At 45.6% G+C, this 108,277-nt stretch overlaps 4 protein-coding genes across 13 annotated transcripts in view; 1 reads left to right on the top strand and 3 right to left on the bottom strand.

The window, feature by feature from the left end:
* PIAS2 (protein inhibitor of activated STAT 2) overlaps positions 1-13,881 on the bottom strand; it is a 26,576-nt gene extending 12,695 nt beyond the window's left edge. For 3 of the 5 annotated variants that reach the window (XM_035100417.2, XM_035100418.2, XM_035100423.2), the window contains exons 1-3: positions 13,778-13,881; positions 661-1,135; positions 176-260 (exon numbers count right to left, since the gene is read on the bottom strand). In XM_035100417.2, the coding sequence (XP_034956308.1) occupies positions 176-260; positions 661-1,135; positions 13,778-13,801 (584 nt within the window). In that variant the 5' untranslated portion in view covers positions 13,802-13,881. Of the gene's footprint in view, positions 1-175; positions 261-660; positions 1,136-6,361; positions 6,466-7,870; positions 8,017-13,777 lie in introns of all 5 variants that reach the window. The other 2 variants (XM_035100420.2, XM_035100421.2) reach the window with 2 other exon arrangements.
* A 15,604-nt stretch (positions 13,882-29,485) lies between these two features.
* KATNAL2 (katanin catalytic subunit A1 like 2) lies at positions 29,486-60,710 on the top strand. Of its 3 annotated transcripts, none has more exons than XM_035100586.2 (16): positions 29,486-29,636; positions 37,657-37,727; positions 39,579-39,745; positions 40,967-41,000; positions 41,772-41,895; positions 43,579-43,674; positions 43,952-44,050; positions 45,321-45,398; positions 46,368-46,466; positions 48,245-48,308; positions 49,205-49,323; positions 52,574-52,665; positions 54,695-54,805; positions 55,850-56,012; positions 57,596-57,698; positions 59,488-60,710. In XM_035100586.2, the coding sequence occupies exons 1-16, from the start codon at positions 29,586-29,588 to the stop codon at positions 59,625-59,627; spliced, it is 1,611 nt and encodes a 536-aa protein (XP_034956477.1). In that variant the 5' UTR covers positions 29,486-29,585; the 3' UTR covers positions 59,628-60,710. The 3 variants fall into 3 exon arrangements, with proteins under 3 accessions (XP_034956477.1, XP_034956476.1, XP_034956478.1); XM_035100585.2 differs by having other exon boundaries at positions 40,964-41,000; XM_035100587.2 differs by lacking the exon at positions 39,579-39,745 and having other exon boundaries at positions 29,617-29,636; positions 40,964-41,000.
* A 72-nt stretch (positions 60,711-60,782) lies between these two features.
* HDHD2 (haloacid dehalogenase like hydrolase domain containing 2) lies at positions 60,783-75,223 on the bottom strand. 4 transcript variants are annotated; one of them, XM_035100594.2, is made up of 7 exons: positions 74,694-75,223; positions 71,225-71,333; positions 68,918-69,126; positions 65,997-66,081; positions 65,200-65,416; positions 65,034-65,097; positions 60,783-64,055 (listed from the first exon to the last, which is right to left on the bottom strand). In XM_035100594.2, exons 2-7 carry the CDS (start codon positions 71,323-71,325, stop codon positions 63,952-63,954), a joined length of 780 nt encoding a protein of 259 aa, XP_034956485.1. In that variant the 5' UTR covers positions 71,326-71,333; positions 74,694-75,223; the 3' UTR covers positions 60,783-63,951. The 4 variants fall into 4 exon arrangements, with proteins under 4 accessions (XP_034956485.1, XP_034956479.1, XP_034956482.1 ...); XM_035100588.2 differs by having other exon boundaries at positions 74,458-75,222; XM_035100591.2 differs by lacking the exon at positions 74,694-75,223 and adding an exon at positions 74,252-74,444.
* A 3,519-nt stretch (positions 75,224-78,742) lies between these two features.
* Positions 78,743-83,690, bottom strand: IER3IP1 (immediate early response 3 interacting protein 1). Its single transcript, XM_035100596.2, has 3 exons — positions 83,487-83,690; positions 79,680-79,781; positions 78,743-78,925 (listed from the first exon to the last, which is right to left on the bottom strand). Exons 1-3 carry the CDS (start codon positions 83,575-83,577, stop codon positions 78,870-78,872), a joined length of 249 nt encoding a protein of 82 aa, XP_034956487.1. The 5' UTR covers positions 83,578-83,690; the 3' UTR covers positions 78,743-78,869.
* Between the last annotated feature and the right edge of the window lie 24,587 nt (positions 83,691-108,277).

Raw genomic sequence — 108,277 nt, 5'->3', positions numbered from 1 at the left:
ATTCTGCCCACTCTCACTGTTACCTTGGAAAAATGTGTTCATTCTACAAGATTAACTGAGATACTACAATTTTGCTAGGAAATAGTTTTCAGGATTCCAAGAGGTCTGGAATTCTGCCAAAGAAAATTAACCAAATCTGGGATGAGGAAGTTCAGGTTAGACGTTCTGCTGTTACCTGGAAATGCAGATTTCTCTGACTTGCTGTGGTGTTAAAGCAAAGATAAAGAACTTCTCCTGGAACCTCTGAATACTGCTCTGTACTGCAGAGGAACACAGAAAAGTTTAGCTTTAATTCACTGAGAAACTCCAGAGTCTACAGAAGACAGTACAGAAACGGGTGTCTTATAACTTTCCCAATTTCACAAAAACATGACTTTTAAGTAATAGAACTGTGTAGCTTTCAGGTCTTTCGGATTAAGTGCATAAATCATACTTCTGCATTTAGATGCATTTAAAAGTTCACCTAGTGCTATCAGTTCCCCAAGCAGCTATACTCCGTACATTTCAGCAGCTTGGCAAGCTAATAACTTTACTGTCATCTCCAATAAGGCCAGCGGTAGTGTCTTGAGTGTTAGCATGCTGTATTTTCTGAGGTAGGTGCACCCCAGCTGCAGACAGTTAAATGATCTGCATTGCTCACAGATGAAAAATCCCACTTACCTAAGCTTGTAGGTTTGATTAGAACATCTAGTACATCATAAAAGGGAAGGCTCTTCAGCTGAACATCAGGATGCACAGGTGGAATTGGAGGTGATGGCTGCTGCATCTCAAAGTGTGGCTTTGTGTCCTGGAGCAGCACTGAACTAAGAGGTGAGGATGGGGATTGAGGAGTGACTGATGTAGATGGTATTGGGTGCAGACCAGCAACAGCTAAATCAGGTTCCACGGGAGATGAGCTACTGTCCAAATTGAAGACTGAAGGCTTTAAAGAGGACAAGTCAGAAAGACCTTCTATTGTTCTGGGATATCGTCGCCTGTAGAGTTCTCGGATCTTTATCTGAACTGCTGGGCTGCAGCCATTCTTCAGCAAGTGCAATGCCCTCATTAGGAGGTCATGTTTGCGTCCACTTTTATTACGTCCTGCAAAGCCCAACAGCACTTGTAGTTCAGAGACCCGAAAACTTGATACCATATTCTAAGGGGGAAACAGACAAACAGTGTATCAGACAAGAACTGAGAGCACTGAACATACAGGTATGAACATGTAAAATGAAAAAGGAGTTGTAAATTGCACTTTAGAGGCTCTTTAGATACTATACTGTATCATATATCATACATGGAGACAGCAACAGCAAAGCCTTCATGATTTAGTCTCTTTTACAGGAAACGTGACGGCCACATTGTGGAAACATTACCAAAAAAACAAAAACAAAGCATGAGCCACCGCATGTTAACTGTGCTTTGAATGAAATCTACAACCACAAGGACAGAATTAAAGGGTGTCTCATATACAGGGTCAACTTCCAAAAAGTTGCAGGAAAGCACGTCAGATCAGTTTTCTGAACATGGAAGTTCTATCTAAGCTAGTTAAGATGGTAGGCCTTATTTCCGCTGGTCCATCACAACCATCTAAACCGTTTCTACATGTAAGCAAAGTTCAAATAGCAAAAGCAAATGACGAGACATTTGTGGTGGCTGCCCCACTGATGTAGAACTTCCTTCCCTAAAAGATCCATCAAAGTCTAACCTCTAAATGCCTTCTGGAAGCACTCAATGACTTTCCTATTCTAGCCTGCTTTTAACAGCTGGTCTTAAGCAGATATGATGTCTATACTAAATCTAAGCATGATTATGTGAAAATATCACATATTCTTCTCTATCCACCTCTGCTGTCTCCTTGTGTGTGTTTCAATATCAATCTCCTTGGGACAGTCAAATGTCTTTCCATTATTTGAGAAGTACCATGCACATGGATGGGACTACATTAATAAATATTAATAATATTTATCTGGGTTATCTCTTTTCAAAATCTGTTGCCTTCCTTAAACAAGTGAGAACAGTGCAGAAGATGAAACAAATGGTTTGATAAAGCTTCTCATTTTTCCTTTATGCTGAAAATTGTTTATTTCCATCTATCAACCAAGATGTGAAACTCTCAAGTAAAGCTCTTTGCACTTTCAGTGTTTAAAACAAGCTAAGTCAGAATCAACACGTTTTAGTTCTGTAGCCAACATGTTTAGACAGTATTACCAGCTGCCCACATTATAACTGCTGCAATAATCACAGGTATCATTACAGTCACAAAACAATACTGTAGTTTGCTTCTGATCATTTTTACTCTCGCCTCAGTCGCAAAGCACAAGAAATACAGACACAAACATATTGGCAACGCCAGCCAGAACCAGTGCTGCACACATAAAGGAATTTTATTATTTATACAGCACCAATGTAGATAATGTTTTAACATAAGCAGAAGACACTTACCATCTCACAAGTTTGAACAGTGGATGAGAAAACAGACTTGGGGATTTAAGAAAAGAAAGCAGCGGGAAATGAGTTAAGTTGTAGTTTATTACCAATAAAAAGCTGTCTGTGTGAACTCCTAGAGAAGGGGCAAAGCTTGCCCTAGTGAACCAGAGAGAACTCGGGGCATAATGTAAATTAAACCAGTAGCAGAAGTCAATGGAAGAACACTAATATTTTTCTAGTGCTTTCAAGTGTTCAGAATACTTCACATAGAAAAAAATCCAGCAAGGCAATTCACTATTATTATTCCCCATAGTCTATGGATACACATACTGGTATGTCTTAAGAGTGGCTTACCTAAGGCCACCTCTCGATTATGTCATGGCAGAACAGAGATTCAAACCAAGGACAGTAGCACAGTAGCACAGTATCTGGTTTGTAGCACAGTATCTTATCCACTATGCTACTGGTCTTTAACTGGTGGATTGGGACCCACTACTGGGCTGAGGCCTGATCCAAAGTGAGTAATGACAGCAATGCTACCACCATACAAATACATGAGGGGAAATAAATGGGTCCCCAAATACACTGTTGGGTTAAAGATGGGTACCTCGGTCTGAAATAGTTGACCACTCCTGCACTATACCACATCAGCTCTCATGTATATGGGGTAGTTGGAGGAAGTGAGCATAATTCTTTGCTTTCCTTGGCGGATCATTTCTATGCACGAACGCAACTGTAAGGGGGTGGGCTTACAGGGAGCAGCGACCCCCCATCAAATCCAGCTTCTCTGACAGCTCGGACAGCAATAGGAGGACAGGAGAAAGGAAGCAGGAAGTGAGCGGAAGGGACCAGGGCTCAGACAGTATACAAGAGCCCTTCCTGCAGCCTGGGATATCAGCAAGGAAAAAGAGGCCAGTAGAAAGTTCAAGCGGGGAAACAGCAGAGGAGCGTCCTTTCAAATTCACCCCAGAACTGAGGAGATCAGCGGCTCGCAAACGCAGGAGGAGGGGATTTGGGGTCCCCAAACTACTCTGCTGGGGGAGGAGCCAAAAAGCGCCATTGGGAGAATCTGATAGCAATGAGTAGACATGTTTTCCTGAAGCTCTTGCTTTGTAAATAGCTTGCTTAATAAAAGCACTAAAGACAAGATGGTTTGGAGTGTCATTGCTTGAGGGTAGTCAGCAACCTCCGCGACAGCAACACTTAAAAAACAATAATAATTACATACTCATTTCTGTACAGCAGGAAACATTAAGAATGTATGCTTCCTAAACAGTTGTAGTTTAAGACAAATTTCCCCATTCCAACTTCTCCAGTTCAACACAGGCAGATGAAAATGGTAGTTCAGTTTTTGTGTACTGTATTGTTCTTATAGTCATTCCGTTCCCACAGATGCTTGCAGTGCTTTATTTTATTCTATGCAAAAAGTTTTAAAAGCAAGAGACATTGGCTTGCTATGGCAGTTTTCAGAATTGACAGAGGTTTTGAAGTTACAGTATATTGTAGAATTAAGCAAATGTGCAACATCTAATGAAACAAAGATTTAACAATAGCTGCGCAGGTTGCTTAGCATCAAGAGGAAGCACTATTGCTTTCTACATACAACAATGTAAAAACAGAAGATTCTGAACATTACTACAACTTGCAATGAATATGTTGGGCTTTTGCACAAGCATTAATAGCTTGCATAATTAAGCGTCACTTTGCTTCCAAATGGAAAATCTTGTCCAAGAGTTCCTGATCATCATAATAATACTGAGGACTAAACACTCCATCAGGATTTCTATATTTTGAGTTGGTTACATGCTGACCTGTCTTGGTCATCACAGGATGACTGGCAGTCATAGCAGCAGTTCCACATGACAATCTGGTGTCATGTAGGTGTCATGTTACGGTAATTAATGAGCTGGCATGGCCAGTTTGCTTGAAAAAGAGATACAGTACTCCTAATTTCCATTTGTAGCAACATCTACCAGGCATGGGAAGCCAGGAAACATCTGAGGACTGATGGATGGCTCTTAATCCTTTCCTTTGAGGCATGGTTAGCAACTTCTCTTTTTCTCAAACTGAAAACAAGCTTCTTTGCTCGGGCATCTGTAGGATGTTAGCTGTTGACCCCAGGTAGTAAGAAATAATGGCCTTACAGTTTGAACAGGTTGTTTCAGCTGCTCTCATTTTATATTGTTCTGATAATGGATATGATTTTAAAACTGGGTTATTCTACCCCACGCAAGGATTGCATGTGATAACAGGTGGGCACTATTTTTTAAAAAATTAGACACCTTTACTCTCTCCAACAGCTCCCTGCATTTGCCACCCGAGTCAGAAACTGAGACATCTGAAGTAGCCCACCAATAAGTACCAACCTCTGCGGAACTTATTTCCGGACCAATAGATTCAATTCAGAGTGGCAACTGGAAAATCAGAGAACTTAAACCTTTGCCCCACTCTAATAATTCTTCTGTATTTCATTGTACTTCAAATATATTAGCCACCTCAAGTATTTTAGTTGGTAAGCAAGGTGAAAATGCTTCAAAATAAATGAACAAACCCCATGTTTGGGGATTCTCAATCTACTCCAAGCAAGCCTTCAAAAGAACTTGGTACTCTTAAGGAGAATGGAACTTTGGAATCACATCGCACCCTCGTGTCCTGCTTGTACAGGAAGAGTGGTAAGAGAACACAGGACTCTTATCCTTCCAAATTCATCCCATTTGCATCAGAAGACTCAAAGTGAGATTATATTCTGACTACCCATCACATTATATTCTATTACTACCCAGTAATAGGCACTTTTAAAAAAAGTTTATACAACTATTATGTACTCATTCCATAGTATATTATGTACATTTGCATTGTTTTTGTTTTAGAAACAAGCCATGATCCATTAAATGTTGCATTTTGTTTTTAATATTAATTAAAAACTCTTGAGAGTCCCATGGACTGCAAGAAGATCAAACCTATCTATTCTGAAGGAAATCAGCCCTGAGTGCTCACTGGAAGGACAGATCGTGAAGCTGAGGCACCAATACTTTGGCCACCTCATGAGAAGAGAAGACTCCCTGGAAAAGACCCTGATGTTGGGAAAGATAGAGGGCACAAGGAGAAGGGGACGACAGAGGACGAGATGGTTGGACAGTGTTCTCAAAGCTACCAACATGAGTTTGATCAAACTGTGGGAGGCAGTGGAAGACAGGAGTGCCTGGCGTGCTATGGTCCATGGGGTCACGAAGAGTCGGACACGACTAAACAACAACATCATTAATTAAATACTTGGTTAAGGTGGTTCTAAACAAGAGGGATCTGTTTACTTTAGTGTAATCCACAGGGTGAACTTGTCAACTTCATACTGTAGGAATGCCATGTTCAGTAACCTCAATTATCCAAGAATTTCCCTTCCTTTTAATATTTTATACTCTACTTGTTTCTTTCTGGCCTGCTCGGTTGTTTTAGCCTTTTAGTTTTAAGTAGTCACTTCATACAAATGATGTAACCAAGGGACATTTAAAATGAGGACAGACTTCATGGGATAATTTAAGAATGTAAATGGTGCTTTAAACTATCCTCTTCTATAAAGATTTCAAATTCATTTCTAAAATTTGTATTCAGTTCACATTAAGCTAGTTTTATTACTGAAATAATACTACAGTGGTACATCGCGTTAAGAACTTAATTCATTCTGGAGGTTCGTTCTTAACACGAAACTGTTCTTAACCTGAGGTACCACTTTAGCAAATGGGGACTCCCGCTACTGCTGCGCCGCAGCCACACGATTTCTGTTCTCATCCTGAAGCAAAGTTCTTAACCTGAGGTACTATTTCTGGGTTTGCGGAGTCTGTAACCTGAAGCGTCTGTAACCCGAGGTACCACTGTATTAAGGTTCTAGCTCTGTGTGTGCATTTTTATTTTTAGAATAACGTTGTGTGCTTTTCATAATTTGGGGTATTCTTACTTGTAAGTTAGAAGCTGCCGAGATAGCTTTCTGTTTTTTCTTAGCTATATATCTTGTTCATCTTAAAGGGTGATGTTTTCTTAAAGGGGTCACCATGTTTGTGTCTGTAAAAGAAAAAATAGTAGGAAGACATAGTAGCATGGAGAATGGCTACGGAGGTTTGCTATTTGAGGCTTTTATTCCAATGTTTACCAAACATTTTGGTAAAACAAAATTGAAAAGGATGGGGTCAAGACTAGGAAGGCAAACTCAAGATGAGCAGGGGCTGGTTATGTGATCAGTCAAAAAAAGAATGAGTTTGATTGGTCCAATATCATAGTGCTCAATAACTGGAAAACAAATGACATTTTGAATTACAGTTAGCCTGCAATTTATGCAGGGGTTATGTTCTGGGGATAGCACCTAAAGCTAAAATTGTGTAGTCAAAACACATTGGGTGCAATGGTGGGTGGGATTGCAAATTTTCTCCCCCTGGATGCCTGTCCCATTTTTGATTTTTTTAAAAAAATTCTTGCCAAGTTCGTAAAGCTGAATGTGCATGTTAAAAGTGCATAAGTTGCAAACGTACTGTACTATAATTTCAGTGTTTTAAGTATAGAAAGGGGAACACCAAAGGCTAGGCTGTTCTCCATTTTTGCCCTGTAACTTAAACATGATACTGAACTGTCCCTCTATACCAGGCATAGGCAAACTTGGCCCTCCAGATGTTTTGGGACTACAATTCCCATCATCCCTGACCACTGGTCCTGTTAGCTAGGGATCTTGGGAGTTGTAGTCCCAAAACATCTGGAGGGCTGAGTTTGACTATGCCTGCTCTATACTTTAATATCTCTGTATCTGTATTAAAATTCAGAGAAGAATATTTTCTTCCTCTAAACACATTCCAACTTATTACAGGAGATGTACACAGCAGACTATCAAATTATGTTTGGTGTAGTTGTCACTTGCTATCCCGACAAAGACTTATGTTCCCAATTCCTGAAAACAGAGCATAAGACAAGTAGAAAAATGTCCTACTTCTTACACTGGCTATAGTCATTCTCTGCTACATGGAATCCTGACAACAAATGGTCAACCTAGAACTCCTCGCGATCCAAATGTGGCTAAATAAACAAGGATGCACACAAGTTCCATGCAGTCCCCTTGCTCCTGCATCATTTCAGACTAGGAAGATGAAGTTAACCACAGCTTCCAGTTGTGTGCAAACCAGGGACTAAATAGTATCTAAATAGATAGAAAAGCAAGACTTAACCCATGGCTTAAACCAGCATGTAGTCATGAGAACACAAGTCAATTCAGGGACATTGATGGAAGCAGAGAAGGCAAGGGCAGCAGAAACATGTGTATCAGCTGTTGATTTTGGAGGGTGACAAGATAACAGGGACCTGCGTAACATGTAAGGCTCAAGCAAATGGGTGGCTTTTTGGCTCTTCCTGTTCCTGAACAGTTTCAAGACGGTCATTCAAAAAATCTTTGACCCTTTAAGAATTGGTCTCCACGGTTACTTGCCTGGCTTTTGGCTTCCAATCCATTTTTTCCCTTTTCTGCTGCGCCTTTAAAGTTGTAAACCTGCAGGCAGGGACTGTCTTGTTTAGTAAAGCTCTTGCCTCAGATGCCCTGGGAACCATTTTAGTTGAAGGGCAAGGAAGAAATGCCTTTTAAGGAAGATTTGGAAATTTTACATGCTATGCTACACTTATCGCATACGTGTTATATACATTCCATATTATAGTTCTTTCAGTTGCAGAACACTTAATAGAAAAATAAAATGAAGCATTACTAAAAATAAACTTGAAGTAGGCATTGCAGAAAGACACTAGTTTGCAAGAGGTAAATATTAAGTCCAAACAGAAGTTATGCGTATGGAAAGCTGCGAGTGTGCCCACATCATCAGTACTAGTGTTAGAAATTCAGGTACAACACATTAAACTGCTTCAAGGAAAATATTTCAGATCCTTCTCCAAGTGACATTTTGCTTTCCTCATATTTATTTACGCAACTGCTCCCCAGCAAAAGCACTCTGGGTAGCTCGGGTGGTGTAGTAGTTGAGTGTCAGACTAGGACCTTGGAGATTGGGTTCAAATCCCCCCTAAGTCCTGAAGCTCACTGGGTGACCTTGGCCCAGTCACAACCTCTTAACCTACCTCACAGGGTTGTTGTAGGGATTAACTGAGGCGGGGAGTGAACTATATATTCTTTGGAGGAAAAGCTGGGAGAGAAATTCAATAAATAAGCTCTTCTGCCACCATAAGACCTGGCAGGCCGCTGCTGCTGTTGCCACTGCCACAAGGTCTTGCAGGCCACCACTACTGCCACCACCATGACAAGGCCTCGCAGGCTGCCACTGCTTCTGCTGCCACGGCCCACAGCTGTGGCGAGGCTTCGCAGACTGCTGATCATTGTGCTACTGCTGCCAGGCTGCTGCTGCTTCTGCCACCTAGCAGGCCTACTGGCAGTCCAGCTAGGTTGGCAGGAGCAGGGACCGAACAACGGGAGCTCATTCCATCGCGGGGAATCGAACTGCCAACCTTCTGATCGGCAAGCCCTAGGCTCTGTGGTTTAACCCACAGCACCAACCGCATCCCTTTCAGTAGCCAAGGCCAAAACCAAGTCTCATTTGAATACATTTTGGCTTGCCTGCTGATGAAAGTGACCATGAGGTGATTGACAATATCATCATTTATCAGTTTTAGACCCTTAATAGTAGCAGTTGCCAGGATATTGTCCTGTTCGCCTCTACGTGGTTACTTCTTTATTTCAGATAGTGATATATTGATATATCACGATGTTTAGCTGGTGATCTACTGAGATATTGAAAACCAGTTATCGCCCAGCTCTAGCCTGAAAATAAAAGGCATCTTCCTAGTACAAAGATTAAATCCCTCAAGATTAAAAAGAAATAGAGCTCAGAATCAAGTCCTTGAGTGAAGATAATTCAGCATTACGCACACAGTACAATGTCATTAATGCAAGCTCCTGTGGGAAACAAGGAATGCTCAGATAACCACAAGACTGTTTTCAGGGACACGTTTGTACAGATGCACAGTTTTGGATAGCAAACATTAACCACTTATCTCCAACAGGAGTTTGTATTCTCCCCTTATGCAACAACAAAAAAATTGGGCACATGTTGCTACACAGTGGTTCCCAGCAACACTGTTATTAGCAGCTGTAACCTGCAGGTGCATCAGTACAAATATGCTGACTATTCTGCAAGAGATGTTATCTTTTATCTTAAAACATGTACAAAGTGCGCACAGAATACATAATTTGCTTCAATATACAGTGGTACCAGGGTTTAAATACACAATTGGTTCCGAAAGTCTGTACTTAACCTGAAGCGTACTTAACCTGAAGCAAACTTTCCCATTTAAAGTAATGGAAAGTGGATTAATCTGTTCCAGATGGGTCCGCGGAGTACTCAACCTGAAGCATACTTAACCCGAGGTATGAGTGTAATTGGTTCCGGAAGTCCGTACTTAACCTGAAACGTACTTAACCTGAAGCGAACTTTCCCACTGAAAATAATGGAAAGTGGATTAATCCGTTCCAGACAGGTCCGCGGAGTACTTAAACTGAAAATATTCAAACCAAGGCATACTTAAACCGAGGTATGACTGTACTTAAACTGAAAGTACTCAAACCGAAGCGTACTTAAACCAAGGTATGACTGTACAAGAGGGTGAATCTGAAAATGTCTGCAATCTGAGAACATCATTCTGCAGCCCAGCCTTCTTTTGACCTCCACCAGCCAAAAATAATTGAGTTATTTATATGATCGGTTACTGCTGAATAGGTAAAAAAATCAGCTTAATTTACAGAGGAGGCGGCAAGGTATTTCCCCAATGTAAGGAGTTGTTGTTAGTATATCCCACCTTCTTCCCTGATAGGAACTCAAGGCGTCTTACAGCTAAAATAGAAACAAGCTAAACACAAAAAATGAATCATTTAAAACAATTAAACATTTTTATATAATACATATATTAAAATATACAGAATATCACAGGAAGGGAGGTACTTCAACAAAATACTATCAAGTGGAGTGCTAATCAGTAACTATGAAGAGGCAAACACTAGCAATTAAGTGCAGAATATATCACCTCCTTCCTTGCTTCTAAGAACTTCTGCTGTTAAAATAAGCTGGTGCTGACATAGTTGACACAATCAACAGAATAAATCTGAATCAATGAAATGTTTTGCATATTTAAAGCTCTGTGGGACACATATTTCAGCAGGGGAAGAAATCACTTGATAGAATTTTCAGACAAAAAATAAAAGCAATGGCACATATGGGCAGAATTGTATTGTATTTATAACCTTTACATTCTTCTTGAAGTTTCTTAGATTACCCTAATCTTAAACTTTCCAAAAACTATACCTCAAATACTAAAGTTTCACCAGGTATATCTTAGGAAACTTTAAAGACAGACAACGAAATTATCAAGGGCAGGGAAACTATCTGATGCAAGAACACAGTCTTTCAAATCACTTTATGCTTCTTTCTCCCCCCCCCAATGCCCCACATATATATACAAATTCAGTGCAAACTATTTTTTATTCAACACGTTTTTAAAAAATATGCCAAAATACGTATTTATAATAACAGTTTCTCCAATTCAGTCTACTCCAGCTCAAGAAACAAATCCAGATAAAATTTATTCAGTCATACAGGATGTGGTATAAGATCCAAAATACATTTTAATGAGGTTTAACTCATGATCTTGCCACAATCCATGTGTTATTTTGTCCCTCAAACTCCTAACTATAGGTAATCAATTGCCTGTTTTGGACGACATCATAATACTTCTTAAGGAGCCGGGTCAAAGTCTGGGGGTTACTCCTGGATCCATCTCCGTCACTTAGCAGACCAGGTAACCTGAGTTGCTAGAACTGCCTTCTACCAGCTTCAGGTGATGAAGACAGCTATGGCTGCTTCTGGACCAGGACAGCCTGATCGTTGCCATCCATGTGCTGATAAGCTCCAGACTGGACTGCTGCAGTGTACTCTATGTGGACTGGCCCCCAGGTTGCTCAACTGTTCCCTGGGGCAGAATATTACCATCATTTTATGTCATTGCTGAAAGCACTGGCTGACGGTTAGCTACCAGGCTGGTGTACAAGTCCTATACAGTTTGTGATCAACATACTTAAAAGATCACCTCACTTCTTATATACCCAACCAGTAATTTGCTCTGCAGGAGAGGGACTCTTCAAGATACCATCTCATCAGGAGGCCCATTCTGTACAGTGTCAGAATAGAACCTTTAGTATGGTGGCACATCCATTTGGAACTCCCTCCCATTATCTACTTTCTTTGCTGTCTTCTCATTGCCTATTGAGTAACTTACACTTCCAATACAGTGGTACCTCGGTTTACAAACACGATTGGTTCCGGAAGTCTGTACCTAACCTGAAGCGTACTTAACCTGAAGCGAACTATCCCATTGAAAGTAATGGAAAGTGGATTAATCCGTTCCAGATGGTCCGTGGAGTACTCAACCTGAAGCGTACTTAACCCGAGGTATGAGTGTAATTGGTTCCGGAAGTGCGTACTTAACCTGAAGCGAACTTTCTCATTGAAAGTAATGGAAAGTGGATTAATCTGTTCCAGACAGGAGTACCTAAACTGAAAAATACTCAAACCAAGACGTACTTAAACCGAGGTATGACTGTAAATCTTTTGAATATTTTTTTTCTCCCAGTTGTATCTGTATTGGATTGAATATACATGTATATTTTTATTGTTAAATTGCTTCTGGGTGTTTTATGGGAACCTATTCATATTTTTAGAAATAAATGAATAATATAAATAACAACAAATTACTGAAGAAGGCTTTCTGATTTGTTGAGAAAAATAATTTGTGGTCATGGGTCCCCAAAATATAAACAGACACAACAGCCCAATGCTATACAGTATATTTTTAGTTAGATGTAAGTCCTTATGAAGTAATGATGCTTTCACACTAATAAATATAATAGCTTAGTAGCTGAAGACTTGCATGGGATCTGGTGCTGTCTGCAGAGCCAATTTTTGTAGGAAAACAAAAGCAGACAAGAAATATTTGGAAAGGGTGGGAAATGGATGAATGGGAGGGTGGCACAGGGGGGGGGGGGAGAAAGCAGAAAGTGCAGTGGTTTAGAGTGGTTGCAACAGATCTTGAGCTTGGCTCAAGTGGTTGCCAAACCTAGAAGGAATTGAAAGGGTGAATGGACATTTAAGAAAAAGAAAAGGCAACAGAGTAGAGAATTAAAGAGGGATGTCCATATAATAGTCTGACCCTGAAATGTGGGATTAAAAAAGATCCACCTACATGAAATGTCAGGGTGAGGAAGAATAGTATTCACAGGAGAAAAGGAACAGCTTTACAAGGGCAAAATTCAAGGATAAGAACAAGCAGATCTGAGAGGGTGCAGAAAGAGGCACTGCAAACCCTGTCACATGAAAAAAGAAGAAAAGCAGCGGGAGAGGAGCTACATTCAAAGGAGCTGGGAAGGAGGAGAGATGCAAAGATGGACGGGGCTGTGATTTCGGCGATAGGGCGCCAACCAAACATTGGAGGGAGAGAGAGAGAGAGACAGAGAGAGAGAGAGAGAGAGAGAGATGCCGAATGGAAGGGTGGAAGAGAGAAACATGAAACCACATGAGCGATCAGGGGGAAACCACGAGTGGCTTCGAGACCCAAAGGCGCGCTTTGTTGTGCCCAGAGATGGTGGTTGTCTGCGAGTGAAGCATGCGAACCCCGCTCATCACAGGATGCTCTCTTGAGTCGGGGTCGTTCGCAGAGGAGACAAAGAGGCTTAAGCCAGAGGGAGGATTAGAGAGGGGTGCGCTTTGAAATAAAATGGGGAAAACAAGGCAGATCGTTAAAAAAGGACTTTTGGGGGGGGGAGGGGAAGCCATCTAGGTTACAAAAACTGGGGCGGGGGGGGGAGAAACAGAAGTGAAACCGGATTCCGGGGGGGAGGCGCGAGCCTCCCGCAAGCCCCTTCACTCCGAAGTATGCTTTCATCAGCCCGGCGGGACTCCGCTCTCCATGGCCGGCGGCGGAGGCGACCAACAACAGCTGCCCTTTCACGCCGCGAGTTGCGAGCCGTTAACCGTCCGCTGAGGCGGCTGGAGGCGCCTCTTCGCGGGTCGGCTAACGGGGACGCCGCTACCACGGCATGGAAATGGCACGGGGAAAGGGAGGCCATCGCGGGCTTGCCGGGCGAAGGGCCACCTCCCGCGTGGGGAAGGGGAGGGAGAGAGGCGGTCCCGGGGGACGGAGGGATGATCCTTGCCGGCCGGGAGGGCGGAGGGAAGGGCGGCCTAAGCTGTTCAAGGACCGGGAAGTGTCGAACGGGAGGGGTCCCGAGAGAAGGGCCGCGGAGAGCGCGCCGTCAACCCCGCCGCTGCCGCCATCGGTTTCTCCTCACCCTCAGCTCCTCGAAATCCGCCATTTTCTACCCGCCGCCTGGCTCAGCCTCGGTCGCTGCCGCCGCCACCATCCTGCACGCTCCGAGCGGCCCCCGCCTCCTCCTCCTCCTCCTCCTCCAGCGGCACGACGGCCGGCGCGTGACGTGAGAGGCGGAGCCCGGCGGGGCCACGCCCCCCTGCTGTGATGGTTGGGGAAGGGGCGAGGTTCCGAGGAGGAACTGCGGTGCGTGAGGACAAGAGTTATTACACAATCTGGCGCTGTTTTCCCGCCCGTTTCGCCGAGTCCACTTTCCTGCGTGTAGGGGGGGGGGAGGCGCAAGGCCCGTCCTTAAACCCCTTTGATACTACAGTAGTTGGGAAAACCCTCCGAGTAAAAGCCCCGCTCGAAGCACGTCCTCGCAAAGGCTTCTGGGCGCTGTAGTTCACCCCCTCACGGGTGGGCTTCCCTCACGGCAGCAAAACTCGTCTACAGCGTCCAAAATTATTAACGTCGTCGTTGTTATCAAGGGTGCCAACGGGAATAAAATATTTGGGGGCGGGGTCAGATAACCCATGCCCCGCATAATCGATCACAAGATGCGGCGCGCGCATCGGTTGGTGGTTGCATAGTACAGTATATATATACCCCGCCTTTTCTCCTGATAGGGGCTCAAGGCGGTTTACAGACAAAAAAATATACCGTAGGAACCGCTAGAAACACGACTCACAGTTAAAAAGCAACTGAAATATACTCGGAGTCGAGAGTGAATTTCATGCTCTTTATTCAGCTCATATTCATCAAGGAGAAGAAGAGAAGACGAATGGCTCTTTTCCCAAAACCATCTGCTTATATACATTATTTACACAATGGGCCTTGCGTGATTGGCTACTTCAGGGCTACACCTGTGGGCCAATTATATTGTGGATTGACTTCTGCCTGCAGCCTGATTGGCTGCTCCTACAGGCCAATCAGGTAGCAGATTCACTTCTGCCAGCCGCCTGATTGGCTGCTCCAGCAGGCCAATCAGGTTGCGGATTCACTTCCACCTGGAGTTGGATTGGGTAGCTCCCGCTGATTCTGAATCCTATTGTTCTAGGATTCAGCTCAGTACATAACACCCCTCCCCTCTAAGTTCCAGTCCTGCCCGGGAAGTTGCATTCGTAGTCCCCAAGGTCTGCTGGCCGCCTCCGTGTGCGTTGTGGCCTGGGGTGTTCCTTGGTCAGGGGTTCTGGTTCTGGCTCGTGTTCCGAGGCCGCTGGCTGTGCCGGGGCTGTCTGGTCTGGCGCCACTGGACCACTAGGTTGTGACTCTGGTTCCGGTGTCCTTCCAGCCTCGGGGCGCCCCTCTGTGCCTACTGCTTCTGCTTCCCCTGCCCACCCCTCTCGCTCTACAGGCCTCACTGCCCTGCTGTCCCCTTGGGACCCCTCTGTCCCGCTCTCCTCCCGGGTTCCTCCTGGGAATCGTCGCCGTAGCTGGTCGCAGTGGCGGCGCCAACATTGCCCCCCTTCCGTTAGTACCTCGTACGACACGGGACCGGTCACCTTGGTGACTGTGGCGGGTACCCATGCTGGGCCTGCCCCAAAATTCTTTGCATACACTGGGTCCTGGGCCACAAATGTCCGGGGGTTCCTGCCTTTCCCCACCACTACCTCATCCTGAGCTCTGTCGGGGTGAAGTCGGTCCAGTCTAGTTGCAAGGCGCCGGCCCATGAGTAGTTCAGCTGGGCTCCGGCCCGTCGTTGTGCTTGGGGTGCTGTGCTGTGCTAGAAGAAATGCGGCAAGGCGGTATTCCCAGTCCCCTTGTGTTATGCGGCGGAGGCTGTCCTTGGTGGTCCGCACCATGCGCTCCGCTTGGCCATTGGTGGCAGGGTGGAATGGTGCTGAGCGGATGTGGCGGATGGCGTTCTGCGCTGTGAAGGTCTGGAACTCCTCTGACGTGAATGCGGTTCCATTGTCCGAGACGAGGGTGTCAGGGAGCCCGTGGGTTGCAAACAGCTTACGTAGTACCCGGATGGCTGCCGCCGTAGAAGTGGACGGTACCAGTGCGACCTCCAGCCATTTGGTGTAGGAATCCACCACTATGAAGAATGTTTTTCCCTGGAACGGGCCAGCGAAGTCCACGTGCAAGCGTGACCATGGATGTCGGGCGGACTCCCAGGGCTGGACTGGGGCCCTTGGGGGATCCGGGCGGGATTCTTGGCAGGTCTGGCAGTGTTGGACCCAGGCCTCTATCTCTCTGTCAATCCCCGGCCACCACACATAACTCCTGGCAAGGGCCTTCATCCTCACTACCCCTGGGTGTGTCTCGTGTAGGGCTGTGAGGACCCTTTTGCGGAGGGGCTGGGGAACAACAACCCTGCTTCCCCATAACAGGCACCCCTTGTGGGCCGACAGTTCATGTTTGCGGTTTGTGTAGCCAGCGAATTCTGGCCCGGGGCTGCTGCTGGGCCATCCTCGCCACACCCAGTCCAGGACCCGGGAGATGACCCTATCTTTTGTGGAATGGTGCGCAACTTCTTGTGCCTGAATGGGTCGGTCGGGAAGCAGCTCCAGGGTCATAACCTCTTGCGCAGGCGCTGGGTCGGGGCCTGTTTCTGGTAGTGGTAGCCTGCTGAGTGCGTCTGCGTGGCCCATCGCCTTCCCAGGGCGGTGGATTAGTGCATACTGGTAGCCGGCAAGGAAAATTGACCACCTGAGGACACGTGGAGACAACACTTGGGGGGTCTGCTTCTCGGGGGCAAACAGGCCAAGCAACGGCTTGTGGTCAGTCACTATGGTAAAGGGCCGCCCGTACAAGAAATCATGGAATTTTTTTACGCCCTTCACGATTGCCAGACCTTCCTTGTCAATCTGTGAGTAGTTTCGTTCGGCTGCAGCAAGCGTCTGGGAGAAGTATGCCACCGGCACCTCTCTTCCATCCGGGAGTTGGTGTCCCAGGACAGCGCCGATGCCATAGGGAGAGGCGTCGCATGCCAGCACCACTGGCAGCCTCTCGTCGAAGTGTGCCAAGACCGAGTTTGAGACGAGCAAGTCCTTGACTGCCTGGAATGCGGCCCTTTGTCGCTGGCCCCACACCCAAGGGGCCCTTTTATCTAGGAGTCTGTGTAGGGGCTCCGCTACCGCTGCCTTATGGGGAAGGAAGGCATGGTAAAAGTTCAATAGTCCCAAGAATGACTGAAGTTCGGGCTTGCTCTTGGGCGCTGGGGCCTCACAAATGGCCCGTACCTTGTCACCGGTTGGATGGACCCCGTCTGCGTCCACCTTAAATCCCAGAAAGTCCACCTGCGGCACTCCCAGTAAACACTTTTCCCGCTTCACCTTGAGGCCCGCCGTCTGGAAACGGTGCAGGACGGAGCGGAGGCGGTCCTCAAATTCGTCTGGTGTGGGCCCGGCGATCAGTACATCATCGAAGAAGGGGGTGACGCCAGGAATCCCTTTAAGGAGAGAGTCCATTAGATTCTGGAATATGCCTGGTGCCACGCTAACGCCAAATTGCAGCCGCTTTACTCTGAATGCCCCTCTGTGCGTCACAATCGTCTGAGCCTCTGCTGTGGCTTCGTCCACAGGCAACTGTTGATACGCTTGGGCCAAGTCCAGTTTGCCAAAGATTTTTGACCCAGCCAGGGTGGCGAGGACATGGCTGACCACTGGCACTGGGTATGCATGGGCCGTGAGAGCCTTGTTTATGGTGCATTTGTAGTCTGCACAGATGCGGACCGAACCATTAGGCTTGACGGGTGTGACAATTGGAGTTTCCCAGGGGGCGTTGGGCACTGGCTCCAGCACTCCTTGCTCCACGAGCCGGTCCAATTCCTCGTCTATGCGGGGTTTCAGGGCGAACGGGACCCGGCGGGCCTTGTGCCTGATGGGTCGTACAGCGGGGTCTAGCTGTAGGGCAATGGGGGGTCCTGTATATCGTCCCAATGCCCCATCGAAAACCCCTGGAAACTCTTTGCATAGGGCGTCCACGTCCACTTGTAAGCTAGTGCGGTTCACCCCGGTAACGGCTAGCCCCAGAGGTCCAAACCATGCCAGTCCCAGTAAGCTAACGTAGGGGCCCTTAACTACCAGCAAGTCCAATTGTTGCTTTCGCCCTCGATATTGCACCCTGAAGGTCCCCACCCCCATTGTAGGGACCTTACGTTTCTGGAAGTCCCGGAGGGTGAATGGGGCCGGCCTTAGTTTGGGACCCCCATTAGGGCACAGTTCCCTTAATGTTCGGGCCGAGATTATGGATAGAGTTGAACCCGTGTCCAGCTCCATGCGGCATGGGGCTCCCTCTATCTGTACCTCTATATAAATTTTCTCTGTGCTGGGATGGGGCAACTGGAATACCTGGTAGTCCGTGATCTCCGTCGAGTTGCCTTGGTGCATGGTGCCGTGTGACCTGGGGCTCCTGGGTCGGTCATCTGATGCTTGTCGACGGGTGAGTCGAGCCCGACACACCCGGGCGATGTGTCCCAATTTTCTGCACTGCCTGCACTCTGCGTTGCGGAAACGACAGGTCCTCCTCTCGTGGTTCTCCCCGCAGCTTGCACAGTTCCCTCCTTCTCGTCGAGGCTGCTGTGGTGTGTGTGCTGCTTGAGTGCGCCGCTGTACTCGGTGTACTTCCTCCCTGTCAGATTCGGATTCGTCGGTGAGGTCTTCGTGGTAGACCCTCGGTTGGGATGGCGGGGCCGGTCGTGCCTCTTGCGTTGACCTCTCGGCGGCTTCGGTTGCCAGGGCTTCCTCCAGAGCAATCTGGAACGTGAGGTCTTTTTTGGCGTAGAGGCGTCGTTGCAACATCTCGTCCCTCAGGCCACCGACGAGGCGGTCACGAAGCATGTTCTCCAACTCTGAGAAGTTGCATAACCGGGCGGCTTGGCGGAGGGAGGTCACAAACCCAGTTATGGTTTCCCCCGGGGCTTGCCGCTTTGCATAGAAGGCATTTCGGCAAGCTACCACCGAGGGCTGTGGTGAAAAGTGCTCCTTCAGCCGTTCCATTATTGTTTTGTAAGAGACGGTAGCGACATCTCTAGGTGCAAGGAGAGCCCGGGCGATTTCAAACGTCTCCTCTCCACAGACGCTGAAGAATGTCGCCCTCTTCATGGCATCGTTGGTGACTTCTTTCGCTTGCAGGAGGAAGTTGAAACGGGCGGCGTACCCTTCCCAGTCTCCTGATGCTGGTTTGAATGGCAAGAAGCTGCTGTCGGTTGCCATTCTGGGTTCCTTGGGTCCTGGAGCTGAAGCCTGGATGCACGGTGCGATGCAGCGGTGCAGCAGGTGGCGGTGCTGCGGTGCAGTGCGTGGTGGCGGTCAGCTCAGCAGGATCCCACCTTCGTCGCCAGTGAAATATACTCGGAGTCGAGAGTGAATTTCATGCTCTTTATTCAGCTCATATTCATCAAGGAGAAGAAGAGAAGACGAATGGCTCTTTTCCCAAAACCATCTGCTTATATACATTATTTACACAATGGGCCTTGCGTGATTGGCTACTTCAGGGCTACACCTGTGGGCCAATTATATTGTGGATTGACTTCTGCCTGCAGCCTGATTGGCTGCTCCTACAGGCCAATCAGGTAGCAGATTCACTTCTGCCAGCCGCCTGATTGGCTGCTCCAGCAGGCCAATCAGGTTGCGGATTCACTTCCACCTGGAGTTGGATTGGGTAGCTCCCGCTGATTCTGAATCCTATTGTTCTAGGATTCAGCTCAGTACATAACAGCAACTAAATATAGAATAAAAACTAGATAGATATACACATTATACAAATAAAAAAATTCCTTCCAGTAGCACCTTAGAGACCAACTAAGTTTGTCATTGGTACGAGCTTTCATGTGCATGCACACTTCTTCAGATACAGTACTTCTTCAGGTGCTACTGGAATGATTTTTTTTTATTTTGTTTCGACTACGTCAGACCAACACAGCTACCTACCTGTAATTATACAAATAGTTACAGTAATCCTATTCAAAGCACATTCTTCCGAAATTGGGCACTGCAGTTCACCCCCTCACGGAGTTACCGTACTTTCCCAGCAGCTACAGTGTCCAGAATAATAGCAATAATTTATTTATACCCATCATTTCTCCCCCAACAGATACTCAAGGCGACTTAAAGACAAAATAGGAACAGCTAAAAACATTTGAGGGACCCCAGTCATTAAAAAAACATTAACAGACTTTTAAGCTACATGTTATTACAGTATTATATCATCATCATTGGGGGGGAGGGTAATGTGCTTTGACTGTGTTTTAAAGGTATAAGTCTGCCTTTGAGGAGAGTTATGACAACAGAGTTGTGGTCAAAATAGCAGGATACACAAATCTGTGTTTTGTCTCACATTCTTCCCCCTTGAAGCCGATTTGCTCTTTGCTACCCATCACAGCCCTAAATTCTTCTGGGTTGATTTGGTAAACTCTTTCTTCCTCCCTCCCTCCCCAAAATATGGGAACTCCTAAATATGTGCAACTCCTAAATTGCAAGCGATTGGACTAGATGACCCCTAGGGTCCCTTCCAACTCTTAAAAGGTAAAGGGACCATTAGGTCCAGTCGTGACCGACTCTGGGGTTGCGGCGCTCATCTCGCGTTATTGGCCGAGGGAGCCGGCATACAGCTTCCGGGTCATGTGGCCAGCATGACAAAGCCACTTCTGGCGTACCAGAGCAGCACACAAAAACGCCGTTTACCTTCCCGCTGGAGCGGCCCCTATTTATCTACTTGCACTTTGAGGTGCTTTCGAACTGCTAGGTTGGCAGGAGCTGGGACCCAGCAACGGGAGCTCACCCCGTTGCGGGGATTCGAACCGCCGACCTTCTGATCAGCAAGCCCTAGGCTCTGTGGTTTAACCCACAGGGCCACCTGTGTCCCTCTTCCAACTCTTATGATTCTATAAAAAAAAGAAGTTCAAATGCTGCCTTGCTGTGTTTCAAGCCACTAATGTGTATATAGCCATAAACTTTATGTAATACCATGTCCATGTGCAGCCACGCATGCCTGGGTGGCAAGAACACTAACTGCTATTCCCACATGAGTTTGGGAAGTTATTGCACTCATGTCGTTGGACCCAGCTGAAAAGAGTTTTTGTTCTTGCAGCTGTGTAGAGCCACAATGTCGTCACTGTATTTTGGGATTCTGTGTATGCTGAAAATCAAAATTATTTGAAGTGGCCCTCAAGCTGATTCCGGGGATTTTAAAGACAATGATTTCCTGCACCCCAAATATAGTTGAAACATATGGGTGTTTTCAGGAACTGGGATTCTAATGAATAAGGAATCAGTGGAGCATGGTGATAATTATTATTGATTACTATGAAGAATAGGGACCCAGGTGGCGCTGTGGTTAAACCACTGAGCCTAGGGCTTGCTGATCAGAAGGTCGGCGGTTCGAATCCCTGTGACGGGGTGAGCTCCCGTTGCTCGGCCCCAGCTCCTGCCAACCTAGCAGTTCGAAAGCACGTCAAAATGCAAGTAGATAAATAGGAACCGCTACAGCGGGAAGGTAAACGGCGTTTCCATGTGCTGCTCTGGTTCTCCAGAAGCAGCTTTGTCATGCTGGCCACATGACCTGGAAGCTATACGCCGGCTCCCTCGGCCAATAATGCGAGATGAGTGCGCAACCCCAGAGTCGGTCACGACTGGACCTAATGGTCAGGGGTCCCTTTACCTTTTTACTATGAAGAATAAACACATATACCAAATACGTAACATAGGCACTTTTCAGCTTAAATGAGACAAAGAATAGAAACACATTTTATTATTCATGGCAATGAATGCAGAATTACTGCCATGTTCCATTTTGAAGATGTTCTCTTTCTAATTACTGTACTTTTTAAAGTGGAAACAGATTTTCAGTTTTACATATTAAGACTAGAATACTGCAGCCCTATGCATGCTTCCTTAGAAGCAAGTCTACAACAGCCATAGGAAAAATATAGTCATGGAAACAGGAGCCACACGATAATTATTCATTCCAAATCATTAAGATGCAAAGAAGCATATTTTTTTCTTCAAAACCCCACTTTTCCAGTAAACAAGTCTGGGTGTTTCCCACACCCAGCCAACAATCTCATGATGCCCAGAGATATTACTGAGAGCGGCTAAAGGTCACCTTGTGATCTTTCCTGAACAGGAATTATGGACCAGATTTGACAATATCTAGTACAGTGGTACCTTGGTTCTCAAACACCTTGGTACTCAAACAACTTGGAACCCAAACACTCCAAATCCGGTTTGCATACTTTTTTTGGAAGCCGAACACACTCAGTTTTGAAGTGTTACGCTTCCAATTTGGGTGCCACACTTCCATTTTGAATGTTACGCTTCCGATTTGAGTGCCACGCTGAGGTCTGATTGTTTCTGCTATTTATTTTGCGTTTTTGTGGCTCTTTGTTTTGTTTTTGTGACTATGTGGAACCCAGTTCAGCTACTGATTGTGTGACTGCAGTACATTGTTTATTGCTTTCATTTTATGGACCAATGGTCTCGTTAGATAGTAAAATCCATGTTAAATTGCTGTTTTATGGGTTGTTCTTAAAAGTCTAGAATGGATTAATCCATTTGGTTTTGGAATGCTTTGGTTTTGGAATGGACTTCCGGAATAGTTAAGTTTGAAAACCAAGGCACCACTGTATACCATACCGGTTCTTCAGGCAAGGCTCAGTGGTACCTCGACTTACGAAGGCGATCTGTTCCACGGCGCTCTTCGGAAGTCGAATCCTTTGTAAGTCAAAGCATCTATTTTGCGCATGCGCAGAACGCACACGCGGCGAAAATACTTCCGGGTTTGCCGACTTCGGAAGTCGAAACCTTCGGAAGTCGAGGCATTCATAAGTCGAGGTACCACTGTACACCAGTTAAAGAAGGCATAAAGAGCAATACTGTATGAAAATCACATACAGTCACACAAGTATTCCTGATCTATACTATTTATTTATTCTTCCACAGTTCAGGTTTTCCAAGAACCTGGACTTATTATTACACTCTAGTTTTCTCAATCTGGACACGTAATTGATTCATAATGACATCATCATACAATGACTTAGATAACATTTTCCTTTTTCTTGTATTGCAACGGAGTAGCAAACTGAAATTTTCAGGGCACTTTGATCCCTTTTCCCTGAGTAGCTTCAGAGGGCTGCATTCATTGGTTGTCATACTCAGAATAGACCCACTGAAAGTGATGGACGTGACTAAAATCCATTCATTTAAATGGGTTTACAGTACTCTGAGTAAAACTTGTCCTGCTTTTCTACTAAAACACCAAAATGACTTCCAATCTCCCACAAGCAAATACTAAAACTCAAGCAATGCAAATCCTTGAAATACCAATAAAGTAACAATACCTTAATAAACAAACAATCCACAGCCCCCACCCCTTTATCTATTTCTGTGTCAAATTTTCAACAGAAACCTCTTCCCCTCTTTGGAAATTACTCCAAAGTAAATTCCACTGTGGTTGTGCCATGTGCACACATTACCAGCTTAAAGTGCAACTTCGTCTCAATGTAGATCAAAACTGATTTTGGGGGGTGGGGTGGGGGTGGAATACATCAATACATATTATTTCATAAGAAAGGAAAGCAGAAATAGGGAATTTTGGCTAATACTGTGCATACACCGCTTCCCAAATCAGCTGGAGAGTGTACTGGATACAGTGCAAACAAAAGTATACACAGCAGAGTTTACTCACAGGTAAGAGTGCACAGGATTCAGCCACCGTTTTATATACCCCCCCCTCAAAGGTTACATGCCACAATTATACCCAAAGCATTTTGAATTTTCCTTGACTCTTTACATTTGTATAAGACTTGGTTGCTATTGTTTTTGCTCACCTCAAATGTAAGTGGCTTTAGTAGCCTTTTCTTTTACTACTACCTTTTAATATTCTGAAACACCGTCTTAACCTTCCAGGGATTCCTTCGTTTATCTTTCTTCTTGTCCTTTTTGTTTCAGTAGACCTGGAGTTGGAAGAAAAGACGGTTAAAGGAAAGGCATCACCCCTAAGAGCCTTCCTCAATTTTCTCTGGGAAGGAGCCATTAAACAAGTAGCAGAGCCTCGCAGGTATGAATTACCGTTGGAAAGAAAGAATACATACCTCGTTTCTCAGAAACCTCTGATCGGATTTTTTGTAAACTGAAGGCAAACCCTCCCAGCCTGTTAACCTCTAAATAGGCACTTGCAGGTGTTAACTATTTAAAGATTTTATTCCTTGAGTTGTTTCAGGTGGCTCTTGATTAAAATTTGGCATGACTTGCCAGGAGCCTTAACTAAGTAAAATAATGTATTATGGGTATTCAGAGCCCCTGTAATTTGTAGGGAACATTAACTGCCTGCCATATTTTCAATATGATGTCTTATTTGGAATGGAGCAGCAATCTAAAGTATAGATATCATATGATTAGCTAAGTACAAACCTAAGTAACATGTATACTCAGAAGTGCCAATTGAGCCCCACCCAGTAAGCATGTTTAGGATTACTGCCTAATGTTTGCTTTTGCTTAATAATACATGTACAGAGGTGTCATAGCTGCCAAGTTTTCCCTTTTCTCGCGAGGAAGCCTATTCAGCATAAGGGAAAATCCCTTTTAAAAATGGATAACTTGGCAGCTATGAGAGGTGTTTTAAGAAAAAACTGCTCCTTTTCCCCTTAGAGCCCGTATAGAGTCCTTATGCAGGTTCTCTATTGGTAGGAGAAAATAACAGGCCAACCAGAGAATATTGAGAAGCAAAGCAGCTAGTAAGCATGATCTTTATTAAACTGTTGCAACAGGGTCCTCACTCACCACATGCAGGAAGGGAGGAGAGAAACCCAGAACATTGGTGCACAAGCTCTTATACAGACTTTTGAAATTGCTTACCCTGTAGCTCAGGGACGCAGATGGCGCTGTGGGTTAAACCACAGAGCCTAGAATTGCTGATCAGAAGGTCGGCGGTAGCTCCCGTTGCTTGGTCCCTGCTCCTGCCTATTTAGCAGTTCGAAAGCATGTCAAAGTGCAAGTAGATAAATGGGTACTGGTCCGGCAGGAAGGTAGATGGCATTTCTGTGTGCCGCTCTGGACATGCTGACCACATGACCCGGAAGCTGTACCCCGGCTCCCTCGGCCAATAAAGCGAGATGAGCGCCGCAACCCCCAAGTTGTTCGTGACTGGACCTAGCGGTCAGGACATGCTAACCTCTACACCCCACTGACCTAGTAACCCCATCCTCTGGTTGTGCTGCTTCAGTACAATTGTTTTCACATATTAAATTGTTCTTAGTTGTTTGTATACTATTGTATACTATATACTATTCTAAACTATTTTTATATAAGGGATTTTTAAAAATTGTGGATGCTTTTACAGTGCTGTCACTTCAAGGCATTTTTTGGAAATTGGTTCATAAATGGAAGAAAATGAACAAAGCAGTTCTCCCTAAAATACCGTTGTTACCAGGCACTTTCTAATACGTATTTATTTAAAGAAAGAGTGTTTTTCTCTTTCTTCTTCTTCAGTCATAACGGGAGAAAAACCACCACTGTACAGAAGGCTGCATGGGAATAGGAAAAACTTTTGAAACGGTATCATGGATTAGTGGGAGAAATCAATGCTTTCAGTCAGGTTTTGTGCTGTAGTAGTTAGAGTTGGATTAGGATATGGGATAGCAGGGATTCAATCCCCACTAAAGCATGATGTTCAGAGTCTGGGTTGTTGTGAGGCTAAAATGAGGGGGCAGGAGAATTGTGGCACTTCACCTGGAGCTCCTTGGAGGAAAGGTAGGATATAATAATAATAATAATAATAATAATAATAATAATAATAATAATAATGTTTTCAGCCCAAGCACACACACCTATGTGCGCACAGCATGGAGTAGAGCTTAGAATCATAGAACTGTAGAGTTGGAAGCTGCCATGCATGTATGATCTCAGCTAGATCATACACGACAGATGGCTTCTACTTAAAAACCTGCAATGAAGGAGAGTCTATATAACCTCCCAAGGAAGTCCATTCCACTGTTGAACAGCTCTTACTGTCAGAAAGTTTTTCCTGACGTTGTGTTGGAATCTCCTTTCTTTATCTTGAAGCCCTTGCTTTAGGTCCTACCCTCCAGAGCAGAAGAAAACAAGTTTGCTCTTCCATGTGGCAGCCCTTAAGATATTTGAAGATGGCTATCATATCTCCTCTCGGCCTCCTCTTTTCCAGGCTAATCATACCCAGCTCCTTCAACTGTTCCTCATAAGGCTTAGTTTCCAGCCCCTTCATCACCTTGTTTGCCCTCCTCTGCGCATGTTCCAATTGCCAGTCCTTCTTAAATTGTGGTGCCCAGTGTTATAAGAATTTTGAGGTCATATCTATATATATATAATAATTGTTCATAAAACATGTACATGAATGTACAGGCACATGTCTGAAGCAGCACAGGAAGACAGGCCTTTCTGACACCATTTTGACTCTCTCTCTGACCAGGTGTTCCTCTGCAAGGAAGAAGTGGGGTGGGGGGAACCTTCTCATTGTCTCAGGAATTAAAGTGATAATCCCTGGCATCCTGATACCTGACTGCCAGACAAAAGGGTGTGATTAACTTGGCTGGGAAACAGGGAAATGTAAATATCTCTCAATTTTGTTGATTAGGTTTTGGGGGGCAGGGGGCAGGGTCCAGACTGCTCAGATTACTGCCACCAGACCTCCCCTTTCATGATGTACCTATGATGAATCTAGGGAGGGGGGTCTTGGGCTACACCCCTTCTGTGACATATGGATGATGCTTCTGGGGGGTGGGCTGAAACCAATTTCAAATTTCTTTTTAAGGGCAAGACATCTTTGTTTGGGGTTCCTTCCTTGTTCTCCTGTGTGAGAGGAAGGACCCTGTTGCAACAGTTAAAATAAAAGTGCCTTGCTTCGTACGTCCTGGTTTGGTCTCTGTTATTTGGTGGGCAGGAGACGCTTAAATTCGTCTGCTTGCCTGGATCCTTGAGCTCTCCCTGGGTCAAGATCCATTTCTCTGGGTTCATAGGAACCAGCTTAAATTTTACAACAATTTGGCGACCACTTCGGGGACCCAGTTTTGCCTTGAGCTCCGGGTTCACTGAGGAAGGGGAGCCCAGCGCGCCCTTGCCTCTTTTGCAGGGGGGTAAACCAACCTCAGGACCCGAGGCACTTGGTAGTAATTGAGAGTCCAAGCGGGACCCCCAGGACGAAGCAACGTTTAAAGGGACAAGGCTGTTTTTTTTTCAGGAACCAGTTGGAAGCTGGAGACAACGGGATTCGACTGAAAGGATCGGTCGTGAGTATTAAAAGGGGACACCTTGGGTGAGCTAAGAACCACAGCAACTAAAAATCTATTTCTCCACTTGGACTATCCTTTTCTACTCTCCTCTTTGGACCTTAGTTGCAGCAAGGCTGCCAGGCACAGTTACAAGGTAGAACTGAGGTCCAGGGCAACAGTCTTTACGTTAAACGCAGAGCTCAGAAAGACTGTCCCAGCTCCCTTCTGCCAAACTGAGCAGAAGTCTGAGCAAACTGTCGCTTTTCTACCAATCTGGGAATCTGGCTATCCCAGCTCTGTTTCCTATTCCTCTGCTCTTAATCTTCGGGTGAAGACGCCCCCCTGCCATGGCGACCTTTGTTAGGTATGACCCATGACCAGAGATTGCAAGTGCGCCCGTTCCTTTCCTACTACTCTGTATCTCTGTATTCCTCAGTTCCGACCTGACATTGCGTAGGCAAGCGTTCAGTAGGATATGAGTCTAGTGTGTAAGAGGCAGGGAAGTTGCTGTGGAACCCTCAGGCAATTGATGACCAGTGGGAGGGTTCCAATAGGGTTTTAGCTGCACCAGGCCGCCTAGTAGTTAGTGCACGCGAACGGCAGGCAGGAACACCACTAGGACGTGGGGGTGAGTCATAGACTCGGGAAGTTAAGAGTGTCCAGGAACAGGGTCGGGGACCCGAACTGCAGTATAAAAAGGCTTAAGTAAAATGGGTGCAACCCACTCTAAGGAATTCCTTTCCCAGACTCCCAACCGAGGCAAAGCACAACTGAGGCTTGGCTCCGGTAAGGACTTTGAGGATGAAAGTCCACTCCAATTCGTTCTCTTAAATTGGCACGAAATCCCCGGGGCGGACAAGCTTGAAGGGAACCAATTGCAAAAACTTTGTAAGAAAAAAACACTGGGTCCGCTTTACTATGGACCACCCAGATGAGGGGAAATGGCTACCAGGAGGTTCCTTTAACATACAGTGAATCTCCGCTTTAAAATTAACCCTGGTGAACTCTGAATGAGAAAAGTTTTGTGAGGAATCCTACAAAGTATGTTATGGTATAAAATTATATATGTTTGCATGTTACATGTTGTCTGTGTTGTCTGTGAAGTGTATGTGCGTCTGATCCTTGTGTCTGCTATAGTTCATTGTTCCCCTTAAAGTAAATGAGAGATATAATCCAGGTTTAGGAAATTAGGGGTTTGTGTAAAATTTGGCCATGACACCCACAGACTGCCTTTTTTAAAGCATGCATAGTTTAAAATAATATAATAATAAGGCAAGCTTGCTTAAATAATCTTATGTAAGGGCTTGATCAACCCAAAAACAATGGCAAATATTTAAAAGAGTGGAGGTAGTGTGTAAAGGTTTGTTTTAAAGAGGCTGTAGAAGGCCATTTTTTCCTCTCCAAAAGTAAAAAGAGGGGGCAGGGTCCAGACTGCTCAGATTACTGCCACCAGACCTCCCCTTTCATGATGTACCTATGATGAATCTAGGGAGGGGGGTCTTGGGCTACACCCCTTCTGTGACATATGGATGATGCTTCTGGGGGGTGGGCTGAAACCAATTTCAAATTTCTTTTTAAGGGCAAGACATCTTTGTTTGGGGGTCCTTCCTTGTTCTCCTGTGTGAGAGGAAGGACCCTGTTGCAACAGCAAAAATAAAAGTGCCTTGCTTCGTACGTCCTGGTTTGGTCTCTGTTATTTGGTGGGCAGGAGACGCTTAAATTCGTCTGCTTGCCTGGATCCTTGAGCTCTCCCTGGGTCAAGATCCATTTCTCTGGGTTCATAGGAACCAGCTTAAATTTTACAACACCAGCACAGTATTCCAGGTATTGTCTGTCCAAGGCAGAATAGAGTGGGACTATTTGGCCACCTCATGAGAAGAGAAGACTCCCTGGAAAAGACCCTGATGCTGGAAAAGATGGAGGGCACTAGGAGAAGGGGACGACAGAGGATGAGATGGTTGGGCAGTGTTCTCGAAGCCACCAACATGAGTCTGACCAAACTGCGGGAGGCAGTGCAAGACAGGAGTGCCTGGCGTGCTATGGTCCATGGGGTCACGAAGAGTGGGACACGACTAAACAACATTACTTCCCTTGATCTGGACACTATACTTCTGTCGATGCCGCCTAGAAAAGAAGTACTGAAGTTTTTTTTACTTCTTTTTTTTACTGCTGAATCACACTGTAGACTCATGTTTAAGCTTACATTTAAGGAACATTAAATGTGCATTTAAAAGCACACGACTCCCTCCTCCCAAATAAAGAAAACCCTGGGCTTTCTATAGCTTTCCCCCCCTCGCAGTGCTACAATTCTCAGCAACCTTAACGAACTACAGTTCCCAGGATTCTTTGCGGGGAAGTCATGTGCTTTAAAAGCTCCCTCTGCCTGCAAATCTTGCCCAACTCTTGATTGGCCAGTTTTTCCATCCCGCCCTCCACCTCTCGCCCGCCTGCCTCTTATTGGCTGAGCCGTGGTATGTTCCGGGATGCTGATTGGTTGCACTCTTTACACCTCGGGAAAGACGCCGCCAAGGCCGCGGAGCTTCGTGTGTTGCCTCATAAAGCCCCGAAAGGAGAATAGGAGCGCTTTTCTTTCGTGTACGAAATGGAGCTAACCTACCAAACGTTGAAATCTACTTATAAGGCCAAAGAAGCGGTAAGTGGAAGGGTAGCCGTCGTTGTGTTTCTCTTCCCCCCCGTTACTATGGTAACTCCCAGCGCTTGGTCTCTGCGCATGCGTGTGGTGAACTGGAACGCGCACGCGCAGTAACGCTGCTCCAGGATGGAGGGTTTGTGAGTCTCAAGAAGAGGGAGCAAAAGTTTTTGGGTGTTGGCAATATTGACATTTAAACAGCCTGAATAATACACACAAAAACTTATAATTATCCAAGCTGTTTAAATGTATATATAAATATATATACGGTCCATGGTGGTCACGAAGAGTCGGACACGACTAAACGACTAAACAACAACATAAATATATAAAATCTTTAATCCGCCCTGGGATGAAGGGTTATTCTTCATTTATATGAATAACAACAACAACAATAATAAACGTTAATGGGAGGAGAAAAAGTAATGATGAAGCAGGAGAGTGGTTTTAATAATTGGTATTCTGCTTTTCCAATGGCAAATGCTGAGCTCAAAGCAGCTCTCAATAATCGAAACAGCATCATTTCTGCTTTCGGGGGGGGGGGGAGCCAGGAGGGTCTTTCCAAGGGGAAACCGCTGTAAGACCATAAGAAAATAAGAAGAGCCCAGCTGGATCAGGCTAGGGGTCCAACTTAGTCTACGATCTTGTTATTGTAGCGGCCGACTGAATGTGTTTGGGAAACTAGCAAGAACCAGTTGCACATGAGCAGTTCTCCCCTCCTGTGGTCCCCAGCAACTGGTATTCAGAAGCATTGCTGCCACCCCAATTGTGAAGGGCAGAGTGTAGCCATTGTGGCTTGTAACTATCAATAGCCTTCTCTTCCATGGATTTGTCTCGTCTTCCTAAAGCTGGTGGCTATTGCTGCCTCTGTAGGAGTGTGGGTATCTGAAGAAGTGTGCATGCACATGAAAGCTCATACCAATGACAAACTTACTTGGTGTTTAAGGTGCTACTGGAAGTAATTTTTTTATTCTGTAGGAGCGAGTTCCATAGTTTAATGCACTGTGTAAAAAAGCTATTTCATTTATCTTTAATCTTCCAACATTCAGCTTAATTGTCTATCTGTGGCAGAGTGCATGCTTCATTAAATCTTTCTCTTTACTGATTCACACTCCTGTCTTTCAGGGTAAAATCTATAGGAACATAAGAAGCTGCCTTACACTGAGTGAGACCATTGACTCACCTAGTTCAGTACTGTTTACATGGGCTGGCTGTGGCTCACCAGGGTTTCAGGCAGGGTTCCCTCCCAGTCCTACCTGGAGTTGCAGGGATTGAATCTGGGGCCTTCTGCATGCAAAGCAGATGTTCTGCCAGTGCGTTATTACCTTTCCTCTAAATAGCAATGCAGGAAGCTCCCTTATAGTGAATTGGATCATTGCTCCAATTATCTAATTCATTGTCAACACTGGCTGGCAGAAGTTCTCCAGGGCTTTGGATGGGTTTCACTCACAGGTGTACCTGGAGATGCCATTGGAAATTGAACCTGCTCTGCCTTTGAACTACAGCTCCCCCCCCCCAAAAAAATCCCATGACTTATAATATCAGTAACAAAATAAGAATTGGTGTCTGCCTGCCTCAAGAGACAACTGAGTGTGCCTCCAGGGGTAAAGCCAAACCACTGCCAAAGGGACCTCCCCAGGACATAAGCCTGGACAGTGTGTCTGGAGGTCCTGGGCTGCCCAGACAACTAGACCTCCCTCTCAGGCTTGCTGTTGTGGGCCAAAGAAAAGCAGAGCAACACATTTGGCACCAGCTTGGCTGCAGGAGTTGCTGAAAGGAGGCGTTAACAGGCATTCAAGGCGCTATCCAACCATCTCAGGAACTCCACTTCAGATTTGTGTAGGGTTTACTCCTTAGCCTTTTCTTCTCCTGAAGCTGTCCCACAAGGCAGTGGAGGTACAGGACCAGAGTTTTCCTTCTCCTAGATGGGCTACCTTCCCAGGTGGATGAACCCCATCTGCCCCACACTTCCTTCTGCAGCACATATGCAGAAGCCGCCTTCTTGACTGTTGGACCCACTCTTGGTCTCCTCCGCTCGATCCGCCGTAGCCTGCCTTCACATGCAGAGGAAGTCCCTAACTCACTGAGGGTTTAAGATCCATCAGCTACCCTCACCTGGTTATCCTACCACGCAGCAGGACAACATCCCAGCCATGCTAATCTGGCCATGCCTCTCCTTGCTGGGATCTATCGCCCCTTCCCTGTTCTGAGCACAATGGGCCTCGCTTATCACAACCTGCTCCGGACTCCCTCTTTGCTGCCTTATCCCCAGAGGCACCCAAGGGAGAGCATTACATAACATGGCAAGGAAACTTTTCGTGGCTGGACGTTGCCAGGATTCGCCCTCCCTTTAAACTCCACCCTCTTTGCCCAAGCCAGCAGGTATAAGCAGCCTGTTCCTGAGAGTGGTTGTCGGGTGTTCTTGCCTTAGGCCAAGATTCAGCACATTGTTAGCTAGGGACTCCACTCCGGATTTTGTGTAGGGTTTACTACTCATCCTTTTCTTCTCACAAAGCTATCCCACAAGGTAGTGGAGGTTACGGATCAGGGTTTTCCTTTTCCTAGATGAGCTACCTTCCCAGGTTGAGGAGCCCCTTTCTGCCCCTCACTTCCCTCTATAGCACACACAGAAGCCGCCTTCTTGACAATTGGGCACAGTATTAATCTCGTCCACTCAATCCGCCGGAGCCTGTCTTTAGGGGAAGTCCCTAACTCACCAAGGGTTTGAGACCCATAGGCTACGCTCACCTGATTTAGCTGGTATCAGAAAGGTATTAAAACGGAATCCAAGTTGACATAGATGTAGTAATACTTGCTCACAGAGAGCCTCAAAGGACAAAAATGGTATTCATGGCATGTCTAAAAGCTGCAAAAAAAGAGGTTTGGGGCAGGGGGTTCCCCCCTCCCCACAGTTCTGCAACCACAGTGCCACAACTGAAAAGGCCATGTCCCTGATAGCTTGGCCAGTTGTGGGTTGGGTTGAAATGACTTGGTTTTAAGCAGCGTCATTTGTTACCTGGAATTTGTGGTAAAGTTTCCTTGAAAGTTGGCTTACCACCCTTACCCCGCTACAGAGACCTGCTAGAGGGCAGAGGTGTTCAAGGGCCTGGGATTACTCTTGTTTTTCACAAGTAGATGTTGAGGCTCAATAGCTGACTTGAGCTTTATGTGAACTGACTGCTAGCTCTACAGATTGCCAATATGCTGCACGTGTGCCCATTCCCCCTGGTGAAATTAGTTCTCTTGTAGGCAGTATGATAGGCTGTGCTGTGTGCTTGGTTGAGTGCTGTGTATGTGTATGGTGCCCAGAATGTTTCTCTCCGGTTTGCAGACAGCCCCCCCCCCAAAAAAAGTTGGCAACGTCAGTAGACAGTCTAGAACAGGGGTCAGCAAACTTTTTCAGCAGGGGGCCGGTCCACTGTCCCTCAGACCTTGTGGGGGGCCGGACTATATTTTTGGGGGAAATATGTACGAATTCCTATGCCCAACAAATAACCCAGAGATGCATTTTAAATAAAAGCACACATTCTGCTCATGTAAAAACATGCTCATTCCTGGACTGTTCGCGGGCCAGATTTAGAAGGCGAGACACATCCGGCCCCCGGGCCTTAGTTTGGGGACCCCTGCTCTAGAACATGCCTTGGAACCTTTTGCATTGTTTTCAGCAGATGAAATTATGTGAAAATAGTTCCTTGAAGTTCATTAAGTATGAAAATCGCTGGCTCCCCTTATCCCCAGTCTCCAATCAACTAGGAAATGGTTAGGATCCCCCTGCCTACATTATCTGACATTATATTGACTGGGTAGTATGCAAAATCCCATTGATGCAGTCAGTTTGTGTGAATCATAGAATCATAGAGTTGGAAGAGACCGCAAGGGCCATCCAGTCCAACCCCCTGCCAAGCAGGAAACGCCATCATAGCATTCTTGACATATGCCCGTCAAGCCTCTGCTTAAAGACCTCCAAAGAAGGAGACTCCACCACACTCCTTGGTAGCAAATCCCACTGCCGAACAGCTCTTACTGTCAGGAAGTTCTTCCTAATGTTTAGGTGGAATCTTCTTTCTTGTAGTTTGAATCCATTGCTCCATGTGCGCTTCTCTGGAGCAGCAGAAAACAACCTTTCACCCTCCTCTATGCGACATTCTTTTATATATTTGAACATGGCTATCATATCACCCCTTAACCTTCTCTTCTCCAGGCTAAACATACCCAGCTCCCTAAGCCATTCCTCATAAGGCATCTTTTCCAGGCCTTTGACCATTTTGGTTGCCCTCTTCTGGACACGTTCCAGCTTGTCAGTATCCTTCTTGAACTGTGGTGCCCAGAACTGGACACAGTACTCCAGGTGAGGTCTGACCAGAGCATGTGTGCATTCTTCAGGACTACCTGTGATGGTACACAATTTCTAGCAGATATGTGGATTCATCAATCTGGTTGCATTGGCTCAGACTTCTATGCATGATGAAATTCAGAGCTAGAGAGAATGCACATTGTCTGAGAGAAAGAAGATAATGTGCAGTTTGGATGCACAAGTGGAAGTGTGGACCTTAAATTAAGCAAAGTCCCCCCCGCCTTGAATAAAGAACCAGTTGACCAACTTTTAGGACCTATTCATCCAAAGTGTAGTTGAATATTAACATCACTGTATGGTTAGCACATGTGGTGCTGTTTGCTTTCTTTTGGATCGGCTAATCAGATGTTTAATGGGATGCCTGTGCCCTGTTTAAAGATGGGAAGGGAGCACCAAATTCTCCAAGGGCCATGATAAATGCAGAACAAAGCAGGTCTGATCATCACAACTTCATCTCATTTAAAATAAGCAGAGCACCATCAGCATCTTTTAAAAGAAAAAAAGAACCTTGAGGAATTATCTGATTGTAATATTAAAACTTTGATTGCACGCTAATTCATCTTTTGGCAGCTGCAGCAAAAACTATGTGTGGCATTTTAAGAAATGAATAATGTACTCTGTAAGCATTGCAGCTAATTAGGGAAGCACTTTTAGCATTTAAAACTAGCTCCTGTTTAAGTGCCTTAAGCTTTTATTAATTGTATGGACCAAAAACCCTTTATAGTAATTGAAAATTTAATTACACCCATTTTTTTGTTCTAGGAATGGGAGCTTATTAAACTTTAAACACTTAAACATCTATTGAAATACCAATGGCTGTAAAGATGGTGGCATTCTACATACCAATTAAAGAAGCGAGCGTAAATCACTATAAACCTAAACTGAATTTTAAGTAATGTTTTGCTCGTTAAGTGCGTCTATTCTTTCACACATGTACAAGATCTCTACTACTTCTGTGGTAACCATTGGCAGGCCCACGTTAGCGCAGGTCTTTGGAAAAAAAGAAACTCCTTAAATATTGTTCTTGGTGTTCTGCTCCTGTCTCAGGACCTGATGGCAGCAGCTCTTATATGAGAGTAAAGAAGAGATCTTTATTCACGGTACAGGCTCAGCAGCGATAAGTGGGTCCAAGGCACACAAACATGGCAAGAGATGCAGGGCCAAACAGAAGCAACAAAGATACCCCAACAGTTGCCACACTTACCGTATCCTGCAAAGCTTTTAAAGATGAGGCAGAGCACGCGCACTTGATAGACTCTCTCGCCTTATGGATCTGCTGTGCTTCAAATGTGCATCCGATCTCTACTACAGACAGAGGTGGCACCTGGGTCTTGGCAATGGGGCTGTTCAGACTCCGGCTGCCTTCTCCTGCTCAGTTCTTCTCCCATTCCTGACGTGACTGCAGGAGGGGGATCAAGAGAGTTGGCAGAGCTGCTTCTCCTCAACATCTGGTGTCATGAAGGTCAGAGCTCCATTTTCCATTCCTTGCAGCCAGCCTCCCACTTCTTCTCCTTCTCCTCCTCTTCCTCCCTTCTCTATTTCGGACTGCCAAACCATCCTGATGGAAGTGAGTGGCCCATGGCACTCAGTATGATTAACAGGAATTGTGCAGCTCACCTATGGAAGAGATCTGGGCTACAAGGCAGGCTGTGTGTTTTCTTAAATGGGGAGTAGCTGTCCCTCCTTTATCTCAAAATCCTAGGAGTACAACTTTATATATTTGATTCTATTTATGAGTCACTTCCCTTAGCATACCTTCAAGTGATTTCACGGTAAAAACATTGACGATAAAAGCAATTAAATGTAAAAGCTTTTTAAAAGATTGGGTCGTATCCAAAGCTTGTTGTTCCTCTAATGCAGCAGACCTCTGCTTGCGCAACGGAACTGTTCTGTCCTCTCCTCTGCCCTGCAGCCTCCTGTATATCCTCAGCATCTGCTGCCTCTGTACACCCTCAACATCTGGAGCAGATTTTGAGGGTGCACACATGGGGAAGAAAGGAAGGGGGAGTCCCACTGCATGAGTGGAACTCTGTGCATTCATGCACAGATGGAATGGGCAGCATCCTTGAAGGGCAGGTGATTCTGTTGCATCCTTTTCTGTGGCTGGGTGCTTTGAGCTCCTGGTAGCTTATTTCTTTATTGCTAGCCATTTTTTTTGCAGCACACTGGTGAGCTCTCCTAGTATAGTTTCGGAATTGCCGTATTACTCACATTTTAAAAAAGCCAATGCAATTCTGGGCTGCATCAATAGGAGTATAGCATCTAGATCAAGGGAAGTAATAGTACCACTGTATTCTGCTCTGGTCAGACCTCACCTGGAGTACTGTGTCCAGTTCTGGGCACCACAGTTCAAGAAGGATACTAATAAGTTGGAACGTGTCCAGAAGAGGGCAACCAAAATGGTCAAAGGCCTGGAAACGATGCCTTATGAGGAACGGCTTAGGGAGCTGGGTATGTTTAGCCTGGAGAAGAGAAGGTTAAGGGGTGATATGATAACCATGTTCAAATATATAAAAGGATGTCATATAGAGGAGGGAGAAAGGTTGTTTTCTGCTGCTCCAGAGAAGCGGACACGGAGCAACGGATTCAAACTACAAGAAAGAAAATTCCACCTAAACATTAGGAAGAACTTCCTGACAGTAAGAGCTGTTCGGCAGTGGAATTTGCTACCAAGGAGTGTGGTGGAGTCTCCTTCTTTGGAGGTCTTTAAGCAGAGGCTTGACAGCCATCTGTCAGGAATGCTTTGATGGTGTTTCCTGCTTGGCAGGGGGTTGGACTGGATGGCCCTTGTGGTCTCTTCCAACTCTATGATTCTATGATTCTATGATTCTAATAAAGTACAAGACAAATACTCATTTTGAAAAATGCACAGAATGGAAAAATACCTTTCTGTCCTGGGCCACTAGGTGGCTCTCTGGTTCCTCTGGTAAAGCCAGATTCCAGTAGATGAGCTAATGATTATTTTTTTAAAAAAATGATAAACAGTTTTCACTGTCAAATAGTGGCCGACACTTGCTTCATTGTAGACTATAATTACTGTAAATCTTGCACTTTTGCAGTAGAATCCTACACACGTTTGCTCGCTTAGTGGGCTTACTCCCAAGTATAGGACTGCAACCTTACTTTGTGTGTAAATCCCATCAACTGCAAATGGGAGCTGCATGTGTAAAACTGGTGGAATGTGTCCTTGAACTCTGATAATGTCTCTTCCTTGCCTGGATGGAAGATAGAGAGGGTTGTGTGAGTATGGGCAGAAAGAAGTCTACTGTACAAACGTTAAATTTACATCCATTGCCCCACCTGACACAATTGCCCAGCAAAGAAGGTGTTTGTCAGGCTAAAAAAAAAAGTTTTCCATTGCTGCTTCAAAGTCTCATAAGCTGCATGGACACATGCCAGAGCCCTGGTTCCAGGAAACTTTGATTATAGATTCAGTGATGGCTATGATTATAGATTCTTTGCTGGAAACCACAGGAGGAGAGAGTTGCTCTTGTGCTCAGGTCCTGCTTGCAGGTTTCCGACATGAACCTGGTTGGCCGCTGTGAGATCTGGATGCTGGACCAGATGGGACACTGGCTTGATCCAGCAGGTTCTTCTTGCGTTCTTTCTCGACAGCAATAGACTTATACAAGAGGATCATATTCTAAAACTTCCTCTTTTTATTTGCAGGAAGAGATGCGATCAGAAGCCCGTAGAAAAAACCTCCTCATTCTGATTTTACATTATTTAACGGATGAAGGGTATGTTTTCTTTTGCTTACCAGCAAATATTCATGGGGTTTGTTTTTACTGATCTGTTTTTCTTGTTGAATAAAAGAAAAACAGGTTAGCAAAGATATAACCCTAAATAATTGCAAACTTTGTCTTCTTTCTGGCTGCATACGGTAGTAAAACCTGGAGAATTCTACTGGGCTTTCTTCCAGGCAAATGTGTCTGTATACTATAGGCTGGCATCATCGGTAAATTTGTGATCTAGAGAAAGACTTAATACAGTGGTACCTCTACTTACGAATGTTTCTACTTACGAATGGAGCTCCGTCCGCCATCTTGGATGCGATTTAGATAGGATTTTTTTCTACTTACGAATTTTTAGATAGGGTTGCTTCTACTTACAAAGTTTTTCTCCCAATGCATTCCTATGGGATTCGACTTACAATTTTTTTCGACTTACGAATGTGCGTTCGGAATGCATTAAATTCGTAAGTAGAGGTACCACTGTATTTGAAAAGCTTTCCTGCTTAGTCAGCTGGAGGGGATTCCTACACCCCACAGGCAAACGACCTAATTACATGCTTTGTTTGGCTGGCCTGTTGAAACTGTCACCACACTGATGGGTTGTCAAAATGTGGGAGATGATTTTCCAGCAACAGGTATTCTGAAGCATTGTTTCCTCCAACTGTGTGGAGGCAGAGCATCGCCATCATGGTTAATATCCATTGATAGGCCTCTCCTCCTTGAATTTGTCTAATCCTCTTCTTAAGCCATCTGGGTTGGTGTCAGTCACTGCCTCCCGTGGAAGTGAGGTTTTTTTTTAAGGTTTCAAATTTTTAAAATGTTTTGTATATGCTGGAAGCCTCCCAGAATGGCTGGGGCAACCCAGTCAGAAGGATGAGGTACAAATAATACATTATTATTGTAAGGGGGAGGGATTACAGAGAACCCCCCCATCAGAAGCAGCCCGTCTCCAAGCAGTCATGAGAGCGAGGGGTCTGAAGGGGTGAGTCAGGAAGTGGAGAAGGAGTGCCAGGGCTCTGGCAGCACTGGAGAGCCCCTGCTCCATGGGCAGAAAGAGAGAGAGGCGGAAAGAGTGGACAGGAGTAGGGCAGACAGAAGATCCATACCTCCGACGCCGGAACTGAGAAAGAGAAGGAAAGGGAGGCGCTTCTCAGTTCCGAGGCTTTTATGCTGGTCCCGAACACGGAAGGGAGTAGTGCAGGAATCTGACTCAAGCGGGTAGACATGAAATGAGCAATCCGTTACACTGTAAATAATGTGCACCAATAAAAACGTCTGAAAGACAAGCATGTGGACGGTCGTTACTCAAGAGTAGTCACAACAAACCCTGACAATTATTATTAGAAAATTGAGTAATACTGCTGCTTGAAAATATAACTCTCAGGGGAGGAGTGTTTGCCATGTGATGAGAGGATGTCTGCTATCACAAGATGACTGTCATTGAAAGGACCTTGTGTTCCATAAGAACATATAGATAGCTAATAAATATTTAAAATGCCAGTGTCAGGATGGGGTAGAAAGCAGGAGGCAAGGGGTCCATGGTCCCTGTGGGCACTATTTTGGGAACTCCAGGAATAGGCTATGATGCCATCTGTTGGAGGCGCATACAAAATAGTGGCTATTGGGTAGAGCTGTTTGCCCAGTGGCAGCTTGGGGGTTGAAGCCACTTGGAAAGACCAACATCAGAGATGATGATGATGATGTTCTTAACAGCTTCAGTGGTGATGCAATGATTCTGGTCCTGTTTTATGTTGCCATTCCCCCTTCCCACATCTTTTGTTTTAAATGTTTTGGGTTTTTCCCCCTACAATGTTATAACAATTGAATAAACTGAACCCCCAAATCTGTAATTCCCAGTTATGTCGACACTGCAAATGCATTGGAGCAAGAAACGAAGCTGGGCTTGCGGCGCTTTGAAGTTTGCGACAATGTTGACCTTGAGACTATTTTGATGGAATACGAAAGCTACTACTATGTCAAATTCCAGAAGTACCCAAAGATTACCAAAAAAGCCTTAGACACCAGTATGTGGCTAATTTCCAGAATAAATGTGTGTGGGTTTTTTTTTTCTTCTTCTCAGGTTTTAAATTCAGATTTTGTTATTACCACTAGTATTTAAAATTTTCTTTAACACCAGCAGCGTGCTGGTGTGGTAGCATTCCTCCTCGCTTTACCCTTATAACAGGCCTGTGAGGTACAGTAGGTTAAACTGAAAGAATGTGACTGGCCCCAAATCACCCCAGTGAACTTTACGGCTGAGTAGGGATTTGAACTCCCAGACCCCAGTCTGACACTCAACCACTGTGCCACACTGGCTTACCGAAGCTGGTTTCTGTGTGCATATCACTTGCTGGATTCAGAGCTGTGGGTGCAAACTGATGCAAATTGGAATGGTGATAGCCGCTCTCCATTCTGCATTAAAGGTGCTGACATTTAAAGTCCTAAATGGCCTCGGCCCAGTACACCTGAAGGAGCGTCTCCACCCCCATCATTCAGCCCGGGCACTGAGGTCCAGCTCTGAGGGCCTTTTTGTGGTTCCCTCACTACGAGAAGTGAGGTTACAGGGAACCAGGCAGAGGGCCTTCTTGGTAATGGGATGGAATTTATGTACGCAATTCACTGCCTTGGAAGTTATCTTGTGCAAACCTTTCTGAGATGAATGGATGCTTTGCAAGGGTCCTACCAGGCACTTGTGTGGTTTGCTTTTGCTTCAGTGGGGTTCGAGCAGAACTTCCCAGTCAGTTGTGTTCCACGTTGTTGCCTGCATGTTTAAAACATATAATACAATACAGTAACCAGTCAGCTACATTTCCATGCATTATTATATGGATATATGAATAATATTATTGTCCTAATATATATTTGATTCTTGGTAGCCTACTGTATTCTGTGGAAACTCATTCCAGGTGTCAATATATTTATCCAAACAAAGTCTACATCTGTAAGCAATCCTTTCAGATGATGTGGGTGTTGTCGTGTCATCAACCATTGATTAAAGGGGATCATGTATTTAGTCTTCCAGTTCATCAATACCAGTCTCTTGTAGAATCCATTTTTATTGTCCAGTTGTCAGCTTCCATTATAGGGAAGAACAACTTGTGTTAGGGCAAAGAGTAGATCACTGTGCAGGGCAAGCTTCAGCATGCTTAACTTTGTGGCTGGATTGTGGCCCTTGACTATATACATTATATTATTTAAAAGAAAGGCAAATTCTCTCTTCTCTCCCCCCCCCCCCCAAACAGCAGACAACAAACCAAGAATTGGAGGAAAACAAAAAAGGTAAGAGAAATGGCTGCCATGAGGACACCATTGGTAGTAAAAAAGATTTTTCGTAGTCATGCAACCACAACATTATTCCTGATGGGTGCATTCCAAGAGTGGGCAGGGCCAGACCTAAAGTGGGTGGTGCCAAACACAAAATTGCACCTCTTTAGCATAGGACACACTCTTGGTAGAGGCACACACAGTCATAGTCCCAACACACACACACACACACACTGCTCCTGCTTAAACCACATTACAAAGTGTGTTGCACTGAGGATGAAAAGAGCCCGTCCCAGTTTGTCAGGGTCTCCCATGTACTGGAGCAGGGTCAGCAAACTTTTTCAGCAGGTCCACTGTCTCTCAGACCTTGTGGGGGCCGGACTATATTTTGAAGGGGAAAAAATGAACAAATTCCTATGCCCCACAAATAACCCAGAGATGCATTTTAAATAAAAGCACACATTCTACCACGTCAAAACATCAGGCAGGCCCACAAATAACCCAGAGATGCATTTTAAATAAAAGCACACATTCTACTTGCGGGGCAGATTTAGAAGGTGATTGGGCTGGATCTGGCCCCGGGCCTTAGTTTGCCTACCCATGTACTGGAGGGTGGGTGCCCAGGGAGAGGGTGGAGCTTTAGCCGGGAGAGGGGGTGTGGCCTGCCAGGAGTGCCAGGAGCTAGGTGGGGAAATCCCATCCTTACCTTAGTCCTTCACTATTGTCAAGGCAGGTTGTAAACCTGACACTTCCTGAAAGCCTTGCTTTTTGTTGTTGTTGTTCCAGGGCAACAAGCAGCACATGTCGGAATCTTCCTAAGATTCAACCAGCAAATCAGAGGCCAGTTTCAAAAAGTATTTCTCGTAGGACAATCGAGCCAAAACATTCCAGCATGGATAGTCCTAAAGAGGTTGAGATTCCTTTTTTATTTCCTCCTCCCGCTCCCGTTTTGTAAATTTGGCGAGTGCAGTGCGCTTAGCAATAGGATACAGCAACCGGTAGATTACTTGCTAAAACCTTTATAGGAGGTTTTGTGTAACGGTATCAGAGAGGTAGAAGGATAATAATAATTAAATAATAATAATTAAAACTTTGGACATCCTGGGACAACCACAGACAGAAATCTGCTTAATAGACATTCCGTCTCCCCAGCAAACTTTGGGAAGAAGTGTTGGAAGGATGGCAACAGCTTTGTAGACAGATAATTGCCTGTATCCTCACCAAATTACAATTCCCCAAGCTTATTGGGTGTAAGCATTTCAAATTATCAACCAGATAACTGGAGTAAGATTAGAATGGATGCCTTAAATATGTTGCTAGATTGTATACAAGATATGCCATAACAAAGGAAGTGAAAACTTGATTATTTATCTCTTAATTGCAGCAAGGGTTGTTCTTGCCCAATATTGGAAAAGCTCTATTGTCCCATCTGTTAGGGAATGGTTATTTAAATCATTAGAAATTGCTCATATGAGTAAGCTAAAAGAGATGGTGTATACAAATGAAATGGACAAGCTGTATACACAGTGTTTTCTAAATGGCAGCTTTTTGTTCCTTATTGAAAAAAACAATTATGGATTAGGGAGTCTTGATATATTTTCATTTACAGAGAGAGTGAGAATATGTGTATAGATTTGCATAATTAGAAGGGAGGGGAAACAATTCCTCAGATCCTTTGGGGATTAGCATTACAGTTAAACTAGACTATAACCAAAATGTGTTTCTACTATAGATATACCCTCTGTATTCCAAAACTATTCTGAGAGTGTTGGGTAACCTGGCTTGGATGAAAAGAGAGAGAAAAGTGTATATAGCTGGATCTGTTTCAAGTGTTACCGCTGCTAAACTTGTAACTGTGGCAGTAATGGCTGGCTTGCACGTCACATTAAACCATAGTTTAAAACAAACTATGGTTCAGTGTGAACAAGCAGTGTGCTGACCCACATTGCCCAAAAGGTTCCCCTGCCCTTGCTGCTTCCATGCCACAGACAAAACAAGCCAGAGTGATTATTTCCAGCTGCCCCCTCCCTGCTCTTCAGGGGTGTCTTACTGAGCAAAGTTCAATATTGAGCATTCCTGCTTTTTCTCATTTCCTGAACTGTGCTCAACAGGAAGCAAAGGCAGAGATCAGCACCGTTGTGTACTAGCAGCAACCATCATGGATGTTACAAACTCCAATAGAATGCATTGGTTGCGCTGGGGGTGCCAGGCACAGAGAATTGTGGGAGTTTCTCAAACATGCCCGCTTGGAAACCTGGAACCAGTGTGGTGTAGTGGTTAAGAGCGGTAGACCCGTAATCTGGGGAACCGGGTTCACGTCTCCGCTCCTCCACATGCAGCTGCTGGATGACCTTGGACTAGTCACACTTCTCTGAAGTCTCTCAGCCCCACCCACCTCACAGGGTGTCTGTTGTGGGGAAGGAGGCGAAAGGGGATTGTTAGCCGCTTTGCGACTCCTTCGGGTAGTGATAAAGCGGGATATCAAATCCAAACTCTTCTTCTTCTTCTTCTTCTTCTTCTTCTTCTTCTTCTTCTTCTTCTTCTTCTTCTTCTAATTTCAAAATTGGCCTATGCTTGTGTTTGTTTTCTGTAGGAGAGTGAAGATGCTTTTTCCCGAGTGCCATCTGAGTTTGGTTTAAACGTGTCTGCAATCCAGAAAGGAAGTGGAGAAGGCACTCATCCTAGGAGGGTTAGTCAGAAGCCTCACAGCATGCATGGATTGTTATTATAAGAGTGTTTGGGTATCTGAAGGTGGAACCTTATGGATGTCTTACAGCAGCCTTCCCTAAATTGGTGCCCTACAGATGGTTTGGGGCAGCCCCACCTTCACCCGTTGTTGATCCAGTGGCTTCCCTACTGGTCTGGCTTCTTACATTTTGGTTCCCTGTCCAACATCTCTTGTGTTCCAGGCTGAAGACCTGCCATGGGCTTCAGGGTCCGGTAAACACTATTTGTTTCTCCTGTAGGGCCAAATCATTGATTTCCGTGGGATGATTCAGGATGCTATCAAAGGAGCATCAAATGAAATTGCTGTGCACAGCCTTAACTGCAATCCAGATCCTTCGGTGAGTGATATTCTTTCTGCCTAGTAAAATAAAATTTGAGAAGAAATAAGTGTCATGCGTGTGGAGGAAAAACTTAAACACGTTGCAGAGTCCCCCAAAATAGACCAGAGACAGTAGTACGTCATCCAGAAGAGCTTTTACTGGTGCTAAAAGCAAATGACCATAATGGCCACGAATCCGAATACAATCAGGAATGGCACAGTCCATAAGAAATCCAGTTGCAATAAAACTTAACAAGAACTTATAATAAGTCTAAAACCTTAACACGAAGCATACTATATATAGAACACCACACAGAGCAAAAGAGAGACAGAAAGAGAAAGTGAGACCCGGGCTCCTTCTGGCCAGTATTTATAATCAGCATGACCTTGCAGAATAGAGATAAGAGACAGCTGTACTCAGCTTCCAGAAGGTATAACCCAAACAACTCATGACCCTTCTGCCTGCTTCTCTCACACAGAGAAGCTTCTACTAGCTTCTAGAATCCTCTTGTATTAAGCAGAATAGAAAAGATCTCTACACATCAGATCAATGCTTTGTGCACTAAGAAACGCAAACTGACAATAAGTATCTGGTAAATCCAACTGGGAAGAAAAGTCTTTTGGAGTGGCCTTTGGACTTGCATGTATCATCCTCTCTCCTCTCCTTGACATGCATAGATGGTGACGTCCGAACTGGAAGTTCTTTTGGCTGTTCAAACGCAATAGCACCTTAGATCCTGGATAGGATGTAGTCTCTCCTCCTATCCACATAGCCACAGCATCTCCCAATTTGGACTTTACCTTCCTCCTAGGTGGAGGAATTGTGTGGGGAGAGCGTGGGGACTTTAAAACGCTGCATATGCACAGGGATAGAGATGGGGCAGGGGAAGATAGCTTGAACAGGACTTAATATGAAAAAAAAAACCTAATCCAAAAATGGTGTTGCATACTTAAAACTTTCACATACTCAATTTAAAGTTTAGCAGCCCCTCAAAATAACCGAAACAATATTTTTTTGTATGCTATAGCATGTCCAACTACCAAGAGACTGTGATCTACTCAAGAATAAAAAGACCGGCTGTGATCTACCCATTGTCATTGCCAGGAGTTGTTGAGCTTTTTTAAGGGAAGGGATGACCAAAGTTGTTGAGCGATTTTTTGGGGTTGTTGTTGTTGTTGTACTTGTTGCACTTCATGCCGCGATCAACCTGGGACACCCCCGCAATCGACCTATTGGACGTGCCTGCTATGCTGTATATAGATTGCATGTACATGTGTCTTTTTTGTAGGAACGGTTATTGAAACCTCTGGGTGCCTTTATTGGGATGACTGGTGAAATGAGAGAACTTGCGACGGTTGTGAGCAGGGTAAGACCGAACCTTGTTTCTTTTCAGTCCTGGAGCATATGCTGAGCCTAGTTGGCCAAGGAATGAATCCTCCGCTTCTCCGCATTTCCGTACCCAACATCAGGATGGGGGAACAGGAGGAAGGTCTATGAATAACCCCATTCTGGATACAGCCCAGCAGGAGAGTCCCCTGTGGAAGCCCCAACCTTCATTCTTCTAGCACAGCTTCCACCCTCTGCCGTGGGGTCCATGCAAGAGATTTCCCTGCTGGGTTGTGCTCTCTGTGTATGCACAGGAGGCGAGACTTGACGCTCTGTGGGGAACCCTTTTCAGATTGAGGGCTTCGTTCACATCTGGGAAGCTTTCTGGGGCTGGGCTGGGGCTAGAGGTGAAAATGGGCAAAGCAACAAGTGAAAATTCTAACTTTCTACATCAAACTAGTTCAAGCATTCACTCCTCAACATGTTTCATCTGATGCACAGCAAGGAGCTGCTGGGATGGGTAGCAGGGAAGAGCCCAGACCTTTACATGTACTTAGAGACCTTCACTTAGGGTACCTTGTGCTCAGCCCATGGGCCATAAAACTCCCACACTGCAGCCCTAAACCTAGATGCTCTGCAGGAGCATCTGTTTCATTGGGATTTACTCCTAAGTGAGCCTGTTCAGAATTTTCAGTTCTCTGCTGCAATAACAATTTTGTGCTTATACCTTCTCTGTGTTTCTCAGGCTTGGATCCCCAGCTGTTGTTGGGACTACAACTCCCATCATTCCTGACTGCTGGCCCTGCTAGCGAGGGATGATGGGAGTTGTAGTCTAACAACAGGCTGGGGACCCACTGAGAAACACTGCAAAGCAACCTGTCTCTTTCTGTGTCACTGTTTTGTTTTTATGCTCTGGCATAACGGAGCTTATTTTGCTGCACCGATGTTTGCCTGACTGTACAGGGAAGCTGCAGCCCTGCCTTTAAGAAGACCAAAAAATGTCTTGCAGGATATCTACCTCCACAACCCGAATGTAAAGTGGGACGATATCATTGGCCTCGATGCAGCCAAGCGGTTGGTCAAGGAAGCTGTTGTGTACCCAATTAGGGTAAGAGAACCTGTTTTGAAAGCTTCTTTCTCTCTGGTTTGGCACTCCTGATCTTGAAAGTGTCAACTTCTCAGCAGTGTTCAAAACTCTCATTGCTCTAAGCGCATGTTGCGATGGGGAATTTCATTAGTGCGAGCAGTTTCTGATCCCTAGGCGCAGTACTGCGCCTAAAATTTTGGATTAAAACTGCAGAGTGGAAGGAAAGGAGGAGCTTTTTTCTGCCTCCCCACTTCCAACTACTCTTTTAAGACTGGAGAAGAGACCCTCTTAAAAATATGAGGGGGTGGGCAGGGGAAGAACTAAACCATGTTAAAAAAGAACATAATATTTTAGCTGCAGTTCATTCATTTTCAGCTTTGTATTCTTGTTATTAAAAAAGCACACCTAGACATTCCGTTGTTGCGCCCATAACCTAGGTTTAAGGTGCCATTTAGCTCCTAGCTTTCATATCTCGGTTTCTAGCACTGATTTTCAGAGGGGGCTAGGGCAGGCTTCCTCAACCTCGGCCCTCCAGATGTTTTGAGACTACAATTCCCATCATCCCTGCTGGCTAGGGATCATGGGAGTTGTAGGTCAAAAACAACTGGAGGGCCGAGGTTGAGGAAGCCTGGGCTAGGGAGCCAAATTGGGCCAGACATGGAATGAGGAATGAGCATCAGATGGAGCTGCCTTGGTTGAGCTGTCTCTGAAGTTGACTGGCATTTCAGCGCCTCCTACTGCCTGCCAGCCAGAGTACAGCTTCATTCCAGTGCTGCTGTGGTGCAGGAGTTTGGCTGCAGCTTTCCCTTCTTGGGCTGTAGGACCCAGATCTCCCTTTACCTTGGGTGGCTGTCCTCTACATGCAGAAGGTCCAAGCTTCAGCCCTTGACATTTCTGATTAAAAAGCATTAGGAACTGGTAATCACAGAGACCCTTTCATGAGACCCTGGGTACCCTCTGCCAGTCAAAGTAGACAGTACTAGGCTGGATGGATATATATATAAGCACTCGTGTTTTTTGGAGTACGTATTCATCTCACTGGCAGTGTCTTTTCAGTGTTTCAGACAGAAGAGACATTTCTGCGTCTGAGACTTTAGAGAGATGCTGCCTACCAGAGTAGGCTGTGATGACCTAAATGGATGAATGTCCTGATCATGCATTAGACAGCTTCGTTGTCTCCTCAAAACACAGATCTTCAGTATTTAAGTCAGAGTTGGGAGGGACCACAAGATCATCTAGTCCAACCCCCTGAAATGCAGGAATGTTTTTGCCCAATGTGGGGCTTGAACCCACGGCCCTGAGATTAAGAGTCTCATGCTCTATCGACTGAGCTACCCCAGCCCTAAGAAACCTTACATTGAGCCATCACTGGTCATAGATTAAGTCACAGAGCTGTAGAGTATTTGTTGGATGACTGTAATGAAAGATAGACTGCCCTGTCTCCATCCCCACCCACCCCACTGTTGCTTACAATACCTTTAGACATGCCCAAGGATATGCCTGCAAAACAGACCTTTCTTCTCTCTCATTTACGTGCTTTGGTGAAGCTGGAAGTCTGCGAAGCAGAATCTGCAAGAGGTTGCTATTTTGCCTCGAGTTTATTGCATGTCTTCTCTGTGTCAGTTACACATGGAGTTCAGTTGCAAACTGCCCCCATAATTCACGTGCTCTACAGATGAACTGTTGCGAAATCAACATATTGGGGTGGTGGTCGTTTGGGTGCCCAAAATGGTTGCAAAAATTGCAGTTTGACTCCCAAGAATTATTATTTAATTCTGATATTATTTTTCTCTGCTTAGTATCCACAACTGTTTACTGGCATCCTCTCTCCATGGAAAGGACTATTGCTCTACGGGCCCCCAGGTACTGTGCATAATTAATAACTACAGTTTGCGAATGAACTCCCGCATTCCCTTAAACCACAGCTTGAGAGACCTTTTTATGCATCCCCTTCCCTTAGGGTAAACACCTTTCTTACTCCTGGCTGAAGGCAGACATAACATATTTCAATATTGTTCACATCCACTGTGTGGACCTGGCCCCATAACTTCTCTTGCAGCCTTGCATATCTTGTGAGATGAATGCATAGCTGCCAAGTTTTCCCTTTTCTCGCGAGGAAGCCTATTCAGCATAAGGGAAAATCCCTTTTAAAAAGGGATAACTTGGCAGCTATGGATGAATGCAAGATCAGCTTCCATTTTTGACCCTCTGGCTGCAGAGTTGCTGTTCTCCATTTAAAAGGAGAATGTTTTAAAGAGACATGTTTCCCATATGCATGCCTTTTTAAAAGCAACCACCACCACCTGCGAATCCCTTGCAAAACCGCTCCAAAGACTGGGAGTGTTATTGACAGAATGGTTAAAAAACGGTCACTGCATCTGTTTTGGGAGGGTTTATTTTATGCAAGGAAAGCAGGTCTGTGACTTAGCTGCTACGTACAATCTCAATAGTACCCTTTCTTCCTATCTCTAGTCCCCCCATTCCTGGGAGAATATTATTTCTCCCAAACCTGAATGATAGTGTTAAGACAGAGAGACAAGGTTTTCTTCCCAGCTAACACTTGCTTGAATGCTGGTCGAGTGATTGTTACGGAAACGCCACTGCCGATAAATTGTTTCACTTTTTCCAAACTCCTTTCAAATGGTCAATTGGGGATTTTTAATGGAGGTATGCCTCTTCTGACCAAATAGCTGAGGGAGAAATGTTGAGGAGCGCCTATGTCAAGACTGAGTGCTGACTGATTTTCCTGCACCTTGTAGGCACTGGGAAGACTTTGCTAGCCAAAGCTGTTGCCACTGAATGCAACACAACCTTCTTCAACATCTCGGCATCCACCATCGTCAGCAAATGGAGGGGGGATTCAGAAAAGCTTGTGAAAGTAAGAGCGCCTTCTGTTTTTCTCATGTCCTGGCGGAAATCCGCAGTGTTTGGCAGAGAATCTTGTGAGTGAGGTGGCCTAACGCAGGAATGGATATATTCTTCCCCCTCCCCGCCTTTCTTTTCTAGAAGCCCCACCACCCAACTCTTGCTTTGTACCATTCAAATGTGAGTTTACTTTCTGGAACAGGGAAGGTGTAGCTAGCCTAACTTAAGTGATCCCGAGTCTTCAGTTTGTCTTAGGGATGCAAGAGTTTCCTTGCTAGAACAGGGCAAGGTCCACCTAGACCTGTATCTGTATATCTATATCTGTATCATCTATATCAGGACGCGGGTGGCACTGAGGTCTAAACCACTGAGCCTCTTGGGCTTGCTGATCAGAAGGTTGGTGGTTCGAATCCCCGCAGCGGAGTGAGCTCCCGTTACTCTGTCCCAGCTCCTGCCAACCCAGCAGTTTGAAAGCATGCCTGTGCAAATAGATAAATAGGTACTGCTGCAGTGGGAAGGTAAATAGCATTTCTGAGCGCTCTGGCTTCCGTCACAGTGTCCTGTTGCGCCAGAAGCGGTTTAGTCATGGTGGCCACAGGACCCGGAAAGCTGTCTATGGACAAATGCCGGCTCCCTCGGCCTGAAAGTGGAGATGAGTGCTGCACCCCATGGTCAAATTCGACTGGACTTAGCCGTCCAGGGATCCTTTACCTTTTACCTTATCTATATCTATACCTGACCAAGGTAACATATATTCGGTGCTACCAAAAAGAAATGAAGGCAGAATTCTACAGCCTTACATAAATTATAATAAAATTTCTTAGTTTTGCATAATTTTGCTAGTTATGGGGAGGGCAATGACAGGCCAAGAAGCACTTGAAATCCTACCCCACTCTGTCTTTGGAGATTTTACCAAGGGTTTGTTAGCGCACTGATCACACACTGCTAAACCTATCATTGGAGTTCTAAGGGCTAGGTGCTTTTATTATTAAATGACACCTTTCTTAAGTTATCTGGCCTTTTTCTTTCTGTACTGGTGTGTAAATGCATAATCCATCTGTAATCATCTGGCTGCAGCAGTGAATTAGGCTCTCAGTATGTGGTTCCATTAACGGCAAAGATTAAAGTTGCAACTTCAGACCCATGCTGGAGTTTGTGTCAGAATGGAGTTTGAATGCAGTCATCTTTTTAAGCAAGGAAAGCAAGAACACATGATGCTAAAAGTGACAGGATATTGGGTTTTACCTCTCCTTAAGAGTTCTGTTTGTAGAGAAAAATAAGCCATCATCCTTAGTTTAAAAAGAAAATCCAAGAAAAATCTCATTTTGTGTAATACTTGGGATTATCCACGTTGTGTTTTGATCAGGAAAACGGAAGCTATTTAGTCCAACCAACCCAACTTTATTCTAACTTGCATTTACGTTTTTAAAAACCCCTTATTTAAAAACATATATGGGGCAACAATACATAAAAGGGGGATGTTTTAATCCTTGGTGCTCTTTTAGGATTTGCCCAGAATCCCTTTCTGGAATAATTTTCTTCTATCCTATTATTCTCCATATACTTGGGTAGGATTTAGGAGAAAAGATTTAAAATGCAAAGACAGGATTATTTGTGTGTGTTTGCTCTTTCTCTCCTCTTTTATAAGCCGTCCAGATTTAAGAAGTGGTTTGGCCTACCAAACCAAGGCAGCGTTTCAGATATTTTCTCCAACTAGCCTTCTGGCACCTGCGTTTCCTTCTCTCTCTCTCTGGCAGCCAGAGCCCAGAACAAGTGCAGCTTTTTATTTTATTAACTCTGTACCCTCAGTTCTCCGAATGGATCATAAGATCATAATGACATAACATGAGTAAGTGAACATTGTCATTCTCTACAGTCTAACTACATCAAAGCCAAAAATGTACAGCATTTGGCTCTATTCCAGACCACACTTGGAAGTTCCAATTAGTTTAGCATTTTTAATATATGCAGTGAAAACAAATGAAGCCTGAGCTTCATGTGTTTGACATTAATACCTTTGTTTTGGGTAATAACTGATTTATCTAAATGGTCTGCAGTGAACGGAATAATTGTAAATGTAGGTTAAAGAGGAATGTGCAGGAAGAACATAGCAATGCAGTTCATAAGTGGTTCATCATATGATCCTTGGAGGTTTTTAAGCAGAGGTTGGACGGCCATCTGTCATGTATGATCTAGTTGAGATCCCTGCATTGCAGGCGTTGGACTAGATTACTCTTGGGGTCCCTTCCAAGTCTACAATTCTATGGTTCTATGAACATGCATAAGATATGCGTGTACCTGATGTTGCTCTTCTCCTGCCCCAAAATTTGAGTTCTACAAGCCCCATTGAAAAGAACAGGAAGAAAGAATGTAAAAAGAGCTGGATCAGTCCAAGGGCTCATCTAGCCCAACATACTGTTCTCACAATGGCCAGTCAGATGCCTAAGGGACCTGAGTGCAACTTTCTTTCTTTCTTTCTTTCTTTCTTTCTTTCTTTCTTTCTTTCTTTCTTTCTTTCTTTCTTTCTTTCTTTCTTTCGCGATCACTCGTAGCCAAGTAAAATTGTCTTCCATGAACACAGTCTTAACAGTGAGTCTGTAAGTGACTGTGGAGGCCAGTTCTGGATCTACACGTCCTTCCACAGTGGTCACATAGTTTTCCGGGCAGGAGTTGATCACGGTGAGGGTTTGCCAAGTGTGCCTTCCTCTTAGCGCGTTTCTCCCTTTCGTCCTGAGTTTGAGCGTCTTCAAAGCCCACGACACATTTGGTAAAGGCTGTTCTCCAATTGGAGTGCTCGCAGGCCAGTGTTTCCCAGTTGTCGGTATTTATACTACATTTTTAATGATTTTCCTTGAGAGAGTCTTTAAACCTCTTTTGTTGACCACCAGCATTACACTTTCCATTTTTAAGTTTGGAGTAGAGTAGTTGCTTTGGAAGACTATAGTCAGGCATCTGAACAACATGACCAGTCCAACGAAGTTCATGTTGAAGAATCATCGCTTCATCACTGATGATCTTTGCTTCTTCCAGTGCACTGGCATTAGTTCGCCTGTCTTCTCAAGTTATGTGTAAAATTTTCCAGAGACACCACTGATGAAATCTTTCGAGGAGTTGGAGATGGCGTTAATAAGTGGTCCATGTTTCACAGCGCTCTCCCCGCTTGTGATCCCAGCAACTGAAGGTGCGCAAGAACATGGCGGTGGGGAGATTTGTCCCTCCTGACTTTAGCTGTCTCTCCCTCCTCCCCTTTTCTTTTTGGACAGGTGTTATTTGAACTTGCCCGCTACCACGCCCCCTCCACAATCTTCCTGGATGAGCTGGAGTCCGTCATGAGCCAACGAGGCACAACCCCAGGGTAACAAACGTTCAAGTGGGGGATACCCCTTTGCCGACTGTTTTCCATAAGGCCGATCCTCAACGGCTCAGAAATAAACCTACCTTGCTAACTGCAAGAAAAATATGTTTTCCCTTCTGTATATCTCGTTCTTCCACTTCTGACTCTGAGCATCCCTATGTTCAAATAAAGGAACAAATGCAGTATGTTTAGAAATCCAAACTGTTTGTGCCAGTAGGTCTGTGACTCAAGCTACTTAGCCTTCCCCCTGGGTTAAGCATGCCTGGGTCTGATCTGCTACCTAGTATAGTCTTGTTCTGAGCTCCCCAGAGGAAAGCTGGAATATAAGTGTAATCAGCAAGTATGTCAGTTTATGTCAGTTTATGTCAAGGGTGGGGAACCTGAGACCCAGGGCCAGATGAAACTTCTAGGTCTCTTTACCCAGCTCTTAGGGTTCTCCCTGGGCCTTGCCCTTCTCCAGCCCTGATCTGTGGCCCTACAGATGATGGTGCAATGCAGCTTCCATCAGTGCCGGCCAGCATGGCCAATGGTCAGGAACGAGAGGAGTTGTAGTCACACAGCATCTGAAGGGCTACAGATTCCACATCCCTCTTTTCGTCCACCCACCTGCATTTACATCCCAGCCAACATCCGTCCGTACAGTCATTCTCCTCCTGAGCCAGGTTCAAGGTCTCTGAATTAATCTACAAATCCCAGGGCGACTTAGATTAAGGACCGCCCAGATCAGGGTTTCCCAAACTTGGGTCTCCAGATGTCTTTCGGACTACAACTCCCATCATCCTTAGCTAGCAGGACTAGTGGTCAGGGATGATGGGATTTGTAATCCAAAAAAGGCTGGAGACCCGAGTTTGGGAAACCCTGGCCTAGACCCTTTTATCCTAGCTTAATTACGGAGATCATCTGCAGAAGTGTTGTAGGTTATTTTCCATGTTGACAAGGCTCATTTGGGATCAAAATGGAGCCTTTCGTTGGTGTGTCATCAACCCAGTATTGTGGAATACTCTTCCAATAGTGAATCAGCAGGTGCCTTCTGTTCCAACCTTTAAACATCTGCTGGAAATCCTTCCATCCCACCAGGCTTCTTCAGGCAGTTCAGAATTCATCTTTCCATAATAGTTGCTTGACGGTCTTTGTTTTTAAATTTTTTATGTACTTTTATTATATACAAATGCTATTGTAAATGGCTTTGTTATTCTCGATGATATAGTGGTAGATAAATATTTTTATAAATAAATGATAAAGTAACTTCCACCGTCAAGCACATCCCAAGCAGAGCACAAGATCTCACCATGGAAACCTGTAAAATTGGCTGTCGCCCAGTTGCAGAATGCAGACTTTGCCTGTACCAAAGAATGACAAAATCTGCTACGAAGCTCTCCTGCATGTCCCACATTCAGCCAAAAGGGAGTAGCGAACGGTTACAGATGTGTTTTTTGTGCTGCTCCCATTTGTTTCGGCAGAGCTTGCCCAGAAGAGCTCCTCAGTAGTTTGCATCATAGTTTGATACAAGGATATATAGGATTAGTAAGACACTCTGAATCAGACCAGAAGTCCATATTTCCTGGCATTTATTGGGAATGTACAAAGCTTGCCTACTGCCACTGAACTATGGCCCGTTTCTGTTCCCTGTAATTATCCAGGCTGATCTAACTTACGACTTAATAGCCTTCTCACTAAATGCTGGCTTTGGGATCTGCTCAGTGCCTCTTGCATTAATCTGCATGCAAAGATAAAACTCCAAAGTGTGCATTTCCTTTCGTTTTAGTGCTCTTATATGAGTGGATTCATTGCAGAATTAACTTCTGGGCATTAATCGTCATGAAGTTTGGACATAATGCTTAGGTTTTATCTCATGGAACTTAACCGCACTTGGAATTGGGGGTTGGGTGAGACAGGGAGATGCAAAACCCATGAATGGGTTTCTGCTTCTGAGCTTGTCCCTGTCTCTGTAATGGCAGCGGTCCGGATGCGGGCCAGGGAATAACATTGACTCCGCCCCTCCCTTTCTCCATCCTCCACATCTTGGTAGCGGTGAACACGAAGGAAGCCGGAGGATGAAAACGGAATTACTGGTGCAGATGGATGGCCTGGCCCGGTCAGATGATCTTGTCTTTGTTTTAGCGGCTTCCAACCTGCCCTGGTAAGATATCCGGAGAGTACGCTTTGAATACATTTGCGTGAGCCTCTAAACACAGATAAAGATTTTACTTAGACCCAGAGCAGTAAAAAGCCTTGATATTTGGTTAAAGCCTTCAAAGATTAATTGGGAGCTTTTTACTTTGCTCCTGCCATTCTTGCTGTTTGTGCCGCAGGAGTGCATAATCCTCCGTAAAGGCAACATATGCCGGCGCAAGCCAGCTGCTAATATTTAAAAAGGGGCTTGATGGCCAAGTTATTTACTATGGCTAAGCTAAAGAAGGGTTTCAGCAAAGAAACGCTTAAGGTGCTTAAAGCATCCAGTGCTCAGGAAAGATATGCTCTATAAATAGGCAAGGTTGGATTTCATTGGTATTAAAAGGCGACTTTTAAAAGTTTGAGGATAAAACCCTTCAGTTTTTTTAATGTCACGTAGATCTAGTGGAACAGCTGAAAATACGTACTATCCAGATCCTTCTTAGCATATTGGGTGGAAGTCCTGTTGGTGCTGTTGCACTCATGGAAGGCTTTTGATCCAGCAGACTCTTCCTCTTCCAACAGAAAAACGTGGAGAGGGGATTTTTGCCATCTCTGTCCCTCTTCCTGCAGCAAACCTTGCATTCTTATTAATAATAATAACAACGCCGCCCGATTACTGCAGGCTCGGTGATTTAAATATGGAAGCGTGAACAGCCTCTGTTGTAAAGCACTGTATGTTGAGGTTTAAGTTCTGATGGTCTGATCTTAGTTCACTGATAGCCCATTCCCGCACGCAGGTTCCTGCTTGATTCTGCCGTCCTCATGTGAGAATCATAGAGTTGGAAATGGACTCCAAGGCTCATCTAGTCCAACCCCCTGCAATCTCTGTTCAAGCATAAAAGTGCACTTGTGAACAAGTCCTGCCCTAACTGAGCCTGCCTCAGTCTGGGACTTGCGATCCCTCTCCACCCTTTCCCGTGATTTTCTAGAGATCGCAGCCAGCACTTCAGAAAATGGCGGACGGGCCCCTGTAGCCACGGTCATTCTTCCCTTCTCTTTCCTTCTCTAGGGAACTGGATTACGCGATGTTGCGTCGGCTTGAGAAGAGGATCCTGGTGGACCTCCCGAATAAAGAGGCAAGGCAGGCGATGGTTCAGCACTGGCTTCCTTCCGTGAGCAACAGCGGCGGAGTCCAACTGAGGACAGAGCTGGACTACAGCTTACTCAGTCAGGTGAGGAGAGGCCATCACTGTTAACGGTTGCACCTCACAGGGAGTTTTCACAGAGAGCAAGGTGTGGCAATTTGCCCTGAGTCAGGACCCAGCGTGTAAGGGGTTAAGCTTGGAACAGTTAGAACCCTCAGGGGCGGGCTCAGCCAAGGGATAAAAACCCCTCCCGAGTGGCAATGGGGGAGAGTTGGAGTTGGAGTTCAGTTGCAGTTGGAGTTGGAGTTGGAGTTGAGTAAGCTAGTGAAGTCAGAGTTGGTTGGGTTGTGAGAGTCAGAGAGCTAGGTGGAGTATTGGGGGGTAGGAACATACAGACAGGATAGCAGTGTGATATAAAACTAGTTGTGTTGTATAACTTAGAAGGTATAGGCCGGTTTAGGCAACGTTTTAAGTTCATGTACAATATTAACAATCCAGTAACCGCACGCATATGTACCAATAAATAAACTAAACTTGTTGTTTTTAAATCATATCCTGGTTTGTGTCATCTGAGAAGGGAAATAGCAAGTATCCAGCTGGCAGTCTGAGGGGAGCTGCAGCCTGGGATACAACATGTCATTGGTGCAGCACCAATCGATCTTGAAAACATCCAGTGGTGCTGTACAGGTCCAGGCGGGACCGTGACACAAGGCATATGCACACAGTGCATCGTAAGTAGGCCTGGGCATGTGCCAAGCTGACTCAACAGAAAGGAGGCCCACCACCCCAAGAGTCGTGTTTTGGTGGCCAACTTTAAAGGCACCTGACGCAGTTCCATTTTGGCTCTGAGGTTGTGCCTTCTCCTGGCTGGGAGACTGGTCTTGGAAACCTCCATGTCTGCTACTTTTGGGTTGTTTGGAACGAGATTCACAAGCAAAGGATGATAATGATAATAATATTTATACCCTGCCCTTCTGGCTGGGTTTCCCCAGCCACGCTGGGTGGCTCCCAACAGAGTATTAAAAACACGATAAAACATCAAACATGAAAAACTTCCCTAAACATGGCTGCCTTCAGATGTCTTCTAAAAGTCAGCTAGTTGTTTGTTTCCTTGACATCTGGTGGGAGGGTGTTCCACAGAGCGGGTGCCACTACCGAGAAGGCCCTCTGGCTGGTTCCCTGTAACCTCACTTCTCACAGGGAGGAAACCTCCAGAAGGCACTCGGAGCTGGACCTCAATGTCTGGGCTGAATGATGAGGGTGGAGACACTCCTTCAGGTATACTGGGCCGAGGCCATTTAGGGCTTCAAAGGTCAGCACCAGCACTTTGAATTGTGCTCGAAAACATACTGGGATGAAACTGAAGTACCCACCTGGCATCAATGAGCGAGGCAACATCCATTTGAGAGGCTAGAGAGCTGGGCAAGCAAGAGCAGCGTGTACTGAGGAATGGTTGGTCCTTCACTTCAGCAGGGCAGGAATTGGGGGGAAATAATTGGGGGGGAAGAGAGAGAGCCATATTCTAAATGGACAAGCTTGTGGAGGGGCGTTCCTTTGGACCTCAATCATTTTCTGAAACATTCCATGTTCTTCAAAATGCTACATTTACACCCATTTGCATTGGGAAGTTCCTGGAGACTGAACTGTGTCTTTCCTAATTTACTTACTAGGAGATGGAAGGATACTCTGGTTCTGACATCAAGCTGGTCTGCAAAGAAGCTGCTATGCGCCCTGTGAGAAAAATCTTCAGCGCCCTTGAAAATCACCAGCCAGGTACATCTGTGTTTTTGTGTTTTTATATTGTAAACCAGCTCAGCCGTGCCTCCTAGAAGCTGTTGACATGCGACAGCGGCCACACCCTGGGAACGGCTTTGACAGGCCGGTTAAACTAGGTGAGGGTAGCGGATGGGTCCCAAACCCCCAGCGAGATAGGGACTTCCCCTGCATGTGAATACAGGTTCTGGTGGATTGAGCGGACGAGACCAAGAGTGGGTCCAGTGGTCAAGAAGGCGGTTTCTGCATGTGCTGCAGAGGGAAGTGAGGGGCAGGTGGGGCTCGTCCACATGGGAAGGTAGTCCATCTAGGAGAATGAAAACTGTGGTTCTAAACCTCCACTGCCTTGGGGGACATCTTTGGGAAGAGGAGTGAACCCAGCACAAATCCGGAGTGGAGTCCCTAAGAATGGAAGTATGCCCCCTTCCAGCATCTCCTTGCAGTCAAGCTGGTGCCAAACGTCTTGCTCTGCTTTCCTTTGGACCACATTCGCAAGGCTGAGAGGGGGGAGGGTCTTGTCGCTGCCCAGGCTTGCATCCCAGGGAGGTCACTTCGGTGCTGCTAATACAGCAGTTTGATTGGGGTGTAGCTCCATTGTCTCTCGAGACAGATGGATACCAACAATATTGTAAACTGTCCTGTGATCCTCAAATGAAGGGCAGTATGGAAATTTAATAAAAACAAGTAAATAAGTTTTTTGAGCGTTCAAGCTGTACAGCCACTCACCTGCTATTGCAGTGTGCTGTGTTAAGGAGCCAGGCGCTAGCTATCTTCCAGTGACGAACTGCAGTTGAGGCATTCTATTTCCTGTTACGAAGCCCCCCCCCCCCCAAAAAAATCCAACTTTTGATATGATGGCCTGGCACCTCAGAGGGAAGTTTCAGTGCTGGCCTGGAGAAACCTCATGAGAGTCTCCATTACAGATAGCCAGGCTCTCATGTTCCAAGCAAGCTGAGTTGAAAGGGAAACTGGTGAATTCACTGTCTTTTACTGGAAATGCTCTGCCCATATCCTACCACTTGTAAATTTAAAAGTGAACGAGGGAGCATAAAACCCTTTCTAGGAGTATTCAGCCAAGACGTGGTCATCTGTTATGTTTCAACAGCCCGAGGCTGTTTTGCCAGTAGAGCCAAAAATAAATGGCAATATCTCTTCTCCACCTCACCTGGGCAGCGGAATAAATTTTTCCAGAAGCCTTTTTGCAGACATTTTGTTTATTCAAGCTGCCACCATTTCAAAACTTTCAACACCCATTCAGTGTCGAGGAGATAGGATTGATGGTCTCAGTTACACCCAACTAACTCATCAGAAGTGCTGCTTCTCGCCTGGATAGCTAGGAATCTTTTAGATACCTCCTCTCTGCCCATCAACTTTCCTGGGGACTTCCCCACTTCCTTCTCCTGTGTTCCCTTTTGCTGCTAAAGAGGTGCTGTTACTCCCCCCCCCCCCAGAAGTGCCTCCAGCAAACCCCACTCTCACAGAATAAGTGTGAAGAAGTGTGCATGCACACGAAAGCTCATACCTATGACAAACTTAGTTGGTCTCTAAGGTGCTACTGGAAGGATTTTTTAAAAATTTTGTTTAGAATAAGGACAAGGGATTGCATTCCCCCTCAAGCCCATCATCTGACCAACTCTCCCCACCCCGCAGCTTCTTCCCTCAAGGGGAGACTTGAGTAGTAGCCACACCCATTCTTCTTTTGTCAACGTATATGCTATCGACAGGGCAGCTGGGACAGTAACATGAACAAATAGTGTGTGTGTGTTGGCCCATGCTCTTCTTTCTGCAGACAGCGGGAGCTTACCTGTAATTGAACTGGACACAGTCACCACAGAAGACTTCCTCGATGTGATCACTCACACGAAGCCCTCTGCTAAGAACTTGAGCCAAAAATACACCGAGTGGCAAAAAGAATTTGAGTCTGTCTGAACTCTACCTTACCCCCCCCCCACAAGTCAAGATTTCAACCATCCAGGTCCCAACAAATTTCTGGCAGCCAGAGACTGAATACTTAACATTAAAGTGGATTTTATTTTTCCTTAATCTAAGAGAAACAGAACAATCCATTCTCAAAGGTGCACGCTAATTATTATTATTTTTTAAGGACTGAGAGAGGGGCTTGCCGCTTGTTTGTTGCCGAGCCTCTTTCCCCTCCTGCCTTTACTAATAGGCAATGGGAAACATTTTTGCACTTTATGCCTGAAATCCAATTAATTGTAATATCCTCTTACACCCACCGCCAGGCATACAGACATCCCTGCTGACACCACAAGTATTTTGCTGCTGGTGCTTCAGAGGAACAAAGACAATATTTGCAATACCAGAAGAGATGGTGGTTAGTGGGAGTTCTCAGGGATCCTTGTATTAAAACCAGCAGGTGTTGAGCAGGACTTGCAAGGATGAAGAATAAACTATTGGTCCTCTTTAAGGGATGCATTCTGGGATTCCGGTTCACCCCTTGCCTGAGTTTATTCAGAATCTAAGGTAGACTTTTCAAAGATGACTGGGATCACGTGTGTCTCGGGGCCAAACATGACGCAGCCTTAGAGCTGGAGAACCTCCCAATAGTTTTTGAACATTGCAGCTGTGGTAGAAGCAGCAGCAGCGGGGAGGGGTGCTTAACCCTGTCCTCCAGGCTGCTTTCTTTAATAAGTTGACAGGATGACCCATTACCCCTGCAAAAGGTGCTTCTTCCTCGGCAAGGGAAGAAGATAGCAGTGCCGTGGATTTGGCTTCAGTGGGAGACTCAAAGGTTTTCTCTACTCATGTTTCTCTCCTTTGCATCATATGATCTTCTAAAGCTAGATATAGGGCCTTCAGGTCAAATTGCCCCAGGCTGTGGAATCACTAAACTGATGCGACTGTAACTGTTTTTAATTTGGGACTTTAAATTGTTGTAACCTGCCCTGGGGACCTGCTCATGAAGGGTGGGTAACAACAGCAGCAGCACCAAATTTATTGATGATAACTAGGGCTGGGCGATATCTGGTTTTCAAAATCGTGATAGATAAACCAGCTAAACAATATACCAGTACAGTACCACCTCTGGTTACGAACTCATCTGTTCCGGAGGTCCTTTCGTAACCGGAAACCACTCGTAACATGAGGCGTGCTTTCGCTAATGGCGCCTCCCGCTGCTGCTGCGCCGCCGGAGCGCAACTTCTGCTCGCATCCCAGGGCAAAGTTCGCAACAAGGGGCATCTACTTCCGGGTTAGCGGAGTGTGTAACCCGAAGCATTCGTAAGGGGGGGCGGTACCACTGTACATCACGATGTCTGAAATAAGGATGGAGGTATGTAGAGGCATCGGCTGGCTACACGGTTTCCCCCATGTTGCTTTTTTGCTGGCGCCTGCTCTTGTGATTCATGGCCCCCGGCATGAAGCAGGGGAGAGCTGAACCAGCAGAGTCAACAGGGGCTGCAAGAATCGAGAAAAGCATTGGCTAGCTTCAGTTTTTCCCACATTGCGATTTCTGTATAGCACACACACACATACGATTCATGATATTTTGCCAGGTCAAAAATTATGAAACCAATCTCACAATATGGACTTCAAATCAGTTTTGGATGATATATCACCTGGCCCTAATGATAACAGTTCCCCCATCCCTTAGAGCTTGGTGGACCTTTCAGAAACTATACATGATGCACTGCTTTCCATTTAGTGTTTCCCTTGTCTGGTCTGTTCACTGGTTGTTTGTGTTTTTTTGTATGATTTTTCAAGTGGTTATTAGTTTGTATTACTTCAAAATGGTGGTGGTGATGATGATGAATAAGGAATGTATGTTACCTTGAGCCCTGGAAAGATGGCTAATAAGTGCTTTAACAATAGGTCAGTTAAATAAACGTCCACAAGTAACTTTAGCTAGGTTAGGGCTACTAAAGTTTATCAAGGAACACAGGGGGGAGGCGGGATGGTCAGAAAAATGCAGGAGAAACTTGGTCAGGAAGCAGACCATGAGGAAAGGGATAAGCACATGTCTTCACAAGTGCACACACTTGTAACACTGCTTCTGCTGTTGAATCTGGAGCTCCCCACAGCCATGTTAAAGGGAAGAACCAAAACAAAAGGTAGTCACTCCACTTGTTTTCTACATCTAATCTGTTTTGGCCCTTAGGCTGGGAAGGTCAGTGCCGGAATTGCCGACATGCTGCATTTCACACCACCTGACTCTCCTTGTCCCAGAATAAAGCACTCTTATGTTTCTGGGGATGAGTCTGTGTTGTAATAATAATAATAGTAAATAATAATAGTACAGTTGCAGTCCTGTGCACTGTTAATCAGAAGTAAGCTCCATGGAACTTAAGACTAACTTCTGGGTAAATGTGCGTAAGATTGGCATGCACATCCTACGGCAAACAGTGAGAGTTGTCAGTTCTAACTAGTTAATTTCAACGGAATTTGGGTTGTAGTCCTAACCCTACTTGCCTGTGTGCAAGTCTCACTGAATTCAACAGGACAGACTACCGAGTATATGGAGTTAGGATTGCACTGCTAGCCATTGGATTTGGGCCAGTGTTTTATATAAAAAAAATTGAGCAATTGTTTTAGGTTTTGCTGTTACCATATTTATAGCCCACTTTTTGTCTAGAGGAACTCAGTCTCATCAGGGCAGCATTTTCCATTTAAGAAACAACAATTAGAGTTGGATCCTGCCAGAGTGAAGGAGAGATTTACACATGTGCTTAATGCTGCAGCTTGAAATCAGCCGCAATGAAGCAGCACTTAACTTTGCCTAAACGGTTGCATTTTGTTGTGTCTTTTGTTATATGAATCTCTGATCAGCGTTCCTAATCATGTTTCCACTCAGCTACGGTCTCCGTTACAGTCCTGGTGTGTTTTCCATCCAAAAGAGAGTGTAGCTGTAGCTCATTAAGAAAACTGCTCTTTCAGTAAAGCCACAGCTACAATTACAGTCTAATAATTTAACACTCAGGAGCACCATAAAGTAAACAAAAAGGGCTTCATTCTTAGTTTTGCAAATGGTCCAGAGAAGCCATTTACTGCCATTACAAAAGTTAGCTCATTTTGGTGCCTTTAACATGTGCGGGAAGGATAGGACTTGCTTCAAATTGCAATTTCATTTTACAGCTGTACTAGCAAAACCCCATAAAAAGGGGGGGAATTTGTCCCCATGGTTTCCCTAGGATTTTCCCTCTCTGTAAGGAAATGGGTGGGGGACTCCACCAACCCAATGAAACCTTGCAATTGTCAAATTAATAGGCCCCCATTGAAGTCTAACATCAGAAATTCATGGTCTATAGAAGCCATTATGGACCAGATCTCTGTTTCCAAGCCATTCCTGTTAATAACCCCACCTAATTAAAACATCTGTAAAGCTCTGGTAGTTCTAATTTGTGCATAAAAATTGAAAAACAACCCTGGCCACTATTAATGGGCTGGCAGAAGTTCAGCCACGAATATGATTATGAATGGTAGGAGTGCTTTAAATTAAGAATCGCTAATTAAGATGCAGCCTGGCTGTATTTAATTGGATCAGGAGGAGGAAAGTGGCTAGCCATGGTAAGTAACCTAAACAAAATCCCTTGATATTTTGCAATTTAGACTTCCAGTAAATGATAGCTCGTGGTACCGTTTACCATGTCGCTTTAAAAACACGCAAAAAAAAGTTACCATGAAGTGGTTTAAATGTGGTTGGTTGGGATTTATCAAAAACTTTGTTTAGGTGAACAGCAAACCTTGGCTGCTTTTGAACTGGCAAACATGCAAACTCAGTTATTGACCAGCACTGTGCTGTTGACACACACACCACTCAGAGCTCAGGAACAACACCTGAGGAGTATTCCCCTGTTCATGGCATCAGTGCGGGAAGGAGGGTGGAAGGGAAGAGAGAGGCCAGTGCACTCATGCCTCACTGTTTTTTAACAAGGCTTGGGCTTAGCGTTTATCTCCTTTTCCGTTCAAATGTCATGTCGCAGGAATAACTGAGCTATGCATTCTGCAAAAGTGCAGAAGGTGCCACGCTAGACAGCAGACAAGGGGGGAGGGGGACATCTATCTAAGCTCTCCCTGCCGTGAAAAGAACAAGAAAACTGGCGTGCCAGGCAGGGTGAAGGCTAGGCTACGACTCTTCTCTGTGGTAGGCTGATTCCTATGCACAGGAAGCTACCCTTCTGGGGAGAGCATTCAAATGTGATCCTCCCCGCTTGGTGCCGTCCACCAAGAGCTCCCCCAAGCAAGTCTGCTTGGGCTCTGCTGAGGATGCCGCCGGATGTAACTCTTGCAGGCGTCTTTATAGGAGATGCTGGAGGATGTGGTCTACAGCATGGGGAAAGCTCTCGCAAGTTAAGTACGGAGGAGGAGTAATTTTGCCTTCGTCCCTCTCTCGGTATTTCCCTGTAACAAAAGCAGAGAGAAAACGCTTCATCTCAACACCTGGTTCACGTTGGCAAAACACATTAATGACATCTACGCATTATAACCGTTCCCAACTATGCCCACTCGACCTCTTTGCTCCGCAGAACTGGTGGTGTTACAGGTGCCACGATACTTGCTCTGCGCTTGTAAGGAATCCATCTTTCCTTGTGGCAGCACACACTTTGGAACTCCTTGACTATTGAAATCAGGCAGGCCCCTTTTTTCCAGCACCTTCTAAAAACAGTTTAGACAAGCCTACCCCAGATATGTAGAATGTTGCCATATGTCTTAATCTGGTTTTTAGCTTAATTGTAGATTTTAATTATTTGTTTGAGTGTTTTAAATGCTTATTTTAACTTTTTTGAAAAAGAAAAAATCAAACCAGTTTGAGGTGTCCGGTGGTATATAAATCTTGTGAAATAAATAAGTAGCCCATGACATGGATATTAACAGTCAATGACAGGATAACCTATGACATGCTTAAAGGTAAAGGGACCCCTGACCATTAGGTCCAGTCGTGACCGACTCTGGGGTTGCGCGCTCATCTCGCATTATTGGCCGAGGGAGTCGGCGTATAGCTTCCAGGTCATGTGGCCAGCATGACAAAGCCGCTTCTGGCAAACCAGAGCAGCACATGGAAACACTGTTTACCTTCCCGCTGTAGCGGTTCCTATTTATCTACTTGCATGTTGACGTGCTTTCGAACTGCTAGGTTGGCAGGAGCTGGGACCAAGCAACGGGAGCTCACCCCGTCATAGGGATTCGAACCGCTGACCTTCTGATCAGCAAGCCCTAGGCTCTGTGGTTTAACCCACAGCGCCACCTGCAGCACCTACCAAATATGAGTTACTACATCTCCCCATTTAAAACGTTTACCTTTCCGCAATAGGCTAGTTCCTGCACACACATGCACCCCACTAGCGATACAAGCAAGAGGCATGGCGAGATGGTGCTTACCCGTCTTAACCAGTATTCCCAGCATCCCAGCGTTCTGGGCACCTCCCACGTCATCCCTGCAGTCCTGCCAAGGCAGAGGGGAACAAAAGCGTTAGGCCTGCTTGGTTCCCGGACACTCCGTAAGAGGCTCCATCTTTAAGGTGGGTTAACACGCTCAGGCACTCACGTCGCCAATCATGATGGCTTCCTCTGGCGTGCAGCCGGTACCACGCAAGGCTTCCAGGAAGAACGTCCGCTCGGGCTTCCCCACCACGGTGGCTTCCACGTCGGCTGCATATTCCAGCCCCGTGACGAAAGGTCCAGGGCCGAGAGCGAGGCCGTCTTTCCTCTTGTAATACCTGGCTTTGTGTATAGCTATGAGGGGAGCGCCATCGAGGATCAGTCTTGAGAAAGGAAGATGTGGGAGGAAAATAAGAACATAAGTGGAGCCTCCTGGATCAGCCACCTAGTCCAGCAGACCCACCAGTTCTCACATTGGCCAACGGGATGCCCTGTTATTTGAGAAGGGCAGGGAAAGTTCTTGCTACCTGGTTTGAGAGAGCACTTGGCAAAGTCCTCTCTGGCCGGGCCTCTTCTCTTTATATTATTTATTAGCAAAAATGCGCCGGGAGGGTGTGTTGACTGGGGAAAGCCCTAAGGGCCTGGTGGAGAGGTTCTAAGCCTCAGGTTTCCCCATCACTGCCATAACAGATAGCAAAGTCCTTCCCTACTTGGAAGGACAATAGTGTGACTCATTGTGCTCTGAAAGCCCCTGGAGGCGAAGGAATTCCACCTGATACCACCAAGCTCTGTTGCCCTCCCAGTAATAAAAAGAACCCTTGGGACAGTATCACCATAAAGTTATCTGGAGGTGTGCTTTATGACCGGTAGAAACTGAGCTTGTGCCAAATGTTAATTGCCTGGTGGGGGCTAAAGGAAGTCGTTTCCTACAAAGAAACTCACTGTCGCGTCATTCCGACTTACCGAAATGCTTTGTTCATCATTTGGTAATTGAAGTGGTCGGGAGCAAGCCCTATCACCACAGCATTGGGCTCGTTTGTATCAATCCCTGGAAAAAAAGAGGACAGCCAAACGGCTCACCTAAAATTGTCTTACTGATAGAACTGCCTTGCCGTGAAATCTTCGGGTGGCAGAAGAGAAAGGGACCCAGGACCACTGTACTGATTCTGCTGAACTTTTCTGCTAGAACTTTTCGCCACCGCTGTCCCTGAACTTTTCCCACTGAAGTTGGGCATTATAAGAACTTTGCAGCTTTAAGAACTGGTTGCCTGAGCTCCCTCCTCCCTCCTCCTCCCTCTTTTGTGTCATGTGTTGTTGTTTGCAGACCTGAGGGCAGGGGCTGTTATGGATCCACGAGCCTCTTTAGCTGAAGAGCAGAGGAACAATGCCTTCAATGGACAAGCATTAGCTGTTCAAACTGGGAATGGGGAACATGAGTGGAATCCAACCAACTTGTTCCATCAGCACGAGGGTTTCTATTTGCAAAATGAAACGCCCCCACCTCTAGCTGCACACCTCTTAAATCTGTTTTTTTTTTTTGTGGGGGCTGCCCCAATCCTCTGGAGCAGGTGCGGGGAGAGTGCAGGACACATAAAAGGGGAGTAGAGGGAAAGTTCTATTGCACAAGCTAATGGAAGGAGGGCATCGGTTGCTGTTCAGTTGGCCCCACAATGCCCTCTCCAATATTATTACAAAACAAAAACGCAGAAACTGAAAAACAAGCTGGTGTGGATTTCGCTTGCAACTTTCTCTGGGAGCATCTGGGTCCATTAACCAAAGAATGGATTACACTCATCCATCTGCGAGCAATCTTATATGAAGATTATCCAAGAATAATTCCATAGTAGTTACTAACAGGAGCTTAAACATCTTTCAGCGTACTTAAACTACTGAAAACCGGAGTGTAAAAAACAAAACAAAAAACTAGATATGGAGGGAAGAACAAGGCAGAAGACCCGCAGAAGTCTGCAGAAGACCTGACCGAAAGCACAGAGGGGAAGGACTTTTGGGGGGGTTGGGCAAGGGCCACATCCCACCTTGGCCAGCTTTCTGGGGGCCGCCTTTTGGTGGTAGGCAGGGCCAATGCAAGAGGAAGTGTACCCAAGCTGTGCTCTGAGACACACTCATGTTCTCCCCAGGAATGAGTCTGGGAGGGGAATCATGTAAGCATTTTGTAAGCCTAATTGCCAGGGTGGGGATGCGATCTTTGTGAATATTGCAGCTGGGCAGGATTAACACTTCCCTCCTTAGCCGCCTCCATCCCCCTGTGCAGCAAATTAAGCTTGCAGTAGGAGATGGCCCTTTAACTGGCACCCAAAGGATGAATGGGGTCACAGGGGGAGGAGCTATGAGCCTATCTGCCAAGACAGGAGCCACAGCTGAAAGCAGATGCATAGGAAACCCCACCAATCTGGAACTTCAGATGGAGTCGAGCTATTGCATTGCCAAACTATGAAGCCCAAATTAAGCTTTAGACAGGCAGCAAAAAGCAGGAGGAGAAAAAGAAGAAGAAACCCTCAATTAAGCTTTAAATAAAGCAAACAAACAATATAAGCCATCTTGTCATGGACATAGAGGGTTTATGGGTCGTATGGATTTTACTGAACGATGCAAACGGTCCATTAAGCGATCAGAATATAGTATACGTGTTTTCTGTGCTCTGCTTTAATTAAAGTCTGCAGTATAGAAAGCTAATTCTGCTCGAGTCTTGTAATGGTCTGCTGCAATTCCTAAAGCGACTGTGCATCTCTCGCAGGACACACAGCAGACTCTCCCAGTGAAACAAGGGCTTCTCTGGGCAAGTCCTCGGGGAATGTCATGGATTGGCTGGATGCAGAGGAGGCACCAGCCGGGGAACCCCCGGGGAAGAAGGCTCAGAGCCTGGGGTGTGGTGGTGGAACAGCGATGGGTGGTCAGAGGGAGAAGACTGGGAGGAGGTGGTGGCAGAAGCTGAAGAAGTGACAGTAGGGGGTCAGAAAACTTTTTCAGCAGGGGGCTGGTCCACTGTCCCCCAGACCTTGTGGGGGGCCGAACTATATTTTGAAAAAAAGAATGAATTCCTATGCCCCACAAATAACCCAGAGATGCATTTTAAATAAAATAACACATTCTACTCATGTAAAAACACACTGATTGCTGGACTGTCCGCGGGCCAGATTGAGAAGGTGATTGAGCCGGATCTGGCCCCCGGGCCTTAGTCTGCCTACCCATGAGTGACAGGGTTTAGTGAGCGGGAAAGAGGCTGTGGCAGACAGCAGTTCAGAATCAGAGGCAGGAGCAAAGGCAGGAGAGGAGGGGCCCAAGAGGCAGATAGGCAGGCTGCTGAAGACATCAGGAGGGTCTCCCCCTCCTGATGCAACTAGCTCCCTTCCCCCTGGTCTCCTAGAACCCGCAGAGAAATAAAACGGGCATTGCCGAGGGTGGTTGTGCGCAGACACAGCCTGAGACAATGTGGGAAAGACCCTGGAGAGGAGGAGTCCTAGTGGGAAGGCAGGGACCTTCAGTCCTCACATTGGTATCATCAATATGAGGCCTCCTAGAAAGGGTTGCTGAAACCACTAGGCCTGAGCCCTGGTTTGTTTCCTTGAATAAAGAGCTAAGTTCACTGGCCTCGGTGAATAGATCCTACTGTTCACGTATCAAGAGATGAGGGAAGTTATTCAGTCCGAGGGCCGCATTTCATTCTGGGGAACATTTCGGGGGCCACATGCCAGGTGTGGGCAGGGCCAGAGACAAATGTGGGCGGAGCAACAAATGTATAAACTTTACCTTTATCCAGGAGGATCACACCATACAGTGTTAAGGGTGCTGAGCTCACAGAGCCACGGTACCCAGGACCCTTAGCAAACTAGAGTTCCCAGCAAATTGGCGCCAGGACACTATACCTTTGAAATCGTGCAGTGCGTTGTCTTCGACAAGCAGCAGGGGCCTGACTTGCTTCTGCTCCAAGAGATTTCTGGCTGCCGTCAGAGATGTGAAGATCTCGTCTTCCTTGATGTCGAACTCGAGTTCCCTCAGCCTCTCCAGCAAATCTCGCTTGCACTCCTTTGTCGTATTGGTCACGAACCGGATGGAAACCGGAGCACTGCGCAGCCTTGACCCGTGAAAAAACAGGGTAAGCAGTTTAGGACGCTGTCATTTTCGGAAACCACAGCAAAACATGTTTTTGTTCTCGCGTTCATGGAATAGCTTCATCAGAAAATAACATGAGCACATTATCACAAGCAGGGCTGCCTAAGAAGATTACTCCTGGATATTTGGAGTTTAACAGAAAGAGAAATCCCACCTATGGCTTTTGATCACTCAAAGTTGAATCCAACGTCCAATGTCATATTGGTTTCACACATATGACATTCCGATGTAAGGTGCATGCCAGGGGCTGGCAGGACACTGCAGAGTGTGAACCAGGAAAAGTGAGGGCTGGATTCTGGTTCGGGAGAGAGGGGCAGTGGTTTACGGGGAATTTTGCCAGCCAGGAAGCAAGAGTCGGAGGCTGTAAGATGGGGCGCAAGATGGGTAGGAAGAAAAGGAAGAAGAGGCAGGTCAGGGTGGGTGCTTCCCCACCCTCTCCTGCACCACTGGGCCCCAGAACCAGGAAGGGACTGAAAAGGGAAGAGCAGAGGCAGCTTCCATGCAGAGGCATAGTCTCCAGAGTGCATGCATGCAGCCCTTCGGGGGAAGCCACATGAACTGGTGGTGGAGGAGTGGTCCCCTGCTGTTGCAACTGTTCTATAGGGTGCAGCCCTGGGGATAGCCGCCTAGACACAAGACTGGAGCTGTAGAAACGACTGTGTGGTGTAGTGGTTAAGAGGGGTGGACTCTGAACCGAGTTCGCTTCCCCGCTCCTCCACATGCAGCTGCTGGGTGACCTTGGGCTAGTCACACTTCTCTGAAGTCTCTCAGCCTCACTCACCTCACAGAGTGTTTGATGTGGGGGAGGAAGGGAAAGGAGATTGTTAGCCGCTTTGAGACTCCTTAGGGTAGTGAAATAAGCCCTAAGTGCTCACTGGAAGGACAGATCCTAAAGCTTAGGCTCCAATACTTTGGAGAAGAGAAGAGAAGACTCCCTGGAATCGTCGGAAATGACTAAATGACTAAACAACAACAAGGGTAGTGATAAAGCGGGATATCAAATCCAAACTCTTCTTCTTTGACAATAAAGAGTTAACTCTCTGCCATGTGCACTCCTTTGGCTTGGAAGCGCCCTTGACGATGCTCTTGGCAAAAAACGGTTCCCTTCTATGCAACTCTTAAAGGCACAGGAGCCTACTCATAAGAACGTAAGACAAGCCTGCTGGATCAGGCCAATAGCCCATCTAGCCCAGCCTCCTGTTTTCACAGTGGCCCTGTGGGAAGCCCACAAGCATGGCATGAGCACAGTAATGCTCTCCGCACTTGTGAATCCCAGCGGCTGGTATTCAGAGGCTATGCTCTGCCACCACACAGATGGCGCAAAGAATGCTTCTGAATACCTAGAAACCACAGGAGGGAAGACTGCTCTTGTGTTCGAATCCTGCTTGAAAGTTTTCCCACAGGCATCTGGTTGGCCACTCTGAGAAAAGGAGGCTGGACTAGATGGGCCATTGGCCTGATTCTTACGGTCTGAAAGCCACCAACAGCCTTTATCCTCCACATATGGATTCTTACCATAGCTGCCAAGTCTCCCGTATTCTCCGGGAAACCCCGGTTTTTCTAGCTGTTCTCAGCTGAAAAAAACAGGTTTTTTTTGTTTCCCCCCGGTTTATTCTGGCGTGGCGGCCATTTTGGAACTGGGCGGAGCATGCTCAGAAGCGACTTTTGATGCAGCTCTGCCCAGTTCTAAAATGGCTGCAGTGCAACTTCTGGCGCGGTGGCCATTTTGGAACTGGGCAAAGCAGCATCAAAAGTTGCTTCTGAGCATGCTCCGCCCAGTTCCAAAATGGCCGCAGCGCTACTTCCGGTCTTCTACTTCCGGTCCGGTCCCTTATTTCTCCCACAGCAACTTGGTAGGTATGATTCTTACGGGTCTGCTGTGTTAAGCGCCAAGAGCCAAATTGTGTCATCTTGGACCTGACCCTGTGCATGGATGGGGCACATCAACACCCTTGCCTGCAAGACCTTTTCCTTGCCCAATAAGCAGCCTTTGTGAAAACGGCCTTTTTACACATGTTCGTTTTCTGTTCTTTTAGGGGTGCCTGGAAGCGATAACTTGCCTTTTAAGAGCTTCCTGGGCCCCTGGAACAGCCGAGTCTTCAATATGAAGCGTTCCACTGAGATCCACCAGGACTGCCTTTAGCGCACGCCGGGCCGCCATCCTTCACACTGGCAGGAGAGGGAAGGAAGATTAAACAACCAAAGAGTTAGATAACAATGGACAATTAAAAAGCCACTCTGTTATCTGCTCCATTTGTGCCAAGCCTAGTAATGCTTAGAGAGCATTACCCAGCATGTTCAATGAGCCCCTTTGGGCAGGGAAGTAAGAGGCAACATTAAAAATATATATACATAATTGATAGAACAAGCATTCTCTCCCATTCGCTGCACACAGAAACCACCTTTTTTCAACTTTTAAATTCCACCAGCATACTCGCACCGGAGAGAAATGGCACGTCCAGCTTAAGATTTAAAAGTACAGGCTATCTTATCTCAAGTCTTTTGAGTTTTTATATTTTCACCTGCTGCATGGAACAGAGGTGTCGTGCCAACTGCAGCAGCATGACACAATTAAAAAGCAATCAGGCACATGCTTCCCCCCCCCCTTTCATTGGAATACTTTTGCAAAGCATTCCAAGCCGAATATTGTTGTTTTCGTAGGTGGAGCGTCAGGTGCACAGATGGGGAAGGGAGAGCCACGCAACACGACAGGACCAGCAATAGGGCCCAAGAGTCCAATCTGAACACAGCAGGTGTTGGACAGAAGGCTGTCCGTATCTTGCTTCAGGGAATGCAAAGTGCCCATATTAGAAACTGTCCCAAAAGCACAGGAAATTTGGGGGTGGGGGTGGGAAATGCCTTTTATCTGTGCAACTGAGCGCCTGTTTTTCATAGGTGCATAATGCCCAATGTGGGTGTTTTAGAACGGAAGCAGAGACTGCTGGATCAGGCCAATGGCCCATCCAGTCCAGCATCCTGTTCCCACAGTGGCCAACCCAATGCTTCTGGGAAACCAGCAAGCAGAACGTAAGCACAAGAGCCCGCTCCCCTCCTGTGGATTGCAGTGGCTGGTATTCAGCAGCATTGCTTCCTCCAGATGTGGAGGCAGAGCACAGCCATCATGGCTAGCAGCCATTGGTAGACTTCTCCTCCTCAAGGAACCACTGCCACATAGCAAAACCTACAATATAATGATTCAACCCATCCCTTGGGCCTGCCGGCTATTTCTTAATCTCAGGCTTGTGGGTTCGAGCCATACATCGAGCAAAAGATTCCTGCATTGCTGGGGGTTAGACTAGATCAGGCATAGGCAAACTCTGGCCCTCCAGATGTTTGGGACTACAATTCCCATCATCCCTAGCTAACAGGACCAGTGGTCAGGGATGATGGGAATTGTAGTCCCAAATATCTGGAGGGCCGGAGTTTGCCTATGCCTGGACTAGATGAACCTTGTGTTCCCCTGCCTATTCTCTATTGATCCGGACACTTCTAACAAGATCGTAAGCGCATTTTGCATGGTGGTTCCTGAGACGAAGGAGCAGGCTGGCATCAATGTCTGGATACAACCATTTTGAATCACACCCATTTTTCAGTTTCTTGCAAATTCCTAAGCTGCAGTATGTGTGAAGCTGCTAGTCATTTATGCACATTTATAGCCTACCCTAAACATGTGACTCCAGGAGCTCAACACAAGAAGTAAACTATGTGTAACATACTCATTACTGGGCCAAAATTTAAACTGAATCAACAGCAGTCAGAAATGGCAACGACAACGCACTGGGGAGGTGGGGGGGAGATTCTGACCTTGTCCTCCACTCGCGAAGGCCTCTGGGAAAAGGGTACAACTCGGAAGGGAGGTCATTCCACAACGTGGGGGCCATCATAGAGAAGGACCGCCACCCAGCAAACTAGGCAGGATCCTGATGGTGAAAAAGGAGCTGAGAATCGTAGGGTGCTCTGCTACGTGATGGAAATGATCAGACGCTCTAACCCAATACAAGCTGTCGATAATGTCACCTCTAGGAAAAATAAATCTTTGGCTTCCTCCTACAGCTGCATGCAGGGCAGCGCTATTAGAACGATGAAACAGCTCTTTAGGGCAAATGACAGAACGGTTCCTCTAATCACATGGGAATCAATGAGGCTCCTCTCGTATTACATTATATTACACTTTTGTTCCGTCCTTCCTTCCAAGAGTAAGTGCAGATGGTGGTGTCTTATCCTCACACCAAGGTCACCTAGAAAGCTTTATGGCCAACACCCTAACCACTACACCAGACTGCCCCCCCCTTCTCAACAGCCAAAAGGAACAAACTTTGGGATTTCTTTTCCCAGAGTGCAAACTCCATGACCAGCACGGACTAGCCTTCGGGAATTTTAAACATTTATCAGCACTTTCCTATCGAGCAGTTTTGAGATCATCAGCTGCCATTGCAGGCTTTTATCTAATCGTAAAAGAAGGAGCACTTCTCTTTCCCAGAGATAAAGCCAGCCACTAAAAGGTGCTTCAAGGTACATACCTGCAGAGCCTGCTTTTTATCACCTGCAAAATAACTCTTTTTATCGAAGAAATAAAAACTTATCTGCAGGTGGACCAAGGTTACGCATCAGCTGTAAAAAGAGGCTGATTAAGTTCAAGGATTATACATAAAATCACAGAATTGTAGATTCTGCAATGCAGGAATCTCAACTAAGGCATCCATGACAGATGTCCACCCAGCCTCTGCTTAAAAACATCCACCTTCTGAGGAAACTCATTGCACTGTCAAGCAGCTGCCAGAATAAATTAGTATTTCTTTTTAGTGTCATTGTTTTTTCATGGGAATAAGGTCAGAGGTTTCAGCCTTGCAAATGTCATACTTCAGAATCCGCTCCTTGTTGCACAAGTGTCTCGCCAACCCACAACCGTGATAAAGTCAAGGCTGTGAGTGATTGGCTGCACCCCAACACCACCCACCCACATACACAAAATAGCCCAAACTCTGCAGTGAAACAACCTACGTTTTGCACCAGGCTCTCTGTAGCAAATAAGGGAAAGTGGTGTGCCATTGGCATCCTTAGCAACTGACAGAGGCAATCATACGCACCCATGCAGAGAAAAAGCAGAAAATGCCCCACTCCCAGCATAGCTTGGAAGGAGGAGCCAGAACAGCGACTCTTCCAGAGGTACAGTAGGCAGCCTCCTCTCACAAAGCTGCTCTTGGCTCACAAGTGACTTTAATTCAAGGTGATTTAGGGCATTATTGTCCACCACCAGCTCACCCCCACCTTCAGGAAAAAAAGCGCTCCTCACCTGGCGTGCCTCACACCCACGTGTCAAGGTGAGGAAATCAGAGAAAAAAGAGGGGAGTTTACCAACGTTTTAACGTCCCCCTCCCTCTCTCATGAGATGGACCTGTCCTTCCAGCTAGGAGGACCGCATCGCGGGTTGGTCCATTGCCAGCCGAGAGGGTGAGTTTCTATCTCCCCCCTTTTGCTGCACAGTTGGTGCCGCCCTCGCCCTTAGTCGCCACGGGAATTGGGCCGTACCATGGCGGCAAACGGGGAGGGGGGTTCACAACTCCCTCCGTGTTCGAATGATCTGACGCTAGAGCGATGCGGCACAGCCGCAAGAGGTGGAGAAGGGCGGGGCTCGGAAAGCGGAAGATCTCTCTGCGTAAGGACCCAAGCAGGCCCCGGCAGGCGACTAAAACGAACGCCTGTGGGACTTTGTTTCGTTTCAGTTCCGCACCTCCCCAACATATTTTGCTGAAAAACACAGTTAATGTCTCCCCACTAGACGCTCCCGCTTTTAACATTTCGGTCAGATTTTGACATTAGCAAACAGGCACTCCAATAGTCACCGTTTGCCTTTTTTTTGCGGTGTCTTGCAAGTGGATGGGACAGAGCCAGTCTGCTGAAACTGGCTTAATGTAATGAACGTGGGACGGAGACTCAAGCATGTCAGAATGCACTGGATCGGGGCGGCGGAAGATAAAGGACCAAGCAGCAAATGAGGATGAAGGCTATAGCCACCTTTCTAGTGCAGTAGAAAATGCGTTCGTTGAACTTCTGCCCGTCTTTGTGGCAATCCAAATTTCCCGAAGGGGAAAGTGGGATGCTGCACTTTTAACACTCGCAGAGACACTAGCCAAAATATCTAAAAGGTACAGAAAGCTGTACTCTCTTGTGCTGTACAGTATTGGATCACCGTAACACCCAGGAGCAGTTTGCCTTAGGCAGTACAAGAGAAGTGGGAATTAAGGTTCACCTGTTGAACTTCTGCTTACCATTCAGCTGCTAAACGCACAGCACTGTGTGGAAACAAAATAAAAAAATTCCTTCCAGTAGCACCTTAAAGACCAACTAAGTTTTTTTATTTTGGTATGAGCTTTCATGTGCATGCACACTTCTTCAGATACTTCTTCAGCACTGTGTGGGTGCGTGGAGCAAATGCCAGTGCCCAAAGCTTTATTGCAGAGAGCAAATGTGAGTGGCTTTCAAAGTTTACCTCCTCCCTATCTTGCTTCCTCCCCCAAACAGTATTTCCAAAAGCTGCATACTTGCAAGCAAGAGATTGCTTCTCACAAACTAAACTTTTTATTTATTTCTGAAAAAGTACCATGGTCCAAGATCTATACTCAATACAAGGATTCTTTAGCAAAGGAGGCAGGTCCCCCTAAGAAGCTCCTATTGTTGTAATATGGATAAATATTAAATGAAGGGTGCACAAGATTGAGTCCATACACCTCAACTATCACTATTGGTTATTTTAGTAATAGGGATGCACATCTTGTTTTTATCCTCGTGGCATGCTATTCATCAGTAGAAAGGTTGCCATCAGTATTGTCTTACAATGTTATTTTGGCATGTATTTGAGCAGTTATGAGCTGTTATCGGGCTACCGTATTTCCAAGTGTGTAAAGCTGGACTAGGATTCCCATCCCAGCTTTGTTTCAGAGCTCCACCCATTTTTAGCCCCAGCCACCCACTTTCAGTCCCTGATGGAAAGAGGTTATCCACACCTGGTCTTGTAAGATTGCTGACATAGACCTATTTAAGAGGAAATTTGATGATTTGTGCAGCAGAAATAGGTCTTTCTTATGGAACCGTCTCTCCCGGTATGCCCCGTGGATAAATAGTAACACCTTAGAGGTCCCGGAAATAAGATTAGCCTCAACTAGAACCAGGGCCTTCTCAACACTGGCCCCGACCTGTTGGAATGCTCTGTCTCCTGAGACCAGGGCCCTGCGGGACCTGATTTCTTTTCGCAGGGCCTGTAAGACAGAGTTGTTCTGCCTGGCATTTAGCCTGGAGCCAACCTGATCCCTTCCTCCATTTTCCCTTTTTCCCTTTCGTATGAGGCTGCATTTTTAATTTTAATGTATTTAGTCTTGTTGAGTTGTATTTTAACTAGTTGTTTTATATTTGGTGTTAGCCGCTCTGAGCCCGGCCTTGGCTGGGGACAGCGGGGTATAAATAAAAAATTAGTTATTTATTTATTATTTCTCATGTCCTGCCATCTTCCATAAGGGAGAATTGTTTCTGACTGCCATCTGCCTTCAACTTTCCCCAATGTGGAAAGCTGTGCCATTTATATCGCCATTTCATTTTTCAGACTTTCTATGGTCTTCCAAAGCAGCTCACATCACAAAAAGAGAAAGGGGAGTAGAGGGAAGATAGACAACAGCTCATATTCCATGCTTACAATATTGGAAAAATAATATCAAATAGTTAAAATGGGGGGAACGGGACATTATGGTTGTAATCCAGCCAAAGTTGAACACTTATGTCCCATTAATTTCAGGGGCAGATATTTTTATGATTTCAACCCTCCCATTTAAATAAATGAATTTCAATGTGCTTTAACTTTGGCTTGATCATGCCCTCAAAGAATCTGCAGCTCTGAAACTAACTTAAGATGTGGTAGAATTTGTTTTTCCATATTGTTAAGCTTACTGATTTGCATGAATCTGTTGTTGTTGTTTAGTCGTTTAGTCGTGTCCGACTCTTCGTGACCCCATGGACCATAGCACGCCAGGCACTCCTGTCTTCCACTGCCTCCTGCAGTTTGGTCAAACTCATGTTCGTAGCTTCGAGAACACTGTCCAACCATCTCGTCCTCTGTCGTCCCCTTCTCCTAGTACCCTCAATCTTTCCCAACATCAGGGTATTTTCCAAGGATTCTTCTCTTCTCATGAGGTGGCCAAAGTATTGGAGCCTCAGCTTCACGATCTGTCCCAAAGTATTGGAGCCTCAGCTTCACGATCGTTAAGCTTATTGATTTGCATGAATCTACCATTGATAATTGTATGTAGTTCTGCTTCCCCAGGACCAAACAATCCCTTTCCTCCTACGCATTGTACTAATTCAGGACAGTTACTTCCTTCAGCAACAACCTTCACTGCATCTTTCAAATGGACAAGAGCTGGTGGAATCCCATCATACATACTGCAACTAATGGGATAACACTCAGATTTCAGGAAATGTATCTGTAACAATGAATGGACATATTCCCTATTGGCGTAAATACCAATTGTCAGTTGGGTTTTAAGGTCACCAGGGCTATTTTTGTGTAAGCATGCAGAGGATTGCTAAAAGCGCTCAGATGATGAAAAGAAGAAATTATTTCATTTTGCTCACGTTTCCCTTGCTTGCCTGCCTCCCACCCTCCAATGTAGATGATCTGATCACAGTCCCATTTTCTCTTGGATTACAGTATCTTCCAATTAAAAGAGAGACAAAACAAAAACCTGATAGAGTCTTAAATATATGAACCAGGAAAATAGTGCATTTTACTGGGCACATTTCTATGGTCTGAATTTTAAGTAATATCTGCTTTGAACAGATTTTAATCTCAAACACCCACTGAAGAGGATTTCTGTTTACATTTCTTTTTCTAAAAAAGAGGAAGTGTGGCCACATCTTTTTTCAAAAAGAGGTTCTTTCCCCCAATATTTAAAAATTCTTTCACCAAAACAGATTACACACAGTATCCACAATTATTTACAATGAAAATCTTTGGAAAGGATAAAGATCCACTGTAAAACATACTAATAAACTGTACTTGCTGAATAAAGTTTTACATGTTTCCATTTCTAGGTCTTATTCTTCTAAGTTTGGCTATACAGCAGTTGCAACATGTCATCAGATTTCAAACTGTTAGTTAAGCTTAAAATGCCACTGCTGTGTAAAGATATAAATCATATACTACTGATCAACTATCAAAGTCTATTTAAAAACCTCTAATATGTGCCAATAACAACATTTCCATTTCTGTGACATTCATATAATCCATGGGCCATATTTGACCTAGTGGTCTGCAAAGTCTACATCATTCAGTTCTTCAGAAACTGAAAGATCAACTTAAAACACAAACACATCTCAAGTACACCGTTGGAAAAATAAGCCCTGAGCAACAGAGGAGTTAAGAAACAGAATCTTTAAGTACTTACTACAATATGTTACAATGTGTACTGTAAACATTTGATACTATTAAATGAAAAAATCTGTTTCTGGTTCAGGATGCGTACAGCACAACTGCAGTGATTCCAATCCTCTGGTGTTATGAAGTGGGCTGAATATTAAGGAATACAATAAATAGAAATGGTGTCTTTATTGAAACAGATGTGTTGCTTCCAAAGCAAAGCCAAATTGAATCCTAATGAATAAACTGGTCTGCAGTCTGTTAGAGATACTGGGAAGGTTGATTTGAAGACACCAACTTCAACCAAACAACAAGAGCAGCACAATTGTAATGGTGTTCACTCCAATTAATGGCACTGCAAAGAAAAACAGAAAGGGTATTACAGTTTCTCAACTAACGACAAACATAATATTGCATTAAGCGGAGAATAAACTTCAAGAACAAGGACATTCAAGATCATTTTCTGCATGCAAGCGTACAAAACAACAATTTTAGCAATGCATTTTATAAAGCAGGAGTGGAAACCTTTTTGGCTCCACAGGCGAGATCTAGATTCTCTCAGGCCGAATTTGCTTAAAGGAAAAAGCACTTTAATTTGGGATGCCCCTGCACTCCCATTTCAGCTCAAAAAGGTGTGGCAGTGAAGGCAGGGGGTTGCGGTCAGAGAGTCTCACATGCTTCAGGGAAACTACAGCACTGAGTAGATGGGTTAGGGGAGGCAGGATCAGAAAGAAGCAATGATGCTCATAAGATTGACAGGACACAGGGACAGCAGAGTAGAGAGACATTGGTGTTGCCACCACATTAGTTTCACATGGTTATAACTTATAAGGTTAGTGAATAAGTTAACAGCCTGATTCTATTAGTCTGCTAGGCAGGATTAAATGTGAAGGTCTTTATCCTGGTTAGTGCAACACCATTTGTCCTGGTGTTGCACCAGTGCAACCAAACAGGAAGGTGCACAGATGTAGCAACTCAGGACAATTTAAATTAGCCATCAGTGTGTAAAAGCCACAGTAATACTAGGTATCTGGGGTATGGAACACAGTAAAACAAATCCACTCACAACAACATATTGCTTAAAAATAGCATTATTTTGTCCACCTTACCTCTCATAACTGTTCGTACAGATCGAATAAGGTTCATTAACTGTCCTTTAATTCCTGGCTCTTCTCCAAATCCTCCAATTCCCTGGTCTGTTCCCCAGCCAACTATAATTCCGAAATTTTATTTTTGTTAAGTAAACAAGCAAATACATAATCTAAATTATCAGTCATATCAACCAAAAATGTATTTTACAAATGGAAGCATTTTAAGCCCAAATATGGATAAAACGCAGGCTTCTAACCTTTGTTTCAATGCCAGAAACCCCATTTGAAATTATAATTCAAACTGGATACATATTCTAGCGGGGATTTTAACTGCAGTTTGATTTTATAGCTTTGATCATTTTTTTTTCTTTTTTGTGTTGTATTTCTTGTATACCGCTTTGGAGACTACCCTGTTTCTCATATTTTAAGACATACCCATAAAATAAGCCATAGCAGGATTTTTAAGCATTCAAGGAATATAAGACATACCCCGAAAATAAGACATAGTGATAGGTACAGCAGCAATGCCGGCCGCGGCAGGAGGAGAAGGAAAAAAATAAGACATCCCTTGAAAATAAGCCATAGTGTGTTTTTTTGAGGAAAAAATAAATATAAGACATGTCTTATAATATGAGAAACACGGTATTGTAGTTAAGTGGTGTTTAAATAAATAAATGAAATAAATTTAATGCATCATGAGAGAAGCAAAACCACCAGAGACCAGAATTTCAGAAAACTATGATTGTCTAGTATTTCCACCACTGATTAGACCCAAGAAGCCCAGCTAAAATATATGAAGCAAAACCTTCAAAGCACTTCATCTTTGTGTACTGCCCCCACAATGATTTGGTCAAAGTTTGCCCTATGGTATTTTGTTCCAATGCCTCTCCTTACTGCTTCACTGCCACAATTAACGAGATTACAAGGACCACTGATCTAGACTAGCAATCACAATTAGATTTCATCTGAGCAACCACAAACCCACATGAAGATGATCTGAAACTAGAATGAGTGAGTTGACAAGCGATTCAAACAACTGTAAGGCAGGGCAGGAAATAGCCAAAAAGATCTTGTAAGGAGAGGGTAATAAAAGTTGTAATTAAACTTTATGTGAAAAGTTCTGTATCGTTCCACTTCAGCCACCTTTATCATTAACTAAAAAAAGCTCCAGCCTACACTGGCTCATTTGGTACAGATGGCATTTCATACCCCTTTTTTTATATATAAAAAAACCAAACAAACACACCACCATCACTTTTCTGCTTTACTTTTACATTAACCTTTGACTGGGAGGCTAGAACCATTTCTTGACAACTACAGTATAGTGTGAGGTGAACTATAGTACTGCAGCTCTACTATCAAATTGCTTACTGAGGGCAACTGTGTTGCACCCAGGGCAATACTGACAACCCACATCTGCTCCTACAGCACAGACAGCTGCAACTGTAGCAACTCTGGTGCCAAAGCATAATACAGTCTGGATAGAGCAGGGTTTCCCAAACTTGGGTCTCCAGCTGTTTTTGGACTACAATTCCCATCACCCCTGACCACTGGGCCTGCTAGCTAGCGATGATGAGAGCTGTAGTCCCCAAGTTTGGGAAACACTGGGATAGAATCATAGAATTGGAAGAGACCACGAGGGCCATCCAGTCCAACCCCCTGCCAAACAGGAAACACCATCAAAGCATTCTTGACATATGGCTGTCAAGCCTCTGCTTAAAGACCTCCAAAGAAGGAAACTCCACCACACTCCTTGGTAGCAAATTCCACTGCCGAACAGTTCTTACTATCAGGAAGTTCTTCCTAATGTTTAGGTGGAATCTTCTTTCTTGAAGTTTTAATCCATTGCTCCGTGCCCGCTTCTCTGGAGCAACAGTAAGCAATCCTTCTCATTCCTCCATATGACATCCTTTCATATATTTGAACATGGCTATCATATCACCCCTTAACCTTCTCTTCTCCAGGCTAAACATACCCAGCTCCCTAAGCCGTTCCTCATAAGGCATCGTTTCCAGGCCTTTGACCATTTTGGTTGCCCTCTTCTGGACACATTCCAGCTTGTCAGTATCCTTCTTGAACTGTGGTGCCCAGAACTGGACACAGTACTCCAGGTGAGGTCTGACCAGAGCAGAATACAGTGGTACTATTACTTCCCTAGATCTAGATGCTATACTCCTATTGATGCAGCCAAGAATTGCATTGGCTTTTTTAGCTGCTGCATCACACTGCTGACTCATGTCAAGTCTGTGGTCTACCAAGACTCCTAGATCCTTTTCACGTGTACTGCTCTCAAGCCAGGTGTCACCCATCCTGTATTTGTGCTTTTCATTTTTTTTGCCCAAGTGTAGTACCTTACATTTCTCCCTGTTAAAATTCATTTTGTTTGCTTTGGCCCAGTTGTCTAATCTGTTAAGGTCATTTTGAAGTGTGATCCTGTCCTCTGGGGTATTAGCCACCCCTCCCAATTTGGTGTCATCTGCAAACTTGCTCAGGATGCCCTCAAGCCCATCATCCAAGTCATTGATAAAGATGTTGAATAAGATTGGGCCCAAGACAGAACCCTGTGGCACCCCACTAGTCACTACTCTCCAGGATGAGGAGGAGCCATTGATGAGCACCCTTTGGGTTCGGTCAGTCAGCCAGTTACAAATCCACTGAATGGCAGCATTGTCTAGCCCGCATTTTACCAGCTTCTTTACAAGAATATCATGGGGCACCTTGTAAAAGGCCTTGCTGAAATCAAGATAGGCTACATCCACAGCGTTCCCTTCATCTAACAGGCTTGTAATTTTGTCAAAAAATGAGATCAGATTAGTCTGACATGACTTATTTTTCAGAAAAATTTTTTAAGAAACTTATTTTTCACAGTTTCTTTCTAGGTGCTCACAGACTGTTTGCTTGATGATCTGCTCTAGAATCTTTCCTGGTATTGATGTCAGGCTTACTGGGCGGTAATTGTTTGGGTCCTCTCTTTTCCCTTTTTTGAAAATAGGATAGGGAGGGGAGAAGATTCCCCTCTCCCCAATGACTATTAATGTTATGTTAGTTGTGATACAATAAATAAATAAATAAAATGCCTTACACAAAAAGTTGAATATATATATATATATATATATATATATAACCTGTCAGGCAGGCAACATTTGAACAAGAAGTATTATTTACAAATTTCTCCAGATGGCGCCTGCATGTAATGCCCACAAATGGATGCTTTAGCTGAGATTCCTGCATTGTAGGAGATTGCAAGATATGACCCTTGGGATCCTTTCCAACTTTGCAATTCTACGAATCGTAGAAGGAACCCCCGAGGGTCATCTAGTCCAACCCCCTGCAATGTAGGAAACTTAACATGTGCCCTCCCTCGATCCACTTTTAAAACCGATACCAGTCCCTGCTCAGCTTTACAGATGCGCTAGAAGTCTCTTTTATTGCTGCCCCAGTAGGAGAACAATAATAGTAATATTAATAGTAATAACAATGCTACTCGCAGGTTTCTCTGTCTTTGGGGCATTTGGCCAGGCCCCGTGAAGCCAGAATGATGGGTAGGAGGGCTCACTGCCCTGATCCATCAGAGCTCTTCTTATGCCTCCTGGGTCCTAGCCCTGCGCTCTAACCACTACCCCACACTGCCTCTCCCTACGAATGACTCGGCGCTGATCCTTATAATTAACGTTATGGCGACGTCTTAAGGATGCCACGTGGCCCCAGAAACCCCACCTACGGCCCAGGCCCTCCGCCTTCCTCCCCACAAACTGAGGATGAGGATGAGGCCAGGACCCCTCCCCCCTCCCTTACGAAGCCGGCCCCGAGGCCTGGCCGACTCACTCCTGCGGAGGAAGCGCTCCTCATGCAGCACCGCGATGGCGTTGACGAAGAGCAGCGCGGCCTGCAGCAGCGAGTACAGCGTGAACGCCATCGCTGCCGCCGACGCGGCCGGGCGAAGCTCCTTCCTTTCCTTCCTTCTTTTACCTCAGGACCAGGAGGAGATGGAGCAGCAGCGCGAGCGCCGCCGTCCAAGCGCATGCGCGAGACGTGGCGCTGGACGTATAAAGAACTCTGAGCGAGGTGAAAGAACTACAGCTCCCGTCGTCCCTCTCTCATTGGCCTATGCGGGCTGGCGCTGATGGGAGACGGAGTCCCACGGCCAAAGAGGGACAACCGCCCCGAAGTGACGTCAGAGGAGGCGAGGTCTCGTGGTTAGGTTGCTCCTCGCGGAAGAGTCGAAGGGAAGGGTTTGGTTTTCTTTTCCCGCCTTTTCCTCGCCCCTCCCCTTTCCTGAGGGGGCGGGGCCAGGAAAGGGGAGGAGGCTCTATAAGGGGGAGGAGTCGTCGCTTCAGGACCCGGGGAGCGCATTCACACGTGCACACGCGTCTGTTGAGGGGACTGGTGGTTATCGTTAATAAGCCGCCTCGCGCTTGCTGTGAGGCGGGGTGGGGACATGTTAAGCCCAAGAATAAAGGCTATTACTATTTCATTACAGTTCTTATAAAATGAGCTTGAGATGATGGGACGCTTTTACAGTTACAAAAACACAAAAATACATCACAAGCAAAACAATAATAAAACATACACTTTTAAATAAATTAATACTCCACAAGTGCTGGGCTGTGTCCTGTAACATCGCCTTTATTGCTAGTTTTTTTTTAGTACCCTTATATTAGATGTAATTATGATTTATGTGGAAATGGCTTAATTTGGCTGTGTACTTTTCGATGATTTATTTATTGCTTACGATTGCTGTTACGTTGGTAATTATGTATTTATTTTTAAGGTCGTGAGCGTTAAAAACTCGGGTCCCCTCCCATATCAGCCACGAGTGAACCATACTCTCACCTCACCTGCTTTTGAGGGTTTTCTGAGATGAGAGATACAGTATGGTTCACTCGTGGCTGAACTGGGACCCGAGTTTTAATCCTAGTCATCTTCTTTTATGACCGGTTGATTGTGCATTCATCCTGATCTGTTTGTGGCAAGGTTAGATGATGTTTGTCAAAGCAAGTGCTACCCCCACACTTTCACTTTTAATTTTCTTGTCACTTTCCTAATTGCCTGATATTTCAGAGAACTAGGCTTGTTGCACAAGAGCTTCCAGATCAGCTTTAATTGTTCCAACTTTAGTTTGCTGGCATGTGATTCAATCCCACTCAAAAAGAGCCACGGTCTTGGAAGCACCCACAGTGAACTTTGGTCCAGCAGTATCAGGCTAATTTATATCACAAGATTATTGTGAAGATAAACCGGGGGGGGGGGGGGAGAGAACCATATCTTATTTGGCGATCACTTGTAGCCGGGTAAGATTGTCTTCCTTGAACACGGTCTTAACAGTGAGTCTGTAAGTCACTGTGGAGGCCAATTCTGGATCCGCACGTCCTTCCACAGTGGGGACATAGGTTTCCGGGCGGGAGTTGATCACGGTGTGGATTTGCCAAGCGTACCTTCCTCTTCCTTTCGTCCCGAGTTTGAGCATCTTCAAAGCGCGTCTTCAAAGAGCATCTTGGAGCGCTCTCAGGCCAGTGTTTCCCAGTTGTCGGTATTTATATTACATTTTAAAAGATTTTCCTTGAGAGAGTCTTTAAATCTCTTTTGTTGACCACCAGCATTACGCTTTCCATTTTAAAGTTCGGAATAGAGTAGTTGCTTTGGAAGACGATCATCAGGCATACGCACAACATGGCCACCAGTCCAACGAAGTTCATGTTGAAGAATCATCACATTGACACTTGGGATCTTTGCTTCTTCCAGTACACTGGCATTAGTCTTCCCAAGTGATGTATAAAAATTTTCAGAGACACCACTGATGGAATCTTTTGAGGAGTTGGAGATGGCATTTATAAGTGGTCCATGTTTGTCCATGTTTGTCCAGAGACAGCTTTTCCTGGTCATGTGTCCAGCACGACTATACCATTTCTGGTGCAATGTGCCAGAGCCCATGGAAACACCGTTTACCTTCCCGCCACAGTCAGGTTGCATACAAGCATACAGTCAGGTTCAACACCTTGGATGAAATGTGAAATTAAACTGCCTATCAGTTTCTTCAGATTTCTCAGTTTCTAGCTTTATGAGCCAGAGCCTATTCCCCTCCATTAAGCCATTCATAATTTTATAAATGTTTTCAGTGTCTTACCTTAGTCATTGAGTTGTCTGTTTGTTTGTTTGTTTGTTTGTTTGTCCAAGCCCAAGCTTGGACATAGCTCTAAGCCAAATGATGGGTTAGCTCCAGATAGCATGGTAGCAGGAAGACCAAGAGAGAAGAGACGTAACCACAGTTTGACACTCACACATGGTGTGATCCAGGTCATAGAGAAGGGACTCTAATTCTTGGATCATTTTGGTTGGTTCTGTAAGAGATGAGATTTCTACCTTTATTTTCATGGCTCTCTACACACAGGTGAGATTTCCAAACCACAGAGAACATCTCCTTTCAGTATTGATTGTTATTTTGAAAGTGTGAGACCGGTGAGCACATTTTACTATGTACTTAAACTAGAAAGAAAAATTGCAACCTAATTAATGTGCACGCATTGAATGACTGTATAAGTTGGTTTTTTTAAAAAACAAACCAACACACACACATTCACTTTAAGTAGCTAGCATTACTATTATAGCTTTGTAGCTGGTTAATTTCACTATTGTCTCTCTTAATATTTTTCATTTTTAGGGGCGCTGTGGTCTAAACCACTGAGCCTCTTGGGCTTGCCGATCAGAAGGCTGGCAGTTCAAATCTGTGTGACGGGGTGAGCTCCCGTTGCTCTGCCCCAGCTCCTGCCAACCTAACAGTTTGAAAGCACACCGGTGCAAGTAGATAAATAGGTACCACTGCGACGGGAAGGTAAACGGCGTTTCCATGTGCTCTAGCACATTGTACCAGAAGCGGTTTAGTCGTGCTGAACACATGACCCGGAAAAGCTGTCTCCGGACATACACGGAAGCTAGATGAGCGCCACACCCCATAATCGCCTTTGACTGGACTTAAACGTCCAGGGGTCCTTTACCTTTACCTTTTACTATTACAGCTTTGTAGCTGGTTAATTTCACCATTGTCTCTCTTAATATCTTTCATTTTGCTGCTGGTGTAAATAGAGTTTGAAATAGTAATTAAAAAACTCATCAGGTTCTAATTGTTATTTACCTAAAATGCAGGTGTCAAGATTAATAATGGATTCCAAGCTAAAACAATTATGTTTTGTGTTATATCAACTGTGTGTGGCCTCTGGGCACTACTGTAATACAGATAACAAACCAAATAATAACTGGAGCTCAGGGATACTATACAGCTAGTGATGCATAAATAGACAATTTTTTCTCACTTATATTTTCCATTTTGATTGGTGGCAGGCTTCTGATTTGCATCATCGCTGTGATTTTATTTCGCAGTAATCATACAGTATATGAACGCCTTAATTCTGAATGGTTGACAGGTTTTATTACCCAATCAGAGCACAATGCCTGGCGATATTGCTGTGCTTTCATAGCAGCTATGAAATCCTTCTGTCTTGATAGGAAGGCTTGTATAGCAGTGCAAACAGAGGACAAGGACAGTGAAACATGGGTTCCATTGTGTTTTGTGCGAGAGGACTCCTGCGTACAGGGAACTCACAACTTACACGCATTTAACTTGTGCGCATTCAGCTTTACGTGCTTGGCCATTTAAAAAAGAAAAGAAAATGGGATGGGCATTGGGGCCGTAGCTGTCAAGTTCTCCCTTTTTTAAAGGGAAATTCCCTTATGCTGAACAGGCTTCCTCGCGAGAAAAGGGAAAACTTGACAGCTATGATTGGGGCAGGGGGGGGGAGAGCTTTGGCAATCCCACCCACCATTGAACCTTTGAAGTTTTGACTATGTGATTTTTGGCTTAAGGCGCTATCCCTGAAATGTAACCCCGCTGTAAATAGAGAGTTGCCTGTACCTTGAACAGGGTAATCACATACAGTATTTCTAGGGTGTTTTTTAAGTGTTTTTGGTATTCTGCTTGAACTGTATAATACTTTTGCTCCTAGGTTTCCCCCCCCCAAGTGACAATAAGCATGTCTTTTGCCTGGTTTTGCAGCATTAAAGTGCATGAATGGTGACGTCCAGTGTCATATGATTAAGGGCCCCCTGGGCTCTCACTTGTGGGGTGCCTCTGGGCTCTGTCCTCTCCCCTATGCTTTTTAACATCTGCATGCAGCCGCTGGGAGAGATCATCAGGTGGTTTGGGCTGGGTGTTCATCAGTATGCAGATGATACCCAGCTCTACCTCTCTTTCAAATCAGAACCAGTGAAGGCGGTGAAGGTCCTGTGTGAGTGCCTGGAGGCGGTTGGAGGATGGATGGCAGCTAACAGATTGAGGTTGAATCCTGACAAGACAGAAGTCCTGTTTGTGGGGGACAGGAGGCGGGCAGGTGTGGTGGACTCCCTGGTCCTGAATGGGGTAACTGTGCCCCTGAAGGACCAGGTGCGCAGCCTGGGAGTCATTTTGGACTCACAGCTGTCCATGGAGGCGCAGGTCAATTCTGTGTCCAGGGCAGCTGTCTACCAGCTCCATCTGGCTGAGCTCCGTGTAACATTTTTCAACGTATAGTGTGTCCTAACATCACTATACTACAGGTGAAACTCGGAAAATTAGAATATCGTCGAAAAGTGCATTTATTTCATTAATGCAACTTTTCATTTTTTATTTTTCTTTTAATTTTTACAAATGCCTTCTTTTGGAAATTACACAGTAATAAAACAAATAATTACAATAATACAAAAATAAACATCGCTATTACATTTCATGAATTACATTCCATTTATAATTGACCCCCCTAATGAAAAATTATTACAATTACAACAAATAAAGACTTGACATATCTTGCTTTGCATGTCATGCACATGGGCGTACCCAGGATCAAAACTAGGGGGGGGGCAAGGGGAGGGGCCAAGGCACGGAAGGGGAGGGGCCACAAAGTGGGCGGGAACAGCGAACTCGTGCTCCGCCGGGCTGTGCCCCTCCCTAGAAGCAGGGCTGGTGGGCGGAGGCGGAGCCCAGCCCAGCGGAGCGCGAGTTCGGCGTTCCCGCCCACCGCGCCGCGCTCCCTGGTTCCCCGCCGCGCTTGGCCTTGCCTGAGGGCGCGCCGGGGAGCTGGAGGGAGGGTGCGGCGCGGTGCGGCGGGAATGGCGAACTCGCGCTCCGCCGGGCTGTGCTCCGCCTCTGCCCACCAGCCCTGCTTCTAGAGTAGGGCAGCTGCCCTAACTTGCCGCATGGTGGGTACGCCCTTGGTCATGCATCTATCTAATAATAATAATGATAATAGTAATAATAATAAATTATTATTTGTACCCCGCCCATCTGGCTGGGTTTCCCCAGCCACTCTGGGCGGCTTCCAACAAAAAATTAAAATACATTAAGATGTCACACATTAAAAACTTCCCTGAACAGGGCTGCCTTCATTTATTGGTTTCACCTTTTAAGTTGCATTACTGAAATAAATGCACTTTTCGACGATATTCTATTTTTCCGAGTTTCACCTGTATGTGTTTCCTCCCACTGATGATATGGAATGAGGGTGGGGAAACAAGCAGCAAAATGATGTCTGGAGGACGGGTAAGACGTACCTGACATTACAGAGAGTATAGCCTCTTTTCTCGATATAAAGGAGTGTTTATGTACTATTTCCTCTGATAAGCACATTCTTCTTCTTTTGCAGGATCATCAGTGCAAGGAGACCCTACTTTAAGAAATTCAGCCGAGTGCCATAAACGATGGCAGAGGCACACACAGAGCTAAGTTATATTTGCTCTCCTCGATACACATGTGTGAATCCCATTAGTGTAAATGGGATATAAATGTGTATATATTGAGAGTAAGATAGACTCACAAGAAAGGGGGGACAGGTATCGGACCTACAGTATCTGGAAAACACAGAATTAGAAGATGGAGCATGTGTGTAGAAATAAACAGTGTTTGTGCTAGAAAGCTCCAGTTGTTATTAGGATAGCATTATCCAAGCTTACAAATTTATTTGGGTTACGTAGCATTCTGCTTAGATTTCAGATGGTTTTTCCTGTAGCTTCATATGATGGCTTTGAGATGCTGCCAAAGTCCAAAATTAACATGCTTGAAGGAAGAATTTTCCCAGCTGGCAATTCTCAATTGTACCGTGAATCAAGCTCCGCTGAAATTCTTCACTTATTCATCATTAAAACCCAGTCATATTATGAGTGTGTGTGCCCATTTTGTGCCTGCCCAGTCGGCATTAATTGAAGTGGGCATCCTGAGTTGGTAGCTGCTGGTAGCATGAGCTCAAAATGCAGGTCTCAAATGAAACTGGAAGTGACAACTTTTAAAAATGGGATTGTGTTTATAGGACAGTACCTTGGCTCCTGGGCAGTTAATATATGTTTGTGTCTGGCCAACATGGTATCCTTAGGTACACATGGGCACAGTGGCACTCTGGAGGTCTTCCTTTAGTCATGAGATGGTGAGGGTGGTTGTCTGACTCTGGTGTTGCGGCGCTCATCTCGCTCTATAGGCCGAGGGAGCCGGCGTTTGTCCGCAGACAGCTTCCAGGTCATGTGGCCAGCATGACAAAGCTGCTTCTGGCGAACCAGAGCAGCGCACGGAAACGCCGTTTACCTTCCCGCCGGAGCGGTCCCTATTTATCTACTTGCACTTTGACGTGCTTTCGAACTGCTAGGTGGGCAGGAGCTGGGACCGAGCAACGGGAGCTCACCCCGTTGCAGGGATTCGAACTGCCGACCTTCTGATCAGCAAGCCCTAGGCTCTGTGGTTTAACCCACAGCACCACCTGGGTCCCATCCCATGACAAGTACATAAAACTAAAGGACAAAGTTATGCCCTTTTCCAATTTCTCTTTCAGCTCTATGTGCTTTCCAAGGCTTGTGGATCAGTCCTATCCAGATCCTTTGCAAAAAAAAAAGTATGTGTGCATGCCCACCCACTTTCTCTCTCTGTAAGTGTGATTTTCTTAAGGAAATCAGCCCTGAGTGCTCACTGGAAGGACAGATTGTGAAGCTGAAGCTCCAATACTTTGGCCACCTCATGAGAAGAGAAGAATCCTTGGAAAAGACCCTGATGTTGGGAAAGATTGAGGGCACTAGGAGAAGGGGACGACAGAAGACGAGATGGTTGGACAGTGTTCTTGAAGCTACGAACATGAGTCTGACCAAACTGCGGGAGGCAGTGCAAGACAGGAGTGCCTGGCATGCTATGGTCCATGGGGTCACGAAGAGTCGGACACGACTAAACGACTAAACAACAACAAATGTGAGATCTGGGAGAGAGGAGAGAGTTGTTGACCAGAGATGGCAGCGCCCATGAAAAAAATCCAAATTTGCCCATAGACCGAAAAAGTTTGTTGACTTCTGCAAACCACCCTCTCAAGAACTTTGTCCAAGAAGGGGGGTCTGGCAACTGGCCGGTAATTACTTAGATTTTCCAAATCCAGGGAGGGTTCATTGAGTTGTTATCAGCCAAGAGAGGCAAGGGGTTTTGAGCGCAAGTGGTTGTCCTGACTGATCCAAACACCTTGTCCACAACCTCAAGCCTTACTAAGAAGTTCCCACAGAGGCTACACTCATAAGGGGTTTGAATGTAAAGAAGGGGAAATTCGAATCCCAAGTGTCCCATAGCTGAAGGAGTTCTACTTATCCCATCTCAGCTTCAAATCCATCAAGTAGAGAGTTGTAACTGCAGCTCTCAACATTTGTGGAACTCTTTAGACTCAGCAAAGACTTTACAGGAGGGTAAGTTCATATCCGTCTGCAGTCAGATGCTTTTATTTATTTTCTTTAAAACAATATACTTTTAAACTTTAAAATGTATCCAGTGGTTCACAATACTTTCAATAAACAACAATAAAATGATTATTATACAATAAAGCATCAGAACAACTTAAAATCATGCAGGATCATATATATAAAAAACAATATTCAAGCAGTAAAACAACACTAAAAAGAGTCTTGGAGAACAACAATAACAAAAGTCTTCATCTGTTGCCTGAACAATAAAAGAGCTTTTGATTTGGCATTCTAAATTATTTAAATGCAACTCTAAATCTTTATTGCGGATGATGAAAAAGTCAGGTTCCCCACCACTGAGGTACGCAATAAAATCATATTTGAATTCATAGGCTTTGAGTTGAAAAGCAAGACTTCACAGTAAGAACTCAGGCTGTAAACCTGAATTTGGAAATAATTGGGAACCTTCTGCTGCTGTGTCTTAGCAGTCACAGGCACCCCAGTACCGTATTTGGATCTTAAATTCTAGTACAAGATTACAAATTGCCTTGTAATCCTCTTGGGTGCTCCATCAACAATATCTTCATACAATGTCCAGCTATCCAGCAGTGGAGCAAGCTGATTGGGCGCCTGGGGTGGTGCGCGTGCCCTGCGGGGCGGGGCCAACTGTCTGCGGGGGCGGGGCCATCCATCCATGGGGCGGGCCCAGCTGGGGCAGGGTGCTCCCCGGGGCCTCTGAGGAGTCTGCCTGCCTCCTCCCACTCTGCTGCCCTACAGCTGGGGGGGGGGATGCAGCAGGCAGACCGTTTGGGGCAGTGCGGAGCCTGTGGGCGCCTAAGCCACCGCGTCACTCCCAGGAGATACGCGTGGCTTGGGCGCACCGCAGGCCCCACGGTGAGTGCCACTCGGCATTTTGTCACCCCCCCCAGTGGTGACACCCAGGGGTAGCTGTCAACCCTCCCTTTTTTTTGCTGGAAATCCCCTTATTCCAGTGCCGTTTCCCGCTGCTATCCGGGATTGTTAGATATACCGTAGACTGTCCCCGGGACAGGTGAGGCTGCTGATCCCTTATTTTCAAATCCGAAAGTTGACAGCTATGCACCCAGGGCGGCCCGCATCCACCACACCGCCTTCCTCCGCCCCTGCACCTATCCTGATCCAGACCTCCTTCACTGCATTGGTGGAGTAAGTGTAAGTTAACACTGATGTTGCAAAGCTACTCAAAGCAGTATGTCAGGGGTCAGCAACCTTTTTCAGCCGTGGGCCGTCCACCGTCCCTCAGACCATGTGGTGGGCCGGACTATTTTTTTTGGGGGGGGGGGATGAATGAATTCCTATGCCCCACAAATAACCCAGAGATGCATTTTAAATAAAAGCACACATTCTACTCATGTAAAAACACGCTGATTCCTGGACCGTCCGTGGGCTGGATTGAGAAGGCGATTGGGCCACACCCGACCCGCGGGCCTTAAGTTGTAGCTATCTAGCTCTCCGGATTTTGGTTAGCAGCTGTCAGGCTCTTTGGAGTCAATATTCCACGAAACGGCTTTGAATGGCTGAGGATAGATGTCTGAGTGAGAAGCCCATAACATGCTCTTTGTTGTAACTATCAAGGCCTTTATCTCGGATGTGCATTCCAATATCCTTGACAATGTGCTGAGGTCGCCCAGATGCATTGACAGCTTGTAATCATACAGTTCACCATTATGATGCGGGTGGTGCTGTGGTCTAAACCACTGAGTCTCTTGGGCTTGCCGATCGGAAGGTTGGCGGTTCAAATCCCCACGACGGGGTGAGCTCCTGTTGCTCTGTCCCAGCTCCTGCCAACCTAGCAGTTCGAAAGCATGTCAGTGCAAGTAGATAAATAGGTGTGGCGGGAAGGTAAACAGCGTTTCCGTGCGCTCTGGTTTCCATCACGGTGTTCCATTGCGCCAGAAGCGGTTTAGTCCTGCTCGCCCCATTACCCAGAAAGCTGTCTATGGACAAACGCTGGCTCCCTTGGCCTGAAAGCAAGATGAGCGCCCCAACCCCGTAGTCGCCTTTGACTGGACTTAACCGTCCAGGGGTCCTTTATCTTTACCTTTTACCCTATTTGGGCCCACCCACGTGTGAATGGGCTTAATGCTTATATTAAGCTGGTTATCCCACAGTATTTTCGTCTTCAGACTTCAAAGGGTGGCATTTCTTTCTCAGACACGTATATTATATATGCTGGTCCAGTAACCTGCGCTGTAAAAATATCCTTCGCTTCATTGCGCTTCACAATAATATTTGCCACCACTGTTTCAGCTGCAGAAAGCTCTTTGGCGGGGCTGCTTGGTTTACCCCTTCTGAAACAAGAATAAAAAAAAAAATACAACATAGCAAAATTAATTGGCTGGTCAAGTGGGGTGGGATGTTCTGCCGAGATTGCCCTAAACTAATGATGATGATGATGGTGGTGCGGGGGGGGGGGGATTTGCAAACTGCAACTTCTCAGGAGGGTCTTTGGGAGAGAAAAGTCCTGAAATCCTGAGCTGAGCTGTAGCAGCTTTTATGCCCAAACCTTAGCTTAATCATTAGAATAAATAATCACAAAAGTGGGGTTCCTGCTTCCTGATAAAGTTTTAAAAATGGGGCTAGGCAAGAAGATCTTGTTCTAAACCTCTAAGAAATGGCTTCAAAGTGTATTACTCTCTAAGGAAGTGCTTGGAAGGGGAGTTTAGGACATCCTTTTGCTGCCTCTGGGGATAGTCTGAGATCACTGAAATGTCTTGGCTTTTTGTTGGGGTGCAGGGGAAGAGGGAATGAGAATTTTCTCCTTAACATTTTAGCTTATGATCTCCTGGCTCAAAACATCCAGGAGTTTAGGTGCTTGATGCTCTTTTTTTGGGGGGGGGGTTCTTGGTTTGCACCGCTTTTGCTTTTGCTTTATTATGTATTCGACGTTTTCGTTTTGTATTGTTATGCTGCAAAGCACCCTGTGATCTTCGACTGAAGGGCAGTATACAAATTTAATTAATAATGAATTAATTAAGCTAAATTAATTTTCAAATCAGGCTGATAGGGGGGGAGGGTGACACGAGATGGCAAAAGATTTACACCATGGCAAGACCAGTCAATGAACTGCTGCGCCTCTGCCTCCCCAGTGGTTACATGGTGCCCAGGGATTAAAATATGACCTGCTTATGAAGCAACATTTGCAACAACCCCGTCCTGGTTGCATTGTGTTGCGCTGCTTCCGCATTCAGGGAGTTGAAGACCCATATTACTTCTTGTGCAACACCATAGGGCAGCCTTCTGCAAGCTGGTGCCCTCTAGATGTTGGACTACAACTCCCATCAGCTTTGACCGCTGGCTATGTCGACTGGGGCGAATGGGATTTGTAGTCCCCAGCTTGGTGAAGGAACATGGTATCGGGTATGTTCTAAGTTCGTTTGGAATGTAAGCATGAAGGCAGAGATGGAGTCTGACAGATTCCCCAGAAATGCACTACCTCTGAAAATGCAAGACCCTCGTTCGGATTGTCTTCACTGCAACGAACATCAGAGCTGCCAAAAAGATGCTCCCAGAGAGACATAACATGATGATCTCATAGGTCCAAGAGGAAAGATCTAAGCACAGAGAATAAAAGCAACCATTCCTTAAATGTACACCCCGTGGTGGTGTTAGGTTTTTAGCATTGATCCTTTTCTTGACAACATGGATTTGAAATAAAAAATGAAAGCTTGTGAATAGACCTTGGTCTATTGTTCAGCATAAAAGGTAAAGGTAAAGGGACCCCTGACCATTAGGTCCAGTCGCGGACGACTCTGGGGTTGCGGCACTCATCTCTCTTTACTGGCCAAGGGAGCCGGGCATACAGCTTCTAGGTCATGTGGCTAGCATGACTAAGCCGCTTCTGGCGAACCAGAGCAGCACACGGAAATGCCATTTACCTTCCCGCCGGAGCGGTACCTATTTATCTACTTGCACTGGTGTGCTTTCAAACTGCTAGGTTGGCAGGAGCTGGGACAGAGCAACGGGAGCTCACCCCGTCACGGGGATTCGAACTGCCAACCTTCTGATCGGCAAGCCCTAGGCTCAGTGGTTTAACCCACAGCGCCACCCGCGTCCCATATTGTTCAGCATATCTGCATGCAAATCATCCCAAATTCAATCCTTGCTATCTTCAGTTTAATTTCCAGAAGGACCACATAGCAGTTGATGCGAAGGTCCCCTGCCTGGAAAGTTGATGCCAGCCTTCGCCAACCTGGTGCCCACTGGATTTTGTTGGACTATAACGCCAGTCAGTCCTAGCCAGCAGAGCCATGCTAGCTGGAACTGGCAGAGGTTGCCGTTCAGCAACATCTGAAGAGCATCAGGTCAGTGAAAACTGGAGTAGCCCAATGGACCAGTGGTCTGACTTGGAACAAGACAGCTGCATATGTTCATGGAAATGAGCCACCGTCACCTTTGCAGGGAAGCCGTGCAGGGAAACAGCAAATAGTGAGGAGTGGTGACTAGATTTATAAAACCAAGTTCCTCCCAGGGTTGTTGATCAGCACCTGCTAAGAGCATACAAAGAGCATCTCTAAAAATCATTATTTCCACATGGTACCTGGCCCCATGGTTAGCCAATCCAGGCTCACGAGCAAACAGGTGGGGCAGCTAGACCTGGCTTAGTAAATTCAGAGCTTAGGGGAACAAGCACCTGCCCTTGTTACTGTGCTATAGTTACAAAGAAGTTGCATTTATTGACACTGGCATTCTTGGTGCTTCTAGACCTGGGGTCCCCAAACTAAGGCCCGGGGGCCGGATGCGGCCCAATCGCCTTCTGAATCCGGCCCACAGACGGTCCAGGAATCAGCATGTTTTTACATGAGTAGAATGTGTCCTTTTATTTAAAATGCATCTCTGGGTTATTCGTGGGGCAAAGGAATTCGTTCATTTCCCCCCAAAAAATATAGTCCGGCCCCCCACAAGGTCTGAGGGACAGTGGACTGGCCCCCTGCTGAAAAAGTTTGCTGACCCCTGTTCTAGACAATGTGCTTATTGAGCATTCATTCTGATTTGCTTGCAGGGAGCTTAGACGATTTTTTCATCCCACACTTCCAGTGCATTTCCCTATCACTTCCCTTATCACAAAAAGTCCGATCTTTTCAGGAAGCGAGTTTGTTGCACAAGACCACCCAATCAGCTGTAGTTATACAACCGGAATTTGCTGGTATGTGATTGGAAGGAGACTCAATCTACAAGTCAACCCAACTGGCATGAAGTATTTGGGGGGAGGGGGGAGTCTAACTATGAATGTCTCAGGACATGGGCATAACTGGGGGGGCAGCTGCCCCCACAAAATGAAGCAAATAAAGAAAAATACATAACTAAGCTTGGTTCTGCACTCCCCAACATAAACCCTGCCCCCTAACATAAATTCTGCCCCACCCTAACATAAATCCTGGCGATGCCAATGTCTCAGGTTGACGTTGAGACCTGTGGCAAAATCTTCAGGAGGCGAGGGATAGAAACATCGCCAGTGAGCATGTACAGTTTGGAACGAGAGGAAACCTTGCTGGCCTTCCAATGTTTTGTTTTCAAATGAATGGGATTAACCTTCGCTGAATATAGCTTTGCAGGGTAGAGTACCTTGATCTTTGGGGGGAAGTGTTCCATGAAATTCCTCCTCCCTAGGAGTAAGCATGCTGCAAAGCAAAACAGAGCAGAGAGCTGTAAGGAGGATGAAGGTTGTTAATGTGATAGGTTGGGGATGATGTAAATTCCTAAAGGCAATTTCCATCACCCCTGATCATTTGCTGTGCTATTTGATTACTTGTACCCTGCCCCTCTGGCTGGGTTTCCCCAGCCACTCTGGGCGGCTTCCAACAAAAATTTAAAATGCATTAAAATGTCACACATCAAAAACTTCCCTGAACAGGGCTGCCTTCAGATGTCTTCTAAATGTCAGGTAGTTATTTAACTCTTTGACATCTGATGGGAGGGCGTTCCACAGGGTGGGTGCCACTACCGAGAAGGCCCTCTGCCTGGTTCCCTGTAACTTGGCTTCTCGTAGTGAGGGAACCACCAGAAGGCCCTCGGAGCTGGACCTCAGTGTCTGGGCAGAACGACGGGGGTGGAGACACTCCTTCAGGTATACTGGACTGAGGCTGTTTAGGGTTTTCAAGGTCAACACCAACACTTTGAATTGTGCTCAGAAACGTACTGGGAGCCAATGTAGGTCTTTCAGGACCGGTGTTATATGATCTCGGCGGCCGCCCCCAGTCACCAGTCTAGCTGCCGCATTCTGGATTAGTTGTAGTTTCCGGGTCACCTTCAAAGGTAGCCCCATGTAGAGCACATTGCAGTAGTCCAAGTGGGAGATAACTAGAGCATGCACCACTCTGGTTAGGCAGTCTGCAGGCAGGGAGGGTCTCGGCCTGCATACTAAAATGGGAATGTGTGCTAAATATCATTGCAGGGGCAGGCTTGCTGACTCTGCCAGTGTTGCGAGGGCATCTCCACCCCCTCCCCCATTGCATTGCATTGCACTGCACTGCCCAGCACTGCCCTGTAAGCAAAGTCTTTAAAGTGTGTGGGGCGGGGGCGGGGCGGGAAGGGGTAGGAGATATGGGGCTTGGAGCAACAGACTTGGGGTTCTAGGGTCCTGGGACTCCTAACATCATCCCTCTGTAGTGACTGACTGTTGTTTTCGGCATCTGTCTGTCTTGAGAGGCAATGGAGTAAGCCACCAGGGGTGAAGCCAAACCGCTGGAGAATCATGGCGCCTGCTGTGGCTGCAGAGACGGGTAACTCGTAACTACTACCTCCTGCATTGTTTTTGCTGCACTAGCAGCACCAAAGTAACCTCCCTGAGGGATTAGTGTGTGGAGGTCCTAGGCTGCCCAGACAACAAGACCCTCCTCTCAGCCTCACTGATGCTGTCCAAAGGAAAGCAGAGCAGTATGTTTGGCACCAGCTTGGCGGCAGGAGTTGCCAGAAGGTGGTGTACAAGATGCTATCTGTCAGAGGGCCTGGTATGGCTACTCTAGAGTAACGACTCCAGCATGGTCTTTTAAGGTTTTTATTAAGTGCTGATTATTTACAGTGTTCAGAGCAGTAAAAATGCATCCTTAAGGTGAGGTGTCTGAACTCCCGAATGGCGATTGGCGCGTTTTCTTCCAGCACCACAGCTTTGGCAGACCCAACCTCTTCCCCCTACGTTTGCGTCGCAATTCGGGAGTTGGGGGAATTGGCCTCCCCCCTGTGCGTCCAACTTCCTGTCCCACCTGCGGCCTGGGCTCCACAACCTTGCCTGAGCCTCGGACACCACTTCCTGACTCTCCGCTGGAGGCAGAGCTCTCCTTACTCTCTCCCGCGCTTGGGGATGGGCTGGAACTTAAGATGGGAGGGACTTCCCTGTATCCCTCGTCCCTCACACTATCCAACCACCTTAGGGACTCCACTCCGAATTTGTGTAGGGTTTGCTCCTTAGCCTTATCTTCTCCTTAAGATGTCCCACAAAGCAGCAGGTAAGTGACTGACTATGTATTTGCTGGCATTTGGGCCCAAGCATCTTATAAGTTCATTGTACTAAGTCAGGGGTCAGCAACCTTTTTCAGCCGTGGGCCGGTCCACCGTCCTTCAGACCATTTGGACTAAATTTTGGACTAAATTTTGAAGGGGGGGGAAATGAAAGAATTCCTATGCCCCCACAAATAACCCAGAGATGCATTTTAAATAAAAGCACACATTCTACTCATGTAAAAACACGCTGATTCCCAGACCGTCCGCGGGCCGGATTGAGAAGGCGATCTAAGTTTCCCCCAAGTTGATCTAAGGAAAGCCACACATATGCTAGTATGGGGTGGATTTCTTTCCAGGTCTCAGGCATTGTTTCTGATTTACTTACGCGTGAAAAGGACTTGCACACCCTTTTTCTGGGGGACTTCTCTCTCTCTCTCTCTCTTGTTGTCTTGCTTCTTCACATATACAACCCGTGGCTAATGGATTCCCCCCTGTTCCTCACCCCACCTCAATAAATTTGTTTTAACTTAAGGTTGTCAGTGCAAAGAGAATAGAATTTAAAGTGCAAGGCACAAACTCCCCGGCACCTGGGGACATGCCACAGCCAGTTGATTAACATATTTATTAAAGGTGTGCTATCAGGCTATGCATTCGGTAATTCCACACCTCATTTATAATATGGAATAAGGGGCAGCCGGGGTCAGTGCATAAATGCCACAAGGAAGCCACTATATTAACGCCCAAGTGACAAAACGAAAATGCCTTGGGATGAATTTATGGGGAAGGAAGGCCTTTAAATCCCAAGGCTTTAACGGAGGCTCAGAACTGAATCGGGCTCTGAAATTATGTGCTATAATGTTTAACGGGAGTTTTGTTGTCACGTACATTATTTTTCCTGATAAGACATTTTGTATTTATGTTGTGGCTTTATCCCCCCTTTGGAAAAAGAAAAGAAAGATAATGGTATTGTAAGTGAGGCTGTGCCTTCCCTGTCGTGATTTGATGTGCCTTTGACAGAGCCTGGACTCCATGGGAATGAGGTCATAGACCCATCTAGTTCAGTATCCAACTTCCTGCTGTGGCCGGCTAGATTCCTGCAGAAAGCCCATCAATGGGGACTTGGAAGCAATGGCCCTCTTCTGTTTAGTGTTGTATTGCCCCTGCTTCATGTGATGGCCATAACTAATGAGAACAATTGGAGGGACATTCTCCAGAGGGTTTTAATCAAGGAGAGGGGTAGTACCTCTGGTGGGGACCTATTGTGCTCCTTCTGGGGTAGTTTGTCCACCTTTGGTCCCCACCCTGCACTCATCTCTCACCTGTGGCTCCTAGAAGCTGTCAGTATGAGGTGAGGGTAGTCGGTGGGTGTTAAACTCTCGGAGAGTTAGGGACCTTCCCTTGCATGCAAAGAGAAGATCTGGTGGATTGGATGGGCGAGAACAAGAGTTCCAATGGTCAAGAAGGTGATTTCTGCATGTGCTGTAGTGGGGGGCTGATGGGGCTTGTCAACCGGGGAAGGGAGCCCCTCTAGGAGAAGGAAAACTCTGATCCTAAATCTCTGCTGCCTTGTGGGCTATCTTTGAGAGAAGAAAAGGCTATGGAGTAAACCCTACACAAATCTGGAGCGGAGTCTTTAAGACGGTTGGATGGCGCCTTTTTGGCCTCCTTCCGGCAACTCCTGCAGCCAAGCTGGTGCCAAATGTATTGCTCTGCTTTCCTTTGGGCTATATCAGTGAAGTCTTATTGTCCGGGCAGCCCAGGACCTCCATACACACTACCCCAAAGAAGTCACTTTAGTGTTGCCAACGCTAAGGTTACCAGATGTCCTCATTTCCTGGGGACAGTCCCCAGATTTACAAATCAGTCCCCTGACAAAATCCATCTACAGGTAGTTAGTAGGAAGTTGAAAAGTATCCTTGGATTCATTGGAAAAAAATCTGGTAACCTTAGCCAACGCCACAGGTTGATTTCGCCCACAGAGCCCAAAAATCCCGTGAATGCCCTTAGCTGCAGCCTCGTTTGACCAGTTCTGGGTCAAAAGGTGCTGTTTGGGGGATGCCTCAAAGTACCCACAGACTCCGAACTGAAGAAATTTACACCAGAAATGGGTGAGAGGGAGGAATAAACAGCATTTAGACATAAAACAAGGAGCTATCGACTAATTACCTTGTGGTTGTCAAGTCTTCTTTCCTGTTTGTCTCTCACTGGGTCTCATTGGGTCTCTCGATGAAAGAAGATCTTGGCATGCTGAGCTTGTCACCTTCTCGTACTCCTGGTTTGTATGAGGAGTTTAGTTGCCCTTAGCCTTTTATTGAGAGGGAGGTGGATTTCCCTGCCTCACCCATGTAATTTCTTTCTGTAAGATAGCAAGGCTCCCCCTGCAGGGTTAGTTCTGCATGCTAGTGTTTTTTTTTTTTTACTATGGCACTACTACTACTAGTAGTAGTAGTAGAATTATTTTGATGTAGAATCACTTGCATTTCACAGAGAGAAAGGCAATCTCATTTCCCCAGCAGCTTTTGTTCTTCTGCATCCCATCACTTGGTTCTTCACACTGCTGTGAAATGCCAGTTGTTCTGAACAGGTTCTTTGCAGAGGTCAAGCATTAATGTCCTCAGAAGATAAGCTGCATTAGAGGTGGTGGCAACTATATAAAAAACAGCAGCAAGAAGCCAGCTGCCTTCACCAAAGGGAATTTATGGGAAATTCAGTAAGCCACACCCATTACTCCTGTTAAATATTATTATTCGAAACCCCCACAGATTTTTTTTTACACAAGACTGGAATCATTTAGTACAAAGATAAGGACGATATTGTGATCATAAGGTGATTTTAGCAAACATCTCACAGCTGAAGACGTAAAAAAAATGGACTTGGTCTCATTGTTTCTCTGCCTAGAGATGGCGACTGACTCACTGGGCTTCAATCAAAAGGTGGAAATTATTACATGAAGTCATGCAACTTTGGCTGGAACACAGAGCACATAGAGTTGCACACAGAGAGCACATAGCTGTATGGAGCATCATTGTACAACCAGTGCCCATCTGACTTCTGCTGTCTTATGGGATAATTGACCCATAAGCTGTGCAGCGCTAGGTTATCCAAAACCTGACTATTCAAAACATGACAAGCGTCAGCTAAATTCCTGAATCAACTCCACTGAAAACATTACAGTACAGTGGTACAGAGGTGCCTCGCTTAACGAATGCCCTGCTTAACGAAATTTCCGCTTAACGAAAGGTTTTTTTTCTAGCGGAGGTTGCCTCGCTAGACGAATTCGTTTTACAAAAAATTCATCTAGCGAATCGCGGTTTCCCATAGGAATGCATTGAAAATAATGCAAAAAAATAAATAAATAAAATTTCAATGCACTGTACCTCGGTTTATGAACACAATTGGTTCCGGATGTCTGTTCATAAACTGAAGTGAACTTTCCCATTGAAAGTAATGGAAAGTGGATTAATCTGTTCCAGACGGTCCGCGGAGTAACCGTTCATAAACTGAAGCGAACTTTCCCATTGAAAGTAATGGAAAGTGGATTAATCCATTCCAGACGGGTCCGCGAAGTACTTAAACTGAAGCGTTCATAAACTGAAACATGGGTGTAATTGGTTCCGGAAGTCTGTTCATAAACTGAAGTGTTCATAAACTGAAGCGAACTTTCCCATTAAAAGTAATGGAAAGTGAATTAATCCGTTCCAGATGGGTCCGCGGCGTTCATAAACCGAAAATTCATAAACCGAGGTGTTCATAAACCGAGGTTCCACTGTACTTAAACTGAAGCGTTCATAAACTGAAGCGAACTTTCCCATTGAAAGTAATGGAAAGTGGATTAATCCGTTCCAGAGGGGTCCGCGGAGTACTCAATCTGAAGCGCACTTAACCCAAAGCATGGGTGTAATTGGTTCCGGAAGTCTGTTCATAAACTGAAGCGTTCATAAACTGAAGTGAACTTTCCCATTGAAAGTAATGGAAAGTTAATTAATCCGTTCCAGATGGGTCCGCGGCATTCGTAAACCAAAAATTCGTAAACCGAGGTGTTCATAAACCGAGGTTCCACTGTATAAGAATCTTAGAGCACCTTAAATGACTCTGTTGGTTTGGTGAAACAGACTAACAAGAACCAAAGCAGACCTTTTCTCCTTTGCAGGGGGAAAATGTTTTGCAGTGGATGTGTCCCCTGACTCAAAGGCCGCAAGTTCCTTAAACAATGGATGGGGAGCCTGTGGCTTTCTAGATGTTGTTGGACTAAAACTCCCATCATGCCTGACCATTTGCCATGCTGGCTGGGGCTAAAAGGAGCAAGAAGCCACCAACATCTGGAGGGCCACAGGCATAGCTGTCAACCCTCCCTTTTTTGTGGGAAACTCCTTTATTCCAAGCCACAGCTGTCAAGTTTCCCCTTTTTTTGTTGGAAATTCCCTTATTCCAGTGCCGTTTCCTGCTGCTATCCTGGATTGTTAGATATACTGTAGACCAGGGGTGGCCAACTCCCAAGAGACTGGAATCTACTCACAGAGTTAAAAACTGGCAGTGATCTACCCCCTTTTTTAGGGGTTCAGGTCAAGGTTGTTGAGATTTTTTGAGGCAGGAGGGAAACCCCGTTTTTGGGGCGTGAAGAGCTAAAATTTTGAGCCTTTGGGGGGGAGCCAAAGTTGTTGAGCTTCTTTAGGGGAAGCCGGTGATCTACCAGTGATCTACCACAGATGTCCAGCGATCTACTGGTAGATCACGATCTACCTGTTGGACATGCCTGCTGTAGACTGTCCCCAGGACAGGTGAGGCTGCTGATCCCTTATTTTCAAATCCGAAAGTGGACAGCTATGGCCACAGCTTCCTCATCCCTGTATTGAGAGAAGGGGCGTTTCTCCCAGGTGAAATGTAGGCTCTCCAAACACCACCTATTACTTTCCTCCTCTCTCCATTGTCAGAAACAATTCAAGAGGAGAAGGCAGGCAAGATGTACAAACAGATGGGACAGTGCTATTTAAACATTATACCAATTTCAGAACATTTGTGAAGAGATGCTGAGTCCAGAACAGGCTGGTTTTTCTTTTCCCTTTGGGAGAGAGAAGGAATCAAAGAATTGCACAGCGGCGAAGTCTGTAGCTGCGTGACAGAGCAAAAGCATCACAATGCTAAAGGTCCGAATATAATTCCCCGCATTTCCAGGTAGGGCTGGTGCAAAACCCTATCCGAGACCCGAGACCCTACTCCTTGTAGACAACACTGAGCCAGTTAAATCAATGGCCTGCAGCAGCTTCATATCTGCAGACATATTCACGCTTATCAACCAACACAGTTACCACCTGCCATGACAAACAACAAGGCAAGGAGGAAGATTAAGCAAATGAATGAAACAGCTGACTTGCAGGAAAGCACCAACTATTACGTCATATAGTTTTCTGTTTTTATTATAGACTTTTTTTATCCACATGAATGTTAAAGAAACTACAACAGAGTTAAATACCTTTTTTTCCTTTTAATCTCAGGGGTTATATTTTTAATTACACTCAATAATAAATTGTAAAATATTTCCAGAAGAGTACAATCTTCATTCATACAGCAGGCAAAATACTGGGAGAGAACAGAGAGAGTCTGGGAAAAGGTGGTTGAGTAGATGAGGATCCTTGAATTTCCCAGTCCGCTTTCAGAAAGCGCTGGGTATGGCTGATGCTCTTCCATCAATACATCTCAATGTCACGCTAGCCCAAGTGTGTTCGTTATTATTATTATTTTCCTGAATCACGTTCCTTTCCACAAAAGAATCACTCTTCAAAAGCAAAACAAGCCAAACTCTCCACGTGCTTTTGCGACATTGGAATGGGAAGCATTGGAAGGGTCTTTTGTGTGGGTTTAGCCACATGACTGGGTCAGAAAGCCTTTTCACAGTTTCTATCAAGTTGAGGAGTCCTTCTAAAAACGCCAAACCAAACTCTGGTACCACCAAAAAGATCCAAGACAGGCATTCTTGAATTGTTACAGCTTTTTAAAAACTCCTCCTCCTCCTCTTCCTCCTCCTCCTCCTCCTCTTCTTCTGAAATTAATAAATGTCTGCTACATTCTAATTTACATGGTTGTCCATGAAGCTTTGAGGTCACTTGTCCTTGGGTTCAATGGAACCTGATTTATTTTTGTTTCTTCCTTATTATTATTTTAAAAACCACCCAAAGCCCTTCCATTTTCAGTCTTCAAATAAGTCTGAAATCAAAGCGATGGGTGGGTCGTTTCTTATCAGAGGATCCTGCGCTCCTGCTATAAGGTGACAGAAAAGAAAATATTAGAACAGGCTATAAATCAATAACATGATTTGATTTAATTACATAAATCTTAGCTATGACCGTCTATAATTTAACAATTATCTCCCATCGACAGCAATAAAATAGAATAAGAAGAAAGCCTTATATCCCTTAGCTACAGCAAGTTGGCAAGGCTTAGGAAGTGTAGACAGATCCACCAATAAAAATGTTCTGACAGTCATAGAATCATAGAATTGTAGAGTTGGAAGGGACACCCAAGGACCATCTAGTCCAACCCCCTGCAATGCAAGAATCTCAGCTAAAGCATCCATGACAGATGGCCATCCAACCTCTACTTCAAAGCGTCCAAGGAAGGAGAGCCCAAAATCTTCCAAGGGTGACTGCACCACGGTCGAACAGCTCTTACGGTCAGAAAGTTCTTCCTGATGTTTAGTCGGAATCTCCTTTCTTGTAATTTGAAGCCTACCCTCCAGAGCAGGAGAACAGGACCCTGTTCTCATTGGGTCTAAACTGCCACCATTCACAGAACACAGAAGTGGAAACCCTGAATCTGTGCCACATTCAACCTCCACAGAAGGGGGTCCCGTTTTCCAGGTCAATGCTGAATTGCTGCCCAGCCCAGTGCTGCCCAGAGTGGGTTGAAGCTGGACGTGTTCCTTGAGCGGCATGCCGAAATAAAAACTACGCACACAAATTCAAAATCGGGCAGGATTTAACATTTCAGCTTATTTTAAATGGATAAATCCGACCCCATATGAATCAATGTTTCCCTCCAAGCAAATTCAAGGCAAAGGAATTTGTGTGAAAGCCTCTCTCTCTCACCTCTGTGCAGTTCATTTGAGCAATCGGGCAGCAGTAGAGATGAGACTGATCTTCCCTGCTCTGCAACGCCACCCAGAGAACAGCCAGAGAGGGTTGTACTGCACCTCATGAGTCCAACTGGACCAGGCAATTAGAGGAGCCAAAAGAAGCTTGAGTTATCATGAGTTCAGTACGTTAGTTTCAGAAGCTTATCAGAGCAGCTGCTTTGCAGAATGTGGCCAGCTACTCGACCTCACCTGTATCCCAGTCTCTGCCTGCTTTTTCTATGTTCACCGATCTAGACCTTGACTTGTGCCCAACCTGGTCTCTGGCCCTTGCAGGCCAAATCCTGCTGGGCCCAACACTGCAAAAAATAAGGGGACTGTCAGCTTCTGTCAGGCTACACAACGCAAGGCTGGCAGGCTGCATTTACCTGTTGCGCAGAATTGCTTGAGCAAGTAAGATTTGGCTTGAGCATGCTTAGGTATGCAAAGAGTGAACAGCACAGTAGATAAATTTCTCATGCTGGGTCTCTTGTCACTGACATGCCTCCCCTGCAGACAATCTGATTTTTTTTTCTTTTATAAAAAAGTAGACAGCAGTGCTTTTCAAAGATTAGTGTTCGCTTAAATGCTAACTAAACCATCCAAGCAGAGAAACCGCTGGGATTATTACCAAGAATAGACAGATCTATTTAGAGCAGGGTGTTTGTTTTCGTTTGTTGGCTCTTGAAACAAAAAGAATGCAAACGACCGCGTACATTGGTTGCAGGTGTCTTAACGAAGTGGAGGAGCAATGCTCAGTCGGTAGAGCACGAGACTCTTAATCTCAGGGTCGTGGGTTCAAGCCTCACGTCGGGCCAAAGATTCCTGCTTTGCAGGGTGTTGGACCATATGAGCCTTGCGGTCCCTTCTGACTCTACAGTGCTATGATTCTATGGACTGCCTGGAGGAGATACCAAGTTCAAACTCTGGTATCTCCAGTTAAAAGGATCGGGTGATGGGATGAACCTCTCCTGGAGACCTTGGAGAGCTGCTGTCAATCAGAGTAGACATAGCGTGTTAGGTGCAGAAATGGTTGGAAGTCATATAACTCACATTCCCATGTATCCATTTATAAACAGATACATAAAACAAAATTTATGCTTGATCTCAGCTGAAAGACTGAGAAGCGACTGGGACAAGACCTAAAACAAGGGTTGGGAACCTGTGGCTGTTTAGATGTTGTTGGGTTCCTACCTCCCATCAGTCCCAGCCAGCATGGCCAGGGTTGGTGAGAACGGTCAACATCTGGAGGATGTAGAACATTAGCATCTGGAAGGTCACAAATTCCCCACCCCTGATCTAAATGTTTCCTTAGGTATTCCTGATTATACTAATGAAGTTGGCTTCATGGAATGGGAATGTCATGTAGATGAACCATCACTCACGAGCCTACTTTGGCACATATCCAGCTAATTCTGAATTACACGCCCATTTAGTGTGAGATCTTTATTTCAAAGAGCTCCAGTGCAGCCATGTTGACACACATGATGCTGTGGGTCAGTTCAGGGTGCTGAATTGTGCTATAAACTGCGTTCAAATGAACTCATAGCTGTCCTAGTTACAGGTAGGTAGCCGTGTTGGTCTGAGTCGAAGCAAAATAAAAAAAATTCCTTCAGTAGCACCCTTCAGCTCTCTATATTGGACAAACAGGCCAAACCCTACGCCAAAGGATAAATGGACATAAATCTGACATCAGGAACCACAAGACAGAGAAACCAGTAGGAGAACACTTCAATCTCCCAGGACATTCTATACAAGATCTCAAAGCAGCTGTTTTATTACAGAAAAAATTCAGAAACAGACTGGAAAGAGAAGTTGCTGAATTGGAACTCATTACCAAGCTTAAAACCATGGAGCCACCTGGGATGAACAAAGACATAGGATTCTTATCTCATTATGCATGATCAAGCTTTCTTTAGTGCCTCAGCCCTTGCTTTCCCCCCCAGGACCAATTGCAGTCATCAGCAGTCATTAACAGCCATCAACAGGTTTACCACTCCTATCAGCCCATCACCCATTCCCACCCCCCCCACCCCCCTCTGTATATACATAAGGGTCTGGCTCTTCTGTTTCAAGTGTATCTGAAGAAGTGTGCATGCACACGAAAGCTCATACCATAGCTGTCCTTGCACCCTAGTGGAATTATTTTCTGGTGCAGAAAATGTTTCAAGGGATGCCTTCAAATCCTAAAAAAGCACCGAGGTGATCTATGGAAAAGCGAAGTGTGTGGGTGTCCCCACACTCACATGCATGGAGGGAAGAAGTGACCGAGGGGACGGGCAGAATCAAGCAGAAAGAGATGGCACCTCTG

Source organism: Zootoca vivipara, chromosome 11, assembly GCF_963506605.1.
Source record: "Zootoca vivipara chromosome 11, rZooViv1.1, whole genome shotgun sequence".
In the NCBI taxonomy this organism is placed as follows: Eukaryota; Metazoa; Chordata; class Lepidosauria; order Squamata; family Lacertidae; genus Zootoca; species Zootoca vivipara.
Note: the sequence above shows the minus strand (reverse complement) of the source record. Positions and strands in the feature narration are given on the sequence as shown.

What these genes read in the sequence shown, in the direction of transcription:
- IER3IP1 (XM_035100596.2), bottom strand. Translation starts at nt 83,577, where the DNA reads ATGGCGTTCACGCTGTACTCGCTGCTGCAGGCCGCGCTGCTCTTCGTC. An exon ending in GGAGCGCTTCCTCCGCAGGA is followed by an intron (nt 79,782 to 83,486) that starts GTGAGTCGGCCA and finishes TCGGAATTATAG; the next exon opens with TTGGCTGGGGAACAGACCAG. An exon ending in TGTACGAACAGTTATGAGAG is followed by an intron (nt 78,926 to 79,679) that starts GTAAGGTGGACA and finishes TTTTCTTTGCAG; the next exon opens with TGCCATTAATTGGAGTGAAC.
- KATNAL2 (XM_035100585.2), top strand. Translation starts at nt 29,586, where the DNA reads ATGGAGCTAACCTACCAAACGTTGAAATCTACTTATAAGGCCAAAGAA. An exon ending in GCATGGATAGTCCTAAAGAG is followed by an intron (nt 41,896 to 43,578) that starts GTTGAGATTCCT and finishes TGTTTTCTGTAG; the next exon opens with GAGAGTGAAGATGCTTTTTC. An exon ending in ACTGCAATCCAGATCCTTCG is followed by an intron (nt 44,051 to 45,320) that starts GTGAGTGATATT and finishes TCTTTTTTGTAG; the next exon opens with GAACGGTTATTGAAACCTCT.
- HDHD2 (XM_035100594.2), bottom strand. Translation starts at nt 71,325, where the DNA reads ATGGCGGCCCGGCGTGCGCTAAAGGCAGTCCTGGTGGATCTCAGTGGA. An exon ending in AAGCCATCATGATTGGCGAC is followed by an intron (nt 65,098 to 65,199) that starts GTGAGTGCCTGA and finishes CTGCCTTGGCAG; the next exon opens with GACTGCAGGGATGACGTGGG. An exon ending in GGGAATACTGGTTAAGACGG is followed by an intron (nt 64,056 to 65,033) that starts GTAAGCACCATC and finishes CTTTTGTTACAG; the next exon opens with GGAAATACCGAGAGAGGGAC.